At 34.9% G+C, this 144,179-nt stretch overlaps 2 protein-coding genes across 2 annotated transcripts; both read left to right on the top strand.

Moving 5' to 3' along the window:
- Positions 1–34,052: 34,052 nt before the first annotated feature.
- Positions 34,053–34,628, top strand: LOC143861416 (uncharacterized). Its single transcript, XM_077372343.1, has one exon. The coding sequence runs from the start codon at positions 34,053–34,055 to the stop codon at positions 34,626–34,628; it is 576 nt and encodes a 191-aa protein (XP_077228458.1).
- Positions 34,629–57,330: 22,702 nt separating this feature from the next.
- On the top strand, positions 57,331–124,476 carry LOC143861414 (uncharacterized). Its single transcript, XM_077372341.1, has 5 exons — positions 57,331–57,993; positions 62,664–66,004; positions 121,857–122,214; positions 123,520–123,948; positions 124,207–124,476. The coding sequence occupies exons 1-5, from the start codon at positions 57,331–57,333 to the stop codon at positions 124,474–124,476; spliced, it is 5,061 nt and encodes a 1,686-aa protein (XP_077228456.1).
- Positions 124,477–144,179: the final 19,703 nt, after the last annotated feature.

Genomic DNA, 144,179 nt, shown 5'->3' with positions numbered 1-144,179 from the left:
CTCATCCTAATCTTAAAACTTGGCAAAAAACTCCTTGACACCATCTGTAGGGTTTCTTATGTCCAGAAGATGGATGTTTTATAAAGTTTCTAAAATAAGAAACTTTTTATTTTTTCAATCTCCATCCTTCATCAGCTAAATCTAAGATTCAATACCCTCTCATTCTCAACCAAAAACGTGGCTAGAAGTTGGTTGACATCATCTCTATGGTTTCAATAACATAAAAGGTGGTCCTTCATCAACTAAATCTAAGTTTCAATACCATTTTTTCCTACCTCAAAACATGGCTAAAAGCTCATTCACACCATCTCTAGGGTCTCCTATCGCTATAAATTGATGTTTCGAAAAGTTTCTAAAATCAGAAACTTTCTATTTTTTCAATCTTCTTACTTTATCAACAAAATCTAAGATTCAATACCATCTCGTCCTGATCTCAAAACTTGGCAAAAAGCTTATTAACACTATCTCGAGGATTTACCACGTCTAAAAGATGGATGTTTTATAAAGTTTGTAAAACTATAAACTTTCTATTTCTTCAATCTCCATCCTTCATCAACTAAATCTAAGATTCAATACCAACTAATCCTCATCTCAAAATGTTGCTAAAAGCACTTTGGCACCATCTCTAGGGTTTACTAAGTATAAAAGTTTGATGTTTTATAAAGTTACTAAAATAGGAAACTTTGTTTTCTTTCAATCTCCATCATTCGGCAACTAAATCTAAGATTCAGTACCCTCTCATTCTCATCTCAAAACTTTGCTAAAAGCTCTTTGACATCCTCTCTCGAGTTTCCAATGTCTAAAAGATGGATGTTTTATAAAGGTTCTAAAATAAGAAACTTTTTATTTTTTTAATCTCCATCCTTCATCAGCTAAATCTTATATTCAATACACTCTTATCATTAATCCAAAACTTGGCTAAAAGCTCATTGACACCATCTCTAGAGTCAGCTATGTCTAAACAATGGATGTTATATAAACTTTCTATTTTTTCGATCTCCATCCTTTATCAACAAAATCCAAGATCCAATACCATCACATCCTCATCTCAAAACTTGACTGAAAGCTCCTTAACACCATCTCTAGGATTTCCTATGTCTAAAAGATGGATATTTTATAAAGTTTCTAAAACAAGAAACTTTCTACTTTTTCAATCACCATCTTCCATCAACTAAATCTAAGATTTATAACCATCTCATCATCATCCCAAAACTTGGCCAAAAGCTCTTTGACACCATCTCCAGGGTCTCTTATGTCTACAAGATGGATGTTTTAGAGTTTCTAAAATAAGAAACTTTCTCTTTTTTAATTCAATATCCTCTATCAACTAAATCTAAGATTCAATACCATCTCATCATCTTCTACAAACTTGGCTAAAAGCTTCTTTACACCACATCTAAGGTTTTCTATGTCTAAAAGATGGATGTTTTATAAAGTTTCTAAAATAAGATACTTTGTAATTTTTTAATCTCCATCCTTCATCAACTAAATCTATTATTCAATACCACCTAATCCTCATCTCAAAACTTAGCTAAAAGCACTTCGACACCATATCTAGGGTTTACAAAAAGTAAAAGATTGATATTTATAAAGTTTCTAAAATAAGAAACTTTTTATTTCTTCAATTTCTATCCTTCAGCAACTAAATCTAAGATTCAATACCCTCTTATCCTAATCTTAAAACTTGGCAAAAAACTCCTTGACACCATCTCTAGGGTTTCTTATGTCCAAAAGATGGATGTTTTATAAAGTTTCTAAAATAAGAAGTTTTTTATTTTTTCAATCTCCATCCTTCATCAGCTAAATCTAAGATTCAATACCCTCTGATTCTCAACCCAAAATGTGGCTAGAAGTTGGTTGACATCATCTCTAGGCTTTCAATACCATAAAAGGTGGTCCTTTATCAACTAAATCTAAGTTTCAATACCATCTCATCGTCACCTCAAAACATGGTTAAAAGCTCATTTACCCCATCTCTAGGTTCTCTTATGGCTAAAAATTGTTGTTTTGAAAAGAAACTTTCTAGTTTTTCAATCTTCTTGCTTTATCAACTAAATCTAAGATTCAATACCCTCTCGTCCTGATCTCAAAACTTGGCAAAAAGCTTATTAATACTATCTCGAGGATTTCTCACGTCTAAAAGATGGATGTTTTATAAAGTTTGTAAAATAATAAACTTTATATTACTTCAATCACCATCTTTCATCAACTAAATCTAAGATTCAATACCATCTAATCCTCATCTCAAAATGTTGCTAAAAACTCTTTGACACCATCTCTAGGGTTTACTAAGTATAAAAGTTTGATTTTTATAAAGTTTCTTAAATAGGAAACTTTTTTTTCTTTCAATCTCCATCATTCAGCAACTAAATCTAGGATTCAGTACTCTCTCATTCTCATCTCAAAACTTTGCTAAAAGCTCTTTGGCACCATCTCTCGAGTTTCCAATGTCTCAAAGATGGATGTTTTATAAAGTTTCAAAAATAAGAAACTTTCTATTTTTTCAATCTCCATCCTTCATCAGCTAAATCTAAAATTCAATACCATCTCATCATCAATCCAACACGTGGCTAAAAGCTCATTGACACCATCTCCAGGGTCAGCTATGTCTAAACAATGGATGTTATATAGACTTTCTATTTTTTCAACCTCCATCATTTATCAACAAAATCCAAGATCCAATACCATCACATCCTCATCTCAAAACTTAACTAAAAGCTCCTTAACACCATCTCTTGGATTTCCTATGTCTAATAGATGGATATTTTATGAAGTTTCTAAAACAAGAAACTTTCTACTTTTTCAATCTCCATCTTCCATCAACTAAATCTAAGATTTAAAACCATCTCATCATCATCCCCAAACTTGGCTAAAAGCTCTTTGACACCATCTCCAGGGTCTCTTATGTCTACAACATGGATGTTTTAGAGTTTCTAAAATAAGAAACTTTCTATTTTTTAATTCAATATCTTCTATCAACTAAATCTAAGATTCAATACCATCTCATCCTCTTCTACAAACTTGGCTAAAAGCTTCTTTACACCACATCTAGGGTTTTCTATGTCTAAAAGATGGATGTTTTATAAAGTTTCTAAAATAAGAAACTTTGTAATTTTTCAATCTCCATCTTTCATCAACTAAATCTATGATTCAATACCACCTAATCATAATCTCAAAACTTAGCTAAAAGCACTTCGACACCATATCTAGGGTTTACAAAAAGTAAAAGATTGATATTAATAAAGTTTCTAAAATAAGAAACTTTTTATTTCTTCAATCTCTATCCGTCAGAGAATAAATCTAAGATTCAATACCCTCTCATCCTAATCTTAAAACTTGGCAAAAAACTCCTTGACACCATCTCTAGGGTTTCTTATGTCCAAAAGAGGGATGTTTTATAAAGTTCCTAAAATAAGAAGCTTTTTATTTGTTCAATCTCCATCCTTAATCAGCTAAATCTAAGATTAAATACCCTCTGATTCTCAACCCAAAATGTGGCTAGAAGTTGGTTGACATCATCTCTAGGGTTTCAATACCATAAAAGGTGGTCCTTAATCAACTAAATCTAAGTTTCAATACCATCTCATACTCACCTCAAAAAATGGCTAAAAGCTCCTTGACCCCATCTCTAGGGTCTTCTATGGCTAAAAATTGATGTTTTGAAAAGTTTCTAAGATAAGAAACTTTCTATTTTTCAATCTTCTTACTTTATCAACTAAATCTAAGATTCAATACCATCTCGTCCTGATCTCAAAACTTGGAAAAAAGCTTATTAACACTATCTCGAGGATTTCTCACGTCTAAAAGATGGATGTTTTATAAAGTTTCTAAAATAATAAACTTTCTATTTCTTCAATCTCCATCATTCATCAACTAAATCTAAGATTCAATACCATCTAATCCTCATCTCAAATTGTTGCTAAAAGCTCTTTGACACCATCTCTAGGGTTTACTAAGTATAAAAGTTTGATCTTTTATAAAGTTTCTAAAATAGGAAACTTTTTTTTCTTTCAATCTCCATCATTTAGCAACTAAATCTAAGATTTAGTACCCTCTCATTCTCATCTCAAAACTTTGCTAAAAGCTCCTTGACACCATCTCTCGAGTTTCCAATGTCTCAAAGATGGATGTTTTATAAAGTTTCTAAAATAAGAAACTTTCTATTTTTTCAATCTCCATCCTTCATCAGCTAAATCTAAGATTCAATACCATCTCATCATCAATCCAAAACTTGGCTAAAAGCTTATTGACACCATCTCTAGGGTCTGCTATGTCTAAACGATAGATGTTATATAAACTTTCTATTTTTCAATCTCCATCATTTATCAACGAAATCGAAGATCCAATACCATCACATCCTCATCTCAAAACTTGACTGAAAGCTCCTTAACACCTTCTCTAGGATTTCCTATGTCTAAAAGATGTATATTTTATAAAGTTTCTAAAACAAGAAACTTTCTACTTTTTCAATCTCTATCTTCCAACAACTAAATCTAAGATTTAAAACCATCTCATCATCATCCCAAAACTTGGCTAAAAGCTCTTTGACACCATCTCCAGGGTCTCTTATGTCTAGAAGATGGATGTTTTAGAGTTTCTAAAATAAGAAACTTTGTATTTTTTAATTCAATATCCTCTATCAACTAGATCTAAGATTCAATACCATCTCATCCTCTTCTACAAACTTGGCTAAAAGCTTCTTTACACCACATCTAGGGTTTTCTATGTCTAAAAGATGGATGTTTTATAAAGTTTCTAAAATAAGAAACTTTATAATTTTTCAATCTCCATCCTTAATCAACTAAATGTATGATTTAATACCACCTAATTCTCATCTCAAAAGTTAGCTAAAAGCACTTCGACACCATATCTAAGGTTTACAAAAAGTAGAAGATTGATATTTATAAAGTTTCTAAAATAAGAAACTTTTTATTTCTTCAATCTCTATCCTTCAGCAACTAAATCTAAGATTTAATAGTGAGAGAAACTCTGAGATGGTAATAGTCAGTCTTAGAGAAAACCAAATCTAAGATTCTAGTGAGAGAAACTCTGAGATTTCTAGTGAGAGAAACTTCCTCTTCGAGGAGGTCATCTTCTTCCTCCGGCCTTCCAGCTGGATGCCAAGGTCCCAAACCCTTCTCTTTCCTTCCTCCCTCCTGGGGAGCTAATTTCTTTTTAATTTTTTTTTGTTTGTTTGGGTGGTTTGGTGAGTTTCCAGGCCATGGAGATTCCTCCTAACCCAGGCAAAGGCCCTGTGGAAGGCCGTTTCTGGGTCAGTTCAAAACCTGCTGGTTATGGCACCCCTCAAGCAGCTCATGAGATTGAGGCAATCTATCATTTCGATGGGCTCTCTTCTATGGTTGAACCCCAGCTACCACCTCTCCTCGAACCAGGTAAGAGCTCCCTCTCTTCCCATGGAAATGTGTTTCCAGCAGATAGTGAGCTGGAGGATACCCATGAGTTTGAAATGCTCCCCATCCATGTTGAACCAACGGATTCTTCTCTCTCTGTAAAAGGTGTAAACTCTGCCCAGCGTATTGCATACCTAAAGAACTTGTTTCCTCTTGGTGATCCCCCTGGAAACGAACATGATTCCTCAACTCACTTCAAGCGAGGTATTCGAATGCACAAAAGGTTCACAAAAAACCCAACTCAGTCTTCTATCTCTCTTAAAAAATCAAAGAAGTCGTCTGGACTATCTTCCAAAACCCCTCCTCCTCGAAAATCCCATATCCCTCAAGCCATCCATTGTGCTCCACCCCCACCCACGCTTAACAACTTTCTACCTTTGGCATGGCAAAATGGAGAAGATGAGAATGATGGAGAGAAACCTTCCTTATTTGGCAGCTCCTCCTTTGATCCAGAAAACCAGGGAACAAACCACCACATTCAGGGAATGGGGTTTTGTCCAGCAGTCTGTTCTGTGACCCCTGTCAGTCTACACCTACCCTCTGCTGTCTCCTCTGTCCCAATCTTATCTGTCCGCAGTCCTTTAACCCCATGTCACAGCCCTATCCTCAACCAAAAGCTAATTGCAGCTGCTAAAGTGGAGAAAATCAACCATGGCTCACTTTTCTCCAGCTATTTCCCTTATACCCTTGGGAATTATACCCGCCCTCTAGACATTTCAAACCAAAACAGCCCCCCTTCCAGAGCCCATTCCCATGAGACCACTAGATCCCATCTTTCCCTCCCACCCAAAATTTCAAATACTTCAAAGTCTGTTGATACAGACCCAAATCTAGAGAAAGGCGCTACTACAATCCAGGGATCACCTGGCCCTTGGAGATCCCTCTTTGAAAAGACCTCAACCAAGGGGCTTTCAAAACTTGAGTTTGTGAACCCTGTTTTGGCTGATTCGGGGATGAAGACGATTTCTTTTGAAAAAGAGGAGCTAGAAGAGACTGGATGTAAATGCAGAACTTCTTTGGTGGGCTATTTTATTGGGAGGAGACCCTATTTCATGAACCTGAGAGAAAACCTCTCGAGAAAGTGGACACTTAAGGGGGACTTGCAGATTTTTTCTCTTAATAATGGATTTTACTTATTTCAGTTCACTTGTTTGGAAGATTGTGACTCAGTGCTGGAATCAGGGGAGCACTCCTATTCTGGGAGACCTTTGATTCTAAGAAAGTGGAAACCTGGGACACCCCTTGAGAAACTAAACCTGACCTCAATCCCTATGTGAGTTCGCTTTCCAGGCTTGCCTCTCGAGTTCTGGAGTGCTAAAGGATTAAGTAAAATTGCTAGTTTCATTGGGAATCCTCTGTACATGGACTCAAGGACTGCTGAAGAAACAAGGCTCAGTTATGCTCGTATGTGTGTGGAAGTGGACGCAGGGGCCGAATTTCCCGATACCATACCCATACATTACCCCTATGGGATTCACCTCCAAAGTGTGCAATATGACTGGAAACCATCAGCATGCACTACCTGCCTAAATTTCAGCCATACCTCTGAGGCATGCCCCAAGAATGTTCAGCTAACCCAGCAAAATTATAAACAGGAATGGAGGCCAGTTAAAACCCCTTCTAAGGACCCCCAACAAGAAGCCACTCAAGATGGGGATAGGGAGGAAAGGTCTGAGCAAAACATCCTCACAGAGCACCCCCAAGTTGTTAAGCAGAGCAGTAAACAACATGGCGTCAGCTCTCGGGTGGCAGAGAAAGCAATTCAGATCCAAAATAGCTTTGAAGCCCTGGTTGAAGATGAAGGACATGAATTTCAAGTGGTGGGTGAAAGTCAGGATCGGGTTGAGCAAAATGAACTAAGCAAGGGCTCATCTCCTGGTCAGTCGCTCCTCCGTAGCCCCGGCCTTACGGTGCAGAACAGCTACATGGCTCTCGAGATTCTTAATGATACAACACTTGATAAATGTAATGCCAAGGTTACAGGTCAAAACCAGGAGATACAGGACCTGAATGGCACTGCTAGCTCCCTAACTCAGGAATGCAAATTGTCTCCATCAGGTAGGCCCACCAATATCACCACAACCTGTCCTAATGGTAGTTATGGGAGCATGGAATGTTAGGGGCCTATGCTCCGAAACTAAAAGGGGGGATATAAAGAGATTTATTCAAGAGAACAAGCTCTCCCTTATTTGCCTAACGGAAACCAAAGCAAAGAAAGATGATCTGCAGCAGATCACTTCCGCAATATGTGAAAATTGGGAGTCCCAAACAAATTATGATTTCTGTGTCAAAGGCAGAATCTGGGTCCTTTGGGACCCAAAGGTGGTACAATTCCAAGTCCTCTATAAGACTTCCCAAATAATACATGGGGATTGTCATGCCATTCTAGCTGCCCAATCAATAACGATTTCTGCTATCTATGCCTCAAATGATGCTATTGAACGCAGGCACCTCTGGTCTTCTTTAGTGGGGATTTCTTCTGCGATTCAGCAGCCTTGGATTGCTTTGGGGGATTTTAATATCACTAGATTCGCTGATGAAAGATGGGGAGGAGCTGATCCTAATCTCTCAGACATGAATGATTTCAATGATTGTATTGAGGACTGCTCTCTTTTAGACTTGAGATTAGTTGGTCAAATCCTTTCTTGGAATAACACATCTTGTACTGGTAACCTTAAACTTCGTAGACTTGACAGAGCTTTAGTAAATGAGGAATGGCTGCAAGTATTCCCCACCTCTTATGTTCAATACAAGAATCCTGGCTTGTCCGATCACTCCCCTATCATTGTCCTCACTTCTCCTGTGCATAATACAGGAGGGAAACCTTTCAAATTTCATAATATGTGGCTATCTGACACTTCCCTCTATGAGGTTGTTGAAAGAGCTTGGAACTCAAAGATCCGTGGGAACCCTATTTTCATAATTTTCAAGAAACTCCAAGGGACCAAGAGAGCTATAAAAGATTGGAATCGAAATAGCTTCGGGAGGGTGGACATCCTAGCACCTCAAATCAGGAAAACCTTGGATGAGATCCAAACAAAGGTCGCGGTAGATCTGAGGAACAGTAGCCTCAGAGATGAGGAAAAAGTCATTCGGGAGAAGTTCATCCGAATAGCCAAGCAAGAGGAGAGCTTGTTTCATCAAAAATCCCGCGTTAACTGGTTAAATCTTGGTGACTCAAATACCGACTTTTTTCACTCTGCCATGTCCATGCAAAGACCAGAACCACAGTACCGAGTTTTTTCACTCTGCCATGTCCATGCGAGTTTTTTCACTCAAATACCGAGTTTTTTCAAGCGATTGAAGACCAGAACGGAGAGCTCTGTACTGAACCCCAAGGAATTGCTGACATTCTGGTAAATCATTTTTCTTGCCTGCTTAATCACAATATCTCTATGATTGGAGATCTTCCCGAACCACAGTACAAGCTGTCCTCTGATGAGGCCCATGATCTCGTTAAGCCTTTCGGGGCTGAGGAGATAAAAGAGGTGGTGTTCAACTGTGATGGGAATCGAGCCCCCGGACCTGATGGTTTTAATGGGGCTTTCTTTAAGCAATTCTGGTATTTAATTGGGGGCGAGGTTACTAAAGCTATCCAGTATTTCTTTCGATCTGGCAATCTCCTTCCTGCTTTCAATACCACCTTTATAGCTCTGATCCCCAAATTTAGTGGAGCCTCCTCCCCAAACCAATTCAGGCCCATCTCCTTGTGCAACTTCTTCTATAAAATCATAACCAAGCTTATGGCCTATAGACTAAGTAAAATTATGAACCAGATTGTCAGCCCTCACCAGTCTGCCTTCATCAAGGATCGGTTAATCCAAGATAATGTTCTCCTCACTCATGATCTATGTCACAACTTCCACAAGCTCTCCAACACTAAAGCCCTATGTATCAAGCTTGACCTGGAAAAAGCTTATGATTATGTTATCCATGGAGCTCTCCTTGGTTTCATGAGCAAGATTGGGTTCCCTCCTATGTGGTGCACCTGGATTTCTAAGTGCATTGCCTCAGCATCCTTCTCCGTTCTTCTCAATGGATCCCCGAAAGGATTCTTTCAGTCTACAAATGGGCTAAGACAAGGGGACCCCCTGTCCCCGCTGCTATTCTGCCTCGTAATGGAAATCTTCTCCTGCATGCTGAATACGGCTCATGTCATGGGTAAAATTAAAACGCCTTTTTCCAAAGGAAATCTCCATATTAACCATGTCATGTATACTGATGATGTAATGATTTTTATCACCCCAGACATCGAATCTATTGTAGGTATAAAAGATTGTCTCCATTCCTTCCAACTCATTTCAGGTCTTGCTGTCAATATTCAGAAAAGTGAAGTGTTCCTATCTGGAATTCCTGACCACCTAAAGGCTCAGATCTGCACCTCCCTCTGCATTAATGCTGGAACGCTCCCAATTAAATACCTGGGGCTCCCCCTGATCACTAAGAGGCTGTCCAGCCAGGATTGCCAACCTCTGCTTACCAAAATTCGGCGTAGATTGGGCATGTGGAATAACAAAAAGCTTTCCAAGGCTGGGAGAATCGAACTGATCAAATCTGTCCTCAACTCCTTCCAGATATATTAGTCTGCCACCTACAACATTCCCATGGAAATTTTGCTCGAGATTGAGAAAATATTTCGGAACTTCCTTTGGGGGGGAACTGACCATCAGAAAAAGTACCATCCAATTGCTTGGGAATCGGTATGTAGACCTAAAACAGAAGGTGGTGTGGGCGTTCGCAGAGTAGTTGACATCAACAAAGCCTCCCAGATGAAACTGCTCTGGCACATTGTTGAAAACAGGAGATCCCTATGGGTTCGATGGTTTAAAGTCAAATATTTAAAGAAAAGTAACTTCTGGAATAGACCAATGCCGTCCAATCCGCCCTGGGGGGTGAGAAGTATATTTAACTACAGAGACTTGGCAAAGCCTCATCTGTGCTACTGTGTGGGAAAAGGCAGAGACATAGACTTCTGGACCGAACCTTGGCATCCGGATGGGCTCGTCAAAACTCTAACATCTGAAGGAGAGCTTTTCTGCATAACAAAGAAGATATCTATCGAAAGAATGAAACAGGATGGAAGTTGGGATCACATAACTCAGCAGCCTCATTTGTGCCAACTCAATAAGATTATGAGAACAGGGCTCTACTCCATCAACGATGCTGACAGAATCATATGGAAGGACAACCCAAATGGGAAGTTTTCCCTCAGGTCAGCTTGGAATCAAAGTAGAATTAGATGCGCTGAGGTTCCTTGGTTCAAGACGGTCTGGAATAAAGGCCATATCCCTAGGCACAGCTTCATTACCTGGCAAGCAATGCAAAACAGGCTAAGTACGCGGGATAGGCTATTCTTCCTAGGCTCAAACAGAGATATAAAGTGTCTCCTCTGTAAAGTTGAGCCTGATTATGTGAATCATCTTTTTTTCCACTGCTCCTACTCGGCCTGGATTTGGAGGTCCATTCTTTGGAGATGTGGGTACAGGAGAAAACCGCTTCAGACCCTCCTACAGGAAGAAATGTGGATTCGGGAAAAATGTAAAGGAGATGGCCAGGCCACTTCGATTATGAGGATTAGCTTCTGTGTGGTGGTGTATGAGATCTGGAGAGAAAGGAACAGCCGCCTGCATGGTAAATCACCTTGCCACAAAAACAGTATCCTCCAATGCAGTATCAGGGCTGTCCACTCTAGATTCGCTTATCTTCAACTTGGAGACGTCGAGAACAGGAAAAATGTTGACACTGCTGCAAATTTTGGATTACCAAGTTTTCAAGTCTTCGATGCTGAATTCTGCTCATGGTCCAGGCCGGAGCAAAGATTCATAAAGGTAAATACAGATGTAGCAGTTCAGAATGGGAAGGGTGGAATTGGAGGTTTACTTCGTAATTCCGCTGGGGAGGTAAAAGTCATGTTTTCTATTCGGTTGGGCTGTGAAGAGATCCATCTTCTGGAAATGAAACCAATCCTTCATGGGATCAGGCTAGCTCTCATGGGGGGGCACGATTCCATCTGGATCGAATCTGACTCTTTGACTGCTGTGAATATGATCTCAAAGAAGTGGGAGTGTCCTTGGAAAGCTATTCCAATCGTAGAAGAAATTCGAGACGCTCTCTTACAATTTCAGAGCTGGAAATTGACCCACATTTGGAGAGAAGCGAACGGAGCCGCGGACTTTTTGTCGAAGCCGGACTGCTATTACGAGGGGCCCGTCATCTCGCCTTCTATTCTCCCCCCAAAACTTAGGGATATTTTGGCGCTAGATGCAGCTGGCCATATGTACCCTCGCTGTAAGGTTAGTTTAATGTCCCAAAGATACGTGTTGGAGGCCAGTGTTGTGTTTAGCTACTGGTGTTGTGGTGAGATCTGTAGCCCCCCTTGTGACTTATTTCAGCAGCCCTCTTTGATTTTCTTTTTGGCTAGGTGCCTTTGCTGCCCTTGTGGCCCCCCTCTGTAATCCTTGTCATTGATTTTAATATATCTGGTCGGGGTCTGCCTAACCCCAGCTTACCAATAAAAAAAAAAAATCTAAGATTTAATACCCTCTCATCCTAATCTTAAAACTTGGCAAAAAACTCCTTGACACCATCTCTAGGGTTTCTTATGTCCAAAAGATGGATATTTTATAAAGTTTCTAAAATAAGAAGCTTTCTATTTTTTCAATCTCCATCCTTCATCAGCTAAATCTAAGATTCAATACCCTCTGATTCTCAACCCAAAACGTGGCTAGAAGTTGGTTGACATCATCTCTAGGGTTTCAATACCATAAAAGGTGGTCATTCATCAACTAAATCTAAGTTTCAATACCATCTCATCCTCACCTCAAAACATGGCTAAAAGCTCCTTGACCCCATCTCTAGGGTCTCCTATGGCTAAAAATTGATGTTTTGAATATTTTCTAAGATAAGAAACTTTCTATTTTTTCAATCTACTTACTTTATCAACTAAATCTAAGATTCAATATCATCTCGTCCTGATCTCAAAACTTGGCAAAAAGCTTATTAACACTATCTCGAGGATTTCCCACGTCTGAAAGATAGATGTTTTATAAAGTTTCTAAAATAATAAACTTTCTATTTCTTCAATCTCCATCCTTCATCAACTAAATCTAAGATTCAATACCATTTAATCCTCATCTCAAAATGTTGCTAAAAGCTCTTTGACACCATCTCTAGGGTTTACTAAGTATAAAAGTTTGATTTTTATAAAGTTTCTAAAATAGGAAACTTTTTTTTCTTTCAATCTCCATCATTCAGCAACTAAATCTAAGATTCAGTACCCTCTCATTCTCATATCAAAACTTTGCTAAAAGCTCCTTGACACCATCTCTCGAGTTTCCAATGTCTCAAAGATGGATGTTTTATAAAGTTTTTCTGTTTTTTCAATCTCCATCCTTCATCATCTAAATCTAAGATTCAATACCATCTCATCATCAATCCAAAACTTGCCTAAAAGGTCATTGACACCATCTCTAGGGTCAGCTAAACGATGGATGTTATATAAACTTTCTATTTTTTCGCAACTAAATCTAAGATTCAATACCCTCACATCCTAATCTTAAAACTTAGCAAAAAACTCCTTGACACCATCTCTAGGGTTTCTTATGTCCAAAAGATGGATCTTTTATAAAGTTTCTAAAATAAGAAGCTTTCTATTTCTTCAATCTCCATCCTTCATCAACTAAATCTAAGATTCAATACTATCTAATCCTCATCTCAAAATGTTGCTAAAAGCTCTTCGACACCATCTCTAGGGTTTACTAAGTATAAAAGTTTAATGTTTTATAAAGTTTCTAAAATAGAAAACTTTTTTTTCTTTCAATCTCCATCATTCAGCAACTAAATCTAAGATTCAGTACCCTCTCATTGTTATCTCAAAACTTTGCTAAAAGCTCATTGACACCATCTCTCGAGTTTCCAATGTCTCAAAATGGATGTTTTATAAAGTTTCTAAAATATGAAACTTTCTATTTTTTCAATCTCCATCCTTCATCAGCTAAATCTAAGATTCAATACCATCTCATCATCAATCCAAAACTTGGCTAAAAGCTCATTGACACCATCTCTAAGGTCAGCTATGCCTAAACGATGGATGTTATATAAACTTTCTATTTTTTCAATCTCCATCCTTTATCAACAAAATCCAAGATCCAATACCATCACATCCTCATCTCAAAACTTGACTGAAAGCTCCTTAACACCATCTCTAGGATTTCCTATGTCTAAAAGATGGATATTTTATAGAGTTTCTAAAACAAGAAACTTTCTACTTTTTAAATCTCCATCTTCCATCAACTAAATCTAAGATTTAAAACGATCTCATCGTCATCCCAAAACTTGGCTAAAAGCTCTTTGACACCATCTCCAGGGTTTCTTATGTCTAACAGATGGATGTTTTAGAGTTTCTAAAATAAGAAACTTTCTATTTTTTAATTCAATATCCTCTATCAACTAAATCTAAGATTCATTAACATCTCATCCTCTTCTACAAACTTGGCTAAAAGCTTCTTTACACCACATCTAGGGTTTTCTATGTCTAAAAGATGGGTGTTTTATTAAGTTTTTAAAATAAGAAACTTTGTAATTTTTCAATCTCCATCATTCATCAACTAAATTATGATTCAATACCACCTAATCCTCATCTCAAAACTTAGCTAAAAGCACTTCGACTCCAGATCTAGGGTTTACAAAAAGTAAAAGATTGATATTTATAAAGTTTCTAAAATAAGAAACTTTTTATTTCTTCAATCTCTATCCTTCAGCAACTAAATCTAAGATTCAATACCCTCTCATCCTAATCTTAAAACTTGGCAAAAAACTCCTTGACACCATCTCTAGGGTTTCTTATGCCCAAAAGATGGATGTTTTATAAAGTTTCTAAAATAAGAAGCTTTCTATTTTTTCAATCTCCATCCTTCATCAGCTAAATCTAAGGTTCAATACCCTCTAATTTTCAACCCAAAACGTGGCTAGAAGTTGGTTGACATCATCTCTAGGGTTTTATAGACACCCCATTTTGACCGAACCCTAAACCCTTGTTTTTGTTAAAAAATCATTTAAATAGGTGAATATGATGTCCCAAAATCAGTCCTAGCATAGGTCAGGGTCCCATTTAGGTCCCTCTAAAATTTTAGAAAAATCCGTCGCGGTTTGCATAGCAAACGAGAGGGGTACGTAGTGTTGTGTGAATTTAGAGTTGCAGAAGGGGTGTGGATTATCCTGACCAGGAGGTGGCCTGGTGGGAATAAAACAAGGGTAATTTGTTGCAGGAAGGTGTCTTGGGGCAGCTAATAGAGCTGGAATTTCTTTTCCTAATTTTCATTTAGCTTTTTTTCCATGGGCCACCCTATTCAAAACCAAACCAAATCAAATACACAAGTGGAAGGTTGTCTGTGCAACTTATGGGGGGTAAAATTTATGCAAATTCCTATAAATAGAGTGTTGGCTTCTTTTAGAAGCTACATCATTTGTTTTTTGAGGGCAAACCGTAGCAGAGCGTGAAATTGAAAGAGAGAGGTTTTTAGAAATCCTAACCCTCGTTCCTTCTTCTCCGGTAATTTCGCCGAATTCCGGGCAAAACTCCCGCTAGTTTTTCTCTCACGAGCTACGTGTGTCTCTTTCTTTGCAAGATCTTTCCTTTCTATAGCTGATTTTGTGGTCTTGTTCTCTGGATCTATCATTTAAACTTTGAAACCCTAACTGAAATCATTTTCTCTTTTGTGCTTTCTTCTCCGGCAAGCTCGCCTGAGCTCCGGCCGAACTCCGGCTATCTTTTCTTTCTCAAGATACCTTGTTTTACTATCTCTGCAAAATTTATCGGATTCCGGCCAAGATCCAACCAGATTTTCTCAGCCTCTTTGTTTCTCCTCACTTCAAGCTTTAGAATTTCATCATCTTCAACCCTAACTCTAGTGTCTCCATCTAGCTTTCAAATCTAAGTGACTTTCGTCCATCTTCTTGAGATCAAAACAATTCTTTGTAGTATATTCCTTTAGATATGTCATTAAGAAAAAGAAGGGGAAAATTCAAGTTCAAAGTTTCAGAAATCTGCAATTTCAAAAGGAAAAGAAAAAAAAATTGAAGTGCAATTTTCGAGGGAAGCAAAGCTCTGAGAAAGAGAAAGTACAAAGTAGCTCAAACGCATCTCAAGTAATGATTTATCTCATTTTGTTTCAGAGTAAATCATTTTTCTGTTCTTGTGTATCTAGTTTTTTTTTTTTTATCTTTGAGTATCCTGTGAGGTTCTTGATGTTAGAATGACTCATTTAATTTATGATTTTTGAATCGTTTACATGATTAATGGTGATCAAATGATCTGCTCGATTGTTGATATTTGAAAGATTTCCATGATCTCTTATGCTAAAATAACCTAGTTGATCTCCTGTTACTCTAGGTTGGTTATATGGATGGACTTTTAAAGAAATGCTTATATTGTGTGCATATAGCTGAAAGCATTTTTCAATTTAGCAATTTTTTTTATGGATATGTTCAGTTGAAAGCATTTTTCGGTTCAGCTATATTTTGTGTGGGCTTAATTCAAAACATGTTTCAACTCGAGAGTACTAGAACAAGTGTAGCAGTCCTCAATTTGTTTGGGGAACATGATAAAACATATAGCAGCTCCCATTATGTTTTCTAAAAAATGATAAAAACTATAGTAGTCCCTACTTTGTTTTCTGAATATGATAAAGCCCATAACAGCTCGTGGCCCTTTACAATGGCAGCCCCACCTTGTTTTGGCATGCGCAGTCCCACATTGTTTTAACATGTGCTGCCCCGCCTTGTTTAACATGTGCAGCCCCCGCCTTGTTGTAACAAGTTTAGCCCCTGTTTCAGCCCATTACTTGAATCAGCTCCTGTTTTGGTCCCTGTTGAATCAGCCCCTGTTTCAGCCCATTATTTGAATTAGCCCATGTTTTGGTCCCTGTTGAATCAGCCCCTATTTCGGTCCCTGCTGAATCAGTCCCTATGTTAGTCCCTGTTGAATCAGCCCCTGTTTTGGCATAAATTCATTCCATGTTTCAATCCCAGTTTTGGTACAAATTCAAGCCATAAGTCAGCCCTTATTTTGGCATAATTCTGCCCATGGTTTAGCTTGACTTTTATGCACATTTTGAGCCCACAATTCAGCCCTGTTTTACACACAATTCAGTCGATGTTGCTGCCCTTGTTTCGCACACAATTCAGTCAATGTTGCTGCCCTTGTTTCGCGCACAATTTAGTCCATGTTGCTGTCCCAGTTTTGAACAAGATTCAGCCCCTGTTGTTGCACAAGTTCAGTTCAAGATTCAGCTCCCTGTTTTGCACATTTATCCCACGATTCCGTCACAGATTTTTACACATTTCAGCCAATGGTTTAGTCGTAGTTTCGGCACAATTCAGACCCTGTTTTGCATAAGTCGGGCCCATAGTTCAGTCATGATCCAATCCATATTTGATGTAATGCAAGGACAATTCACTCTCTTGTTGTTTAGCCCATGTTCTCTGCTATGGAATCAGCCCAGTTACTTGTAATTCAGCCTATGAAATTAGCTTCTGTTTAGCACAAAATTCAGTTCATAGAGATTGTATAAGTACATCATGTACAAGTAAAAGTATCAATAAATCTATGTACAGGTGTGTCAATACAGTGAATGTATGTGGATGTGTACTTGTTTGCAGGCATGTAAGTGTGAGCTTGTGACTATGTGTTTGAATGAGGAAGTATGTGAGAAGATATATATGCGCATGTCTATAAATAGATGTATGTCTCTGAATGTGTATGTGTATGTGTTCTCCTAGGTATAGTGATCCTTAGTTCTGAATTTTCTATTTTTCGACCTCAAATGCTCAAAATATAAAAAAAACAAACATTTCAATCTTACAGATCTCGTCGAGCCGGTCAGTTCGACATATGGCGGTCCAAATTTGGCCAAAAGACGAGAGAGTTAAGCTCGTTTAAAGTTTTAAGTCCATTTCCAAGTTTTTTTTGGAAATTATCGTGTCGAGTAACTTTTAGGCTGCTTCTAGCCGGAATTGTTTGAAACTATCAACTGGAAAAGTGTTCGTTATAATACTTTCCAAAACTGTCTTATTGAGCAAATATTTCCACAAAGGCGTTTTAATATGTCAAAAATGACTTGCAAGCTTTAGTTTTTCTGAAAAAAACTGTCATTTCTGTAACAGCAGCTTGTTGGCCATTTTTAGGCTATTCCAGGTCTGTTTCGTCCAAAGCCATACAAAGAAAAAATGTTCTTCACAAGATTTTCTATTACTTTGTCCTTGAGTGAATTTTTCCAGAAGCGATGTTTTGAGTGTCAAAACTAAGCCCGAACTTTCAGTTAAAACACTAATATGTCTTTTAATGGCGATGGATAAGAAGAGGCTATTTTCCAGCCACTTCTGGCCAGATCCAAACAAAGTGGTCAACTGAGAGAATGTTTCTTATGCTGAGATCTAAAATTTTGATTATCGATTTTTTGATGGTTTTGATGTTTGAGAGGTCCAAAAATAAATGCAAAGTTGCATTTTTTACACTATATGTCATAATTGTGCTATTTCTTGAAAATCATGGACAACTTGAGCTCTATTCAATTTTAATGATTGTTTTGGATGTTTTGAGCTTGATAGCAAGTTTTAAATCATATATTGAATCATTTCCATAAATTTTTTGGCATTTTTGACCAGTTTTTGTGAAAATTTAATGTTGGGTGAAAATTTCACCTTTTCTTTTATTTTTAAATTGTTTCGAGCCTATATTGATTCTAATGCTTGTATTGGGATATGATAAGCATGCTAGCAAGTCACAATCATATATTGATCATTTTTTATGATTTAATTTGTATTTTAGAGCCTTACTTGTGAAAATTGCATGTTGTGTAGAGTGCTTTCAATGATTTTTTTTTTTTTTGCTAAATGAATGGAACCCGTGCTACATGTCAACCTAAACATCTAAACTTCTAGAATCACTACTAAATCATGTCTAGATTTTCTAAATTCCATTGAGTCTCATTTTTAGGGGACACACTTTGTCTCATTATGATGTTTTCCTCTTTTTAGGAGACATGCTCTGTCTCAATAGAAGAGTTTTCTTTTTAAGAGACCACCTTGGTCTCATCAGAGGGTTAACCCATAGGAGACATGCCCAATCTTATTTACACCCCCTCATAGACTGTTAGATGTGCTTTGACTTACTTGTATCCCCTTTTTAGTATTGATTTGTTCAGGAGTCTATTTCGTAGACTGTTGGTTTGTCCTATAGCTTAAGAGTTAGTCCTTTAGAGTCGTTGTTTTCTTCTTTGTTATTAGAGGTTTGCTTATTTGGGATCTTAGATCATTTTCAATGTTCTTGAGATGTTTGTTTACTTGTTTGTGGATTGTTACATCTTGTTTTGAGATACTAGTTTGTTGGTTTGGGGTTTCCCCTTTACCCTAAGGGTTTTACCCTAGGGTGTTGTATTGTGTGTTCCCTTTGGCCTTTGACCAAGAGGGTGAAAGTGTTTGAAATTTTAAAATCCATAAACATTGAAATCATTTAGAATCGAGGAGCATTGGAAAAGTTTTAAATCCAAAAATATTAGAAATTTGAAACTAAAAAAACATTTGAAAACTTTAGAAATATCAAAAACATTAAAAAACCTTAAATCAGCTAAAGTGTTGAGTTTTATAGCGTATTAGGAGAGTTCGTTTCGAACTACGTTGGCTTAATCCTCTTCTACGAGGTACGTAGTGCAGCTTGGGATTCACATTCCAAGTCCAGCCAAATTTTGTAAAATAAATCATTCAAACCTTTTAAAAATACAAAAATCTTTTACACAACATGTTTTCGAAAAGCTTTTCCTCTAGAGTTAGGAGTTTCTCCTAGATAGAGAGTTTTAGAGTTAAGAGTTTCTTTTGATAGGTTGTTTGGTTGTTTGTTTGTTGTGTGTTTGTTTTAGAGTTAGGAGTTTGTCTTAGCTAGGAGCGCCTCCGTACGGTCAGTTGGCGATTCACATCACCGACTGATGACTAGGTCTTGGATACGTTAGTGATCCCATTGTTTTCCTTAGGACGTACAACCTAGTTATACATAAGTTGTAGGAACCACCTGCATTAGCTTAGGGTTAACATGCATTTATTTAGGGCATATAGGGTGTCCTAAAATCTACAATTCATTTAAATCTAAATGATCGTTTAAGAAGCTTTAAGAACTAGTCCGGTCTTTTAGGTCGAGTATAGGATAGAGGTTTAGGTGTCCTAGGCATCCTAGCTTAGAATATGTGCGAAGAACTACGTTGCCTTGATTCTCGTGGAGGCGGGGATACGTAGGCTTCTTTGGATGAATATCAGATCATCTAAAGACTCGGGCTGAAGCATTAGAGTCTTAGGTTTTGTTTATAGTACTTTAGGGTTTGTGTTTGCATTTTGTTGATGATTTTAGCGTAAGATCATGGTAGCGTGTGTGCATTTCCTTACTTACGTACTTAGCTGTAACATTTACCTGTTTATGTGTTTTACCTAATTATTTAGTTATAGTTCTTACCTACTTAGCTGTAGTTCTCGCATGTTTAGCTGTAATTCTCTATCTTTATTAGGTTACTGATTATTATCCTTTACTATCATCTACTGATGTTTGCTCATTGCGCAGGTTTATCTTCTTAGCTGTAACACTTTACGGTATTTCTGCATTTTCTATCTGTCATTTACTGCTTTCTAGATGGGATGTGTTAGGATTTTATATTAGGCGCTATGTATTCGCCCCATTGTAGATAGGCGCTATGTGCACGCCGTAGGTTTTTATTACTGCAATTGCTATCTGTCATTTACTGCTTTCTAGATGGGATGTGTTAGGATTTTATATTAGGCGCTATGTATTCGTCCCATTATAGATAGGCGCTATGTGCACGCCGTAGGTTTTTATTACTGCAATTGCTATTGTCATTTACTGCTTTCTAGATGGGATGTGTTAGGATTTTATATTGGGCGCTATGTATTCGCCCCATTGTAGATAGGCGCTATGTGCACGCCGTAGGTTTTTATTACTGCAATTGCTATCTGTCATTTACTGCTTTCTAGATGAGATGTGTTAGGATTTTATATTAGGCGCTATGTATTCGCCCCATTGTAAATAGGCGCTATGTGCACGCCATAGGTTTTATTTCATTCTTCTATTATTTGCCTGGCATTTTTGTTTGTTCCTTATTTCATTTACTATTCATGATCAACTGCTAATTTTAGATTTTCTTTCCTGTACAGACCAATACCTTTAGCTGTAGCTTGCATGTGTATGTCCACCAGAATTTAGACACCCATTAGGCATGTCACTCGTAACCTAGCTTTGCTTAGGTGACACCATCTTTTATTTCATTTTTTGTATGCTTATTTCTTTATCCTCAGGAAATGCATGCTTAAGTAGACGATTCCTGAGAATTGTTCCTATTTCATATGATTTTCGCCCGAAACTCTTTGAGGTTAATAATAAATGGCATAAGAGACCAAGTGCTTGCACTCGGACGAATTGGGGGTGCTCTCAGACCTTCTCCATTCGTAATCAGGCACGAACCCATATATATTTCTGGTTATCCATGGTATACAGAGCCTATTTTGTTTTTAAGGATCCATGGCCGTATACCATGGATGGCAACTCTGAGTTTGTTTAGGTACGTTTCGAATCCGAACTTGTTCCCGAATCGAAAGGTATCTCTTTTATATCGCCACTCGTGCTATGCAATGAGGGTGGCATCCGTTCGAGAGTTCCTTGGTAGAGCTCTCCTTTCACGTGGATGATCCTAGAGGCCGCTGGGGGCTCATCCCCCACCTCTCTCTCGGGTCAGGGTCCACAAGTTTCAATACCACAAAAGGTGGTCCTTCATTAACTAAATCTAAGTTTCAATACCATCTCATCCTCACCTCAAAACATGGCTAAAAGCTCCTTGACCCCATCTCTAGGGTCTCCTATACCTAAAAATTGATATTTTGAAAAGTTTCTAAAATAAGAAACTTTCTATTTTTTCAATCTTCTTACTTTATCAACTAAATCTAAGATTAAATTCCATCTCGTCCTGATCTCAAAACTTGGCAAAAAGCTTATCAACACAATCTCGAGGATATTCCACATCTAAAAGATGGATGTTTTATAAAGTTTCTAAAATAATAAACTTTATATTTCTTCAATCTCCATCCCTCATCAACTAAATCTAAGATTCAATACCATCTAATCCTCATCCCAAAATGTTGCTAAAAGCTCTTTGACACCATCTCTAGGGTTTACTAAGTATAAAAGTTTGATGTTTTATAAAGTTTCTAAAACAGGAAACTTTTTTTTCTTTCAATCTCCATCATTCAGCAACTAAATCTAAGATTCAGTACCCTCTCGTTCTCATCTCAAAACTATGCTAAAGCTCCTTATCACAATCTCTCGAGTTTCCAATGTCTAAAAGATGGATGTTTTATAAAGTTTCTAAAATAATAAACTTTCTATTTTTTCAATTTCCATCCTTCATCAGCTAAATCTAAGATTAAATACCATCTCATCATCAATCCAAAACTTGGCTAAAAGCTCTTTGACACCATCTCCAGGGTCTCTTATGTCTAGAAGATGGATGTTTTAGAGTTTCTAAAAGAAGAAACTTTCTATTTTTTAATTCAATATCCTCTATCAAATAAATCTAAGATACAATACCATCTCATCTTCTTCTACAAACTTGGCTGAAAGCTTCTTTACACCACATCTAGGGTTTTCTATGTCTAAAAGATGGATGTATTATAAAGTTTCAAAATAAGAAACTTGGTAATTTTTCAATCTCCATCCTTCATCAACTATATCTAAGATTTAATACCATCTAATCCTCATCTCAAAATGTTGCTAAAAGCTCTTTGACACCATCTCTAGGGTTTACTAAGTATAAAAGTTTGATGTTTTATAAAGTTTCTAAAATAAGAAATTTTTTTTCCTTCAATCTCCATCATTCAGCAACTAAATCTAAGATTCAGTACCCTCTCATTCTCATCTCAAAACTTTGCTAAAAGATCCTTAACACCAACTCTCGAGTTTCCAATGTCTCAAAGATGGATATTTTATAAAGTTTCTAAAATAAGAAACTTTCTATTTTTTCAATCTCCGTCCTTCATCAGCTAAATCTAAGATTCAATACCATCTCATCATCAATCCAAAACTTGGCTAAAAGCTCATTGACACCATCTCTAGGGTCAGCTATGTCTAAACGATGGATGTTATATAAACTTTCTATTTTTTCAATCTCCATCCTTTATCAACAAAATCCAAGATCCAATACCATCACATCCTCATATCAAAACTTGACTGAAAGCTCCTTAACACCATCTCTACGATTTCCTATGTCTAAAAGATTGATATTTTATAAAGCTTCAAAAACAAGAAACTTTTTACTTTTTCAATCTCCATCTTCCATCAACTAAATCTAAGATTTAAAACCATCTGATCATCATCTCAAAACTTGGCTAAAAGCTTTTTGACACCATCTCCAGGGTCTCTTATGTCTAGAAGATGGATGTTTTAGAGTTTCTAAAATAAGAAACTTTCTATTTTTTAATTCAATATCCTCTATCAACTAAATCTAAGACTCAATACCATCTCATCCTCTTCTACAAACTTGGCTAAAAGCTTATTTACACCACATCTAGGGTTTTCTATTTCTAAACGATTGATGTTTTATAAAGTTTCTAAAATAAGAAACTTTGTAATTTTTCAATCTCCATCCTTCATCAACTAAATCTATGATTCAATACCACCTAATTCTCATCTCAAAACTTAGCGAAAAACACTTCGACACCATATCTAGGGTTTACAATAAGTAAAAGATTGATATTTATAAAGTTTCTAAAATAAGAAACTTTTTATTTCTTCAATCTCTATCCTTCAGCAACTAAATCTACGATTCAATACCCTCTCATCCTAATCTTAAAACTTGGAAAAAAACTCCTTGACACCATCTCTAGGAATTCTTATGTCCAAAAGACGGTTGTTTTATAAAGTTTCTAGAATAAGAAGCTTTCTACTTTTTCAATCTCCATCCTTCATCAGCTAAATCTAAGATTCAATACCCTCTGATTCTCAACCCAAAACGTGGCAAGAAGTTGGTTGACATCATCTCTGGGGTTTCAATACCATAAAAGGTGGTCCTTCATCAACTAAATCTAAGTTTCAATACCATCTCATCCTCACCTAAAAGAAGAAACTTTCTACTTTTTCAATCTCCATCTTCCATCAACTAAATCTAAGAATTAAAACCATCTCACCATCATTCCAAATCTTGGCTAAAAGCTCTTTGACACCATCTCCAGGGTCTCTTATGTCTAGAAGATGGATGTTTTAGAGTTTTTAAAGTAAGAAACTTTCTATTTTTTAATTCAATATCCTCTATCAACTAAATCTAAGATTCAATACCATCTCATCCTCTTCTACAAACTTGGCTAAAAGCTTCTGTACACCACATCTAGGGTTTTCTATGTCTAAAAGATGGAAGTTTTATAAAGTTTCTAAAATAAGAAACTTTGTAATTTTTCAATCTCCATCATTCATCAACTAAATCTATGATTCAATACCACCTAATCATCATCTCAAAACTTAGCTAAAAGCACTTCGACACCATATCTAGGGTTTACAAAAAGTAAAAGATTGATATTTATAAAGTTTCTAAAATAAGAAACTTTTAATTTCTTCAATCTCTATCCTTCAGCAACTAAATATAAGATTCAATACCCTCTCATCCTAATCTTAAAACTTGGCAAAAAACTCCTTTACACTATCTCTAGGGTTTCTTATGTCCAATAGATGGATGTTTTATAAAGTTTCTAAACTAAGAAGCTTTCTATTTTTTCAATCTCCATCCTTCATCATCTAAATCTAAGATTCAATACCCTCTGATTCTCAACCGAAAACATCGCTAGAAGTTGGTTGACATAATCTCTAGGGTTTCAATACCATAAAAGGTGGTCCTTCATCAACTAAATCTAAGTTTCAATACCATCTCATCCTCACCTCAAAACATCGCTAAAAGCTCCTTGACCCCATCTCTAGGGTCTCGTATACCTAAAAATTGATGTTTTTCTATTTTTTCAATCTTCTTCCTTTATCAACTAAATCTAAGATTCAATACCATCTCGTCATGATCTCCAAACTTGGCAAAAAGCTTGTTAACACTATCTCGAGGATTTCCCACGTCTAAAAGATGGATGTTTTATAAATTTTCTAAAATAATAAACTTTCTATTTCTTCAATCTCCATCCTTCATCAACTGAATCTAAGATTCAATACCATCTGATTCTCAACCCAAAACGTGGCTAGAAGTTGGTTGACATCATCTCTAGGGTTTAAATACCATAAAAGGTGGTCCTTCATCAACTAAATCTAAGTTTCAATACTATCACATCCTCACCTCAAAATATGGCTAAAAGCTCCTTGACCCCATCTCTAGGGTCTCCTACACCTAAAAATTGATGTTTTGAAAAGTTTCTAAAATAAGAAACTTTCTATTTTTTCAATCTTCTTACTTTATCAACTAAATCTAAGATTCAATACCATCTCGTCCTGATCACAAAACTTGGCAAAAAGCTTATTAACACTATCTCGAGGATTTCCCACGTCTAAAAGATGGATGTTTTATAAAGTTTCTAAAATAATAAACTTTCTATTTCTTCAATCTCCGTTTTTCATCAACTAAATCTAAGATTCAATACCATCTAATCCTCATCTCAAAATATTGCTAAAAGCTCTCTGACACCATCTCCAGGGTTTACTACGTATAAAAGTTTGATGTTTTATAAAGTTTCTAAAATAGGAAACTTTTTTTTCTTTCAACCTCCATCATTTAGCAACTAAATCTAAGATTCAGTACCCTCTCATTCTCATCTTAATACTTTGCGAAAAGCTCCTTGACATCATCTCTCGAGTTTCCAATGTCTCAACGATGGATGTTTTATAAAGTTTCTAAAATAAGAAACTTTCTATTTTTCCAATCTCCATCCTTCATCAGCTAAATCTAAGATTCAATACCATCTCATCATCAATCCAAAACTTGGCTAAAAGCTCATTGACACCATCTTTAGGGTCAGCTATGTCTAAACGATGGATGATATATAAACTTTCTATTTTTCAATCTCCATCCTTTATCAACAAAATCGAAGATCCAATACCATCACATCCTCATCTCACATCTTGACTGAAAGCTCCTTAACACCATCTCTAAGATTTCCTATGTCTAAAAGATGGATATTTTATAAAGTTTCTAAAAGAAGAAACTTTCTACTTTTTCAATCTCCATCTTTCATCAACTAAATCTAAGAATTAAAACCATCTCACCATCATCCCAAAACTTTGCTAAAAGCTCTTTGACACCATCTCCAGGGTCTCTTATGTCTAGAAGATTGATGTTTTAGATCTTTTAAAGTAAGAAACTTTCTATTTTTTAATTCAATATCCTCTATCAACTAAATCTAAGATTTAATACCATCTCATCCTCTTCTACAAACTTGGCTAAAAGCTTCTGTACACCACATCTAGGGTTTTCTATGTCTAAAAGATGGATGTTTTATAAAGTTTCTAAAATAAGAAACTTTGTAATTTTTCAATCTCCATCCTTCATCAACTAAATCTATGAATCAATACCACCTAATCCTCATCTCAAAACTTAGCTAAACGCATTTTGACACCATATCTAGAGTTTACAACAAGTAAAAGATTGATATTTATAAAGTTCTAAAATATGAAACTTTTTATTTCTTCAATCTCTATCCTTAAGCAACTAAATCTAAGATTCAATACCCTCTCATCATAATCTTAAAACTTGGCAAAAAACTCCTTGACACCATCTCTAGGGTTTCTTATGTCTAAAAGATTGATGTTTTACAAAGTTTCTAGAATAAGAAGCTTTCTATTTTTTCAATCTCCATCCTTCATCAGCTAAATCTAAGATTCAATACCCTCTGATTCTCAACCCAAAACGTCGCTAGAAGTTGGTTGACATAATCTCTAGGGTTTCAATACCATAAAACGTTGTCCTTCATCAACTAAATCTAAGTTTCAATACCATCTCATCCTCACCTCAAAACATGGCTAAAAGCTCATTGACACCATCTCTAGGTTCTCCTATGGCTAAAATTGATGTTTTGAAAAATTTCTAAAATAAGAAATTTTCTATTTTTTCAATCTTCTTACTTTATCAACTAAATCTAAGATTCAATATCATCTCGTCCTGATCTCAAAACTTGGCAAAAAGCTTATTAACACTATCTCGAGGATTTTTCACGTCTAAAAGATGGATGTTTTATAAAGTTTCTAAAATAATAAACTTTCTATTTCTTTAATCTCCATCCTTCATCAACTAAATCTAAGATTCAATACCATCTAATCCTCATCTCAAAATGTTGCTAAAAGCTCTTTGACACCATCTCTAGGGTTTACTAAGTATAAAAGTTTGATGTTTTAAAAAGTTTCTAAAATAGGAAACTTTTTTTTCTTTCATTCTCCATCATTCAGCAACTAAAACTAAGATTCAGTACCCTCTCATTCTCATCTCAAAACTTTGTTAAAAGCTCATTGACACCATCTCTCGAGTTTCCAATGTCTAAAAGATGGATGTTTTATAATGTTACTAAAATAAGAAACTTTCTATTTTTTCAATCACCATCCTTCATCAGCAAAATCTAAGATTCAATACCATCTCATCATCAATCCAAAACTGGGCTAAAAGCTCATTGACACCATCTCTAGGGTCAGCTATGTCTAAACGATGGATGTTATATAAACTTTCTATTTTTTCAATCTCCATCCTTTATTAACAAAATCGAAAATCCAATACCATCACATCCTCATCTCAAAACTTGACTGAAATCTCCTTAACACCATCTCTAGGATTTCCTATGTCTAAAAGATGGATATTTAATAAAGTTTCTAAAAGAAGAAACTTTCTACTTTTTCAATCTCCATCTTCCATCAACTAAATCTAAGAATTAAAACCATCTCACCATCATCCCAAAACTTGGCTAAAAGCTCTTTGACACCATCTCCAGGGTCTCTTATGTCTAAAAGATGGATGTTTTACAGTTTCTAAAATAAGAAACTTTCTATTTTTTAATTTAGTATCCTTTATCAACTAAATCTAAGATTCGATACCATCTCATCCTCTTCTACAAACTTCGCTAAAAGCTTCTTTAAACCACATCTAAGGTTTTCTTTGTCTAAAAGATGGAAGTTTTATAAAGTTTCTAGAATAAGAAACTTTGTAATTTTTCAATCTCCATCCTTCATCAACTAAATCTATGATTCAATACCACCTAATCCTCATCTCAAAACTTAGCTAAAAGCACTTCGACACCATATCTAGGGTTTACAAAAAGTAAAAGATTGATATTTATAAAGTTTCTAAAATAAGAAACTTTTAATTTCTTCAATCTCTATCCTTCAGCAACTAAATATAAGATTCAATACCCTTTCATCCTAATCTTAAAACTTGGCAAAAAACTCCTTTACACCATCTCTAGGGTTTCTTATGTCCAAAAGATGGATGTTTTATAAAGTTTCTAAAATAAGAAGCTTTCTATTTTTTCAATCTCCATCATTCGTCATCTAAATCTAAGATTCAATACCCTCTGATTCTCAACCCAAAACGAGGCTAGAAGTTGGTTGACATAATCTCTAGGGTTTCAATACCATAAAAGGTGGTCCTTCATCAACTAAATCTAAGTTTCAATACCATCTCATCCTCACCTCAAAACATCGCTAAAAGCTCCTTGACCCCATCTCTAGGGTCTCCTACACCTAAAAATTGATGTTTTGAAAAGTTTCTAAAATAAGAAACTTTCTATTTTTTCAATCTTCTTACTTTATCAACTAAATCTAAGATTAAATACCATCTCGTCCTGATCACAAAACTTGGCAAAAAGCTTATTAACACTATCTCGAGGATTTCCCAAGTCTAAAAGATGGATATTTTATAAAGTTTCTAAAATAATAAACTTTCTATTTCTTCAATCTCCGTCCTTCATCAACTAAATCTAAGATTCAATACCATCTAATCCTCATCTCAAAATATTGCTAAAAGCTCTCTGACACCATCTCCAGGGTTTACTACGTATAAAAGTTTGATGTTTTCTAAAGTTTCTAAAATAGGAAACTTTTTTTTCTTTCAACCTCCATCATTCAGCAACTAAATCTAAGATTCAGTACCCTCTCATTCTCATCTTAATACTTTGCGAAAAGCTCCTTGACACCATCTCTCGAGTTTCCAATGTCTCAACGATAGATGTTTTATAAAGTTTCTAAAATAAGAAACTTTCTATTTTTCCAATCTCCATCCTTCATCAGCTAAATCTAAGATTCAATACCATCTCATCATCAATCCAAAACTTGGCTAAAAGCTCATTGACACCATCTCTAGGGTCAGCTATGTCTAAACGATGGATGTTATATAAACTTTCTATTTTTCAATCTCCATCCTTTATCAACAAAATCGAAGATCCAATACCATCACATCCTCATCTCACATCTTGACTGAAAGCTCCTTAACACCATCTCTAGGATTTCCTATGTCTAAAAGATGGATATTTTATAAAGTTTCTAAAAGAAGAAACTTTCAACTTTTTCAATCTCCATCTTACATCAACTAAATCTAAGAATTAAAACCATCTCACCATCATCCCAAAACTTAGCTAAAAGCTCTTTGACACCATCTCCAGGGTCTCTTATGTCTAGAAGATGGATGTTTTAGAGTTTTTAAAGTAAGAAACTTTCTATTTTTTAATTCAATATCCTCTATCAACTAAATCTAAGATTCAATACCATCTCATCCTCTTCTACAAACTTGGCTAAAAGCTTCTGTACACCACATCTAGGGTTTTCTATGTCTAAAAGATGGATGTTTTATAAAGTTTCTAAAAGAAGAAACTTTCTACTTTTTCAATCTCCATCTTCCATCAACTAAATCTAAGAATTAAAACCATCTCACCATCATCCCAAAACTTGGCTAAAAGCTCTTTGACACCATCTCCAGGGTCTCTTATGTCTAAAAGATGGATGTTTTAGAGTTTCTAAAATAAGAAACTTTCTATTTTTCAATTCAGTATCCTTTATCAACTAAATCTAAGATTCGATACCATCTCATCCTCTTCTACAAACTTCGCTAAAAGCTTCTTTACACCACATCTAAGGTTTTCTTTGTCTAAAAGATGGAAGTTTTATAAAGTTTCTAAAATAAGAAACTTTGTAATTTTTCAATCTGGATCCTTCATCAACTAAATCTATGATTCAATACCACCTAATTCTCATCTCAAAACTTAGCTAAAAGCACTTCGACACCATATCTAGGGTTTATAAAAAGTAAAAGATTGATATTTATAAAGTTTCTAAAATAAGAAACTTTTAATTTCTTCAGTCTCTATCCTTCAGCAACTAAATATAAGATTCAATACCCTCTCATCCTAATCTTAAAACTTGGCAAAAAAACCCCTTGACATCATCTCTAGGGTTTCTTATGTCCAAAAGATGGATGTTTTATAAAGTTTCTAAAATAAGAAGCTTTCTATTTTTTCAATCTCCATCCTTCATTAGCTAAATCTAAGATTAAATACCCTCTGATTCTCAACCCAAAACGTGGCTAGAAGTTTGTTGACATCATCTCTAGGGTTTCAATACCATAAAAGGTGATCCTTCATCAACTAAATCTAAGTTCCAATACCATCTCATCCTCCCCTCAAAACATGGCTAAAAGCTCCTTGACCCTATCTCTAGGGTCTCCTATGGCTAAAAATTGATGTTTTAAAAAGTTTCTAAAATAAGAAACTTTCTATTTTTTCAATCTTCTTACTTTATCAACTAAATCTAAGATTTAATACCATCTCGTCCTGATCTCAAAACTTAGCAAGAAGCTTTTTAACACTATCTCGAGGATTTCCCACGTCTAAAAGATGGATGTTTTATAAAGTTTCTAAAATAATAGACTTTCTATTTCTTCAATCTCCATCCTTCATCAACTAAATCTAAGATTCAATACTATCTAATCCTCATCTCAAAATGTTGCTAAAAGTTCTTTGACACCATCTGTAGGGTTTACTAAGTATAAAAGTTTGATGTTTTATATAGTTTCTAAAATAGGAAACTTTTTTTTCCTTCAATCTCCATCATTCAGCAACTTGATCTAAGATTCACTACCCTCTCATTCTCATCTCAAAACTTTGCTTAAAGCTCCTTGACACCATCTCTCGAGTTTCCAATGTCTCAAAGATGGATGTTTTATAAAGTTTTTAAATTAAGAAACTTTCTGTTTTTTCAATCTCCATTCTTCATCAGCTAAATCTAAGATTCCATGCCATCTCATCATAAATCCAAAACTTGGCTAAAAGCTCATTGACACCATCTCTAGGGTTAGCTATATCTAAACGATGGATGTTATATAAACTTTCTATTTTTTCAATCTCCATCCTTTATCAACAAAATCCAAGATCCAATACCATCACATCCTCATCTCAAAACTTGACTGAAAGCTCCTTAACACCATCTCTAGGATTTCCTATGTCTAAAAGATGGATATTTTATAAAGTTTCTAAAAAAAGAAACTTTCAACTTTTTCAATCTCCATCTTCCATCAAGTAAATCTAAGATTTAAAACCATCTCATCATCATCCTAAAACTTGGCTAAAAGCTCTTTGACACGATCGACAGGCTCTCTTATGTCTAGAAGATGGATGTTTTAGAGTTTCTAAAATAAGAAACTTTCTATTTTTTAATTCACTATCATATATCAACTAAATCTAAGATTCGATACCATCTCATCCTCTTCTACAAACTTCGTTAAAAGCTTGTTTACACCACATCTAAGGTTTTCTTTGTCTAAAAGATGGAAGTTTTATAAAGTTTCTAAAATAAGAAACTTTGTAATTTTTCAATCTCCATCCTTCATCAACTAAATCTATGATTCAATACCACCTAATCCTCATCTCAAAACTTAGCTAAAAGCACTTCGACACCATATCTAGGGTTTACAAAAAGTAAAAGATTGATATTTATAAAGTTTCTAAAATAAGAAACTTTTAATTTCTTCAATCTCTATCCTTCAGCAACTAAATATAAGATTCAATACCCTCTCATCCTAATCTTAAAACTTGGCAAAAAACCCCTTGACACCATCTCTAGGGTTTCTTATGTCCAAAAGATGGATGTTTTATAAAGTTTCTAAAATAAGAAGCTTTCTATTTTTTCAATCTCCATCCTTCATTAGCTAAATCTAAGATTCAATACCCTCTGATTCTCAACCCAAAACGTGGCTAGAAGTTTGTTGACATCATCTCTAGGGTTTGAATACCATAAAAGGTGGTCCTTCATCAACTAAATCTAAGTTCCAATACCATCTCATCCTCCCCTCAAAACATGGCTAAAAACTCCTTGACCCCATCTCTAGGGTCTCCTATGGCTAAAAATTGATGTTTTAAAAAGTTTCTAAAATAAGAAACTTTCTATTTTTTCAATCTTCTTACTTTATCAACTAAATCTAAGATTTAATACCATCTCGTCCTGATCTCAAAACTTAGCAAGAAGCTTTTTAACACTATCTCGAGGATTTCCCACGTCTAAAAGATGGATGTTTTATAAAGTTTCTAAAATAATAAACTTTCTATTTCTTCAATCTCCATCATTCATCAACTAAATCTAAGATTCAATACTATCTAATCCTCATCTCAAAATGTTGCTAAAAGTTCTTTGACACCATCTGTAGGGTTTACTAAGTATAAAAGTTTGATGTTTTATATAGTTTCTAAAATAGGAAACTTTTTTTTCCTTCAATCTCCATCATTCAGCAACTTAATCTAAGATTCACTACCCTCTCATTCTCATCTCAAAACTTTGCTAAAGGCTCCTTGACACCATCTATCGTGTTTCCAATGTCTCAGAGATGGATGTTTTATAAAGTTTCTAAATTAAGAAACTTTCTATTTTTTCAATCTCCATCCTTCATCAGCTATATCTAAGATTCAATATCATCTCATCATCAATCCAAAACTTGCCTAAAAGCTCATTGACACCATCTCTAGGGTCAGCTATGTCTAAACGACGGATGTTATATAAACTTTCTATTTTTTCAATCTGCATCCTTTATCAACAAAATCAAAGATCCAATACCATCACATCCTAATCTCAAAACTTGACTGAAAGCTCCTTAACACCATCTCTAGGATTTCCTATGTCTAAAAGATGGATATTTTATAAACTTTCTAAAACAAGAAACTTTCTACTTTCTCAATCTCCATCTTCCAACAACTAAATCTAAGATTTAAAACCATCTCATCATCATCCCAAAACTTTGCTAAAAGCCCTTTGACATCATCTCCAGGGTCTCTTATGTCTAAAAGATGGATGTTTTAGAGTTTCTAAAATAAGAAACTTTCTATTTTTTAATTCAATATCCTCTATCAACTAAATCTAAGATTCAATACCATCTCATCATCTTCTACAAACTTGGCTAAAAGCTTCTTTACACCACATCTAGGGTTTTCTATGTCTAAAAGATGGATGTTTTATAAAGTTTCTAAAATAAGAAACTTTGTAATTTTTTAATTCTAAGTTTCAACACCATCTCATCCTCACCTCAAAACATGGCTTGCTCCTTGACCCCATATCTAGGGTCTCCTATGGCTAAAAATTGATGTTTTGAAAAGTTTCTAAAATAAGAAACTTTCTATTTTTTCAATCTCTTTGCTTTATCAACTAAATCTAAGATTCAATACCATCTCGTCCTGATCTCATAACTTGGCAAGAAGCTTATTAACACTATCTCGAGGATTTCTCACGTCTAAAAGATGGATGTTTTTTAAAGTTTCTAAAATAATAAACTTTCTATTTCTTCAATCTCCATCATTCATCAACTAAATCTAAGATTCAATACCATCTAATCCTCATCTCAAAATGTTGCTAAAAGCTCTTTGACACCATCTCTAGGGTTTACTAAGTATAAAAGTTTGATGTTTTATAAAGTTTCTAAAATGGGAAACTTTTTTTTCTTTCAATCTCCATCATTCAGCAACTAAATCTAAGATTCAGTACCCTCTCATTCTCATCTCAAAACTTTGCTAAAAGTTACTTGACACCATCTCTCGAGTTTCCAATGTCTCAAAGATGGATGTTTTATAAAGTTTCTAAAATAAGAAACTTTCTATTTTTTCAATCTCCATCCTTCATCCTTCATCAATCTCCATCCTTCATCAGCTAAAGAAGTTAAAAGACAGCTTGTGTGTTCGAGGGGATATTTGTGGATGAGCAATCCCGCTCCGCCTCCCTTCCTTCCTCTATTCTAAATCAGAATCGCCCTGGGAAAAAAATCATTCAGATCCAATCCTGTCTAATAGTCCTGAGCCTAAATCTCCCCCCCAATCCATTGATCTCTCTTTCCCAAAAGTTCATAATTCGTTCTCAATTTTGGAGGAATTTGATGAATCAATTGAATCTCCCCGGAGCATTCCAAAAGAACAAGTGTGTACCACTTTCCAAAGCCTCACAGGCCGTTCTCCCACTCCTCTAAATCTATCATTGATAATGAAGATCGCGGCTTAGAACGTTAGGGTCTCGGGACGCAAATAAAGAGGAAGGATATCAGTAATGTCCTCCGCAAAAATAAAATTCCGTTCATCTGTGTATCTGAAACCAGAGCTCCCAAAGGAAAAATGAATGAGTATATCTCTGATATAAAAGATGGCTGGCTTTCTGTTGACAATTATGATCATGCTGATAATGGTCGTATCTGGATCATTTGGGACCCAAATCTGATTCACTTTCAGTTCCATGAAAGCTCCCCTCAATTCATTCACGGTAAAGTTTCTTTCCTGCAAACTACTTTTTCATTCCTGTTAACTGCTGTGTATGCTCACAACTCTGGTACTAGTAGAAGAGTCTTATGGGAAGATATTAGGCTAATTGCGTCTGGTCATTCCGAAAATTGGATTGTCATAGGGGATTTCAATACTACTAGATTCTCCGATGAACGATTCAGAGGTGCTCCTCCGGTCAGTAAAGATCTTGAGGATTTTAACAATTGTATCGATGATTGCTCCCTAACTGACTTAAAAGCCCTCGGTTCTCAATTCTCCTGGAACAACAAATCCCGATTCAATAACTTAAAGCTCCGAACCCTTGATAGAGCTTTAGTTAATCATGATTGGATTAACTCCTACCCCCTTTCATCTGCAAAATTTCTCCCTCCAGGTCTTTCAGATCATGCCCCAATTGTTGTTAACCTCTAATACCATCAAAGTTTGGGTGCTAAACCCTTCAGATTTCATAATATGTGGACTGAAGATATCTCCTTATTCCCCATTGTTGAGAAAGCCTGGAATAGAAAAGTTGTCGGCAACCCAATGTATCGTTTGGCACAGAAACTGAAATTTGTGAAGACTGAAATTAAAAACTGGAATGCTCAAATTTTTGGTAGAATCGATGTGTTGGCCCCTTTGTACCGAAAACAGCTGGAAGAGATTCAAATGAAAGTTGCTGCTGATCCTGGGAACATCGCTCTAAAAGAAGAAGAACGTCAATCTAACGAAATATTCCTCCGTACTGCAAAGTTGGAAGAATCTATGCTTTGCCAGAAATCCCGGATTGATTGGCTAAATCTTGGAGACTCTAACTCTCATTTCTTTCATACTGTGATAAACTCCCGTAGGAATTCAAATACCATTTAGGGTCTTGCAAATGGCAGTGGTGATATCACAGCAGATCCTGACCAAATCTCAAATATTCTAGTTTCCTATTTCAAAAACATTCTTAATTCTCAGCCTCCCGACCAGTTCCTCTCAACCCCCGAGCCAAGCCGGTGCATTTCTGCCGCTGTGGCTGAAGAGCTTACGGCTGAGTTCTCCCCTGCCGAAATTGAAGCAGTCATAAATATTTCAAAGGAGGACAAAGCCCCTGGGCCTGACGGATTTAATGGTCATTTCTTCAAAAAATTCTGGTATCTTGTTGGAAATGACACCATTGAAGCTATACAAATTTTTTTCAAATCTGGAAAGATGCTAACTGAACTGAATGCTACATTTATTTCTCTTATTCCCAAATGTTCCGGAGCTTCTTCCCCTGATCAATACAGGCCTATTTCCTTATGCAACTTCATTTATAAGGTGATAACCAAATTGTTGGCCAATCGGTTAAAAAGGAGCATGAATCTGATCATAAGTCCGGCTCAATCTGCATTCATCAAAGGCAGACTTATACAAGATAACATTCTGCTGGCTCATGACCTCTGCCACCGATTCCATTGTAAAAGATTCAAAAATGCCATGTGTGTTAAATTGGATCTAAGGAAAGCTTTTGATAACGTCAGGCATGATTCCCTCCTTGATTTCCTGAGAAAGATTGAGTTTAATGAAAAGTGGAGAAACTGGATCAGACAATGCATTTCGACCCCCTGTTTTTCTGTTCTTGTCAACGGTACTCCGAAAGGGTACTTCAAATCTTCAAATGGCCTCAGACAAGGTGACCCTATCTCTCCTCTTTTGTTTAGCATAGTTATGGAAATGTACTCTGTCATTATTGAAGCCTCAGCTCTCCAAGCCAACAATCCCCCTTCATTCTCTAGAGGCCCTCTTTGCATCTCTCATTTACTGTTTGCTGACGATGTGCTGCTGTTCTCGGAAACCTCCCTATCCGCTGTCTCGGAGATCAACAAATGCCTCTCCGAATTCAAGAAAAGCTCTGGATTGGATGTCAATAGAAGCAAATGTGAAGTTTTTTTTGCTGCAGTGCCCCCCTCCCTGAAACGAAGAATATGTAATTCGCTCTCTTTTACTGAAGGCTCCCTTCCAGTAAAATACTTGGGATTGCCCCTTTTTTCCTCTCGGATATCTGCTAAAGAATGCTCCCCTCTGATATCTAAAATCAGGAAAAGAATATCTCTCTGGTCTAACCGTTTTCTCTCTAGGGCTGGCAGGATTGAGCTCATCAAGTTTGTCCTTAATTCCTTCCATCTGTTCTGGTCTGCTGCTTTCAATATCCCTGTGGGGGTGCTGAATTCCATTGAAAAAAATTTTAGGGACTTTTTATGGGCTGGCTCTTCTATGCAAAAGAAATATCATTCTATCGCTTGGGAAAATATTTGTCGCCCAAAAGATGAAGGAGGTCTGGGCATCAGAAAACTGGGAGATCTTAATTCTGCAGCTGAGCTCAAGCTTCTTTGGCATATCGTTGAGAAAAGAAATACTCCCTGGGTTCAATGGTTCTATCTGAAATATATCCAAAAAAGGAATTTCTGGCAGATGTCTATGCCCTCAAATCCATCCTCGGTGGCTCGAAGTATCCTCAATTCCAGAGACGATGCAAAAAAGTTCATTTGTTATGCTGTGGGAGCTGGAACATGCATGAATTTTTGGAAGGACCCCTAGCACCCAAATTTTCCAATTGATTCTCAAACTTCTGTGGGAAGGATGATTTACAACATCCCTCGCAATGCGACCAATGAAGACGTTCGGTTGAATGGAACATGGGATACCGCTCTTATCTCCCCCCCGTATAATTTGGGTAGCATCCTTAACTCGGCAATTTATCATCTATCCTCTGTTGATAACACTGTTATTTGGAAACCAGAGTCGAATGGTAAATTCTCTATGTGCAGTGCTTGGGAGCAAATTCGTCAAAAAAATGAAAAACCTTGCTGGTTTCAATCCATCTGGTTCCATGGATATCTCCCTCGGCATTGTATGATAGCTTGGCAAGCGATTCAAGGTAAACTCAGCACTATTGATCGTCTCCAATTTCTGGGCAGCTCTAGAGATCCTCGGTGCATCTTGTGTAATCAAGATCAAGAATCTCATGATCACTTATTCTTTAAGTGTGCATTCTCTTCCTGGATTTGGAGAAACGTTCTTCGGAGGTTCAAGCAGAGAAGAAAACCAGCAAATTCCCTGAGAGCGGAAGAAGAATGGATGCGGTTAAATTTTCAAGGGAAAAATCAGATATCTACTGCCATTAAAGTTGCGTTCTCTGCTGCGATTTATAGCATTTGGGCTGAAAGAAATTCTAGAATATTTAACCAGAAGTTGACTCACAAGCAAATTATTCTGCGAAACATCCTATTCGTTATCCAAAATAGAATATCCTATCTGCTGCTCTATGACTTGAAATTTGAAAGGAACGACGATATCGCTGCCAACCTCGGGATATGTCTGATTCCTCGCCCATTCCTTCAAAAGTTCTGTAGCTGGATACCTCCAAGCCTTCCCTTCCTCAAGCTGAATTCTGATGCTTCGCTCTCCGGGGATTATGGATCAATTGGAGGTATTGTTCGAAATGAAAAAGGAGAACCGTATGCTATGTACTCTGTTAATAGACTGCCCGATTCCATAAATGTTCTTGAGATGGAAGCAATTGCTTTTGGGCTTCAATTTGCCTCTTCATTGAACATTCAGCACATCTGGATCGAAAGTGATTCAACAATTGCTGAAAAAATCATATCTGGAGTAATCTGCTGCCCTTGGAAAATGATTAATACGCTGGATTCTATAAAAATCTCCCTCTCATCTTTCACATCGTGGAAAATCTCTCATGTCTTGAGGGAGGCTTATAGAGCAGCTGACTTTCTATCCAAAGTGGACTATATGTGCAAAGGAGCTAATATACCTACCAACCTTATTCCCTCTGCTCTTGCTGATATTATTACTGATGACTACTCTGGTAGGGTTTACACTCGGCTGGAACTTGGGGGCAGATCTTCCTCAATTTTCCAGCTTTTGGGCTCCTTCCCCTAGACTGCATGTCGATTATTTTGAGTCTATAAGTTGGATCGCTATTTGGTCGGGCGGGTTTTCACCCATAACTCAAGGGATAGGGTGGATTCAGCCCCTAATTAGAATGCTTTGAATTTTGGACAGTAGGGAGCATGTTCCCTTTAGCAATTTGGACACTCCTCCGAGTGGCAATTGCTTTTTCTCATATTTCTCTTGGCTGTTGTTGTGTTGGGAGTTTGTTCCCTTCTTGTTGGCTTTTGAGCCTTCTTAGTTTGTATTTTTCTTTCTATCAATGAATCTGGTGGGGGTCTTGCCTAACACCAGCTTGCCAACAAAAAAAAAGTTTCTAAAATAATAAACTTTCTATTTCTTCAATCTTCATCCTTCATCAACTAAATCTAAGATTCAATACCATCTAATCCTCATCTCAAAATGTTGCTAAAAGCTCTTTGACACCATCTCTAGGGTTTACTAAGTATAAAAGTTTGATGTTTTACAAAGTTTCTAAACTAGGAAACTTTTTTTTCTTTCAATCTCCATCATTCAGCAACTAAAACTAAGATCTAGTACCCTGTCATTCTCATCTCAAAACTTTGCTGAAAGGTCCTTGACACCATCTCTCGAGTTTCCAATGTCTAAAAGATGGATGTTTTATAAAGTTTCTAAAATAAGAAACTTTCTATTTTTTCAATCACCATCATTCATCAGCTAAATCTAAGATTCAATACCATCTCATCATCAATCCAAAACTTGGCTAAAAGCTCATTGACACCATCTCTAGGGTCAGCTATGTCTAAACGATGGATGTTATATAAACTTTCTATTTTTTCAATCTCCATCCTTTACCAACAAAATCCAAGATCCAATACCATCACATCCTCATCTCAAAACTTGACTGAAAGCTCCTTAACTCCATCTCTAGGATTTCCTATGTCTAAAAGATGGATATTTTATAACGTTTCTAAAACAAGAAACTTTTTACTTTTTCAATCTCCATCTTCCATCAACTAAATCTAAGATTTAAAACCATCTCATCATCATCCCAAAACTTGGCTAAAAGCTCTTGGACACCATCTCCAGGGTCTCTTATGTCTAAAAGATGAATGTTTTAGAGTTTCTAATATAAGAAACTTTCTATTTTTTAATTCAGTATCCTCTATCAACTAAATCTAAGATTCAATACCATCTCATCCTCTTCTACAAACTTGGCTAAAAGCTTCTTTACACCACATCTAGGGTTTTATATGTCTAAAATATGGATGTTTTATAAAGTTTCTAAAATAAGAAACTTTGTAATTTTTCAATCTCCATCCTTCATCAACTAAATCTATAGTTCAATACCATCTAATCCTCATCACAAAACTTAGCTAAAAGCACTTCGACGCCATATCTAGGGTTTACAAAAAGTAAAAGATTGATATTTACAAAGTTTCTAAAATAAGAAACTTTTTATTTCTTCAATCTCTATCCTTTAGCAACTAAATCTAAGATTCAATACCCTCTCATCCTAATCTTAAAAAACTCCTTGACAACATCTCTAGGGTTTCTTATGTCCAAAAGATGGATGTTTTACAAAGTTTCTAGAATAAGAATCTTTCTATTTTTTCAATCTCCATCCTTCATCAGCTATATCTAAGATTTGATACCCTCTGATTCTCAACCCAAAACGTGGGTAGAAGTTGGTTGACATAATCTCTAGGGTTTCAATACCATAAAAGGTGGTCCTTCATCAACTAAATCTAAGTTTCAATACCATCTCATCTTCACCTCGAAACATGGCTAAAAGCTCGTTGACCCCATCTCTAGGGTCTCCTACGGCTAAAAATTGATGTTTTGAAAAGTTTCTAAGATAAGAAACTTTCTATTTTTTCAATCTTCATGCTTTATCAACTAAATCTTAGATTCAATACCATCTCGTCCTGATCTCAAAACTTGGCAAAAAGCTTATTAATACTATCTCGAGTATTTCCCACGTCTAAAAGATGGATGTTTTATAAAGTTTCTAAAATAATAAACTTTCTATTTCTTCAATCTCCATCATTCATCAACTAAACCTAAGATTCAATACCATCTAATCCTCATCTCAAAATGTTGCTAAAAGCTCTTTGACACCATCTCTAGGGTCTACTAAGTATAAAAGTTTGATGTTTTATAAAGATTCTAAAATTGGAAACTTTTTTTTCTTTCAATCTTCATCATTCACCAACTAAATCTAAGATTTAGTAGCCTCTCATTCTCATCTCAAAACTTTGCTAAAAGCTCCTTGACACCATCTCTCGAGTTTCCAATGTCTAAAAGATGGATGTTTTATATAGTTTCTAAAATAAGAAACTTTCTATTTTTTCAATCTCCATCGTTCATCAGCTAAATCTAAGATTCAATACCATTTCATCATCAATCTAAAACTTCGCTAAAAGCTCATTAACACCATCTCTAGGGTCAGCTATGTCTAAACGATGGATGTTATATAAACTTTTTATTTTTTCAATCTCCATCCTTTATCAACAAAATCCAAGATCCAATACCATCACATCGTCATCTCAAAACTTGACTGAAAGCTCCTTAATACCATCTCTAGGATTTCCTATGTCTAAAAGATGGTTATTTTATAAAGTTTCTAAAACAAGAAACTTTCTACTTTTTCAATCTCCATCTTCCATCAACTAAATCTAAGATTTAAAACCATCTCATCATCATCCCAAAACTTGGCTAAAAGCTCTTTGACACCATCTCCAAGGTCTCTTATGTCTAAAAGATGGATGTTGTAGAGTTACTAAAATAAGAAACTTTCTATTTTTTAATTCAATATCCTCTATCAACTAAATCTAAGATTCAATACCATCTCATCCTCTTCTACAAACATGGCTAAAAGCTTCTTTACACCACATCTAGAGTTTCTATGTCTAAAAGATGGATGTTTTATAAAGTTTCTAAAATAAGAAACTTTGTAATTTTTCAATCTCCATCCTTCATCAACTAAATATATGATTCAATACCATCTAATCCTCATCTCAAAACTTAGCTAAAATCACTTCGACGCCATATCTAGCTTTTACAAAAAGTAAAAGATTGATATTTATAAAGTTTCTAAAATAAGAAATTTTTTATTTCTTCAATCTCTATCCTTCAGCAACTAAATCTAAGATTCAAGACCCTCTCATCCTAATCTTAAAACTTGGCAAAAAACTCCTCGACACCATCTCTAGGGTTTCTTATGTCCAAAAGATGGATGTTTTACAAAGTTTCTAGAATAAGAAGCTTTCTAGTTTTTCAATCTCCATCCTTTATCAGCTAAATCTAAGATTCAATACCCTCTGATTCTCAACCCAAAATGTGGCTAGAAGTTGGTTGACATCATCTCTAGGGTTTCAATACCATAAAAGGTGGTCTTTCATCAACTCAATCTAAGTTTCAATACCATCTCCTCCTCACCTCAAAACATGGCTAAAAGCTCATTGACACCATCTCTAGGGTCTCCTATGGCTAAAAATTAATGTTTTGAAAAGTTTCTAAAATAAGAGACTTTCTATTTTTTCAATCTTCTTACTTTATCAACTAAATCTAAGATTCAATACCATCTCGTCCTGATCTCAAAACTTGGCAAAAAGCTTATTAACACTATCTCGAGGATTTCCCACGTCTAAAAGATGGATGTTTTCTAAAGTTTCTAAAATAATAAACTTTCTATTTCTTCAATCTACATCCTTCATCAACTAAATCTAAGATTCAATTCCATCAAATCCTCATCTCAAAATGTTGCTAAAAGCTCTTTGACACCATCTCTAGGGTTTACTAAGTATAAAAGTTTGATGTTTTATAAAGTTTCAAAAATAGGAAACTTTTTTTTCTTTCAATCTCCATCATTCAGCAACTAAATCTAAGATTCAGTACCCTCTCATTCTCATCTCTAAACTTTGCTAAAAGCTCCTTGACACCATCTCTCGAGTTTCCAATGTCTAAAAGATGGATGTTTTATATAGTTTCTAAAATAAGAAACTTTCTATTTTTTCAATCTTCATGCTTTATCAACTAAATCTTAGATTCAATACCATCTCGTCCTGATCTCAAAACTTGGCAAAAAGCTTATTAATACTATCTCGAGTATTTCCCACGTCTAAAAGATGGATGTTTTATAAAGTTTCTAAAATAATAAACTTTCTATTTCTTCAATCTCCATCATTCATCAACTAAACCTAAGATTCAATACCATCTAATCCTCATCTCAAAATGTTGCTAAAAGCTCTTTGACACCATCTCTAGGGTCTACTAAGTATAAAAGTTTGATGTTTTATAAAGATTCTAAAATTGGAAACTTTTTTTTCTTTCAATCTTCATCATTCACCAACTAAATCTAAGATTTAGTAGCCTCTCATTCTCATCTCAAAACTTTGCTAAAAGCTCCTTGACACCATCTCTCGAGTTTCCAATGTTTAAAAGATGGATGTTTTATATAGTTTCTAAAATAAGAAACTTTCTATTTTTTCAATCTCCATCGTTCATCAGCTAAATCTAAGATTCAATACCATTTCATCATCAATCTAAAACTTCGCTAAAAGCTCATTAACACCATCTCTAGGGTCAGCTATGTCTAAACGATGGATGTTATATAAACTTTTTATTTTTTCAATCTCCATCCTTTATCAACAAAATCCAAGATCCAATACCATCACATCGTCATCTCAAAACTTGACTGAAAGCTCCTTAATACCATCTCTAGGATTTCCTATGTCTAAAAGATGGTTATTTTATAAAGTTTCTAAAACAAGAAACTTTCTACTTTTTCAATCTCCATCTTCCATCAACTAAATCTAAGATTTAAAACCATCTCATCATCATCCCAAAACTTGGCTAAAAGCTCTTTGACACCATCTCCAAGGTCTCTTATGTCTAGAAGATGGATGTTTTAGAGTTTCTAAAGTAAGAAACTTTCTATTTTTTAATTCAATATCCTCTATCAACTAAATCTAAGATTCAATACCATATCATCCTCTTCTACAAACTTGGCTAGAAGCTTCTTTACACCACATCTAGGGTTTTTTATGTCTAAAAGATGGATGTTTTATAAAGTTTCTAAAATAAGAAACTTTGTAATTTTTCAATCTCCATCCTTCATCAACTAAATATATGATTCAATACCATCTAATCCTCATCTCAAAACTTAGCTAAAATCACTTCGACGCCATATCTAGCGTTTACAAAAAGTAAAAGATTGATATTTATAAAGTTTCTAAAATAAGAAATTTTTTATTTCTTCAATCTCTATCCTTCAGCAACTAAATCTAAGATTCAAGACCCTCTCATCCTAATCTTAAAACTTGGCAAAAAACTCCTCGACACCATCTCTAGGGTTTCTTATGTCCAAAAGATGGATGTTTTACAAAGTTTCTAGAATAAGAAGCTTTCTAGTTTTTCAATCTCCATCCTTTATCAGCTAAATCTAAGATTCAATACCCTCTGATTCTCAACCCAAAATGTGGCTAGAAGTTGGTTGACATCATCTCTAGGGTTTCAATACCATAAAAGGTGGTCTTTCATCAACTAAATCTAAGTTTCAATACCATCTCCTCCTCACCTCAAAACATGGCTAAAAGCTCATTGACACCATCTCTAGGGTCTCCTATGGCTAAAAATTAATGTTTTGAAAAGTTTCTAAAATAAGAGACTTTCTATTTTTTCAATCTTCTTTCTTTATCAACTAAATCTAAGATTCAATACCATCTCGTCCTGATCTCAAAACTTGGCAAAAAGCTTATTAACACTATCTCGAGGATTTCCCACGTCTAAAAGATGGATGTTTTCTAAAGTTTCTAAAATAATAAACTTTCTATTTCTTCAATCTACATCCTTCATCAACTAAATCTAAGATTCAATTCCATCAAATCCTCATCTCAAAATGTTGCTAAAAGCTCTTTGACACCATCTCTAGGGTTTACTAAGTATAAAAGTTTGATGTTTTATAAAGTTTCAAAAATAGGAAACTTTTTTTTCTTTCAATCTCCATCATTCAGCAACTAAATCTAAGATTCAGTACCCTCTCATTCTCATCTCTAAACTTTGCTAAAAGCTCCTTGACACCATCTCTCGAGTTTCCAATGTCTAAAAGATGGATGTTTTATATAGTTTCTAAAATAAGAAACTTTCTATTTTTTCAATCTTCATGCTTTATCAACTAAATCTTAGATTCAATACCATCTCGTCCTGATCTCAAAACTTGGCAAAAAGCTTATTAATACTATCTCGAGTATTTCCCACGTCTAAAAGATGGATGTTTTATAAAGTTTCTAAAATAATAAACTTTCTATTTCTTCAATCTCCATCATTCATCAACTAAACCTAAGATTCAATACCATCTAATCCTCATCTCAAAATGTTGCTAAAAGCTCTTTGACACCATCTCTAGGGTCTACTAAGTATAAAAGTTTGATGTTTTATAAAGATTCTAAAATTGGAAACTTTTTTTTCTTTCAATCTTCATCATTCACCAACTAAATCTAAGATTTAGTAGCCTCTCATTCTCATCTCAAAACTTTGCTAAAAGCTCCTTGACACCATCTCTCGAGTTTCCAATGTCTAAAAGATGGATGTTTTATATAGTTTCTAAAATAAGAAACTTTCTATTTTTTCAATCTCCATCGTTCATCAGCTAAATCTAAGATTCAATACCATTTCATCATCAATCTAAAACTTCGCTAAAAGCTCATTAACACCATCTCTAGGGTCAGCTATGTCTAAACGATGGATGTTATATAAACTTTTTATTTTTTCAATCTCCATCCTTTATCAACAAAATCCAAGATCCAATACCATCACATCGTCATCTCAAAACTTGACTGAAAGCTCCTTAATACCATCTCTAGGATTTCCTATGTCTAAAAGATGGTTATTTTATAAAGTTTCTAAAACAAGAAACTTTCTACTTTTTCAATCTCCATCTTCCATCAACTAAATCTAAGATTTAAAACCATCTCATCATCATCCCAAAACTTGGCTAAAAGCTCTTTGACACCATCTCCAAGGTCTCTTATGTCTAGAAGATGGATGTTTTAGAGTTTCTAAAGTAAGAAACTTTCTATTTTTTAATTCAATATCCTCTATCAACTAAATCTAAGATTCAATACCATATCATCCTCTTCTACAAACTTGGCTAGAAGCTTCTTTATACCACATCTAGGGTTTTTTATGTCTAAAAGATGGATGTTTTATAAAGTTTCTAAAATAAGAAACTTTGTAATTTTTCAATCTCCATCCTTCATCAACTAAATATATGATTCAATACCATCTAATCCTCATCTCAAAACTTAGCTAAAATCACTTCGACGCCATATCTAGCGTTTACAAAAAGTAAAAGATTGATATTTATAAAGTTTCTAAAATAAGAAATTTTTTATTTCTTCAATCTCTATCCTTCAGCAACTAAATCTAAGATTCAAGACCCTCTCATCCTAATCTTAAAACTTGGCAAAAAACTCCTTGACACCATCTCTAGGGTTTCTTATGTCCAAAAGATGGATGTTTTACAAAGTTTCTAGAATAAGAAGCTTTCTAGTTTTTCAATCTCCATCCTTTATCAGCTAAATCTAAGATTCAATACCCTCTGATTCTCAACCCAAAATGTGGCTAGAAGTTGGTTGACATCATCTCTAGGGTTTCAATACCATAAAAGGTGGTCTTTCATCAACTAAATCTAAGTTTCAATACCATCTCCTCCTCACCTCAAAACATGGCTAAAAGCTCATTGACACCATCTCTAGGGTCTCCTATGGCTAAAAATTAATGTTTTGAAAAGTTTCTAAAATAAGAGACTTTCTATTTTTTCAATCTTCTTACTTTATCAACTAAATCTAAGATTCAATACCATCTCGTCCTGATCTCAAAACTTGGCAAAAAGCTTATTAACACTATCTCGAGGATTTCCCACGTCTAAAAGATGGATGTTTTCTAAAGTTTCTAAAATAATAAACTTTCTATTTCTTCAATCTACATCCTTCATCAACTAAATCTAAGATTCAATTCCATCAAATCCTCATCTCAAAATGTTGCTAAAAGCTCTTTGACACCATCTCTAGGGTTTACTAAGTATAAAAGTTTGATGTTTTATAAAGTTTCAAAAATAGGAAACTTTTTTTTCTTTCAATCTCCATCATTCAGCAACTAAATCTAAGATTCAGTACCCTCTCATTCTCATCTCTAAACTTTGCTAAAAGCTCCTTGACACCATCTCTCGAGTTTCCAATGTCTAAAAGATTGATGTTTTATAAAGTTTCTAAAATAAGAAACTTTCTATTTTTTCAATCACCATCCTTCATCAGCAAAATCTAAGATTCAATACCATCTCATCATCAATCCTAAACTTGGCTAAAAGCTCATTGACACCATCTCTAGGGTCAGCTATGTCTAAACGATGGATGTTATATAAACTTTCTATTTTTTCAATCTCCATCCTCTATCAACAAAATCCAAGATCCAATACCATCACATCCTCATCTCAAAACTTGACTGAAAGCTCCTTAACACCATCTCTAGGATTTCCTATGTCTAAAAGATGGATATTTTATAAAGTTTCTAAAATAAAAAACTTTCTACTTTTTCAATCTCCATCTTCCATCAACTAAATCTAAGATTTAAAACCATCTCATCATCATCCCAAAACTTGGCTAAAAGCTCTTTGACACCATCTCCAGGGTCTCTTATGTCTAAAAGATGATGTTTTAGAGTTTCTAAAATAAGAAACTTTCTATTTTTTAATTCAATATCCTCTATCAACTAAATCTAAGATTCAATACCATCTCATCCTCTTGTACAAACTTGGCTAAAAGCTTCTTTACACCACATCTAGGGTTTTCTATGTCTAAAAGATGGATGTTTTATAAAGTTTCTAAAATAAGAAACTTTGTAATTTTTCAATCTCCATCCTTCATCAACTAAATCTACGATTCAATACCATCTAATCCTCATCTCAAAACTTAGCTAAAAGCACTTTGACGCCATATCTACGGTTTACAAAAAGTAAAAGATTGATATTTTCAAAGTTTCTAAAATAAGAAACTTTTTATTTCTTCAATCTCTATCCTTCTGCAACTAAATCTAAGATTCAATACCCTCTCATCCTAATCTTAAAACTTGGCAAAAAACTCCTTGACACCATCTCTAGGGTTTCTTATGTCCAAAAGTTGGATGTTTTATAAAGTTTCTAGAATAAGAATCTTTCTATTTTATTTTTTTATGGGCAAGCTGGGGTTAGGCAGGGACCCCGACCAGATATATTAGAAAGAGCGGAGAAATGACAAAGGGGGGCCACATGGGCAGCAAAAAAGAAGCAAAATTAAACAAAGATCTCCAACAATCTTGCCGATCGGGTAATTAGGACCCGCCGGGAGAAACTGTAGGTGGAGTAGAGAGGACCTGCATCAGGTCTCATGAATTCACTGCCCCTAGCAGCAACAGAAACAGCCCACAAATCAAAAGCTCGATCATAAACAACAAGAATTATGGGAATAATCATCTCAATCGAGGATAGCAAATACCCAATGAATCTTGAAAAACAAGCTCTTCAAGCCGGGAAGGAATGCCCATGACCTCTATGTCCATTCCTTTGCAGGGGCATTCAGGCTTGGATAGATAGTCAGCTGGCTGGTTCGCTTCTCTCCATATATGGGATACCTTCCAGTTATGGAACTCTTGAAGACGTCTTATTATTGTATTGAACAGAGATTTAGCTCGCCAAGGGCAGTCCCAGCTCCCATCTTCACAGCTACCATCGAGTCAGACTCAATCCAAATATTACTGATATTCAGGTTTCTCGCCAACTCAAGACCATAGAATATTGCATCCATTTCAAGAATATGAATGGGTTTCAAATTAGTATTCAAGGAGAAACAGCCTCTAATAGTCCCTTTATAGTCACGAAGGATACCTCCAATGCCAGCAGCGTCCCCTTTCATAGACGCATCAGAGTTTAGTTTTATCACGTCTCCACTCGGTTTCTCCCATTGGCAGAATTGAGGGGAGGAGTTGACAGCGAACAGGGGGCATTTGAATTGTGTAGCAAAATATAGCTTTCGGTGACCCGGTTCATCTGACAGATTGAGGAATAATACTCTGTTTCTAATGGTGCTAATGATCCATCGAAGAATGGTTTGTTTGTGAGTGCTAGGATTCCCATGAATTCTGGTGTTTCGCTCAGCCCATATGAGATATATGGTAGTCCCGAAGGCAATGCGCATGGCAGTGGCACATTGACCACTACCTTTGAAATGATTTCTTATCCAGGCTTCTTCCTCAGATAGAGAATTCAGGGGTTTTCTTTTCTGATTGAAACGCCGGAGGATGGAGCTCCATATCCATGCAGAATAACCACATCGAAAGAAAATATGGTTGACAGATTCTATGTCCGAATTGAACAGGAGACATCTGGTTTCTCTTGAATTGCCCAAGAAAAGTAGCCTGTCACGAGTGAGCAAACAGTTTTGAACGACCTGCCAAGCAGTGAAGCTATGCTTTGGCACATGGCCTTTAAACCATATGGAGGGGGCCCAGATTGCCTTCGGCCGTAGTATCCTGATGGAATTCCAGGCTGATTTCAGAGAGAACTTGCCACTAGGTTCAGGTTTCCAAACAGGGTATGGGTCATCTTCATTTGTAAGAGCAGAGTTGATAATTAGGTTTAATTCTCCACCCCCAGAATAGTCGAGGTATTCAGCCCATATTCCGTCCTCCATCAGCGAACTAATGGTAGTATTGAGAGGGATTGAGTTGATCTGAGGATCTTCGAAAGTTCGCTGAATCAGAGCCCCAGAAGGGTGCCAAGGTTGACGCCAAAAATCAATTCCAGCACCATTTCCAACCGAGTAGCAGACATACCTCATAGTAACAGCTCTGATTTGGAATATGCCCCTAGCACCCCAGGATGGGTTGGATGGATTTTTCATTGTCCAAAAGTTTTTCCTTTTGACATATTTCCAATGGAACCAATCCGCCCAAGGGTTGCCCTTAGAATTCAAACATCTCCACAGGCATTTTAGTTGGAAAGCCTTGCTAACCTCATAAGTACTCCGGATACCTAAGCCACCTTCATCCTTGGGGGAGCAGACATTATCTCAGCTGATGGGGTGATATGAGTTGGCCAGGGATGATCCTGCCCAGACAAATTTTCTCATAATTTTGTCAATTTCATTGAGGACTCCCATCGGAAGTCTGAAAGCAGAGGACCAGTAGACACTGAAAGAGTTCAGAACAGATTTTATAAGCTCCACCCTGCCAGCCCTAGATAGGAACCTGTTTGCCCAGGAGGCAATCCTCCCACGGATTTTAGATATGAGGGGGATACAGTCGCCACTGGTTAGTCTACCAGAAGTCAGGGGCAACCCCAGATACTTCATCGGAAGGGCTCCTTCATTCATCTGCAGCACCCTTCTAATAAGACCCTTGAGCCTATGATTACATCCAGCAAATATAATCTCTGATTTATTGAAGTTGGCCTCCAGCCCGGTGCAATTTTTAAATCTGTCAAGACATTCTTTGATCTTTATAGCATTGGCAACAGAGGCATCCGCAAAGAGCATGACATCATCTGCATAAAACAAATGGGAAATGGGCAGATTTTCTGTAGAGAAAGGGGATGTGAGAAAACCAGAACTGATAGCTTCAGTAAGGATACCCGATAAGCTTTCCATAATGAAACATAAGAGGGTGGGGGACAGGGGATCTCCTTGTCTGATCCCATTGGTAGCTTTGAAATAGCCCCGAGGGCTCCCATTGAGAATGACAGCAAATGATGGATTGCAGATGCACTGTTTTACCCACCTACACCACTTCTCATTAAAACCCTTTTTTGCCATGTATACAAGAATGGCTTTATGAGACACCTTATCATAGGCTTTTTTGAGGTCAATTTTGATGCAGATTGCAGGTTTGGCATTTTTCCGATGGAAATTATGAATAACATCCTGCATCAGTAAGATGTTATCATGAATCGATCGCCCTTTTATAAAAGCTGATTGGAGAGGACTAATGATACCATTCATAAAATGACGGATCCTATTGGCCATAATTTTAGTAATGATTTTGTATGAGAAATTGCAAAGGGCTATAGGGCGGAACAAATCAGGGGAAGCCGCATCACTACATTTAGGAATTAGAGTGATATTGGTAGAGTTTACCTCAGCCAGAAGGGTATCATTTTTGAAGAAGTGTTGAAAGGCCTTCACAACGTCAGCACTAATAATGTACCAGAATTTCTGATAGAATTCGCCGTTGAAGCCATCCGGGCCAGGAGCTCGGTTTCCATCCATTCCGAAAACCGTAGCTTTGATTTCCTCCTCACGGACCGGGCTGGTTAACCAATCAGCTTCCTCCTGCAAAAGGATTTTGGAGGGGGTGGGCAGCAGAGACGTCTCACAAATTGTGCCAGAGTTGAGCAGGTTTTGAAAATAGGATATCATGATGTTTTCAATCTGGGAGTGATCAGTAGTCAGGTTACCATGAACATCGAGGAGACCCCCAATACTATTTTGATTTCTTCTCGCATTCATAACAGAGTAAAAATAAGCAGAGTTTGAGTCACCCAGGTTTAACCATTGCACTCTCGCATTCTGCCTGCGCATGGATTCTTCCATCCGAGAGACTTTGAAAAATCTCTCCTTGAGAGAGGATTCTCTACTTCTAAGGTGTAAATTAGTTGGATTAGATGCTAAGGCAATTTGAACATCTTCAAGGTCTTGCTTAACAGCAGGGGCAATCAGATTAACCCTCCCAAATTTTGTTTGATTCCAAATCTTGATAGCCTGTTTAGTATTTTTAAGTTTCTGAGAGAGACGGAACATGGGATTACCTTTAGAATTAATACTCCAAGCTCTTTCAACACATTCAAAGATCGAGAGATCCATAAGCCACGCACTAAAGAACTTGAATGGCTTCTTGATCTCATTATGTCTCTCAGCGAGATGAATAATTAGGGGGGCATGATTAGAAGTTCCAGGGTATCGATAGATAGCAAAGGAATCTGTAAGAGTATTTATCCATTCATCATTCACCAAGGCTCGGTCCAACCTTCTCAGCTTAAGCTCGCTAGTTTTAGGGCTGTTACTCCAGGATAAAGTCTGACCCATACATTTGAGATCATGGAGGGAGCAGCAATCAATGCACTCATTGAAATCAGCCATCTCAATCCTGTTTGGTTCAGCTCCTCCCACACTTTCTTCAGCAAACCGAATTACATTGAAATCCCCCAACACCATCCAACGAATTCTGATAGTAGGAGCTATAGAACCGAGAGAATCCCAAAGAAGTCTTCTTTCTTTACCAGAGTTAGTCGCATAAACAAAAGTCAGAAGAATAGTAATATTGTAATGAATGAAAGTAACTTCTGTATGCACGTGCTGTTTAGATTCGTGAAGAACATTAACCCGAATCTGACTCCTATCCCAGACAATCCATATTCTGCCTTTAGTAGTGAAATTGTAGTTGGCGTGACAATCCCAATTACCATGAATGTCACTCACGTAGGATGTAAGTTTGTCCATGTAAGCTTTCGTCTTGAGCAGCCCGAAAATGGGGGTTTTTTCCCGCACAATAAGATCATGAATTTCTTCCCGACGGGTCGACGTGCACAGCCCTCTAACATTCCAGATTTCCACTTTCATCATTTCCAGGAGTGATATAAGAAGCATACTGCTCGGACTCTATGGATCTTTCCGATCGATTTGTGGTAGACGATGAAATTCTCTCATGAGAAGCCTCCATATAATTTTCATCTAAATCTTCATGCTCTTCTAGGAGAGCATATGAATTAAAAAGGTTAATGCCTCCAGGTGATTTAGCAGCAATCACAGGTTTACTCGCCATGTTATTATCAACATTAGTTTGGAGGGGATGGGATTGTTCATAGTCATCAGGGCTGATAGTGGGATCATATTCTTCTTCAGTTCCAGTTTTTTCCGCACGAGAATTACAAGAAGTGGGCTTGGAATTCTTGAGATTTGGGTCAGTTAGAGGCTGAAAATTGCCTTCGCCTCTTTTCTGATTGCTTCCCAGAGTAGATTTAGAATCCTTGCCTTGTTTTGATACAGGTCTCCATTGCATGATCGGTTTTCTTGGGGGGATTTGCTTTGGGCAGGTTGAGTCTGAGTGATTGAAAGTGCAGCACTCTTTGCAGGAAGGAGGCCGCCATTCATATTCAACTCTTTGGTACGTAGTCCCCAAGGAGGTTATGATTTCAATTTGGTCAGGAAAGTCACTTCCAGCCTCTACTTCTATACAAATTCGAGCATAGCTGAGGCGAGTATTGCCGGTAGTTTGGGCGTCCAATTTTGCTTCCAAGTTTACTGAGACAATGTGCTGACCAGAAGCGCAAGTTCAGCCCGGGGAGTTTTATCCATATAGGGACAGAGGACAAAGATAGTTTTTCAAGAGCCATATCAGGAGTCCATCTTCTCAGCACAAGGGGGCGACCCCCAAAACTGAAATTTCCTCCTTCCAGGATTCTTTCACAGTCCTCAAAATTGTTAAATTGGAAGAGGAAAAACCCATTGTGAAGGTTGAACATTTGAAACTCTCCTTTCAACGTCCATATCTTTCCAAGATGATTCCTTAAAGCCACATAATAAGGTCTTCGTCCCACAAGGTATCCTACCAACGAATTTTGCCATTTACGATCATTCTCTTCCAGTTCATCATCTTCAAAATCAAAACCAGATTGGGTTACTACTTCAGTTTTGGAAAAAAATTTGAGCTTTGAGGTAGAGTGAATGTCTTTCCTCTCAAAGAGACAGCTCTAAGCATCAAGCTTTCTTGGGGGAGAAGATTGTGGGACAGGGCATGGTAGGTGGGCAGATTGGGACAGGGCAGCTGTTCTGACCAGGGTAGGTGAGGACAGAACATTGGGGGTTTCAAGACTGCAAGGTGGTTGGGGTCTACAGATCTCTGCTCTGACGAAGGTAGCTTGAGCAGAGGGGAGAAAGCACTGCAGGTGGGTACTGTGAGGGGGTAGGTTCTTTGATGGGGATGTTTCTGAAGACAAAGCTGGGAATGTAGTGCCTTTGTTAAGGATCTGAAGGTCAAAGACACAGCTCTGTTTGGTAACCAGGGCGTCAGATGCATGGGGAGGAGAGTTCTTTCCTCTTACAGACATTAACTCAACCCTACCTGCATTAACCAATCTTGGGTTAAGAGGAGGGGACTGGTTACCTCTTGCTGAGTGCACTGGGCTTGACTCAGGGTTAATTCGTCCTGACTCAGTGGGTGAGTCACCTTCTCCTGTGCGTCCACAGAATGGCTGTTTTTCAGATAGCATTGTTCTTCTCACAAACAGCTTTGGGTTGGACATAATTTCTGGGATTCTTTTCAGCAGTTTAGTAGACGAACTGGGCTTTGATGAGTCTTTTCGAGTTGGAAGAATCTTTCTATTCTTTCAATCTCCATCCTTCATCAGCTAAATCTAAGATTCGATACCCTCTGATTCTCAACCCAAAACGTGGCTAGAAGTTGGTTGACATCATCTCTAGGGTTTCAATACAATAAAAGGTGGTCCTTCATCAACTAAATCGAAGTTTCAATACTATCTCATCCTCACCTCAAAACATGGCTAAAAGCTCATTGACACCATCTCTAGGGTCTCCTATGGCTAAAAATTGATGTTTTGAAAAGTTTCTAAAACAAGAAACTTTCTATTTTTTCAATCTTCTTACTTTATCAACTAAATCTAAGATTCAATACCATCTCGTCCTGATCTCAAAACTTGGCAAAAAGCTTATTAACACTATCTCGAGGATTACCCACTTCTAAAAGATTGATGTTTTATAAAGTTTTTTAAATAATAACCTTTATATTTCTTCAATCTCCATCCTTCATCAACTAAATCTAAGATTCAATACCATCATCAAATCCTCATCTCAAAATGTTGCTAAAAGCTCTTTGACACCATCTCTAGGGTTTACCAAGTATAAAAGTTTGATGTTTTATAAAGATTCTAAAATAGGAAACTTTTTTTTCTTTCAATCTCCATCATTCAGCAACTAAATCAAAGATTCAGTACCCTCTCATTCTCATCTCAAAACTTTGCTAAAAGCTCCTTAACACCATCTCTCGAGTTTCCAATGTCTAAAGAGACGGATGTTTTATAAAGTTTCTAAAATAAGAAACTTTCTATTTTTTCAATCAACATCCTTCATCAGCTAAATCTAAGATTCAATACCATCTCATCATCAATCCAAAACTTAGCTAAAAGCTCATTGACACCATCTCTAGGGTCAGCTATGTCTAAACAATGGATGTTATATAAACTTTCTATTTTTTCAATCTCTATCATTTGTCAACAAAATCCAAGATCCAATACCATCACATCCTCATCTCAAAACTTGACTCAAAGCTTCTTAACACCATCTCTAGGATTTCCTATGTCTAAAAGATGGATATTTTATAAAGTTTCTAAAACAAGAAACTTTCTACTTTTTCAATCTCAATCTTCCATTAACTAAATCTAAGATTTAAAACCATCTCATCATCATCCAAAAACTTGGCTTAAAGCTCTTTGACACCATCTCCAGGGTCTCTTATGTCTAAAAGATGGATGTTTTAGAGTTTCTAAAATAAGAAACTTTCTATTTTTTAATTCAATATCCTCTATCAACTAAATTTAAGATTCAATACCATCTCATCCTCTTCTACAAACTTGGCTAAAAGCTTCTTTACACCACATCTAGGGTTTTCTATGTCTAAAAGATGGATGTTTTATACAGTTTTCAATATAAGAAACTTTGTAATTTTTCAACAGAGCTTCCATGTCGTATTTTCCGGAAGAGAGTAAGGTTGAGATCTGAAAGGACAATCATCACAGTGAGAAAGATGTTCCTTGTGGAACCTCCCGACCCTGGAAAACCAGTTTCCCGGATTGAGGATTCCTCCGGAAGATCTATCCCTTCGACGGCTCCTTTTTTCCCCATTGACATTGATAACACCCCACCTGAAGTTCGTGCACTTGAGTTGGAGTATGGCTTCAAGATGGCGCCTACCCCTTCTAAAGGAAATGGAACTAGCTCCCATCCCTCCTCTCTCAGACCCCTCTTTCCGGGCCAATCCTCATCCCCAAGAGACCCCCCCAAAACCAGCAATCCTGTTATCGACCCCTCCCTCTTAGCTCAAGAAACTCACGTCAAAAGAGGAACCCGCACCCATAAGATTTTCGATAAACCTTCAAAATCCAAAAAAACCAGCACAGATAGCAAACCTGGAAAAGCCCCCTCTCTCAGGAAAATCAGCCGCCAAAACCTCGCTGCCTCAACTCTGATACCAGATAAAGCGACCCTCGAAAAATTTCGTCCTCCACCTCCTCCTCGGGTCAACCAGTTCCTCCCTCTGGGAACAATGGATTCCTCCCCCCAAACCAGTCTTGCCATTTCCAGCAAATTCTCACCTACCCCAACCCATGGCCCTCTTTTGGAAAACCTACCCTATACCCTTCAAGCTAAGACTGGTCCATCCTCACCTAACCCTTCTCTCTTAGAGCCCCGTGCCCTCCCTATCCAAAGCTGCAGAGATGCCTCTTTTCTCCCTTCCTGCCTAGAAAATTCAAATCCAAATCCATATACTCCTCCCGTCGAGACCCGTTCCCCACTTAGCCCAAGCCGCAGAGGTGGCCCTTCTCCTCTTTCTGGACAGGAAATTCCAAATTTAAATGCAGTCTTCCTTTCCACCCAAATTGGGGAGGAAACCCAACCGCTGCAGGAATCTCAAAGCCCAAAAAATTCTCACTTCCCGCCCATCTCTAGCACAGCTCCCAAATCCCCTTTGCTTCCCACCCTGCCCGAAAATCGACAAACCCCACCCTCCCCAAACCCCTGGGTAATTCTATTCCAAAACCCAAAACCAACCCCCCCTGTCAAACTGAATCGGGTCCCTCCCATCTTCAAGGATTCAGAGAAATCTGTCATTAATTTCTCAATGGAGGAAGTCAACAAAGGGAGCCACAAGTGGGATAACTGCTTAGTGGGTTTCTTCCTGGGAAAAAGACCTTTCGTTCTTAATCTGCAGGAAAACCTCCAAAGAAAGTGGAATCTAAAAGGAAGCCTGCAGGTTTCCACTCTCAGCAACGGCTTTTTTCTCTTCAAGCTCAGTTGCGGGGAAGACTGTAACCAAATCCTGGAAATGGAAGCTCATACCTACGCTGGTAGACCTCTAATCATCCGAAAATGGATCCCAGATGTCCCTCTCGAAAAGCCTGAGCTATCATCCATCCCAATATGGATCAGGCTACCAGGGCTCCCCCTACAATACTGGAACCAAGATGGAATCAGCAAAATTGGTAGTGCTGTTGGTAACCCTCTATATATGGACTCAAAAACAGCAGAAGAGACAAGACTGACCTTTGCCAGGCTCTGTGTAGAAATTGAAGTTGGAGAAACCCTCCCAGATTCGATAGAAATTCACTCTCCTTATGGTATAGCTACCCAGATGATCGAATATGAATGGAAACCCCACTCCTGCAGCAAATGCAAGACATTTAATCATTCATCAGAAAGATGTCCCAAAAGAGAAAATCTAGTTCAAAAAAATCATAGAGAATGGAGACCTGTCTCCCGAAAGGAAGCTCAGCCGGAACCGGACCCCTACCATCTGTCACCCCCAGCGCAAATCTCGCAACCTCCACAACCCACGACATCTCTTGCAAAAGAAGCAAACCCCTCAATCATCCTCTCTCAGAATGCATTTTCCATCCTTAGCTCTGTTCATTCCGAGGCAGAAGAATTGACTGCACCTGAGGCCGAAGAGGCCGATAACCCTGAGGCAGATATCCCAGGAGAGACAGATAACCCTGAGGCAGATATCCCAGAAGAGGCAGATAACCCTGATGCAGAGGAGAGAGCCAGAAATTCTCAAGCTTTGCTACTCCCACCTCCCACCTCTCAAGAAAATTTTCCTTCCACTTCACAAAACAGTTCGGAACCTGCTGGCACAAATACTATTAACCATCGTTTAATCAGTTTCCCCTGTTCTGATCCTTCTGGCACAAATGCTTCTGGTCTTGCCCTCTCAATCCCTAGCGATACAACCAATCCTTCTGTTGTTGAATCAGCCCAACCCACCCTTCCCATCAATTCTAATGATGATAAAACTTGCGATGTGGAACATTAGAGGCATAGGCACCTCCGCAAAGAGAACTGAGGTGAAGCACCTTATCAACATTGAAAATATTGAGTTGCTCTGCCTCATTGAGACCAGGGCAACTGAGAACCTAATGAATTCTTACATTCAGGAATTTGCCCCTGGGTGGAAGTGTGTTCCAAACTATAGTCATGCTGTCAATGGGAGAATTTGGGTCATCTGGAACCCAGCTACCATCCATTTTGCCCCCATAACTGTCTCTGATCAGTTTGTTCATGGTCATGTTCACCTCCTTCAGTCCAGAAAAGAAATCTTACTTACTGCCATTTATGCTCGGAATTATGGGGGAGATAGGAAAAGATTGTGGGACTTCCTTAAAGCTACCCCTAATTCAGATATCCCTTGGATAGCCTGCGGGGACTATAACATTATCAGGTTCATGGATGAGAAGTTTGGGGGGTCCAACCCAGCTAGAGAAGACATGGAGGACTTCAATAACTGCATTGACTTCTGTTCTCTACACGATCTGAAATCTGTTGGTGAAACCTTGTCTTGGTCTAACAACTCGAGAGTCGGGGACTTAAAATTACGGCGTCTTGACAGGGCTCTGGTCAATGATGACTGGATCTCCTCTTTCCCGAACTCCTTTGTCAAATACAAGAGCTCAATTATCTCTGACCATTCTCCCCTAGTAATCCACCTGCAGGACTGTGAACCCAAAGACCCTAAACCCTTCAGATTCTTAAATGCTTGGCTTGATGATCTCTCTTTATATGAGCAAGTGGAAAGGGCGTGTGTAAGCCCAATGGTTTTTACCTTGGCATTCCCATCTTGTTTTGATGATTCCAATACACAAGTGATCATTTATCACTAATGTGTTTGTTTGTCTAAGTTGTAGATCTTGATAAAGTAAGATCAAGGATGCTTGGATTGAAGGCCAAGAAGCCCACATTGGACCACTAATTGGAAGGCCAAAGTCATCAAGCAAGAAGTCATGAAGACTTGAAGACATGAAGAAATTAATATTGAAGACCATTTTTTAATGTAATTGATCCAAACCTAGATTAGGTTTTTAGAGGCATAATTAAAGTAATCTCACACACCCTAAATAAACAAGTGATTGTATTTGTGGAGTTCCAACACCTTGGAACCCTCATAGCAATCCCATCTTGGTTGAGAACTGGAAGCCCAAAAACAGAATTGAAAAATCTGCTCTGCATAGGCTTCTCGGAACTCCGAGAGTTTTTCTCGGAACTCCGAGAATTCTCGGAACTCCGAGAATTATTCTCGGAACTCCGAGAAATGGTCCAGTAGACTTTTTCCAATTTCTGTGTGGCTTCTCGGAACTCCGAGAATTCTCGGAACTCTGAGAATTATTCTCGGAACTCCGAGAACACTCCAACGGTCTGAAAAAGAGCCGTTTGGAATTTTGCTGGAATTACCGTAATGCCACTGAACGGTCATATTTTGTTTTTCCTATAAATATGGGTGTTCTAAACATACAAAATATTAATCCTAACACTCTTAAACTTCATTTGAATACCCAAGAGTGAATCAAGCTTCAATTGTGCCTCTCATCACCAACTCTAGGATTTGGATCATAGGCTCTCAATTGTACATCTTTTGTAACCCTTGTGAAGGGATCTTTTAGTTCTTTCTTTCATCTTTCAAGATTTGTATTCGGGCGAGTATTCGGAGAAGCGGAGCCCTTTTTCTCCGTGGTGAGGATTGCCACCAAGGTTAAAGCAATTGTAATTGGCACCGATCTTCGCCAAGGTTAAGAAGATCAAATAGTGAAGCCATCAACGGGTTTGGTTGGTGGAGTGGAGTAGGCCTCGAGTTTGAGGACCGAACCACTTTAAATCTCGGGTGCACTCTTTCTATCTCTTTGCTCTTTCATTTGCATTGCACCATTAGATTTAACTTGTATGCTTAAAATATTGTTTTTGATCTCTTAATCGGTTTAAGTTTTTCAAATTGGTAAATTCTAGTTTTCTTAAACAACCGTATTCTCCCTCCTCATAGTTGCCATTTCTAAATTCAACTTGGGACCCCCTATATCGGATTTTCACTTGGTATCAGAGCCTTGGCTCTTAAAAGATTTTAAAATTTTTGTAAAAGTTATTTCAAAATCTAACTAGGGAAAGATTTTATTTGGCAACTTCTAATTGTGAAATGGCACACCAAATTGGAACCGGACTTCCGGAAGGCCATTCCACAACTAGACCTCCTTTCTTCAATGGGTCAAACTATGGACATTGGAAAACAAGGATGCGCATCTATCTTCTTTCGATAGATGTGGAACTTTGGTACATTGTTGAAAATGGATACAATGTACCTTCCAATCCTTTTGAAGAATGGAATGTGGTAGAGAAAAGGCAAGCTAATTTGAACTACAAAGCAATAAATTCATTGTTTTGTGCCTTAGCTACCGAGGAGTTTAATAGAGTTGCTCTTTTTGATTCCGCTAAGACTATTTGGGATACCCTTGCAACTACCAATGAGGGAACATCACAAGTTAAGGATTCCAAAATAAACTTGTTAAAGAGCAAGTATGAAATGTTTAGAATGAGTCCAAACGAGAGTATTTCGGAAATGTATACTCCTTTTTCTATTATTTCTAACGAACTAGCTAATCTTGGTAAATCTTATCCTAACGATGAGCTTGTGAGTAAGTTACTTAGGTCTCTTCCTCCCCATTGGGATCCAAAGGTGACCGCGATTCAAGAGTCAAAAAATCTCAAGACTCTAACCATAGAGGAGCTTGTAGGATCTCTCATCACCCATGAGATGCTCCTTACTAGCCGACAAGAGGAAAAGAAGCCAAAGGAGAAGGAGAGGGAATTTAGATCCCTAGCACTCAAGGCTTCCAAGGAAGACTCATCAAGTGAAGCGGATAGTGACGAAGAAGAAGCTTTACGAAGATTCAAGAGCTTGTGGAGAAAGAAGCATAAGAAAGATAAGAAGAAGAAAGAGGAAAGTGATGTTGAAAGAGCCTTAAGATGCTTCAATTGCAAGAAGATTGGACACAAAAGACCGGATTGTCCACTTCTAAAATCTACTTCCTCTAAGTACAAGGGTAAGAAGGATTGGAAGAAGCATAAGGCTCTTGCCGCCGGTTGGGATGCGTTAAGCACATCGGGCAAAAGCTCAAGTGAAGGGGAAGAAAATAAAAAAGATGATCTTTGCTTCATGACAATCACCCATGAAGTTGAGGTAAACTCTAACCCCTCATATTCTTCATCTAGTAGTAAAAGTGATAGTATACCTTATGATGAATTATGTGAAACCTTGCATACCCAAATTTCCAAAAACAAAGTTCTTAAAAAATCCATTTTAAAGTTAGAAAAAGAACTTGAATTTTTGAAAAGTGATTTATCTTCTTCCATATCTCAAGAACAAGTTACACTTGAAAATCATAAACTTGAGATTAATACCCTTAAGGGTAGCTTGGATGAGAAAACTTGCCAACTTTTACAATTTCAAAATATGGCAAGCTCCTCCAATTCTTATGAAGATGAAAGAAATGAGCTTTTAGTTCAAACATCCCATCTTCATAATGAAAATGAAAGACTTAGATTATGTTTACATGGATTTCTAAATGGAAATAAAATTATTGACATAATCCTAAGTAAAACTAGTCTTAGACCTCAACATGCTTATCATGATAGGACTAGTGTATCTAACCCTCTTGTTAGATGCCATTTTTGTGGAATGAATGGTCATTACCAATTCCAATGTGCATCCAAGAGTAGGGCTAGATGTGGGACCAAGAAATCTTGGGTTCCCAAAACCCCCTTATGATGATATTCATATTGTGTAGATTAGGGGTTTTTGAACTTAAAATTGAATATATTTCATTTGTATGTTTTGTTTGATAACCCCTCTTGTATTGTAAAATTATTTTAACTAGGGGGAGTTAAAATTGAATTTTTCTTTGAAAAAGGGGGAGCTTTAAAATTGTAAATTTTAAACCCTTGTTTTTCTTACCCCTTCTTTTTGTTGATGACAAAGGGGGAGAAGAATCTAGAGTAAAGTCTCTAGTGTAAGAAAAATGTGAAAAGAGTATATGCTTTGATTTGTAAATCTCTTGTGCTTGTCATCATCAAAAAGGGGGAGATTGTAAGCCCAATGGTTTTTACCTTGGCATTCCCATCTTGTTTTGATGATTCCAATACACAAGTGATCATTTATCACTAATGTGTTTGTTTGTCTAAGTTGTAGATCTTGATAAAGTAAGATCAAGGATGCTTGGATTGAAGGCCAAGAAGCCCACATTGGACCACTAATTGGAAGGCCAAAGTCATCAAGCAAGAAGTCATGAAGACTTGAAGACATGAAGAAATTAATATTGAAGACCATTTTTTAATGTAATTGATCCAAACCTAGATTAGGTTTTTAGAGGCATAATTAAAGTAATCTCACACACCCTAAATAAACAAGTGATTGTATTTGTGGAGTTCCAACACCTTGGAACCCTCATAGCAATCCCATCTTGGTTGAGAACTGGAAGCCCAAAAACAGAATTGAAAAATCTGCTCTGCATAGGCTTCTCGGAACTCCGAGAGTTTTTCTCGGAACTCCGAGAATTCTCGGAACTCCGAGAATTATTCTCGGAACTCCGAGAAATGGTCCAGTAGACTTTTTCCAATTTCTGTGTGGCTTCTCGGAACTCCGAGATTTTTTCTCGGAACTCCGAGAATTCTCGGAACTCCGAGAATTATTCTCGGAACTCCGAGAACACTCCAACGGTCTGAAAAAGAGCCGTTTGGAATTTTGCTGGAATTACCGTAATGCCACTGAACGGTCATATTTTGTTTTTCCTATAAATATGGGTGTTCTAAACATACAAAATATTAATCCTAACACTCTTAAACTTCATTTGAATACCCAAGAGTGAATCAAGCTTCAATTGTGCCTCTCATCACCAACTCTAGGATTTGGATCATAGGCTCTCAATTGTACATCTTTTGTAACCCTTGTGAAGGGATCTTTTAGTTCTTTCTTTCATCTTTCAAGATTTGTATTCGGGCGAGTATTCGGAGAAGCGGAGCCCTTTTTCTCCGTGGTGAGGATTGCCACCAAGGTTAAAGCAATTGTAATTGGCACCGATCTTCGCCAAGGTTAAGAAGATCAAATAGTGAAGCCATCAACGGGTTTGGTTGGTGGAGTGGAGTAGGCCTCGAGTTTGAGGACCGAACCACTTTAAATCTCGGGTGCACTCTTTCTATCTCTTTGCTCTTTCATTTGCATTGCACCATTAGATTTAACTTGTATGCTTAAAATATTGTTTTTGATCTCTTAATCGGTTTAAGTTTTTCAAATTGGTAAATTCTAGTTTTCTTAAACAACCGTATTCTCCCTCCTCATAGTTGCCATTTCTAAATTCAACTTGGGACCCCCTATATCGGATTTTCAGCGTGGAATGCCCAAATCAGTGGCCCTCCCATGTATAGACTCACTCAGAAACTCAAGTTGGTTAAGACTGCCATCAAAACATGGAACAAAAACATCTTTGGAAGGGTAGATATCTATCTGCCGATTGTGAGAAACGATCTCGAAAATGCCCAGGCTGAAGTTAAAGCAAACCCATCTAGTGTTGTTCTCCGGAACAAAGCTGATGATCTCAAGGATTTATTTCTCCAAACTGCAAAGCAGGAGGAATCGATAATAAGGCAAAAATCTCGAAATTTCTGGCTCACCAAGGAGGATACCAATTCCAGTTTCTTTCATGCTGCTGTTCGTGCCAGAAGGAATAGAAACAACATCTATGGAACCTCTAATGATCAGGGGGAAATCATAACTGATCCTGATAGTATTGCTTCCATTTATGTTGATTATTTTGCTCGCATCCTCAATGCCCAATTTCAAACCCCTGACCCCTCAGACATTCCGGAGCCTTCAAAGAAATTGACTACCATTCAGTCTGAATGGCTAACTCGTCCCATTTTGAAGGAGGAAATAGAAAATGTTATCAGATTCTGTGATGGTGATAAAAGCCCTGGTCCTGATGGATTTAACGGCCAATTTTTCAAATCCTTCTGGTATCTCATCGGGGATGAGGTATGCTCTGCAATTCTTGATTTCTTTAAAAAAGGAAAATTGCTCAAGTCCGTTAACTCCACTTTCATCTGCCTGATTCCGAAAAAATCTGATTCTAACTCCCCGGATCAATATCGCCCAATCTCCCTCTGCAACTTCCTCTACAAAATAATTTCAAAAATTCTCGCCTCTAGGTTGAAAACTATTCTTATTGATATTATCAGCCCCAATCAGTCTGCCTTTGTCCTCGGTAGGCTTATCCAAGAAAATATTTTGCTTACAAATGACCTTATCCATAACTTTCATAAGCAATCTGTTTCCTCCCCCCCGGCAATGTGCCTCAAACTTGATCTCCGTAAGGCCTTTGACAATGTCTGCCGTCAAAGTCTCCTTCTGTTTATGAAAAAAATGGGCTTTAACGTTATCTGGTGTCACTGGATAAGTCAATGCATTTCTGATCCTTGCTTCTCCATTCTCATTAACGGATCTCCTAAAGGATTCTTTTCTTCTGCCAATGGGTTACGTCAAGGCGACCCTCTTTCTCCCTTGCTCTTTTGTATTGTCATGGAGATGTTTTCCTGTATCTTCAATGAAGCTTCCCATTCTAATCTCATTCGTACTCCTTTTGCTAGAGGAGATCTCCACATCAGCCACTTACTCTTTGCCGATGATGTGGTTCTTTTTGCTAGTGCTGATCACTTAACTACCAGTAATATTAACATTTGTCTTGAAAAGTTCTCCAAATGCTCTGGTCTCTCCATTAACTCTCTCAAAAGTGAGGTGTTTTTCTCTGGTGGGGACCAGAATCTCAAGCTTGCCATCTCTCAATCTCTGGGAATTCCGGAAGGAAAATTTCCTGTTAGTTATCTTGGTTTGCCTCTTGTCCCCTCCAGGCTCAGATCTAGCCATTGTCAGCCTATGATCTCGAAAATCAGAAAAAGAATTGATGCCTGGAACAATAGGCATCTATCCCGGGCAGGGAGGCTGGAGCTGATTCAATCTGTTCTGAATTCCCTGCACCTTTACTGGTCAGCTGCTTTCACTCTTCCGCAAAGTACCATGGACGAAATTGAGCGCATTTTCAGAACTTTTCTTTGGTCTGGTTCGGATTTAAGAAAATGCTACCACCCTATCTCCTGGGAAACTGTTTGTCTAACCAAGGAAGAAGGGGGTATTGGGATTCGGAGGCTGCAAGATCTGAACAAAGCTAGCAAAATGAAACTCTTCTGGAACATTGCTGCTGGTAAAAAATCGTTGTGGGCAGACTGGGTTCGTAAAAAATATATTAGAAGCCGTAATTTATGGCTCATGAAAAATCCTAGCAGACCCTCTTGGGGTTTCAGAGGCATTATTCAAGCCAGAAGCCTCCTTGAGCCTTTTGTCTGCTATTCTATTGGGAAAGGTACTGGGATTGATTTCTGGAACCAACCTTGGCACCCGGATGGGATCATCCGCAACAAAACTTCTATTGTCGCCCTCTCAAATAACACCCCCGCTAACTGCTCTGTTAACGATTTACTATTCAATGGCGAATGGAGCCAGGTCTTTGACCTTCCAACCCACCATGACCTGAAGAAAATCCTGCAGAACTCTATTCTTAACCATACAGATGAAGACTCGGCCATTTGGATGCCGAACCCTAGTGGCCATTTTTCTCTAAAATCGGCTTGGGAAACCATCAGATTACACTCCAACAGAGTTCCCTGGCACAATTCAGTATGGTTCTCTGGTAATATTCCGAAGCATGCGTTCACCTGCTGGCAAGCCATCATCTCTCGTCTCTTAACCAATGACAGACTAATCCGGCATGGTCTTCGGATATCTCCCAATTGCTTCCTCTGCCTTCATAGTGCTGAATCTGCCAACCACCTCTTCTTCGATTGTGGGTTCTCTAAGTGGATTTGGGGAACAATTCTGAGGAATCTGAACTTCAAAAGGAAAATTCTAAATTTACACCTTGAGGAAGAATGGATTAGATCCAAATTCAAGGGAAATGGACAGCTAAGTACAGCCATTAGGCTCCTCTTCCAGGCCACGATCTACTCTATCTGGTCTGAGAGGAATGAGAGAGCCCATAACAAACCTGGTAAGCACAAGCAACATGTTCTGTCTCATATTCTGTCTCTGGTTAAATCCAAACTCGTTGCATTGCAAAGAAATGATGTCCCAAACCAGAATAGCTCCTGTTGCGCAGCGCTCTTTAACCTCCCCTGCCATCCAAAAGATCCGACCCCAAAACTCGTTTCTTGGGTCAAGCCCCCTCCTGCTTGGGTCAAAATTAACACGGATGCTTCTCTTCTAAATGATTCTGGCGGGTTGGGTGGTCTCATTAGGAACCCAGAAGGCAACTGTCTGAAATTTTTTTCAGTCAGAGTAAAAAATCAGCCTATTTACCTGTTAGAGCTCCAGGCCCTGCTCAGGGGAATTCAGCTTGCAGCCAGACACCATTTCCCTCATGTTTGGTTGGAATCTGACTCTTCCTCGGCTGTCAATATGATCAATGGTAATTCTCAATGCACCTGGAAGGCTATCCCTACTCTTGCTATAATAAAAAAGACTCTTCTCAACTTCAATGCGTGGAGGATATCCCATATTTGGCGAGAGGGTAATGCTGCTGCTGATCTACTCTCGAAAATTGACTTTCCCTCCAAAGGGGAAGACTTAGACCTGCTGATCAATGATGGGAGCTCGCCTCGGCCTTCCCCTATCCAAGATTTCCTGGACCAAATTGCTCTAGACTCCTCTAGAGCTATCTTCACCAGACTGTAATGTGGTTTTCTTTATTGTTGTTGCTGGCTCTATGCCTTTGCTGCCCTCGTGGCCCCCCCTAATTTGTAATGTTTTTGTTGTTTAATATATCTGGTCGGGGTCCTGCCTAACCCCAGCTTACCTACCAAAAAAAAAAAACTTTGTAATTTTTCAATCTCCATCCTTCATCAACTAAATCTATGATTCAATACCATCAAATCCTCATCTCAAAACTTAGCTAAAAGCACTTCGACGCCATATCTAGGGTTTACAAAAAGTAAAAGATTGATATTTATAAAGTTTCTAAAATAAGAAACTTTTTATTTCTTCAATCTCTATCCTTCAGCAACTAAATCTAAGATTCAATACCCTCTCATCCTAATCTTAAAACTTGGCAAAAAACTTATTGACACCATCTCTAGGGTTTTTTATGTCCAATAGATGGATGTTTTACAAAGTTTCTAGAATAAGAAGCTTTTTATTTTTTCAATCTCCATCCTTCATCAGCTAATTCTAAGATTCCATACCCTCTGATTCTAAACCCAAAACGTGGCTAGAAGTTGGTTGACATCATCTCTAGGGTTTCAATACCATAAAAGGTGGTCCTTCATCAACTAAATCTAAGTTTCAATACCATCTCATCCTCACCTCAAAACATGGCTAAAAGCTTCTTGACACCATCTCAAGGGTCTCCTATGGCTAAAAATTGATGTTTTGAAAAGTTTCTAAAATAAGAAATTTTCTATTTTTTCAATCTTCTTCCTTTATCAACTAATTCTAAGATTTAATACCATCTCGTCCTGATCTCAAAACTTGGTAAAAAGCTTATTAACAATATCTCGAGGATTTCCCACGTCTAAAAGATGGATGTTTTATAAAGTTTCTAAAATAATAAACTTTCTATTTCTTCAATCTCCATCCTTAATCACCTAAATCTAAGATTGAATACCATCTAATCCTCATCTCAAAATGTTGCTAAAAGCTCTTTGACACCATCTCTAGGGTTTACTAAGTATAAAAGTTTGATGTTTTTTAAAGTTTCTAAAATAGAAAACTTTTTTTTCGATCAATCTCCATCATTCAGCAACTAAATCTAAGATTCAATACCATCTCATCCTCTTCTACAAACTTGGGTAAAAGCTTCTTTACAACACATCTAGGGTTTTCTATGTCTAAAAGATGGATGTTTTATAAAGTTTCTAAAATAAGAAACTTTGTAATTTTTCAATCTCCATCCATCATCAACTAAATCTATTATTCAATACCATCAAATCCTCATCTCAAAACTTAGCTAAAAGCACTTCGACGCCATATCTAGGGTTTACAAAAAGTAAAAGATTGATATTTATAAAGTTTCTAAAATAAGAAACTTTTTATTTCTTCAATCTCTATCCTTCAACAACGTAATCTATGATTCAATACCCTCTCATCCTAATCATAAAACTTGGCAAAAAACTCCTTGACACCATCTATTTTTCAAAAGATGGATGTTTTATAAAGTTTCTAGAATAAGAAGCTTTCTATTTTTTCATTCTCCATCCTTCATCAGCTAAATCTAAGATTCAATACCCTCTGATTCTCAACCCAAAACGTGGCTAGAAGTTGGTTGACAACATCTCTAGGGTTTCAATAACATTAAAGGTGGTCCTTCATCAACTAAATCTAAGTTTCAATACCATCTCATCCTCACCTGAAAACATGGTTAAAAGCTCCTTGACACCATCATTAGGGTCTACTGTGATTAAAAATTGATGTTTTGAAAAGTTTCTAAAATAAGAAACTTTCTATATTTTCAATCTTCTTACTTTTTCAACTAAATCTAAGATTCAATACCATCTCGTCCTGATCTCAAAACTTGGCAAAAAGCTTATTAACACTATCTCGAGGATTTTCCACGTCTAAAAGATGGATGTTTTATAAAGTTTCTAAAATAATAAACTTTCTATGTCTTCAAGCTCCATCCTTCATCAACTAAATCTAAGATTCAATACCATCTAATCCTCATCTTAAAATGTTGTTAAAAGCACTTTGACACCATCTCTAGGGTTTACTAAGTATAAAAGTTTGATATTTTATAAAGTTTCTAAAATAGGAAACTTTTTTTTCTTTCAATCTCCATTATTCAGCAACTAAATCTAAGATCCAGTACCCTCTCATTCTCATCTCAAACCTTTGCTAAAAGCTCCTTGACACCATCTCTCGAGTTTCCAATGTCTAAAAGATGGATGTTTTATAAAGTTTCTAAAATAAGAAACTTTCTATTTTTTCAATCTCCATCCGTCATCAGCTAAATCTAAGATTCAATACCATCTCATCATCAATCCAAAACTTGGCTAAAAGCTCATTGACACCATCTCGAGGGTCAGCTATGTCTAAAGGAGGGACGTTATATAAACTTTCTATTTTTTCAATCTCCATCCTTTATCAACAAAATCCAAGATCCAATACCATCCCATCCTCATCTCAAAACTTGACTGAAAGCTCCTTAACACCATCTCTAGGATTTCGTATGTCTAAAAGATGGATATTTTATAAAGTTTCTAAAACAAGAAACTTTCTACTTTTTCAATCTCCATCTTCAATCAACTAAATCTAAGATTGAAAACCATCTCATCATCATCCCAAAACTTGGCTAAAAGCTCTTTGACACCATCTCCAGGGTATCTTATGTCTAAAAGATGGATGTTTTAGAGTTTCTAAAATAAGAAACTTTCTATTTTTTAATTCAATATCCTCTATTAACTAAATCTAAGATTCAATACCATCTCATCCTATTCTACAAATTTGCGTAAAAGCTTCTTTACACCACATCTAGGGTTTTCTTTGTATAAAAGATTGATCTTTTATAAAGTTTCTAAAATAAGAAACTTTATAATTTTTCAATCTTCATCCTTCATCAACTAAATCTATGATTCAATACCATCTTATCTTCATCTCAAAACTTAGCTAAAAGCACTTCGACGCCATATTTAGGGTTTACAAAAAGTAAAAGACTGATATTTATAAAGTTTCTAAATTAAGAAACTTTTTATTTCTTCAATCTCTATCCTTCAGCAACTAAATCTAAGATTCAATACCCTCTCATCCTAATCTTAAAACGTGGCAAAAAACTCCTTCACACCATCTATTTTTCTAAAGATGGATGTTTTATAAAGTTTCTAGAATAAGAAGCTTTCTATTTTTTTAATCTCCATCCTTCATCAACTAAATCTAAGATTCAATACCCTCTGATTCTCAACCCAAATTGTGGCTAGAAGTTGTTTGACATCATCTCTAGGGTTTCAATACCATAAAATGTGGTCCTTCATCAACTAAATCTAAGTTTAAATACAATCTCATCCTCACCTCAGGACATGGTTAAAGCTCCTTGACACCATCTCTAAGGTCTCATATGGCTAAATATTGGTGTTTTTAAAAGTTTCTAAAATAAGAAACTTTCTATTTTTTCAATCTCCATCCTTCATCAACTAAATCTAAGATTCAATACCATTTAATCCTCATCTCAAAATGTTGCTAAAAGCACTTTGACACCATCTCTAGGGTTTACTAAGTATAAAAGTTTGATATTTTATAAAGTTTCAAAAATAGGAATCTTTTTTTTCTTTCAATCTCCATCATTCAGCAACTAAATCTAAGATCCAGTACCCTCTTATTCTCATCTCAAAAGTTTGCTAAAAGCTCCTTGACACCATCACTCGAGTTTCCAATGTCTAAAAGATGGATGTTTTATAAAGTTTCTAAAATAAGAAACATTCTATTTTTTCAATCTCCATCCGTCATCAGCTAAATCTAAGATTCAATACCATCTAATCATCAATCCAAAACTTGGCTAAAAGCTCATTGACACCATCTCTAGGGTCAGCTATGTCTAAACGATGGATGTTGTATAAACTTTCTATTTTTTCAATCTCCATCCTTTATCAACAAAATTCAAGATCCAATACCATCACATCCTCATCTCAAAACTTGACTGAAAGCTCCTTAACACCATCTCTAGGATTTCGTATGTCTAAAAGATGGATATTTTATAAAGTTTTTAAAACAAGAAACTTTCTACTTTTTCAATCTCAATCTTCCATCAACTAAATCTAAGATTTAAAACCATCTCATCATCATACCAAAACTTGGCTAAAATCTCTTTGACACCATCTCGAGGGTCTCTTATGTCTAAAAGATTGATGTTTTAGAGTTTCTAAAATAAGAAACTTTCTATTTTTTAATTCAATATCTTCTATCAATTAAATCTAAGATTCAATACCATCTCATCCTCTTCTACAAACTTGGCTAAAAGCTTCTTTACACCACATCTAGGGTTTTCTATGTCTAAAAGATGGATGTTTTATAAAGTTTCTAAAATAAGAAACTTTGTAATTTTTCAATCTCCATCATTCATCAACTAAATATATGATTCAATACCAACTAATTCTCATCTCAAAAACTTAGCTAAAAGCAGTTCGACGCCATATCTAGGGTTTACAAAAAGTTAAAGATTGATATTTATAAAGTTTCTAAAATGAGAAACTTTTTATTTCTTCAATCTCTATCCTTCAGCAACTAAATCTAAGATTCAATAACCTCTCATCCTAATCTTAAAACTTGGCAAAAAACTCCTTAACACCATCTCTAGGGTTTCTTATGTCCAAAAGATGGATGTTTTATAAAGTTTCAAGAATAAGAAGCTTTTTATTTTTTCAATCTCCATCCTTCATCAGCTAGATCTAGGATTCAATACCCTTTGATTCTCAACCCAAATCGTGGCTAGAAGTTGGTTGACATCATCTCTAGGTTTTCAATACCATAAAAGGTGGTCCTTCATCAACTAAATCTAAGTTTCAATACCATCTCATCCTCACCTCAAAACACGGCTAAAAGCTCATTGACACCATCTCTAGGGTCTCCTATGGCCAAAAATTGATGTTTTGAAAAGTTTCTAAAATAAGAAACTTTCTATTTTTTCAATCTTCTTACTTTATAAACTAAATCTAAGATTCAATACCATCTCGTCCTGATCTCAAAACTTGGCAAACAGCTTATTAACACTATCTCTAGGATTTCTCACGTCTAAAAGATGGATGTTTTATAAAGTTTCTAAAATAATAAACTTTCTATTTCTTCAATCTCCATCCTTCATCAACTAAATCTAAGATTCAATACCATCTAATCGTCATCTCAAAATGTTGCCAAAAGCTCTTTGACACCTTCTCTAGGGTCTACTAAGTATAAAAGTTTGATGTTTTATAAAGTTTCTAAAATAGAAAACTTTTTTTTCTTTCAATCTCCCTCATTCAGCAACTACATCTAAGATCCAGTACCCTCTCATTCTCATCTCAAAACTCTGCTAAAAGCTCCTTGACACCATCTCTCGAGTTTCCAATGTCTAAAAGATGGATGTTTTATAAAGTTTCTAAAATAAGAAACTTTCTATTTTTTCAATCTCCATCCGTCATCAGCTAAATCTAAGATTCAATACCATCTCATCATCAATCCAAAACTTGGCTAAAAGCTCATTGACACCATCTCTAGGGTCAGCTATGTCTAAACGATGGATGTTATATAACCTTTCTATTTTTTCAATCTCCACACTTCATCAACCAAATCTATGATTCAATACCATCTAATCCTCATCTCAAAACTTAGCTAAAAGCACTTCGACGCCATATCTAGAGTTTACAAAAAGTAAAAGATTGATATTTATAAAGTTTCTAAAATAAGAAACTTTTTATTTCTTCAATCTCTATCCTTCAGCAACTAAATCTAAGATTCAATACCCTCTCTTCCTAGTCTTAAAACTTGGCAAAAAACTCTTTGACACCATCTAATCCTCATCTCAAAACTTAACTAAAAGCACTTGGACGCCTTATCTAGGGTTTACAAAAAGTACAAGATTAATATTTATAAAGTTTCTAAAATAAGAAACTTTTTATTTCTTCAATCTCTATCCTTCAGCAACTAAATCTAAGATTCAATAACCTCTCATCCTAATCTTAAAACTTGGCAAAAAACACCTTGACACCATCTCTAGGGTTTCTTATGTCCAAAAGATGGATGTTTAAAAAGTTTCTAGAATAAGAAGCTTTCTATTTTTTCAATCTCCATCCTTCGTCAGCTAAATCTAAGATTCAATACCCTCTGATTCTCAACCCAAAACGTGGCTAGAAGTTGGTTGGCATCATCTCTAAGGTTTCAATACCATAAAAGGTGGTCCTTCATCAACTAAATCTAAGTTTTAATAACATATCATCATCACCTCAAAACATGGCTAAAAGCTCCTTAACACCTTCTCTAGGGTCTCCTATGGCTAAAAATTGATGTTTTGAAAAGTTTCTAAAATAAGAAGCCTTCTATTTTTTCAATCTTCTTACTTTATAAACTAAATCTAAGATTCAATACCATCTCGTCCTGATCTCAAAACTTGGCAAAAAGCTTATTAACACTATCTCTAGGATTTCTCACGTCTAAAAGATGGATGTTTTATAAAGTTTCTAAAATAAGAAACTTTCTATTTCTTCAATCTCCATCCTTCATCAACTAAATCTAAGATTCAATACCATCTAATCCTCATCTCAAAATGTTGCCAAAAGCTCTTTGACACCATCTCTAGGGTCTGCTAAGTATAAAAGTTTGATGTTTTATAAAGTTTAAAAAATAGGAAACTTTTTTTCTTTCAATCTCCATCATTCAGCAACTAAATCTAAGATTCAGTACCCTCTCATTCTCGTCTCAAAACTTGGCTAAAAGTTCCTTGACACCATCTCTCGAGCTTCGATTGTCTAAAAGATGGATTTTTTATAAAGTTTCTAAAATAAGAAGCTTTCTATTTTTTCAATCTCCATCCTTCATCAGCTAAATCTAAGATTCAATACCATCTCATCATCAATCCAAAACTTGGCTAAAAGCTCATTGACACCATCTCTAGGGTCAGCTATGTCTAAACGATGGATGTTATATAAACTTTCTATTTTTTTTCAATCTCCATCCTTTATCAACAAAATCCAAGATCCAATACTATCACATCCTCATCTCAAAACTTGACTGAAAGCTTCCTTAACACCATCTCTAGGATTTCTTATGTCTAAAAGATGGATATTTTATAAAGTTTCTAAAACAAGAAACTTTCTACTTTTTAATCTCCATCTTCCATCAACTAAATCTAAGATTTAAAGCCATCTCATCATCATCCCAAAACTTGGCTAAAAGCTCTTTGACACCATCTCCAGGGTCTCTTATGTCTACAAGATGGGTGTTTTAGAGTTTCTAAAATAAGAAACTTTCTATTTTTTAATTCAATATCATCTATCAACTAAATCTAAGATTCAATACCATCTCATCCTCTTTTACAAACCTGGCTAAAACTTCTTTACGCCACATCGAGGGTTTTCTATGTCTGAAAGATGGATCTTTTATGAAGTTTCTAAAATAAGAAACTTTGTAATTTTTCAATCTCCATCCTTCATCAACTAAATCTATGATTCAATACCATCTAATCCTCATCTCAAAACTTGGCTAAAAGCACTTCGACGCCATATCTAGCGTTTACAAAAAGTAAAAGATTGATATTTATAAAGTTTCTAAAATAAGAAACTTTATATTTGTTCAATCTCTTTTCTTCAGGAACTAAATCTAAGATTCAATACCCTCCCATCCTAATCTTAAAACTTGGCAAAAAACTCCTTGACACCATCTCTAGGGTTTCTTATGTCCAAAAGATGCACATTTTATAAAGTTTCTAGAATAAGAAGCTTTCTATTTTTTCAATCTCCATCCATCATCAGCTAAATCTAAGATTCAATACCCTCTGATTCTCAACCCCAAACGTGGCTAGAAGTTGGTTGGCATCATCTCTAGGGTTTCAATACCATAAAAGGTGGTCCTTCATCAGCTAAATCTAAGTTTCAATATCATCTCATCCTCACCTCAAAACATTGCTAAAAGCTCATTGAGACCATATCTAGGGTTTCCTATGGCTAAAAATTGATGTTTTGAAAAGTTTCTAAAATAAGAAACTTTCTATTTTTTTAATCTTCTTACTTTATCAACTAAAGCTATGATTCAATACCATCTCGTCCTGATCTCAAAACTTGTCAAAAAGCTTATTAACACTATCTCGAGGATTTCCCACATCTAAAAGATGGATGTTTTATAAAGTTTCTACAATAATAAAATTTCTATTTCTTAAATCTCGATCCTTCATCAACTAAATCTAAGATTCAATACCATCTAATCCTCATCTCAAAATGTTGCTAAAAGCACTTTGACACCATCTCTAGGGTTTACTAAGTATAAAAGTTTGCTGTTTTATAAAGTTTCAAAAATAGGAAACTTTTTTTTTCTTTCAATCTCCATCATTCAGCAACTAAATTCTAAGATCCAGTACCCTCTTATTCTCATCTCAAAACTTTGCTAAAAGCTCCTTGACACCATCTCTCGAGTTTCCAATGTCTAAAAGATTGATGTTTTATAAAGTTTCTAAAATAAGAAACTTTCTATTTTTTCAATCTCCATCCGTCATCAGGTAAATCTAAGATTCAATACCATCTCATCATCAATCCAAAACCTAGCTAAAAGCTCATTGAAACGATCTCTAGGGTCAGCTATGTCTAAACGATAGATTTTATATAAACTTTCTAATTTTTCAATCTCCATCCTTTATCAACAAAATCCAAGATCCAATACCATCACATCATCATCTCAAAACTTGACTGAAAGCTCCTTAACACCATCTCTAGGATTTCTTATGTCTAAAAGATGGATATTTTATAAAGTTGTTAAAACAAAAAACTTTCTACTTTTTCAATCTCCAACTTCCATCAACTAAATCTAAGATTTAAAGCCATCTCATCATCATCCCAAAACTTGGCTAAAAGCTCTTTGACACTGTCTCGAGGGTCTCTTATGTCTAAAAGATTGATGTTTTAGAGTTTCTAAAATAAGAAACTTTCTATTTTTTAATTCAATATCCTCTAACAACTAAATCTAAGATTCAATACCATCTCATCATCTTCTACAAACTTGGCTAAAAGCTTCTTTACACCACATTTAGGGTTTTCTATGTCTAAAAGATGGATGTTTTATAAAGTTACTAAAATAAGAAATTTTGTAATTTTTCAATCTCCATCCTTCATCAACTAAATCTATGATTCAATACCATCTAATCATCATGTCAAAAGTTAGCTAAAAGCACTTCGACGCCATATCTAGGGTTTACAAAATGTAAAAGATTAATATTTATAAAGCTTCTAAAATAAGAAACTATTTATTTCTTCAATCTCTATCCTTCACCAACTAAATCTAATATTCAATACCATCTCATCCTAATCTTAAAACTTGGCAAAAAACTCCTTGACACCATCTCTAGGGTTTCTTATGTCCAAAAGATGGATGTTTTATAAAGTTTCTAGAATAAGAAGCTTTCTATTTTTTCAATCTCCATCCTTCATCAGCTAAATCTAAGATTCAATACCCTCTGATTCTCAACCCAAAACGTGGGTAGAAGTTGGTTGACATCATCTCTAGGGTTTCAATACCATAAAAGGTGGTCCTTCATCAACTAAATCTAAGTTTCAATACCATCTCATCCTCACCTCATAACATGGCTAAAAGCTCTTTGACACCATCTCTAGGGTCTGCTATGGCTAAAAATTGATGTTTCGAAAAGTTTCTAAAATAAGAAACTTTCTATTTTTTCAATCTTCTTACTTTATCAACTAAATCTAAGATTCAATACCAGCTCGTCCTGATCTCAAACTTGGCAAAAAGCTTATTAACAGTATCTCGAGGATTTCCCACGTCTAAAAGATAGATGTTTTATAAAGCTTCTAAAATAATAAACTTTCTATTTCTTCAATCTCCATCCTTCATCAACTAAAACTAAAATTCAATACCATCTATTACTCATCTCAAAATGTTGCTAAAAGCTCTTTAACACCATCTCTAGGGTCTACTAAGTATAAAAATTTGATGTTATATAAAGTTTCTAAAATATTAAACTTTTTTTTCTTTCATTCTCCATCATTCAGCAACTAAATCTAAGATTCAGTACCCTCTCATTCTCATCTCAAAACTTTGCTAAAAGCTCCTTGACATCGTCTCTCGAGTTTCCAATGTCTCAAAGATGGATGTTTTATAAAGTTTCTAAAATAAGAGACTTTCAATTTTTTCAATCTCCATCCTTCATCAGCTAAATCTAAGTTTCAATACCATCTCATCCACACCTCAAAACATGTCTAAAAGCTCGTTGACACCTTCTCTAGGCTCTCCTATGGCTAAAAATTGATGTTTTAAAAAGTTTCTAAAATAAGAAACTTTCTATTTTTTCAATCTTCTTACTTTATCAAATAAAGTTACGTTTCAATACCATCTCGCCCAGATCTCAAAACTTGGCAAAAAGCTTATTATCACTATCGCGAGGATTTCCCACGTCTAAAAGATGGATGTTTTATAAAGTTTCTAAATTAAAAAACTTTCTATTTTTTCAATCTCCATCCTTTATCAGCTAAATCGAAGATTCAATACCATCTCATCATCAATCCAAAACTTGGCTAAAAGCTCATTGACACCATCTCTAGGGTCAGCTATGTCTAAACGATGGATGTTATATAAACATTCTATTTTTTCAATCTCCATCCTTTATCAATAAAATCCATGATCCAATACCATCACATCCTCATCTCAAAACTTGACTGAAAGCTCCTTAACATCTCTAGGATTTCCAATGTCTAAAAGATGGATATTTTATAAAGTTTCTAAAACAAGAAACTTTCTACTTTTTCAATCTCTATCTTCCTTCAACTAAATCTAAGATTTAAAGCAATCTCATCATCATCCCAAAACTTGGCTAAAATCTCCTTTAAACCATCTCCAGGGTCTCTTATGTCTAAAAGATGGATGTTTTAGAGTTTCTAAAATAAAAAACTTTCTATTTTTTAAATCTAAGATTTAATACCATCTCATCCTCTTCTACAAACTTGGCTAAAAGCTTCATCACACCACATCTAGGGTTTTCTATGTGTAAAAGGTGGATGTTTTATAAAGTTTCTAAAATAAGAAACTTTGTAATTTTTAAATCTCCATCCTTCATCAACTAAATCTATGATTTAATACCATCTAATCCTCATCTCAAAACTTGGCAAAAAGCTTATTAACACTATCTCGAGGATTTCCCACGTCTAAAAGATGGATGTTTTATAAAGTTTCTAAAATAATAAACTTTCTATTTCTTCAATCTCCATCCTTAATCAACTAAATCTAAGATTCAATACCATCTAATCCGCATCTCAAAATGTTGCTAAAAGCTCTTTGACTCCATCTCTAGGGTATACTAAGTATAAAAGTTTGATGTTTTATAAAGTTTCTAATCTAGGAAATTTTTTTTCTTTCAATCTTCATCATTCAGCAACTAAATCTAAGATTCAGTACTCTCCCATTCTCATCTCAAAACTTTGCTAAAAGCTCCTTAACAAAATCTCTCGAGTTTCCAATCTCTAATAATATGGATGTTTTATAAAGTTTCTTAAATAAGAAACTTTCTATTTTTTCAATCTCCATCCTTCATCAGCTTAATCTAAGATTCAATACCATCTCATCATCAATCCAAAACTTGGCTAAAAGCTCATTGACACCATCTCTAGGGTCAGCTATGTCTAAACGATGGATGTTATATAAACTTTCTATTTTTTCAATCTCCATCCCTTATCAACAAAATCCAAGATCCAATACCATCACATCATCATCTCAAAACTTGACTGAAATCTCCTTAACACCATCTCTAGGATTTCCTATGTCTAAAAGATGGATATTTTATAAAGTTTCTAAAACAAGAAACTTTCTACTTTTTCATTCTCCATCTTCCATCAACTAAATCTATGATTTAAAGCCGTCTCATCATCATCCTAAAGCTTGGCTAAAAGCTCTTTAACACCATCTCCAGGGTCTCTTATGTCTAAAAGGTGGATGTTTTAGAGTTTCTAAAATAAGAAACTTTCTATTTTTTAATTCAAGATCCTCTACCCACTAAATCTAAGATTCGATAGCATCTCATCCTCTTCTACAAACTTGGCTAAAAGCTTATTTACACTACATCTAGGGGTTTCTATGTCTAAGAGATGGATGTTTTATAAAGTTTCTAAAATAAGAAACTTTGTAATTTTTCAGTCTCCATCCTTCATCAACTAAATCTAGGGTTTACAAATAGTAAAAGATTGATATTTTATAATGTTTCTAAAATAAGAAACTTTTTATTTCTTCAATCTCTATCCTTCAGCAACTAAATCTAATATTCAATACCCTCTCATCCTAATCTTAAAACTTGGCAAAAAACTCCTTGACACCATCTCTAGGGTTTCTTATGTCCAAAAGATGGATGTTTGACAAAGTTTCTAGAATAAGAAGCTTTTTATTTTTTCAATCTCCATCCTTCATCAGCTAAATCTAAGATTCAATCCCTCTGATTCTCAACCCAAAACGTGGCTAGAAGTTGGTTGTCATCATCTCTAGGGTTTCAATACCATAAAAGGTGGTCCTTCTTCAACTAAATCTAAGTTTCAATACCATCTCATCCTCACCTCAAAACATGGTTAAAAGTTCCTTGACACCATCTCTAGGGTCTACTATGACTAAAAATTGATGTTTTGAAAAGTTTCTAAAATAAGAAACTTTCTATTTTTTCAATCTTCTTACTTTTTCAACTAAATCTAAGATTCAATACCATCTCGTCCTAATCTCAAAACTTGGCAAAAAGCTTATTAACACTATCTCGAGGATTTCCCACGTCTAAAAGATGGATGTTTTATAAAGTTTCTAAAATAATAAACTTTCTATTTCTTCAATCTCCATCCTTAATCAACTAAATATAAGATTCAACTCCATCTAATCCCCATCTCAAAATATTGCTGAAAGCCCTTTGACACCATCTCTAGGGTCTACTAAGTATAAAAGTTTGATATTCTAAAAAGTTTCTAAAATAGGAAACTTTTTTTCTTTCAATCTCCATCATTCAACAACCAAATCTAAGATTCAGTACCCTCTCATTCTCATCTCAAAACTTGGCTAAAAGCTCCTTCACACCATCTCTCGAGCTTCAAATTTCTAAAAGATGGATGTTTTATAAAGTTTCTAAAATAAGAAATTTTCTATTTTTTCAATCTCCATCCTTCATCAGCTAAATCTAAGATTCAATAACATCTCATCATAAATCCAAAACTTGGCTAAAAACTCATTGACACTATCTCTAGGGTCAGCTATGTCTAAACGATAGATGTTATATAAACTTTCTATTTTTTCAATCTCCATCCTTTATCAACAAAATCCAAGATCCAACACCATCACATCCTCATCTCAAAACTTGACTGAAAGCTCCTTAACACCATCTCTAGGATTTCCTATGTCTAAAAGATGGATATTTTATAAAGTTTCTAAAACAAGAAACTTTCTACTTTTTCAATCTCCATCTTCCATCAACTAATCTAAGATTTAAAGCCATCTCATCATCATCCCAAAACTTGACTAAAAGCACTTTGACACCATCTCCATGGTCTCTTATGTCTAAAAGATGGATGTTTTAGAGTTTCTAAAATAAGAAACTTTCTATTTTTTAATTCAATATCCTCTACCAACTAAATCTAAGATTCAATACCATCTCATCATCAATCCAAAACTTGGCTAAAAGCTCATTGACACCATCTCTAGGGTCAGCTATATCTAAACGATGGATGTTATATATACTTTCTATTTTTTCAATCTCCATCCCTTATCAACAAAATCCAAGATCCAATACCATCACATCATCATCTCAAAACTTGACTGAAATCTCCTTAACACTATCTCTAGGATTTCCTATGTCTAAAAGATGGATATTTTATAAAGTTTCTAAAACAAGAAACTTTCTACTTTTTCAATCTCCATCTTCCATCAACTAAATCTATAATTTAAAGCCGTCTCATCATCATCCTAAAGCTTGGCTAAAAGCTCTTTAACACCATCTCATCATCATCCTAAAGCTTGGCTAAAAGCTCTTTAACACCATCTCCAGGGTCTCTTATGTCCAAAAGATGGATGTTTTAGAGTTTCTAAAATAAGAAAGTTTCTATTTTTTAATTCAATATCCTCTATCAACTAAATCTAAGATTCAATACCATCTCATCCTCTTCTACAAACTTGGCTAAAAGCTTCTTCACACCACATCTAGGGTTTTCTATGTCTAAAAGATGGATATTTTATAAAGTTTCTAAAATAACAAACTTTGTAATTTTTCAGTCTCCATCCTTCTTCAACTAAATCTATGATTTAATACCAGCTAATACTCATCTCAAAACTTAGCTAAAAGCACTTCGACACCATATCTAGGGTTTACAAAAAGTAAAAGATTAATATTTATAAAGTTTCTAAAATAAGAAACTTTTTATTTCTTCAATCTCTATCCTTCAGCAACTAAATCTAAGATTCAATACCCTCTCATCCTAATCTTAAAACTTGGCAAAAAACTCCTTGACACCATCTCTAGGGTTTCTTATGTCCAAAAGATGGATGTTTGATAAAGTTTCTAGAATAAGAAGATTTCTATTTTTTCAATCTCCATCCTTCATCAGCTAAATCTAAGATTCAATACCCTCTGATTCTCAACCCAAAACGTGGCTAGAAGTTGGTTGACATTATCTCTAGGGTTTCAATACCAAAAAAGGTGGTCTTTCATCAACTCAATCTAAGTTTCAATACCATATCATCCTCACCTCAAAACATGGCTAAAAGCTCCTTGACACCATCTATAGGGTCTCCTATGGCTAAAAATTGATTTTTGAAAAGTTTCTAAAATAAGAAACTTTTAATTTTTTCAATCTTCTTACTTTATCCACTAAATCTAAGATTCAATACCATCTCGTCCTCACCTCAAAACTTGGCAAAAAGGTTATTAACACTATCTCGAGGATTTCCCACGTCTAAAAGATGGATGTTTTATAAAGTTTCTAAAATAATAAACTTTCTATTTCTTCAATCTCCATCCTTAATCAACTAAATCTAAGATTCAATACCATCTAATCCGCATCTTAAAATGTTGCTAAAAGCTCTTTGACACCATCTCTAGGGTATACTAAGTATAAAAGTTTGATGTTTTATAAAGTTTCTAAAATAGGAAATTTTTTTTCTTTCAATCTTCATCATTCAGCAACTAAATCTAAGATTCAGTACCCTCCCATTCTCATCTCAAAACTTTGCTAAAAGCTCCTTAACAAAATCTCTCGACTTTCCAATCTCTAATAATATGGATGTTTTATAAAGTTTCTTAAATAAGAAACTTTCTATTTTTTCAATCTCCATCCTTCATCAGCTTAATCTAAGATTCAATACCATCTCATCATCAATCCAAAACTTGGCTAAAAGCTCATTGACACCATCTCTAGGGTCAGCTATGTCTAAACGCTGGATGTTATATAAACTTTCTATTTTTTCAATCTCCATCCCTTATCAACAAAATCCAAGATCCAATACCATCACATCATCATCTCAAAACTCTACTGAAATCTCCTTAACACCATCTCTAGGATTTCCTATGTCTAAAAGATGGATATTTTATAAAGTTTCTAAAACAAGAAACTTTCTACTTTTTCAATCTCCATCTTCCATCAACTAAATCTATGATTTAAAGCCGTCTCATCATCATCCTAAAGCTTGGCTAAAAGCTCTTTAACACCATCTCCAGGGTCTCTTATGTCTAAAAGGTGGATGTTTTAGAGTTTCTAAAATAAGAACCTTTCTATTTTTTAATTCAAGATCCTCTACCCACTAAATCTAAGATTCGATAGCATCTCATCCTCTTCTACAAACTTGGCTAAAAGCTTATTTACACCACATCTAGGGTTTTCTATGTCTAAAAGATGGATGTTTTATAAAGTTTCTAAAATAAGAAACTTTGTAATTTTTCAGTCTCCATCCTTCATCAACTAAATCTAGGGTTTACAAATAGTAAAAGATTGATATTTTATAATGTGTCTAAAATAAGAAACTTTTTATTTCTTCAATCTCTATCCTTCAGCAACTAAATCTAATATTCAATACCCTCTCATCCTAATCTTAAAACTTGGCAAAAAACTCCTTGACACCATCTCTAGGGTTTCTTATGTCCAAAAGATGGATGTTTGACAAAGTTTCTAGAATAAGAAGCTTTTTATTTTTTCAATCTCCATCCTTCATCAGCTAAATCTAAGATTCAATCCCTCTGATTCTCAACCCAAAACGTGGCTAGAAGTTGGTTGTCATCATCTCTAGGGTTTCAATACCATAAAAGGTGGTCCTTCTTCAACTAAATCTAAGTTTCAATACCATCTCATCCTCACCTCAAAACATGGTTAAAAGTTCCTTGACACCATCTCTAGGGTCTACTATGACTAAAAATTGATGTTTTGAAAAGTTTCTAAAATAAGAAACTTTCTATTTTTTCAATCTTCTTACTTTTTCAACTAAATCTAAGATTCAATACCATCTCGTCCTAATCTCAAAACTTGGCAAAAAGCTTATTAACACTATCTCGAGGATTTCCCACGTCTAAAAGATGGTTGTTTTATAAAGTTTCTAAAATAATAAACTTTCTATTTCTTCAATCTCCATCCTTAATCAACTAAATATAAGATTCAACACCATCTAATCCCCATCTCAAAATATTGCTGAAAGCCCTTTGACACCATCTCTAGGGTCTACTAAGTATAAAAGTTTGATATTTTAAAAAGTTTCTAAAATAGGAAACTTTTTTTCTTTCAATCTCCATCATTCAGCAACCAAATCTAAGATTCAGTACCCTCTCATTCTCATCTCAAAACTTAGCTAAAAGCTCCTTCACACCATCTCTCGAGCTTCCAATTTCTAAAAGATGGATGTTTTATAAAGTTTCTAAAATAAGAAATTTTCTATTTTTTCAATCTCCATCCTTCATCAGCTAAATCTAAGATTCAATAACATCTCATCATCAATCCAAAACTTGGCTAAAAACTCATTGACACTATCTCTAGGGTCAGCTATGTCTAAACGATAGATGTTATATAAACTTTCTATTTTTTCAATCTCCATCCTTTATCAACAAAATCCAAGATCCAATACCATCACATCCTCATCTCAAAACTTGACTGAAAGCTCCTTAACACCATCTCTAGGATTTCCTATGTCTAAAAGATGGATATTTTATAAAGTTTCTAAAACAAGAAACTTTCTACTTTTTCAATCTCCATCTTCCATCAACTAATCTAAGATTTAAAGCCATCTCATCATCATCCCAAAACTTGACTAAAAGCACTTTGACACCATCTCCATGGTCTCTTATGTCTAAAAGATGGATGTTTTAGAGTTTCTAAAATAAGAAACTTTCTATTTTTTAATTCAATATCCTCTACCAACTAAATCTAAGATTCAATACCATCTCATCATCTTTTACAAACTTGGCGAAAAGATTCCTTACACCACATCTAGGGTTTTCTAAGTCTAAAAGATGGATGTTTTATAAAGTTTCTAAAATAAGAAACTTTGTAATTTTTAAATCTCCATCCTTCATCAACTAAATCTATGATTTAATACCATCTAATCCTCATCTCAAAACTTGGCAAAAAGCTTATTAACACTATCTCGAGGATTTCCCACGTCTAAAAGATGGATGTTTTATAAAGTTTCTAAAATAATAAACTTTCTATTTCTTCAATCTCCATCCTTAATCAACTAAATCTAAGATTCAATACCATCTAATCCGCATCTTAAAATGTTGCTAAAAGCTCTTTGACACCATCTCTAGGGTATACTAAGTATAAAAGTTTGATGTTTTATAAAGTTTCTAAAATAGGAAATTTTTTTTCTTTCAATCTTCATCATTCAGCAACTAAATCTAAGATTCAGTACCCTCCCATTCTCATCTCAAAACTTTGCTAAAAGCTCCTTAACAAAATCTCTCGACTTTCCAATCTCTAATAATATGGATGTTTTATAAAGTTTCTTAAATAAGAAACTTTCTATTTTTTCAATCTCCATCCTTCATCAGCTTAATCTAAGATTCAATACCATCTCATCATCAATCCAAAACTTGCCTAAAAGCTCATTGACACCATCTCTAGGGTCAGCTATGTCTAAACGCTGGATGTTATATAAACTTTCTATTTTTTCAATCTCCATCCCTTATCAACAAAATCCAAGATCCAATACCATCACATCATCATCTCAAAACTCTACTGAAATCTCCTTAACACCATCTCTAGGATTTCCTATGTCTAAAAGATGGATATTTTATAAAGTTTCTAAAACAAGAAACTTTCTACTTTTTCAATCTCCATCTTCCATCAACTAAATCTATGATTTAAAGCCGTCTCATCATCATCCTAAAGCTTGGCTAAAAGCTCTTTAACACCATCTCCAGGGTCTCTTATGTCTAAAAGGTGGATGTTTTAGAGTTTCTAAAATAAGAACCTTTCTATTTTTTAATTCAAGATCCTCTACCCACTAAATCTAAGATTCGATAGCATCTCATCCTCTTCTACAAACTTGGCTAAAAGCTTATTTACACCACATCTAGGGTTTTCTATGTCTAAAAGATGGATGTTTTATAAAGTTTCTAAAATAAGAAACTTTGTAATTTTTCAGTCTCCATCCTTCATCAACTAAATCTAGGGTTTACAAATAGTAAAAGATTGATATTTTATAATGTTTCTAAAATAAGAAACTTTTTATTTCTTCAATCTCTATCCTTCAGCAACTAAATCTAATATTCAATACCCTCTCATCCTAATCTTAAAACTTGGCAAAAAACTCCTTGACACCATCTCTAGGGTTTCTTATGTCCAAAAGATGGATGTTTGACAAAGTTTCTAGAATAAGAAGCTTTTTATTTTTTCAATCTCCATCCTTCATCAGCTAAATCTAAGATTCAATCCCTCTGATTCTCAACCCAAAACGTGGCTAGAAGTTGGTTGTCATCATCTCTAGGGTTTCAATACCATAAAAGGTGGTCCTTCTTCAACTAAATCTAAGTTTCAATACCATCTCATCCTCACCTCAAAACATGGTTAAAAGTTCCTTGACACCATCTCTAGGGTCTACTATGACTAAAAATTGATGTTTTGAAAAGTTTCTAAAATAAGAAACTTTCTATTTTTTCAATCTTCTTACTTTTTCAACTAAATCTAAGATTCAATACCATCTCGTCCTAATCTCAAAACTTGGCAAAAAGCTTATTAACACTATCTCGAGGATTTCCCACGTCTAAAAGATGGATGTTTTATAAAGTTTCTAAAATAATAAACTTTCTATTTCTTCAATCTCCATCCTTAATCAACTAAATATAAGATTCAACACCATCTAATCCCCATCTCAAAATATTGCTGAAAGCCCTTTGACACCATCTCTAGGGTCTACTAAGTATAAAAGTTTGATATTTTAAAAAGTTTCTAAAATAGGAAACTTTTTTTCTTTCAATCTCCATCATTCAGCAACCAAATCTAAGATTCAGTACCCTCTCATTCTCATCTCAAAACTTAGCTAAAAGCTCCTTCACACCATCTCTCGAGCTTCCAATTTCTAAAAGATGGATGTTTTATAAAGTTTCTAAAATAAGAAATTTTCTATTTTTTCAATCTCCATCCTTCATCAGCTAAATCTAAGATTCAATAACATCTCATCATCAATCCAAAACTTGGCTAAAAACTCATTGACACTATCTCTAGGGTCAGCTATGTCTAAACGATAGATGTTATATAAACTTTCTATTTTTTCAATCTCCATCCTTTATCAACAAAATCCAAGATCCAATACCATCACATCCTCATCTCAAAACTTGACTGAAAGCTCCTTAACACCATCTCTAGGATTTCCTATGTCTAAAAGATGGATATTTTATAAAGTTTCTAAAACAAGAAACTTTCTACTTTTTCAATCTCCATCTTCCATCAACTAATCTAAGATTTAAAGCCATCTCATCATCATCCCAAAACTTGACTAAAAGCACTTTGACACCATCTCCATGGTCTCTTATGTCTAAAAGATGGATGTTTTAGAGTTTCTAAAATAAGAAACTTTCTATTTTTTAATTCAATATCCTCTACCAACTAAATCTAAGATTCAATACCATCTCATCATCTTTTACAAACTTGGCGAAAAGATTCCTTACACCACATCTAGGGTTTTCTAAGTCTAAAAGATGGATGTTTTATAAAGTTTCTAAAATAAGAAACTTTGTAATTTTTCAATCTCCATCCTTCATCAACTAAATCTATGATTCAATACCATCTAATCCTTATCTCGAAACTTAGCTAACAGCACTTCGACGCCATATCTAGGGATTACAAATAGTAAAAGATTGATATTTTATAATGTTTCTAAAATAAGAAACTTTTTGTTTCTTCAATCTCTATCATTCAACAACTAAATCTAATATTCAATACCCTCTCATTCTAATCTTAAAACTTGGCAAAAAACTCATTGACACCATCTCCAGGGTTTCTTATGTCCAAAAGATGGATGTTTTACAAAGTTTCTAGAATAAGAAGCTTTCTATTTTTTCAATCTCCATCCTTCATCAGCTAAATCTAAGATTCAATACCCTCTGATTCTCAACCCAAAACGTGGCTAGAAGTTGGTTGACATCATCTCTAGGGTTTCAATACCATAAAAGGTGGTCCTTCATCAACTAAATCTAAGTTTCAATACCATCTCATCCTCACCTCAAAACATGGTTAAAAGCTCCTTGACACCATCTCTAGGGTCTACTATGACTAAAAATTGATGTTTTGAAAAGTTTCTAAAATAAGAAACTTTATATTTTTTCAATCTTCTTACTTTTTCAACTAAATCTAAGATTCAATACCATCTCGTCCTGATCTCAAAACTTGGCAAAAAGCTTATTAACACTATCTCGAGGATTTCCCACGTCTAAAAGATGGATGTTTTATAAAGTTTCTAAAATAATAAACTTTCTATTTCTTCAATCTCCATCCTTCATCAACTAAATCTAAGATTTAATACCATCTAATCCCCATCTCAAAATGTTGCTGAAAGCCCTTTGACATCATCTCTAGGGTCTACTAAGTATAAAAGTTTGATATTTTATAAAGTTTATAAAACAGGAAACTTTTTTTTCTTTCAATCTCCATCATTCAGCAACTAAATCTAAGATTCAGTACCCTTTCATTCTCATCTCAAAACTTGGCTAAAAGCTCCTTGACACCATCTCTCGAGTTTCCAATGTCTAAAAGATGGATGTTGTATAAAGTTTCTAAAATAAGAAACTTTCTATTTTTTCAATCTTCATCCTTCAGCAGCTAAATCTAAGATTCAATCCATCTCCTCATCAATCCAAAACTTGGCTAAAAGCTCATTGACACCATCTCCAGGGTCATGTATGTCTAAACGATGGACGTTATATAAACTTTCTATTTTTTCAATTCCATCCTTTATCAACAAAATCCAAGATCCAATACCATCACATACTCATCTCAAAACTTGATTGAGAGCTCCTTAACACCATCTCTAGGATTTTCTATGTCTAAAAGATGGATGTTTTATAAAGTTTCTAAAATAGGAAACTTTGTAATTTTTCAATCTCCATCCTTCATCAACTAAATCTATGATTCAATACCATCTAATCCTAATCTCAAAACTTAGCTAAAAGCACTTCGACGCCATATCTAGGGTTTACAAAAAGTAAGACATTGATATTTTATAAAGTTTATAAAATAAGAAACTTTTTATTTCTTCAATCTCTATCCTTCAGCAACTAAATCTAAGATTCAATACCCTCTCATCCTAATCTTAAAACTTGGCAAAAAACTCCTTGACACCATCTCTAGGGTTTCTTATGTCCAACAGATGGATGTTTTATAAAGTTTCTAGAATAAGAAGCTTTCTATTTTTTCAATCTCCATCCTTAATCAGCTAAATCTAAGATTCAATACCCTCTGATTCTCAACCCAAAATGTGGCTAGAAGTTGGTTGACATCATCTCTAGGGTTTCAATACCTTAAAAGGTAGTCCTTCATCAACTAAATCTAAGTTTCAATACCATCTCATCCTCACCTCAAAACCTGGTTAAAAGCTCCTGACACCATCTTTGGGGTCTCCTATGGCTAAAAATTGATATTTTGTAAAGTTTCTAAAATAAGAAACTTTCTATTTTTTCAATCTTCTTACTTTATCAACTAAATCTAAGATTCAATAACATCTCGTCCTCATATCAAAACTTGGCAAAAAGCTTATTAACATTATCTCGAGGATTTGCCACGTCTAAAAGATGGATGTTTTATAAAGTTTCTAAAATAATAAACTTTTTATTTCTTAAATATCCATCATTCATCAACTAAATCTAAGATTCAATACCATCTAATCCCCATCTCAAAATTTTGCTGAAAACTCTTTGACACCATATCTAGGGTCTACTAAGTATAATAGTTTGATGTTTTATAAAGTTTCTTAAATAGGAAAAAAAATTTTCTTTCAATCTCCATCCTTCATCAACTAAATCTATGAGTCAATACCATCTAATCCTCATCTCAAAACTTAGCAAAAAGCACTTCGACGCCATATCTAGGGTTTACAAAAAGTAAAAGATTGATATTTATAAAGTTTCTAAAATAAGAAACTTTTTATTTCTTCAATCTCTATCCTTCAGCAACTAAATCTAAGATTCAATACCCTCTAATCCTAATTTTAAAACTTGGCAAAAAACTCCTTGACACCATCTCTAGGGTTTCTTATGTCCAAAAGATGGATGTTTTACAAAGTTTCTAGAATAAGAAGCTTTCAATTTTTTCAATCTCCATCCTTCATCAGCTAAATCTAAGATTCGATACCCTCTGATTCTCAACCCAAAACGTGGCTAGAAGTTGGTTGACATCATCTGTAGGGTTTCAATGCCATAAAAGGTGGTCCTTCATCAACTAAATCTAATTTTCAATACCATATCATCCTCACCTCAAAACATGGCTAAAAGCTCCTTCACACCATCTCTAGGGTCTCTTAAAGCTAAAAATTAATGTTTTGAAAAGTTTCTAAAATAAAAAACTTCTATTTTTCAATCTTCTTACTTTATCAACTAAATCTAAGATTCACTACCATCTCGTCCTGAGCTCAAAACTTGGCAAAAAGCTTATTAACACTATCTCGAGGATTTCCCATGTCTAAAAGATGGATGTTTTATATAGTTTCTAAAATAATAAACTTTCTATTTCTTCAATCTCCATCCTTCATCAACTAAATCTAAGATTCAATACCATCTAATCCTCATCTCAAAAAGTTGCTAAAAGCTCTTTGACACCATCTCTAGGGTTTACTAAGTATAAAAGTTTTTAAAATAGGAAACTTTTTTTCCTTCAAACTCCATCATTCAGCAACTAAATCTAAGATTTAGTACCCTCTCATTCTCATCTCAAAACTTTGCTAAAAGGACTTCGACACCATATCTAAGGCTTACAAAAATTAAAAGATTGATATTTATAAAGTTTCTAAAATAAGAAACTTTTTATTTCGTCAATCTCTATCATTCAGCAACTAAATCTAAGATTCAATACCCTCTCATCCTAATCTTAAAGCTTAGCAAAAAACTCCTTCACACCATCTCTAGGGTTTCTTATGTCCAAAAGATGGATGTTTTATAAAGTTTCTAAAATAATAAGCTTTCTATTTTTTCAATCTCCATCCTTCATCAGCTAAATCTAAGATTCAATACCCTCTAATTCTCAACCCAAAACGAGGCTAGAAGTTGGTTGACATCATCTCTTGGGTTTCAAATACCATAAAAGGTGGTCTTTCATCAACTAACTCTAAGTTTCAATACCATCTCATCCTCACCTCAAAACATAACTAAAAGCTCCTTGACCCCATCTCTAGGGTCGCCTATGGCTAAAAATTGATGTTTTTAAAAGTTTCTAATATAAGAATCTTTATATTTTTTCAATCTTCATACTTTATCAACTAAATCTAAGATTCAATACCATCTCGTCCGGATCTCAAAACTTGGCAAAAAGCTTTTTAACACTTTCTCGAGGATTTCCCACGTCTAAAAGATCGATGTTTTATAATGTTTCTAAAATAATAAACTTTCTATTTCTTCAATCTTCATCCTTCATCAACTAAATCTAAGATCCAATACCATCTAATCCTCATCTCAAAATGTTGCTAAAAGCTCTTTCACACCATCTCAAGGGTTTACCAAGTATAAAAGTTTGGTGTTTTAATAAGTTTCTAAAATAGGAAACTTTTTTTCCTTCAAACTCCATCATTCAGCAACTAAATCTAAGATTCAGTACCCTCTCATTCTCATCTCAAAACTTTGCTAAAAGCTCCTTGACACCATCTCTCGAGTTTCCAATGTATCAAAGATGGATGTTTTATAAAGTTTCTAAAATAAGAAACTTTCTTATTTTTCAATCTCCATCCTTCATCAGCTAAATCTGAGTTTCAATACCATCTCATCATCAATCCAAAACTTGGCTAAAAGCTCATTGACCCCATCTCTAGGGTCAGCTATGTCTAAACGATGGATGTTATATAAACTTTCTATTTTTTCAATCTCCATCCTTTATCAACAAAATCCAAGATCCAATACCATCACATCCTCATCTCAAAACTTGATTGAGAGCTCCTTAACACCATCTCTAGGATTTTCTATGTCTAAAAGATGGATATTTTATAAAGTTACTAAAACAAGAAACTTTCTACTTTTTCAATCTCTATCTTCCATCAACTAAATCTAAGATTTAAAACCATCTTATCATCAACCCAAAACTTGGCTAAAAGCTCTTTGACACCATCTCCAGGGTCTCTTATGTCTAGATGATGGATGTTTTAGAGTTTTTAAAGGAAGAAACTTTCTATTTTTTAATTCAATATCCGCTATCAACTAAATCTAAATTCAAAACCATCTCATCCTCTTATACAAACTTGGCTAAAACCTTCTTTACACCACATCTAGGGTTTTCTATGTCTAAAAGATTGATGTTTTATAAAGTTTCTAAAATAAGAAACTTTGTAATTTTTCAATCTCCAACCTTCATCAACTAAATCTATGATTCAATACCACGTAATCCTCATCTCAAAACTTAGCTAAAAGCACTTCCACACCATATCTAGGGTTTACAAAAAGTACGAGATTGATATTCATAAAGTTTCTAAAATAAGAAACTTTTTATTTCTTCAATCTGTATCCTTCAGCAACTAAATCTAAGATTTAATACCCTCTCATCCTAATTTTAAAACTTGGTAAAAAACTCCTTGACATCGTCTCTAGGGTTTCTTATGTCGAAAAGATGGATGTTTTATAAAGTTTCTAAAATAAGAAGCTTTCTATTTTTTCGATCTCCATCCTTTATCAGCTAAATCTAAGATTCAATACCCTCTGATTGTCAACCCAAAACGTAGCTAGAAGTTGGTTGGCATCATGTCTAGGGTTTCAATACCATAAAAGGTGGTCCTTCATCAACTAAATCTAAGTTTCAATACCATCTCATCCTCACCTCAAAACATGGCAAAAAGCTCCTTGACCCCATCTCTAGGGCCTCATATGGCTAAAAATTGATGTTTTCAAAAGTTTCTAATAAAAGAATTTTTCTATTTTTTCAATCTTCTTACTTTATCAACTAAATCTAAGATTCAATACCTTCTCGTCCTGATCTCAAAACTTGGTAAAAAGGTTATTAACACTATCTTGAGGATTTCCCACGTTTAAAAGATGGATGTTTCATAAAGTTTCTAAAATAATAAACTTTCTATTTCTTCAATCTCCATCCTTCATCAACTAAATCTAAGATTCAATACCATCAAATTCTCATCTCAAAATGTTGGTAAAAGTTCTTTGACACCATCTCTAGGGTTTACCGAGTATAAAAGTTTGATGTTTTATAAAGTTTCTAAAATATGAAACTTTTTTTTCCTTCAATCTCCATCGTTCAGCAACTAAATCTAAGATTCAGTACCCTCTCATTCTCATCTCAAAACTTTCTAAAAGCTCCTTGACACCATCTCTCCAGTTTCCAATGTCTCAAAGATGGATGTTTTATAAAGTTTCTAAAATAAGAAACTTTCTATTTTTTCAATCTCCTTCCTTCATCAGCTAAATCTAAGATTCAATACCATCTCATCATCAATCCAAAACTTAGCTAAAAGCTCATTGACACCATCTCTAGGGTCAGCTATGTCTAAACGATTGATGTCATATAAACTTTCTATTTTTTCAATCTCCATCATTTATCAACAAAATCCAAGATCCAATACCATCACATCCTCATGTCAAAACATGACTGAAAGCTCCTTAACACCATCTCTAGGATTTCCTATGTCTAAAAGATGGATATTTTATAAAGTTTCTAAAACAAGAAACTTTCTACTTTTTTCAATCTCCATCTTCCATCAACTAAATCTAAGATTTGAAATCATCTCATCATCATCCCAAAACTAGGCTAAAAGATCTTTGACACCATCTCCAGGGTCTCTTGTTTCTAAAAGATGGATGTTTTAGAGTTTCTAAAATTAGAAACTTTCTATTTTTTAATTCAATATTCTCTATCAACTAAATCTAAGATTCAATACCATCTCATCCTCTTCTACAAACTTGGCTAAAAGCTTCTTTACACCACATCTAGGATTTTCTATGTAAAAAAGATGGATGCTTTATAAAGTTTCTAAAATAAGAAACTTTGTAATTTTTCAATCTCCATCCTTCATCAACTAAATCTATTATTCAATTCCACCTAATCCTCATCTCAAAACTTAGCTAAAAGCACTTCGACACCATATCTAGGGTTTACAAAAAGTAAAAGATTGATATTTATAAAGTTTCAAAAATAAGAAACTTTTTATTTCTTTAATCTCTATCCTTCAGCAACTAAATCTCAGATTCAATACCCTCTCATCTTATCTTAAAACTTGGCAAAAAACACCTTCACACCATCTCTAGGGTTTCTTATGTCCAAAAGATGGATGATTTATAAAGTTTCTAAAATAGGAAGCTTTCTATTTTTTCAATCTCCACCCTCCATCAGCTAAATCTAAGATTCAATACCCTCTGATTCTCATCCCAAAACATGGCTAGCAGTTGACTGACATCATCTCTAGGGTTTCAATACCATAAAAGGTGGTCCTTCATCTACTAAAACTAAGTTTCAATACCATCTCGTCCTCACCTCAAAACATGGCTAAAAGCTCCTTGACCCCATCTCTAGGGTCTCCTATGGCTAAAAATTGATGTTTTGAAAAGTTTCTAAAATAAGGAACTTTCTATTTTTTCAATCTTCTTACTTTATCAAGTAAATCTAAGATTCAATACCATCTCGTCCTGATCTCAAAACTTGGCAAAAAGCTTATTAACACTATCTCGAGGATTTCCCACGTCTAAAAGATAGATGTTTTATACAGTTTCTAAAATAGTAAACTTTATATTTCTTCAATCTCCATCCTTCATCAACTAAAACTAAGATTTAATACTATCAAATCCTCATCTCAAAATGTTTCTAAAAGCCCTTTGACACCATCTTTAGGGTTTCCTAAGTTAAAAAGTTTGATGATTTATCAAGATTCTAAAATGGGAAACTTTTTTTTCTTTCAATCTCCATCATTCAGCAACTAAATCTAAGATTCAGTATCCTCTCATTCTCATCTCCAAATGTTGCTAAAAGCTCCTTGACACCATCTCTCGAGTTTCGAACGTCTAAAAGATTGATGTTTTATAAAGTTTCTAAAATAAGAAACTTTCTATTTTTTCAATCTCCATCATTCATCAGCTAAATCTAAGATTCAATACCGTCTCATCATCAATCCAAAACTTGGCTAAAAGCTCATTGACACTATCTCTAGGGTCAGCTATGTCTAAACGATGGATGTTATATAAACTTTCTATTTTTTCAATCTCCATCCTTAATCAACAAAATTCACGATCCAATACCAACACATCCTCATCTCAAAACTTGACTAAAAGCTCCTTAACACCATCTCTAGGATTTCCTATGTCTAATAGATAGATATTTTATAAAGTTTCTAAAACAAGAAACTTTCTACTTTTTCAAAATCCATCTTCCATCAACTAAATCTAAGATTTAAAACCATCTCATCATCATCCCAAAACTTGGCTGAAATCTCTTTGACACCATCTCCAGGGTCGCTTATGTTTTAAAGTTGGATGCTTTAGAGTTTCTAAAATAAGAAACTTTCTATTTTTTAATTCAATATCCTCTATCAACTAAGTCTAAGATTCAATACCATCTCATCCTCTTCTAGAAACTTGGCTAAAAGCTTCTTTACACTACATCTAGGATTTTCTATGTCTAAAAGATGGAGGTTTTATAAAGTTTCTAAAGTAAGAAACTTTGTAATTTTTCAATCTCCATCCTTCATCAACAAAATCTATGATTCAATACCACCTAATTCTCATCTCAAAACTTAGCTAAAAGCACTTCGACACCATATCTAGGGTTTATAAAAATTAAAAGATTGATATTTATAAAGTTTCTAAAAGAAGAAACTTTTTATTTCTTCAATCTCTATCCTTGAGGAACTAAATCTAAAATTCAATAACTTCTCATCCTAATCTTAAAACTTGGCAAAAAACTCCTTCACACCATCTCTAGGGTTTCTTATGTCCAAAAGATGGATGTTTTATAAAGTTTCTAAAATAAGAAGCTTTCTATTTTTTCAATCTCCATCCTTCATCAGCTAAATCTAAGATTCAATACCCTCTGATTCTCAACCCAAAACGTGGCTAGAAGTTGGTTGACATCATCTATAGGGTTTCAATACCATAAAAGGTGGTCTTTCATCAACTAAATCTAAGTTTCAATACCATCTTATCCTCACCTCAAAACATGGCTAAAAGCTCCTTGAACCCATCTCTAGGGTCTCCTATGGCTAAAAATTGATGTTTTGAAAAGTTTCTAAAGTAATTAACTTTCTATTTTTTCAATCTTCTTACTTTATCAACTAAATCTAAGATTCAATACCATCTCGTCCTGATCTCAAAACTTGGCAAAAAGCTTATTAACACTATCTCGAGGATTTCCTACGTTTATAAGATGGATGTTTTATAAAGTTTCTAAAATAATATGCTTTCTATTTCTTCAATCTCCATCCTTCATCAACTAAATCTAAGATTCAAAACCACCTAATCCTCATCTCAAAATGTTTCTAAAAGCTCTTTGACACCATCTCTAGGGTTAACTAAGTATAAATGTTTGATGTTCTATAAAGTTTCTAAAATAGGAAACTTTTTTTTCTTTCAATCTCCATCATTCAGCAACTAATTCTAAGATTCAATACCCTCTCATTCTCATCTCAAAGCTTTGCTAAAAGCTCCTTGACACCATCTCTCGAGTTTCCAATGTCTCAAAGATGGATGTTTAATAAAGTTTCTAAAATAAGAAACTTTCTATTTTTTCAATCTCCATCATTCATCAGCTAAATCTAAGATTCAATACCATCTCATCATCAATTCAAAACTTCGCTAAAACCTTATTGACACCATCTCTAGGGTCAGCTATGTCTTAAACGATGGATGTTATAAAAACTTTATTTTTTTTCAATCTCCATCAAAATCCAGGATCCAATACCATCACATCCTCATCTCAAAACTTGACTAAAAGCTCCTTAACACCATCTCTAGGATTTCCTATGTCTAATAGATGGATATTTTATAAAGTTTCTAAAACAAGAAACTTTCTATTTTTTCAAAATTCATCTTCCATCAACTAAATCTATGATTTAAAACCATCTCATCATCATCCCAAAACTGGGCTAAAATCTCTTTGACACCATCTCCAGGGTCGCTTATATCTAAAAGATGGATGCTTTAGAGTTTGTAAAATAAGAAACTTTCTATTTTTTAATTCAATATCCTCTATCAACTAAATCTAAGATTCAATACCATCTAATCGTGTTCTACAAACTTGGCTAAAAGCTTCTTTACACCACATCTAGGATTTTTTATGTCTAAAAGATGGATGTTTTATAAAGTTTCTAAAATAAGAAACTTTCTAATTTTTCAATCTCCATCCTTGATCAACTAAATCTATGATTCAATACCACCTAATCCTCATCTGAAAACTTAGATAAAAGCACTTCGACACCATATCTAGGGTTTATAAAATGTAAAAGATTGAAATTCATAAAGTTTCTAAAAGAATAAACTTTTTATTTCTTCAATCTCTATCCTTGAGCAACCAAATCTAAAATTCAATACCTTTTCATCCTAATCTTAAAACTTGGCAAAAAACTCCTTGACACCATCTCTAGGGTTTCTTATGTCCAAAAGATGGATGTTTTATAAAGTATCTAAAATAAGAAGCTTTCTATTTTTTCAATCTCCATCCTTCGTCAGCAAAATCTAAGATTCAATACCCTGTGATTCTCAACCCAAAACGGGGCTAGAAGTTGGTTGACATTATCTATAGGGTTTCACTACCATAAAAGGTGGTCCTTCATCAACTAAATCTAAGTTTCAATACCATCTCGTCCTCACCTCAAAACATGGCTAAAAGCTCCTTGACCCCATCTCTAGGGTCTCCTATGACTAAAAATTGATATTTTGAAAAGTTTCTAAAATAAGAAACTTTTGATTTTTTCAATCTTCTTACTTTATCAACTAAATGTAAGATTCAATACCATCTCGTCCTGATCTCAAAACTTGGCAAAAAGCTTATTAACACTATCTCGAGGATTTCCCACGTCTAAAAGATGGATGTTTTATAAAGTTTCTAAAATAATATGCTTTCTATTTCTTCAATCTCCATCATTCATCAACTAAATCTAAGATTCAAAACCATCTAATCCTCATCTCAAAATGTTGCTAAAAGCTCTTTGACACCATCTCTAGGATTAACTAAGTATAATTGTTTGATGTTCTATAAAGTTTCTAAAATAGGAAACGTTTTTTTCTTTCAAGCTCCATCATTCAACAACTAATTCTAAGATTCAATACCCTCTAATTCTCATCTCAAAACTTTGCTAAAAGCTCCTTGACACCATCTCTCGAGTTTCCAATGTCTCAAAGATGGATGTTTTATAAAGTTTCTAAAATAAGAAACTTTCTATTTTTTCAATCTCCAGCCTCCATCAGCTAAATCTAAGATTTAATACCATCTCATCATCAATTCAAAACTTCGCTAAAACCTCATTGACACCATCTCTAGGGTCAGCTATGTCTTAAACGATGGATGTTATATAAACTTTATATTTTTTCAATCTCCATCCTTTATCAACAAAATCCAGGATCCAATACCCTCACATCCTCATCTCAAAACTTGACTAAAAGCTCCCTAACACCATCTCTAGGATTTCCTATGTCTAAAAGATGGATATTTTATAAAGTTTCTAAAACAAGAAAGTTTCTACTTTTTCAATCTCCATCTTCCATCAACTAAATCTAAGACTTGAAATCATCTCATCATCATCCCAAAACTTGGCTAAAAGCCCCTTGACACCATCTCTAGGGTCTCTTGTGTCTAAAAGATGGATGTTTTAGAGTTTCTAAAATTAGAAACTTTCTATTTTTTAATTCAATATTCTCTATCAACTAAATCTAAGATTCAATACCATCTCATCCTCTTGTACAAACTTGGCTAAAAGCTTCTTTACACCACATCTAGGATTTTCTATGTAAAAAAGATGGATGCTTTATAAAGTTTCTAAAATAAGAAACTTTGTAATTTTTCAATCTCCATCCTTCATCAACTAAATCTATGATTCAATACCACCTAATCCTAATCTCAAAACTTTGCTAAAAGCACTTCGACACCATATCTAGGGTTTACAAAAAGTAAAAGATTGATATTTATAAAGTTTCAAAAATAAGAAACTTTTTATTTCTTTAATCTCTATCCTTCAACAACTAAATCTCAGATTCAATACCCTCTCATCCTATCTTAAAACTTGGCAAAAAATACCTTCACACCATCTTTAGGGTTTCTTATGTCTAAAAGATGGATGTTTTATAAAGTTTCTAAAATAGGAAGCTTTCTATTTTTTCAATCTCCATCCTCCATCAGCTAAATCTAAGATTCAATACCCTCTGATTCTCATCCCAAAACATGGCTAGCAGTTGGCTGACATCATGTCTAGGGTTTCAATACCATAAAAGGTGATCCTTCATCTACTAAAACTAAGTTTCCATACCATCTCCTCCTCACCTCAAAACATGGCTAAAAGCTCCTTGACCCCATCTCTAGGGTCTCCTATGGCTAAAAATTGATGTTTTGAAAAGTTTCTAAAATAAGAAACTTTCTATTTTTTCAATCTTACTTTATCAACTAAATCTAAGATTCAATACCATCTCGTCCTGATCTCAAAACTTGGCAAAAAGCTTATTAACACTTTCTCGAGGATTTCCCACGTCTAAAAGATTGATGTTTTATACAGTTTCTAAAATTGTAAACATTATATTTCTTCAATCTCCATCCTTTCATCAACTAAAACTAAGATTTAATACCATCAAATCCTCATCTCAAAATGTTTCTAAAAGCCCTTTGACACCATCTCTAGGGTTTCCTAAGTTAAAAAGTTTGATGATTTATCAAGTTTCTAAAATGGGAAACTTTTTTTCTTTCAATCTCCATCATTCAGCAACTAAATCTAAGATTCAGTATCCTATCATTCTCATCTCAAAACGTTGCTAAAAGCTCCTTGACACCATCTCTCGAGTTTCGAACGTCTAAAAGATGGATGTTTTATAAAGTTTCTAAAATAAGAAACTTTCTATTTTTTCAATCTCTATCATTCATCAGCTAAATCTAAGATTCAATACCGTCTCATCATCAATCCAAAACTTGGCTAAAAGCTCATTGACACTATCTCTAGGGTCAGCTATGTCTAAACGATGGATGTTATATAAACTTTCTATTTTTTCAATCTCCATCCTTAATCAACAAAATTCACGATCCAATACCAACACATCCTCATCTCAAAACTTGACTAAAAGCTCCTTAACACCATCTCTAGGATTTCCTATGTCTAATAGAAAGATATTTTATAAAGTTTCTAAAACAAGAAACTTTCTACTTTTTCAAAATCCATCTTCCATCAACTAAATCTAAGATTTAAAACCATCTCATCATCATCCCAAAACTTGGCTAAAATCTCTTTGACACCATCTCTAGGGTCGCTTATGTCTAAAAGATGGATGCTTTAGAGTTTCTAAAATAAGAAACTTTCTATTTTTTAATTCAATATCCTCTATCAACTAAATCTAAGATTCAATACCATCTCATCCTCTTCTAGAAACTTGGCTAAAAGCTTCTTTACACCACATCTAGGATTTTCTATGTCTAAAAGATGGATGTTTTATAAAGTTTCTAAAATAAGAAACTTTGTAATTTTTCAATCTCCATCCTTCATCAACAAAATCTATGATTCAATACCACCTAATTCTCATCTCAAAACTTAGCTAAAAGCACTTCGACACCATATCTAGGGTTTATAAAAATTAAAAGATTGATATTTATAAAGTTTCTAAAAGAAGAAACTTTTTATTTCTTCAATCTCTATCCTTGAGGAACTAAATCTAAAATTCAATACCTTCTCATCCTAATCTTAAAACTTGGCAAAAAACTCCTTGACACCATCTCTAGGGTTTCTTATGTCCAAAAGATTGATGTTTTATAAAGTTTCTAAAATAAGAAGCTTTCTATTTTTTCAATCTCCATCATTCATCAGCTAAATCTAAGATTCAATACCCTCTGATTCTCAACCCAAAACGTGGCTAGAAGTTGGTTGACATCATATATAGGGTTTCAATACCATAAAAGGTGTGCTTTAATCAACTAAATCTAAGTTTCAATACCATCTTATCCTCACCTCAAAACATGGCTAAAAGCTCCTTGACCCCATCTCTAGGGTCTCCTATGGCTAAAAATTGATGTTTTGAAAAGTTTCTAAAGTAGGAAACTTTCTATTTTTTCAATCTTCTTACTTTATCAACTAAATCTAAGATTCAATACCATCTCGTCCTGATCTCAAAACTTGGCAAAAAGCTTATTAACACTATCTCGAGGATTTCCGACGTCTACAAGATGGATGTTTTATAAAGTTTCTAAAATAATATGCTTTCTATTTCTTCAATCTCCATCCTTCATCAACTAAATCTAAGACTCAAAACCACCTAATCCCCATCTCAAAATGTTGCTAAAAGCTCTTTGACACCATCTCTAGGGTTAACTAAGTATAAATGTTTGATGTTCTATAAATTTTCTAAAGTGGAAACTTTTTTTTCTTTCAATCTCCATCATTCAGCAACTAATTCTAAGATTCAATACCCTCTCATTCTCATCTCGAAACTTTGCTAAAAGCTCCTTGACACCATCTCTCGAGGCTCAGCTATGTCTAAAAATTCAATAACATCTCATCATCAGCTAAATCTAAGCTTCAATACCATCTAATCGTCTTCTACAAACTTGGCTAAAAGCTTCTTTACACCACATTTAGGATTTTTTATGTCTAAAAGATGGATGTTTTATAAAGTTTCTAAAATAAGAAACTTTCTAATTTTTCAATCTCCATCCTTGATCAACTAAATCTATGATTCAATACCACCTAATCCTCATCTGAAAACTTAGCTAAAAGCACTTCGACACCATATCTAGGGTTTATAAAATGTAAAAGATTGATATTCATAAATTTTCTAAAAGAATAAACTTTTTATTTCTTCAATCTCTATCCTTGAGCAACTAAATCTAAGATTCAATACCCTCTCATCCTAATCTTAAAACTTGGCAAAAAACTCCTTGACACCATCTCTAGGGTTTCTTATCTCCAAAAGATGGATGTTTTTTAAAGTTTCTAAAATAAGAAGCTTCCTATTTTTTCAATCTCCATCCTTCATCAGCTAAATCTAAGATTCAATACCCTCTGATCCTCAACCGAAAACGTGGCTAAAAGATGGTTGACATCATCTCTACGGTTTCAATACCATAAAAGGTGGTCATTCATCAACTAAATCTAAGTTTCAATACCATCTCATCCTCAACTCAAAACATGGCTAAAAGCTCATTGACCCCATCTCTAGGGTCTCCTATGGCTAAAAATTGATGTTTTGAAAAGTTTCGAAGATAAGAAACTTTCTTTTTTTTCAATCTTCTTGCTTTATCAACTAAATCTAAGATTCAATACCATCTCGTCCTGATCTCAAAACTTGGCAAAAAGCTTATCAACACTATCTCGAGGATTTCCCACGTCTAAAAGATGGATGTTTTATAAAGTTTCTAAAATAATAAACTTTCTATTTCTTCAATCTCCAACCTTCATCAACTAAATCCAAGATTCAATACAATAGAATCATCATCTCAAAATGTTGCTAAAAGCTCTTTGACACCATCTCTAGGGTTTACTAAGTATAAAAGTTTGATCTTTTATAATGTTTCTAAAATAGGAAACTTTTTCTTCTTTCAATCTCCATCACTCAGCAACTAAATCTAAGATTCAGTACCCTCTCATTCTCATCTCAAAACTTCGCTAAAAGCTCCTTGACACCATCTCTCGAGTTTCCAATGTCTCAAAGATGGATGTTTTATAAAGTTTCTAAAATAAGAAACTTTCTATTTTTTCAATCTCCATCCTTCATCAGCTAAATCTAAGATTCAATACCATCTCATCATCAATCCAAAACTTGGCTAAAAGCTCGTTGGCGCCATCTCTAGGGTCAGCTAAGTCTAAACGATGGATGTTATATAAACTTTCTATTTTTTCAATCTCCATCCTTTATCAACAAAATCCAAGATCCAATACCATCACATCCTCATCTCAAAACTTGACTGAAAGCTCCTTAACACCATCTCTAGGATTTCCTATGTCTAAAAGATGGATATTTTATAAAGTTTCTAAAACAAGAAACTCTCTACTTTTTCAATCTCAATCTTCCATCAACTAAATCTAAGATTTAAAACCATCTCATCATCATCCCAAAACTTGGCTAAAAGCTCTTTGACACCATCTCCAGCGTCTCTTATGTCTAAAAGATGGACGTTTTAGAGTTTCTAAAATGAGAAACTTCTTATTTTTTAATTCAATATCCTCTATCAACTAAATCTAAGATTCAATACCATCTCATCCTCTTCTACAAACTTGGCTAAAAGCTTCTTTACACCACATCTAGGATTTTCTATGTCTAAAAGATGGATGTTTTATAAAGTTTCTAAAATAAGAAACTTTGTAATTTTTCAATCTCCATTCTTCATCAACTAAATCTATGATTCACTACCACCTAATCCTTATCTCAAAATATAGCTAAAAGCACTTCGACACCATATCTAGGGTTTACAAACAGTAAAAGATTGATATTTATAAAGTTTTTAAAATAAGAAACTTTTTATTTCTTCAATCTCTATCCTTCAGCAACTAAATCTAAGATTTAATACCCTCTCATCCTAATCTTAAAACTTGGCAAAAAACTCCTTGACACCATCTCTTGGGTTTCTTATGTCCAAAAGATGGATGTTTTATAAAGTTTCTAAAATAAGAAGCTTTCTATTTTTTTCAATCTCCATCCTTCATCAGCTAAATCTAAGATTCAATACCCTCTGATCCTCAACCCAAAACGTGGCTAGAAGTTGGTTGACATCATCTCTAGGGTTTCAATACCATAAAAGGTGGTCCTTCATCGACTAAATCTAAGTTTCAATACCATCTCATTCTCACCTCAAAACATGGCTAAAAGCTCATTGACCCCATCTTTAGGCTCTCCTATGGCTAAAAATTGATATTTTGAAAAGTTTCGAAGATAAGAAACTTTTTATTTTTTCAATCTTCTTGCTTTATCAACTAAATCTAAGATTCAATACCATCTCGTCCTGATCTCAAAACTTGGCGAAAAGCTTATTAACACTATCTCGAGGATTTGCCACGTCTAAAAGATGGATGTTTTATAAAGTTTCTAAAATAATAAACTTTCTAGTTCTTCAATCTCCATCCTTCATCAACTAAATCTAAGATTCAATACAATCTAATCCTCATCTCAAAATATTGCTAAAAGCTCTTTGACACCATCTCTTGGGTTTACTAAGTATAAAAGTTTGATATTTTATAAAGTTTTTAAAATTGGAAACTTTTTCTTCTTTCAATCTCCATCATTCAGCAACTAAATCTAAGATTCAGTACCCTCTCATTCTCATCTCAAAACTTTGCTAAAAGCTCCTTGACACCATCTCTCGAGTTTCCAATGTCTCAAAGATGGATGTTTTATAAAGTTTCTAAAATAAGAAACTTTCTATTTTTTCAATCTCCATCCTTCATCAGCTAAATCTAAGATTCAATATCATCTCGTCCGGATCTCAAACCTTGGCAAAAAGCTTTTTAACACTTTCTCGAGGATTTCTCACGTCTAAAAGATCGATGTTTTATAATGTTTCTAAAATAATAAACTTTCTATTTCTTCAATCTCCATCCCTCATCAACTAAATCTAAGATCCAATACCATCTAATCCTCATCTCAAAATGTTGCTAAAAGCTCTTTCACTCCATCTCTAGGGTTTACCAAGTATAAAAGTTTGTTGTTTTAATAAGTTTCTAAAATAGGAAACTTTTTTTCCTTCAAACTCCATCATTCAGCAACTAAATCTAAGATTCAGTACCCTCTCATTCTCATATCAAAACTTTGCTAAAAGCTCCTTGACATCATCTCTCGAGTTTCCAATGTCTCAAAGATGGATGTTTTATAAAGTTTCTAAAATAAGAAACTTTCTTATTTTTCAATCTCCATCCTTCATCAGCTAAATCTGAGTTTCAATACCATCTCATCATCAGTCCAAAACTTGGCTAAAAGCTCATTGACCCCATCTCTAAGGTCAGCTATGTCTAAACGATGGATGTTATATAAACTTTCTATTTTTTCAATCTCCATCCTTTATCAACAAAATCCAAGATCCAATACCATCACATCCTCATCTCAAAACTTGATTGAGAGCTCCTTAACACCATCTCTAGGATTTCCTATGTCTAAAAGATGGATATTTTATAAAGTTTCTAAAACAAGAAACTTTCTACTTTTTCAATCTCTATCTTCCATCAACTAAATCTAAGATTTAAAACCATCTCATCATCATCCCAAAACTTGGCTAAAAGCTCTTTGACACCATCTCCAGGGTCTCTTATGTCTAGAAGATGGATGTTTTAGAGTTTTGAAAGGAAGAAACTTTCTATTTTTTAATTCAATATCCGCTATCAACTAAATCTAAATTCAAAACCATCTCATCCTCTTATACAAACTTGGCTAAAAGCTTCTTTACACCACATCTAAGGTATTCTATGTCTAAAAGATTGATGTTTTATAAAGTTTCTAAAATAAGAAACTTTGTAATTTTTCAATCTCCAACCTTCATCAACTAAATCTATGATTCAATACCACGTAATCCTCATCTCAAAACTTAGCTAAAAGCACTTCCACACCATATCTAGGGTTTACAAAAAGTACGAGATTGATATTTATAAAGTTTCTAAAATAAGAAGCTTTCTATTTTTTCGATCTCCATCCTTCATCAGCTAAATCTAAGATTCAATACCCTCTGATTGTCAACCCAAAACGTAGCTAGAAGTTGGTTGACATCATGTCTAGGGTTTCAATACCATAAAAGGTGGTCCTTCATCAACTAAATCTAAGTTTCAATACCATCTCATCCTCACCTCAAAACATGGCAAAAAGCTCCTTGACCCCATCTCTAGGGCCTCATATGGCTAAAAATTGATGTTTTCAAAAGTTTCTAATATAAGAATCTTTCTATTTTTTCAATCTTCTTACTTTATCAACTAAATCTAAGATTCAATACCTTCTCGTCCTGATCTCAAAACTTGGCAAAAAGGTTATTAACACTATCTTGAGGATTTCCCACGTTTAAAAGATGGATGTTTTATAAAGTTTCTAAAATAATAAACTTTCTATTTCTTCAATCTCCATCCTTCATCAACTAAATCTAAGATTCAATACCATCTAATTCTCATATCAAAATGTTGGTAAAAGTTCTTTGACACCATCTCTAGGGTTTACCGAGTATAAAAGTTTGATGTTTTATAAAGTTTCTAAAATAGAAAACTTTTTTTTCCTTCAATCTCCATCGTTCAGCAACTAAATCTAAGATTCAGTACCCTCTCATTCTCATCTCAAAACTTTCTAAAAGCTCATTGACACCATCTCTCGAGTTTCCAATGTCTCAAAGATGGATGTTTTATAAAGTTTCTAAAATAAGAAACTTTCTATTTTTTCAATCTCCTTCCTTCATCAGCTAAATCTAAGATTCAATACCATCTCATCATCAATCCAAAACTTAGCTAAAAGCTCATTGACACCATCTCTAGGGTCAGCTATGTCTAAACGATGGATGTTATATAAACTTTCTATTTTTTTAATCTCCATCCTTTATCAACAAAATCCAAGATTCAATACCATCACATCCTTGACACCATCTCTAGGGTTTACTAAGTTTAAAAGTTTGATGATTTATCAAGTTTCTAAAATAGAAAACTTTTTTTTCTTTCAATCTCCACTATTCAGCAACTAAATCTAAGATTCAGTACCCTCTCATTCTCATCTCAAAACTTTGCTAAAAGCTCCTTGACACCATCTCTCGAGTTTCGAACGTCTAAAGGGTGGATGTTTTATAAAGTTTCTAAAATAAGAAACTTTCTATTTTTTCAATCTCCATCATTCATCAGCTAAATCTAAGATTCAATACCATCTCATCATCAATCCAAAACTTGGGTAAAAGCTCCTTGACCCCATCTCTAGGGTCTCCTATGGCTAAAAATTGATGTTTTGAAAAGTTTCTAAAATAAGAAACTTTCTATTTTTTCAATCTTCTTGCTTTATCAACTAAATCTAAGATTAAATTACACCTCGTCCTTATCTCAAAACTTGGCAAAAAGCTTATTAACACTATCTCGACGATTTCTCTCGTATAAAAGATGGATGTTTTATAAAGTTTCTAGAATAATAAAGTTTCTATTTCTTCAATCTCCATCCTTCATCAACTAAATCTAAGATTCAATACCATCTAATCCTCATCTCAAAATGTTGCTAAAAGCTCTTTCACACCATCTATAGGGTTTACTAAGTATAAAAGTTTGATGTTTTATAAAGTTTCTAAAAAGGGAAACTTTTTTTTCTTTCAATCTCCATCATTCAGCAACTAAATCTAAGATTCAGTACCCTCTCATTCTCATCTCAAAACTTTGCTAAAAGCTCCTTGACACCATCCTTCATCAGCTAAATCTAAGTTTCAATACTATCCCATCATCAATCCAAAACTTGGCTAAAAGCTCATTGACAACATCTCTAGGGTCAGCTATGTCTAAACGATTGATGTTATATAAACTTTCTATTTTTTAAATCTCCATCCTTTATCCACAAAATCCAAGATCCAATACCATCAAATCCTCATCTGAAAATTTGACTGAAAGCTCCTTAACACCGTCTCTAGGATTTCCTATGTCTAAAAGATAGATATTTTATAAAGTTTCTAAAACAAGAAACTTTCTACTTTTTCAATCTCCATCTTCCTTCAACTAAATCTAAGATTTAAAACCATCTCATCATCTTCCCAAAACCTGGCTAAAAGCTCTTTGACACCATCTCCAGGGTCTCTTATGTCTAAAAGAGGGATGTTTTAGAGTTTCTAAAATAAGAAACTTTCTATTTTTTAATTCAATATCGTCTATCAACTAAATCTAAGATTCAATACCATCTCATAATCTTTTACAAACTTGGCTAAAACCTTCTTTACACCACATCTAGGGTTTTCTATGTCTAAAAGATGGATGTTTTATAAAGTGTCTAAAATAAGAAACTTTGTAATTTTTCAATCTCCATCCTTCATCAACTAAATCTAAGTTTCAATACCATAAAACGTGGTCCTTCATCAACTAAATCTAAGTTTCAATACCATCTCATCCTCACCTCAAAACATGGCTAAAAGCTCCTTGACCCCATCTCTAAGGTCTCCTATGGCTAAAAATTGATGTTTTGAAAAGTTTCTAAAATAAGAAACTTTCTATTTTTTCAATCTTCTTACTTTATCAACTAAATCTAAGATTAAATTCCATCTCGTCCTGATCTCAAAACTTGGCAAAAAGCTTATTAACACAATCTCGAGGATTTTCCACGTCTAAAAGATGGATGTTTTATAAAGTTTCTAAAATAATAAACTTTATATTTCTTCAATCTCCATCCCTCATCAACTAAATCTAAGATTCAATACCATCTAATCCTCATCTCAAAATGTTGCTAAAAGCTCTTTGACACCATCTCTAGGGTTTACTAAGTTTAAAAGTTTGATGTTTTATAACGTTTCTAAAATAGGAAACTTTTTTTTTTTCAATCTCTATCATTCGGCAACTAAATCTAAGATTCACTACCCTCTCATTCTCATCTCAAAACTTTACTAAAAGCTCATTGACACCATCTCTCGAGTTTCCAATGTCTAAAAGATGGATGTTTTATAAAGTTTCTAAAATAAGAAACTTTCTATTTTTTCAATCTCCATCCTTCATCAGCTAAATCTAAGATTCAATACCATCTCATCATCAATCCAAAACTTGGCTAAAAGCTCATTGACACCATATCTGGGGTCAGCTATGTCTAAACGATGGATGTTATATAAACTTTCTATTTTTTCAATCTCCATCATTTATCAACAAAATCCAAGATCCAATACCATCACATCCTCATCTCAAAACTTGACTGAAAGCTCCTTAACACCATCTCTAGGATTTCCTATGTCTAAAAGATGGATATTTTATAAAGTTTCTAAAACAAGAAACTTTCTACTTTTTCAATCTCCATCTTCCATCAACTAAATCTAAGATTTGAAATCATCTCATCATCATCCCAAAACTTGGCTAAAAGATCTTTGTCACCATCGCCAGGGGTTCTTGTTTCTAAAAGATGGATGTTTTAGAGTTTCTAAAATTAGAAACTTTCTATTTTTTAATTCAATATTCTCTATCAACAAAATCTAAGATTCAATACCATCTCATCCTCTTCTACAAACTTGGCTAAAAGCTTCTTTACACCACATCTAGGATTTTCTATGTAAAAAAGATGGATGCTTTATAAAGTTTCTAAAATAAGAAACTTTGTAATTTTTCAATCTCCATCCTTCATCAACTAAATCTATGATTCAATTCCACCTAATCCTCATCTCAAAACATAGCTAAAAGCACTTCGACACCATATCTAGGGTTTACAAAAAGTAAAAGATTGATATTTATAAAGTTCCAAAAATAAGAAACTTTTTATTTCTTTAATCTCTATCCTTCAGCAACTAAATCTCAGATTCAATACCCTCTCATCGTATCTTAAAACTTGGCAAAAAACACCTTCACACCATCTCTAGGGTTTCTTATGTCCAAAAGATGGATGTTTTATAAAGTTTCTAAAATAGGAAGCTTTCTATTTTTTCAATCTCCATCCTCCATCAGCTAAATCTAAGATTCAATACCCTCTGATTCTCATCCCAAAACATGGCTAGCAGTTGACTGACATCATCTCTAGGGTTTCAATACCATAAAAGGTGGTCCTTCATCTACTAAAACTAAGTTTCAATACCATCTCGTCCTCACCTCAAAACATGGCTAAAAGCTCCTTGACCCCATCTCTAGGATCTCCTATGGCTAAAAATTGATGTTTTGAAAAGTTTCTAAAATAAGAAACTTTCTATTTTTTCAATCTTCTTACTTTATCAAGTAAATCTAAGATTCAATATCATCTCGTCCTGATCTCAAAACTTGGCAAAAAGCTTATTAACACTATCTCGAGGATTTCCCACGTCTAAAAGATAGATGTTTTATACAGTTTCTAAAATAGTAAACTTTATATTTCTTCAATCTCCATCCTTCATCAACTAAAACTAAGATTTAATACCATCAAATCCTCATCTCAAAATGTTTCTAAAAGCCCTTTGACACCATCTCTAGGGTTTCCTCAGTTAAAAAGTTTGATGATTTATCAAGATTCTAAAATGGGAAACTTTTTTTTCTTTCAATCTCCATCATTCAGCAACTAAATCTAAGATTCAGTATCCTCTCATTCTCATCTCCAAACGTTGCTAAAAGTTCCTTGACACCATCTCTCGAGTTTCGAACGTCTAAAAGATGGATGTTTTATAAAGTTTCTAAAATAAGAAACTTTCTATTTTTTCAATCTCCATCATTCATCAGCTAAATCTAAGATTCAATACCATCTCATCATCAATCCAAAACTTGGCTAAAAGCTCATTGACACTATCTCTAGGGACAGCTATGTCTAAACGATGGATGTTATATAAACTTTCTATTTTTTCAATCTCCATCCTTAATCAACAAAATTCATGATCCAATACCAACACATCCTCAACTCAAAACTTGACTAAAAGCCCCTTAACACCATCTCTAGGATTTCCTATGTCTAATAGATAGATATTTTAGAAAGTTTCTAAAACAAGAAACTTTCTACTTTTTCAAAATCTATCTTCCATCAACTAAATCTAAGATTTAAAACCATCTCATCATCATCCCAAAACTTGGCTGAATTCTCTTTGACACCATCTCCAGGGTCGCTTATGTCTAAAAGATGGATGCTTGAGAGTTTCTAAAATAAGAAACTTTCTATTTTTTAATTCAATATCCTCTATCAACTAAATCTAAGATTCAATACCATCTCATCCTCTTCTAGAAACTTGGCTAAAAGCTTCTTTACACCACATCTAGGATTTTCTATGTCTAAAAGATGGAGGTTTTATAAAGTTTCTAAAGTAAGAAACTTTGTAATTTTTCAATCTCCATCCTTCATCAACAAAATCTATGATTCAATACCACCTAATTCTCATCTCAAAACTTAGCTAAAAGCACTTCGACACCATATCTAGGGTTTATAAAAATTAAAAGATTGATATTTATAAAGTTTCTAAAAGAATAAACTTTTTATTTATTCAATCTCTATCCTTGAGGAACTAAATCTAAAATTCAATAACTTCTCATCCTAATCTTAAAACTTGGCAAAAAACTCTTTGACACCATCTCTAGGGTTTCTTATGTCCAAAAGATGGATGTTTTATAAAGTTTCAAAAATAAGAAGCTTTCTATTTTTTCAATCTCCATCCTTCATCAGCTAAATCTAAGATTCAATACCCTCTGATTCTCAACCCAAAACGTGGCTAGAAGTTGGTTGACATCATCTATAGGGTGTCAATACCATAAAAGGTGGTCCTTCATCAACTAAATCTAAGTTTCAATACCATCTTATCCTCACCTCAAAACATGGCTAAAAGCTCCTTGAACCCATCTCTAGGGTCTCCTATGGCTAAAAATTGATGTTTTGAAAAGTTTCTAAAGTAAGAAACTTTCTATTTTTTCAATCTTCTTACTTTATCAACTAAATCTAAGATTCAATATCATCTCGTCCTGATCTCAAAACTTGGCAAAAAGCTTATTAACACTATCTCGAGGATTTCCTACGTTTATAAAGATGGATGTTTTATAAAGTTTCTAAAATAATATGCTTTCTATTTCTTCAATCTCCATCCTTCATCAACTAAATCTAAGATTCAAAACCACCTAATCCTCATCTCAAAATGTTGCTAAAAGCTCTTTGACACCATCTCTAGGGTTAACTAAGTATAAATGTTTGATGTTCTATAAAGTTTCTAAAATAGGAAACTTTTTTTTCTTTCAATCTCCATCATTCAGCAACTAATTCTAAAATTCAATACCCTCTCATTCTCATCTCAAAACTTTGCTAAAAGCTCCTTGACACCATCTCTCGAGTTTCCAATGTCTCAAAGATGGATGTTTAATAAAGTTTCTAAAATAAGAAACTTTCTATTTTTTCAATCTCCATCCTTCATCAGCTAAATCTAAGATTCAATACCATCTCATCATCAATTCAAAACTTCGCTAAAACCTTATTGACACCATCTCTAGGGTCAGCTATGTCTTAAACGATGGATGTTATAAAAACTTTATATTTTTTCAATCTCCATCCTTTATCAACAAAATCCAGGATCCAATACCATCACATCCTCATCTCAAAACTTGACTAAAAGCTCCTTAACACCATCTCTAGGATTTCCTATGTCTAATAGATGGATATTTTATAAAGTTTCTAAAACAAGAAACTTTCTATTTTTTTAAAATCCATCTTCCATCAACTAAATCTAAGATTTAAAACCATCTCATCATCATCCCAAAACTTGGCTAAAATCTCTTTGACACCATCTCCAGGGTCGCTTATATCTAAAAGATGGATGCTTTAGAGTTTGTAAAATAAGAAACTTTCTATTTTTTAATTCAATATCCTCTATCAACTAAATCTAAGATTCAATACCATCTAATCGTCTTCTACAAACTTGGCTAAAAGCTTCTTTACACCACATCTAGGATTTTTTATGTCTAAAAGATGGATGTTTTATAAAGTTTCTAAAATAAGAAACTTTCTAATTTTTCAATCTCCATCCTTGATCAACTAAATCTATGATTCAATACCACCTAATCCTCATCTGAAAACTTAGATAAAAGCACTTCGACACCATATCTAGGGTTTATAAAAAGTAAAAGATTGAAATTCATAAAGTTTCTAAAAGAATAAACTTTTTATTTCTTCAATCTCTATCCTTGAGCAACTAAATCTAAAATTCAATACCTTCTCATCCTAATCTTAAAACTTGGCAAAAAACTCCTTGACACCATCTCTAGGGTTTCTTATGTCCAAAAGATGGATGTTTTATAAAGTATCTAAAATAAGAAGCTTTCTATTTTTTCAATCTCCATCCTTCGTCAGCGAAATCTAAGATTCAATACCCTCTGATTCTCAACCCAAAACGGGGCTAGAAGTTGGTAGACATTATCTATAGGGTTTCACTACCATAAAAGGTGGTCCTTCATCAACTAAATCTAAGTTTCAATTCCATCTCGTCCTCACCTCAAAACATGGCTAAAAGCTCCTTGACCCAATCTCTAGGGTCTCCTATGACTAAAAATTGATATTTTGAAAAGTTTCTAAAATAAGAAACTTTTGATTTTTTCAATCTTCTTACTTTATCAACTAAATCTAAGATTCAATACCATCTCGTCCTGATCTCAAAACTTGGCAAAAAGCTTATTAACACTATCTCGAGGATTTCCCACGTCTAAAAGATGGATGTTTTATAAAGTTTCTAAAATAATATGCTTTCTATTTCTTCAATCTCCATCAATTATCAACTAAATCTAAGATTCAAAACCATCTAATCCTCATCTCAAAATGTTGCTAAAAGCTCTTTGACACCATCTCTAGGATTAACTAAGTATACACCATCTCTAAGGTCAGCTATGTCTTAAACGATGGATGTTATATAAACTTTATATTTTTTCAATCTCCATCCTTTATCAACAAAATCCAGGATCCAATACCCTCACATCCTCATCTCAAAACTTGACTAAAAGCACCTCTAACACCATCTCTAGGATTTCCTAAGTCTAAAAGATGGATATTTTATAAAGTTTCTAAAACAAGAAAGTTTCTACTTTTTCAATCTCCATCTTCCATCAACTAAATCTAAGACTTGAAATCATCTCATCATCATCCCAAAACTTGGCTAAAAGCCCTTTGACACCATCTCTAGGGTCTCTTGTGTCTAAAAGATGGATGTTTTAGAGTTTCTAAAATTAGAAATTTTTTATTTTTTAATTCAATATTCTCTATCAACTAAATCTAAGATTCAATACCATCTCATCCTCTTCTACAAACTTGGCTAAAAGCTTCTTTACACCACATCTAGGATTTTCTATGTAAAAAAGATGGATGCTTTATAAAGTTTCTAAAATAAGGAACTTTGTAATTTTTCAATCTCCATCCTTCATCAACTAAATCTATGATTCAATACCACCTAATCCTCATCTCAAAACTTTGCTAAAAGCACTTCGACACCATATCTAGGGTTTACAAAAAGTAAAAGATTGATATTTATAAAGTTTCAAAAATAAGAAACTTTTTATTTCTTTAATCTCTATCCTTCAGCAACTAAATCTCAGATTCAATACCCTCTCATCCTATCTTAAAACTTGGCAAAAAACACCTTCACACCATCTCTAGGGTTTCTTATGTCTAAAAGATGGATGTTTTATAAAGTTTTTAAAATAGGAAGCTTTCTATTTTTTCAATCTCCATCCTCCATCAGCTAAATATAAGATTCAATACCCTCTGATTCTCATCCCAAAACATGGCTAGCAGTTGGCTGACATCATGTCTAGGGTTTCAATACCATAAAAGGTGGTCCTTCATCTACTAAAACTAAGTTTCAATACCATCTCCTCCTCACCTCAAAACATGGCTAAAAGCTCCTTGACCCCATCTCTAGGGTCTTCTATGGCTAAAAATTGATGTTTTGAAAAGTTTCTAAAATAAGAAACTTTCTATTTTTTCAATCTTTTTACTTTATCAACTAAATCTAAGATTCAATACCATCTCGTCCTGATCTCAAAACTTGGCAAAAAGCTTATTAACACTTTCTCGAGGATTTCCCACGTCTAAAAGATGGATGTTTTATACAGTTTCTAAAATAGTAAACTTTATATTTCTTCAATCTCCATCCTTCATCAACTAAAACTAAGATTTAATACCATCAAATCCTCATCTCAAAATGTTTCTAAAAGCCCTTTGACACCATCTCTAGGGTTTCCTAAGTTAAAAAGTTTGATGATTTATCAAGTTTCTAAAATGGGAAACTTTTTTTCTTTCAATCTCCATCATTCAGCAACTAAATCTAAGATTCAGTATCCTCTCATTCTCATCTCAAAACGTTGCTAAAAGCTCTTTGACACCATCTCTCGAGTTTCGAACGTCTAAAAGATGGATGTTTTATAAAGTTTCTAAAATAAGAAACTTTCTATTTTTTCAATCTCTATCATTCATCAGCTAAATCTAAGATTCAATACCATCTCATCATCAATCCAAAACTTGGCTAAAAGCTCATTGACACTATCTCTAGGGTCAGCTATGTCTAAACGATGGATGTTATATAAACTTTCTATTTTTTCAATCTCCATCCTTAATCAACAAAATTCACGATCCAATACCAACACATCCTCATCTCAAAACTTGACTAAAAGCTCTTTAACACCATCTCTAGGATTTACTATGTCTAATAGAAAGATATTTTATAAAGTTTCTAAAACAAGAAACTTTCTACTTTTTCAAAATCCATCTTCCATCAACTAAATCTAAGATTTAAAACCATCTCATCATCATCCCAAAACTTGGCTGAAATCTCTTTGACACCATCTCCAGGGTCGCTTATGTCTAAAAGATGGATGCTTTAGAGTTTCTAAAATAAGAAACTCTTTCTATTTTTTAATTCAATATCCTCTATCAACTAAATCTAAGATTCAATACCATCTCATCCTCTTCTAGAAACTTGGCTAAAAGCTTCTTTACACCACATCTAGGATTTTCTATGTCTAAAAGATGGATGTTTTATAAAGTTTCTAAAATAAGAAACTTTATAATTTTTCAATCTCCATCATTCATCAACTAAATCTATGATTCAATACGACCCAATCCTCATCTCAAAACTTAGCTAAAAGCACTTCGACACCATATCTAGGGTTTATAAAAATTAAAAGATTGATATTTATAAAGTTTCTAAAATAAGAAACTTTGTAATTTTTCAATCTCCATCCTTCATCAACAAAATCTATGATTCAATACCACCTAATTCTCATCTCAAAACTTAGCTAAAAGCACTTCGACACCATATCTAGGGTTTATAAAAATTAAAAGATTGATATTTATAAAGTTTCTAAAAGAAGAAACTTTTTATTTCTTCAATCTCTATCCTTGAGGAACTAAATCTAAAATTCAATACCTTCTCATCCTAATCTTAAAATTTGGCAAAAAACTCCTTGACACCATCTCTAGGGTTTCTTATGTCCAAAAGATGGATGTTTTATAAAGTTTCTAAAATAAGAAGCTTTCTATTTTTCAATCTCCATCCTTCATCAGCTAAATCGAAGATTCAATACCCTCTGATTCTCAACCCAAAACGTGGCTAGAAGTTGGTTGACATCATCTATAGGGTTTCAATACCATAAAATGTGTGCTTTAATCAACTAAATCTAAGTTTCAATACCATCTTATCCTCACCTCAAAACATGGCTAAAAGCTCATTGACCCCATCTCTAGGGTCTCCTATGGCTAAAAATTGATGTTTTGAAAAGTTTCTAAAGTAAGAAACTTTCTATTTTTTCAATCTTCTTACTTTATCAACTAAATCTAAGATTCAATACCATCTCGTCCTGATCTCAAAACTTGGCAAAAAGCTTATTAACACTATCTCGAGGAATTCCGACGTCTACAAGATGGATGTTTTATAAAGTTTCTAAAATAATATGCTTTCTATTTCTTCAATCTCCATCCTTCATCAACTAAATCTAAGATTCAAAACCACCTAATCCTCATCTCAAAATGTTGTTAAAAGCTCTTTGACACCATCTCTAGGGTTAACTAAAAATTTTCTAAAATAGGAAACTTTTTTTTCTTTCAATCTCCATCATTCAGCAACTAATTCTAAGATTCAATACCCTCTCATTCTCATCTCAAAACTTTGCTAAAAGCTCCTTGACACCATCTCTCGAGGGTCAGCTATGTCTAAAAATTCAATAACATCTCATCATCAGCTAAATCTAAGCTTCAATACCATCTAATCGTCTTCTACAAACTTGGCTAAAAGCTTCTTTACACCACATCTAGGATTTTTTATGTCTAAAAGATCGATGTTTTATAAAGTTTCTAAAATAAGAAACTTTCTAATTTTTCAATCTCCATCCTTGATCAACTAAATCTTTGATTCAATACCACCTAATCCTCATCTGAAAACTTAGCTAAAAGCACTTCGACACCATATCTAGGGTTTATAAAAAGTAAAAGATTGATATTCATAAATTTTCTAAAAGAATAAAATTTTTATTTCTTCAATCTCTATCCTTGAGCAACTAAATCTAAGATTCAATACCCTCTCATCCTAATCTTAAAACTTGGCAAAAAACTCCTTGACACCATCTCCAGGGTTTCTTATCTCCAAAAGATGGATGTTTTTTAACGTTTCTAAAATAAGAAGCTTCCTATTTTTTCAATCTCCATCCTTCATCAGCTAAATCTAAGATTCAATACCCTCTGATCCTCAACCGAAAACGTGGCTAAAAGATGGTTGACATCATCTCTACGGTTTCAATACCATAAAAGGTGGTCCTTCATCAACTAAATCTAAGTTTCAATACCATCTCATCCTCAACTCAAAACATGGCTAAAAGCTCATTGACCCCATCTCTAGGCTCTCCTATGGCTAAAAATTGATGTTTTGAAAAGTTTCGAAGATAAGAAACTTTCTATTTTTTCAATCTTCTTGCTTTATCAACTAAATCTAAGATTCAATACCATCTCGTCCTGGTCTCAAAACTTGGCAAAAAGCTTATCAACACTATCTCGAGGATTTCCCACGTCTAAAAGATGGATGTTTTATAAGGTTTCTAAAATAATAAACTTTCTATTTCTTCAATCTCCATCCTTCATCAACTAAATCTAAGATTCAATACAATAGAATCATCATCTCAAAATATTGCTAAAAGCTCTTTGACACCATCTCTAGGGTTTACTAAGTATAAAAGTTTGATCTTTTATAATGTTTCTAAAATAGGAAACTTTTTCTTCTTTCAATCTCCATCACTCAGCAACTAAATCTAAGATTCAGTACCCTCTCATTCTCATCTCAAAACTTTGCTAAAAGCTCCTTGACACCATCTCTCGAGCTTCCAATGTCTCAAAGATGGATGTTTTATAAAGTTTCTAAAATAAGAAACTTTCTATTTTTTCAATCTCCATCCTTCATCAGCTAAATCTAAGATTCAATACCATCTCATCATCAATCCAAAACTTGGCTAAAAGCTCGTTGGCACCATCTCTAGGGTCAGCTAAGTCTAAACGATGGATGTTATATAAACTTTCTATTTTTTCAATCTCCATCCTTTATCAACAAAATCCAAGATCCAATACCATCACATCCTCATCTCAAAACTTGACTGAAAGCTCCTTAACACCATCTCTAGGATTTCCTATGTCTAAAAGATGGATATTTTATAAAGTTTCTAAAACAAGAAACTCTCTACTTTTTCAATCTCAATCTTCCATCAACTAAATCTAAGATTTAAAACCATCTCATCATCATCCCAAAACTTGGCTAAAAGCTCTTTGACACCATCTCCAGGGTCTCTTATGTCTAAAAGATGGACATTTTAGAGTTTCTAAAATGAGAAACTTCTTATTTTTTAATTCAATATCCTCTATCAACTAAATCTAAGATTCAATACCATCTCATCCTCTTCTACAAACTTGGCTAAAAGCTTCTTTACACCACATCTAGGATTTTCTATGTCTAAAAGATGGATGTTTTATAAAGTTTCTAAAATAAGAAACTTTGTAATTTTTCAATCTCCATTCTTCATCAACTAAATCTATGATTCACTACCACCTAATCCTTATCTCAAAACATAGCTAAAAGCACTTCGACACCATATCTAGGGTTTACAAAAAGTAAAAGATTGATATTTATAAAGTTTCTAAAATAAGAAACTTTTTATTTCTTCAATCTCTATCCTTCAGCAACTAAATCTAAGATTTAATACCCTCTCATCCTAATCTTAAAACTTGGCAAAAAACTCCTTGACACCATCTCTAGGGTTTCTTATGTCCAAAAGATGGATGTTTTATAAAGTTTCTAAAATAAGAAGCTTTCTATTTTTTTCAATCTCCATCCTTCATCAGCTAAATCTAAGATTCAATACCCTCTGATCCTCAACCCAAAATGTGGCTAGAAGTTGGTTGACATCATCTCTAGGGTTTCAATACCATAAAAGGTGGTCCTTCATCAACTAAATCTAAGTTTCAATACCATCTCATCCTCACCTCAAAACATTGCTAAAAGCTCATTGACCCCATCTCTAGGCTCTCCTATGGCTAAAAATTGATATTTTGAAAAGTTTCGAAGATAAGAAACTTTTTATTTTTTCAATCTTCTTGCTTTATCAACTAAATCTAAGATTCAATACCATCTCGTCCTGATCTCAAAACTTGGCGAAAAGCTTATTAACACTATCTCGAGGATTTGCCACGTCTAAAAGATGGATGTTTTATAAAGTTTCTAAAATAATAAACTTTCTAGTTCTTCAATCTCCATCCTTCATCAACTAAATCTAAGATTTAATACAATCTAATCCTCATCTCAAAATATTGCTAAAAGCTCTTTGACACCATCTCTTAGGTTTACTAAGTATAAAAGTTTGATATTTTATAAAGTTTTTAAAATTGGAAACTTTTTCTTCTTTCAATCTCCATCATTCAGCAACTAAATCTATGATTCAGTACCCTCTCATTCTCATCTCAAAACTTTGCTAAAAGCACCTTGACACCATCTCTCGAGTTTCCAATGTCTCAAGGATGGATGTTTTATAAAGTTTCTAAAATAAGAAACTTTCTATTTTTTCAATCTCCATCCTTCATCAGCTAAATCTAAGATTCAATATCATCTCATTATCAATCCAAAACTTGGCTAAAAGCTCATTGACACCATCTCTACGGTCAGCTATGTCTAAACGATGGATGTTATATAAACTTTCTATCTTTTCAATCTTCATCATTTATCAACAAAATTCAAGATCCAATACCATCACATCCTCATCTCAAAACTTGACTGAAAGCTCCTTAACACCATCTCTAGGATTTCCTATGTCTAAAAGATGGATATTTTATAAAGTTTCTAAAACAAGAAACTCTCTACTTTTTCAATCTCCATCTTCCATCAACTAAATCTAAGATTTAAAACCATCTCATCATCATCCCAAAACTTGGCTAAAAGCTCTTTGACACCATCTCCAGGGTCCCTTATGTGTAAAAGATGGATGTTTTAGAGTTTCTAAAATAAGAAATGATGATGCCAAAATCCGGATCTGAGCGTCGGACGAGCACTATCGGCAAAACCAGCAGCTTAGGTTGGTAGAGCTCCTATTCATGGGTGCCTGCGCTCATAGAAAACAACGTTAGAAGGGCCCCGGAGTGGGGGTCATGGGCACCCTCCGACGCTCAAGTCAGGTATCGGTATCACAGGTATCTAAGCAAGACTAATAGAGATAAACATGCTTATGGGGGGAAGAAGAGTCTCCTTTTACCATTGAGCAAGGGGGTGCCTTTTATAAGCTTAGAGTTCTTACACCATGTTTTGGTGTATAAGCCATGTGTCCTGGTGCATGGCAAGTTTTTAGCATGTTTGCCACTTGTCGTAGTGCTTGCCATGCATTAGCATGTATGTTATGTGTCCAAAGTAAAAGGGGAATTTATTTAGTTTTCCCCCAACACTTGTCTTTATACTTTTCTTGATCATAATTAGATTCTTTTGGTATAAGGGTGACACGTGGCGGGTTCTAACGGTCCTGCCATATTTTCTCCCTATCATAATACCCCCTACTCCTTTGGTCCATTAAATGGACCATGGGAGTAAGTTTCTTTGTCTGGTCAAAGAATTTAGTGACGAGGGTATTCATGGGAGTCTGGGAAGGCGAAGGGGCGTGCTGCTACATTCGGCAGTTCTTTCTCGATGGGCCTTTTCGCCATCTAAGTGGAATAATCGTTGGGTGACCGGACCATTGTCCTGAGGTCCGAGCCTTTTCTTTGCTCGACTAGGCTCTTTTTCCATCTAAGTGGAGTGGTAGTAGGGTGGCTGGACCTTTGTCTTGAGGTCCGAGCCATTTTTGCTCAACTAGGCTCTTTTTCCATCTAGTGGAATCATAGTAGTGATGCCGGACCCTTGTGCTGGGTTCTGAGCCTTTCCTACCGAACTTGGTATTTTCCATCTGGTGGAGTTGTAGTGGCCCTGCTGGACCCATGTGCTGGGTTCTGAGCCTTTTCCACCGTACTTGGTATTTTCCATCTGGTGGAATTGTAGTGGCCTTGCCGGACCCTTGTGCTGGGTTCTGAGCCTTTCCCACCGTACTTGGTATTTTCTATCTGGGGGAATTGTAGTGGCCTTGCCGGACCCTTGTGTTGGGTTTTGAGCCTTTCCCATCGTACTTGGTATTTTCCATCTGGTGGAATTGTAGTAGTGATGCCGGACCCTTGTGCTGGGTTCTTAGTCTTCCCCACCGTACTTGGTTCTGAGCCTTTCCCACCGTACTTGGTATTTTCCATCTGGTGGAATTGTAGTGGCCCTGCCGGACCCTTGTACTAGGTTCTGAGCCTTTCCCACCGTACTTGGTATTTTCCATCTGGTGGAATTGTAGTGGCCTTGCCGGACCCTTGTGCTGGGTTCTGAGCCTTTCCCACCGTACTTGGTATTTTCCATCTGGTGGAATTGTAGTGGCCTTGCCGGACCCTTGTGCTGGGTTCTGAGCCTTTCCCACCGTACTTGGCATTTTCCATCTGGTGGAATTGTAGTGGCCCTACCGGACCCTTGTGCTGGGTTCTGAGCCTTTCTCACCGTACTTGGTATTTTCCATCTGGTGGAATTGTAGTGGCCTTGCCGGACCCTTGTGCTGGGTTCTGAGCCTTTCCCACCGTACTTGGTATTTTCCATCTGGTGGAGTTGTAGTGGCCCTGCCGGACCCATGTGCTGGGTTCTGAGCCTTTCCCACCGTACTTGGTATTTTCCATCTGGTGGAATTGTGGTGGCCCTGCCGGACCCTTGTACTGGGTTCTGAGCCTTTCCCACCGTACTTGGTATTTTCCATCTGGTGGAATTGTAGTGGCCTTGCCGGACCCATGTGCTGGGTTCTGAGCCTTTCCCATCGTACTTGGTATTTTCCATCTGGTGGAATTGTAGTGGCCTTGCCGGACCCTTGTGCTGGGTTCTGAGCCTTTCCCACCGTACTTGGCATTTTCCATCTGGTGGAGTTGTGAAGTTCTAACTTGGTTGGCGAGAATACTTCTAGTGCACCCCTGTACGGCCTCTTATTCGTGGAAGGACTATCTTCCCCTTGAGTGATCAGTTCGGGGTTAATGGGTCCCGCCTGCCCTTTAAGGGGAGGTCTTTTTTTCATGGGGAGCGTTTTAGGGTATGTTTGGGGGGATCAGCCCAGATGCTACCTCTGTCCCACTCCCTGTCTTTTTCCGGCCCTTTATTTATCGTGGGCCGGAAAGTAGAGATACACACATGGCTCAGATAGAAGTGCTATTTCATTGATTTGCCACGGGGATACATGTCTTTGTCTTGTCTCTGGAAATGACAAAAGGAGAACAAGCAAAACATACATCATATCTAAAAAGAAAACACGGACCTTACCCTTCCTTTTCGCTGGTAAAACTCTCGGAGGTTATCCATGCTCCAGCTTCGAGGGACTGGGGTTCCATTGGTGTCATGCCTCGTTCTCTCCGACCGTATGAGGTGGGATCCAGGCTCCGTTGGAGTCGTGCCTCGTTCTCTCCGACCGTATGAGGTGGGATCCGGGCTCCGTTGATGTCGTGCCTTGGTATCTCCGACCGTATGAGGTGGCATCCGGGCTTCATTGATGTCGTGCCCTGGTATCTCCGACCATATCAGGTGGGATCAGGGTTCCGTTGATGTCGTGCCTCGGTATCTCCGACCGCATAAGGTGGGATTCGAGTTCCGTTGATGTCGTGCCTCGGTATCTCAAACCGCATAAGGTGGGATCCGGGTTCCGTTGATGTCGTGCCTCGGTATCTCCGACCGCATAAGGTGGGATCCGAGTTTCGTTGATGTCGTGCCTCGGAGGGGTCTTTTTCGGCGATGCTTAGCCTCAGAGTGGGCTTTTGATCTCGGTCTAGGACTTTATAGCCCATCCTTGCCGGAACTTTTAAGCTTGTCCTAGAGGAAGAACAAAAACATGAGTGTTGTTAATATTAGTGGTATGGTGGTATAGAAAATTTGTATTGGTCGCTTTGATTTGGAATAGGCCTCAACTCTCCAAGAGCAGTGTTGAAGGAAGAAGCGATGGAGATACTGGTGATGCCACAACTGAAGTTGATGGTCTGCCCCGCCATGTCATCCTTTTTAGATCGTATTTGGCAAAACATGTCCGTGGGGATCGGTGCAATCACAGGCATGTCGGTGGACATCTATCCATGGGGAATCCGGAGAATTGTGTCTGTGACATGGAGAGTTGCTCGGAGAGGGTCTTCATAAAGATGCTTTTCTCGATCGCTTGGGTCTCCGATGTTTTGAGGTGTCTTTGGACTTTGGAGGGCCATCTACCGGCTCAGCTTGTTTGCGGGCCACATCGGATGCTTGAACACCAACTCGGCCTCAGCCTTGTGAGGCTCGCACACATTGGTCTTTGCATAGAACTGACAATTGTTTCTCATGCCCCCCGAATGTATTAGATGCCTTAAGGGAGCCACACAAGCATAAGCAAATTAATTTTTAAAATTGACTAAAACACCTTCGATCCAAGGGCTTGGATCGTTCAATCTGGGTGTCGTCAGTGGTGGTAGATTACAGTTGTGTTCCCATTGTTTCAATAATGGCACTTTACTCTATATTTTGCATTTCTCGAATCAGCTTTTAGAGGTTGTTACCATTTTGAATATGGTCTCAACAACTAATCGGAAATAGTACGAGGGCACTTATCAAAATAAGAGTACGTAGATGTTATTTCATTCTCCACAGCGGGTGGCAAAGACGAGAGACATGTATGTTAATTTGGTAAGGCTCGGCCCATTGAAGCGCGCATAGACATGGCAAGTGATCTCACCCGTTGATTTGGTCTCATAATAGCCCTCTTTTTAGGCCAAAAATATTTTGCCATTTATTACCGGATGACATCCCAGTAAGCGTAAGGATTAAATCAACGGTTGCGATTATCTAATATTTGTGCGGTGTATAATGGCCTCATATTTTGATGGAATGGGGCAGCCACGACCTTAATCATTGGGATGTGTGGTGCCCACGATCTGTATCACCACCTCATTTTGTAGGGCCCACCATCTTTTGCCACGTGCTAAGGAATACCATTATTTACTAGATCCTCAAAGTAATGGATTTCACTTATAGCAAGTTAAGCAAATTTAATTCATTTAAATGGGTATCCCTCCTATTATAAAATTAGAAATATAAAGCCAGTTTCCAGAATCGTGAAAACGAGTTCCATCTCCTCGAGGGGTGTCACTACTGAAATCATGGTGTGTGGGTTTTTCATTAAATGCAACAACCATCTTACTAGACGTGCACAAATCGTGTGCTTAATAAAAAGGTCATCTTTATGTTGCAAACAGAGAGCCATGTAGGAGGAGAGGAGGGGTGCTATTATCAAGATCATTGCACCTATTTCCAAGCATCTCATAAAGCAATTCTAAAAAAAAAAGACAGGTCGGTTCAATGAAATCCTTGTGTGAAGATCTGTCAGACTTCACTTCGTTAGCAAAACCCTAAAGAAAGCTTGACTTTCCCATCTTAGTAATATATCATATTATATTAAATGTCTTGGAGCGCTTCCCAAGGTGGGATGCCACCTTTCTTGCCATTTTTTTCGATACGGCTGTAAATATCATTATCAGGGGGGAGGTTTTTTTTTTAAAAAAAAAAACAAAGCAATTTATCTCTTCCCCTTCTTCCTCCAGAATGGAAAGACTGGACGCTTTCCTGGAATTAGATCCGGTCCACGCTTGGAAAAATGGAAACAACTCCAACTTCCATCTTTGACGGACCGGTCAGAAAAGGAAAGGCCGCACCCCATCCGTCGACCCTCCGGCGCACACAAGGACGGTGCCGGCAGACGATCGACTACGGGATATCATGTATCTCCCAAGGGTGCCATTATCAAGATTAAGAGTGAGGAAAAAACATCAGAAAATTTCTACAAAGATTCACAAACTAATTTAAGAGGGTTAGATCTCACTGGTTTTGTTGAAACCGTCAATGTTCACTGTGTTGGCGATGATCTCTTGATCAAAAACCTGCGGATTGAGAACCGAATAGCTCCGATATGTATCTGCATAGATATCGAATTTAGTGTGTGGATTCTTGCCCCAGCACTTTTCCTAATGGTGGTCTGAGAGAGAGGTCATCCCTTGCCCCCCCCCAGCACTTTTTCGGATGGAGATCTGAGAGAGGTCTGATCTCATGCCCCCCATTGTGATTTTCTCTGAAACTAGTGTCGTGCTTAGATTTATTTTTTCTTTCGGGTCCCACAGATGGCGCCAATCTGATGATGCCAAAATCCGGATCTGGGCGTCGGACGAGCGGTATCGGCAAAACCAGTAGCTTAGGTTGGTAGAGCTCCTATTCATGAGTGCCTGCGCTCATAGAAAACAACGTTAGAAGGACCCCAGAGTGGGGACTCAGGGGCACCCTCCGACGCTCAAGTCAGGTATCGGTATCACAGGTATCTAAGCAAGACTAATAGAGATAAACATGCTTATGGGGGGAAGAAGAGTCTCCTTTTACATTTGAGCAAGGGGGAGCCTTTTATAGGCTTAGAGTTCTTACACCATGTTTTGGTGTATAAGCCATGTGTCCTGGTGCATGGCAAGTTTTTAGCATGTTTGCCACTTGTCGTAGAGCTTGCCATGCAATAGCATGTATGCCATGTGTCCAAAGTAAAAGGGGAATTTATTTAGTTTTCCCCCAACACTTGTCTTTATACTTTTCTTGATCATAATTAGATTCTTTTGGTATAAGGGTGACACGTGGCGGGCTCTAACGGTCCTGCCGTATTTTCTGACTATTAAGAAACTTTCTATTGTTTAATTCAATATCCTCTATCAACTAAATCTAAGATTCAATACCATCTCACCCTCTTCTACAAACTTGGCTAAAAGCTTCTTTACACCACATCTAGGGTTTTCTATGTCTAAAAGATGGATGTTTTATAAAGTTTCTAAAATAAGAAACTTTCTATTTTTTCAACCTACATCCTTAATCAACTAAATTTATGATTCAATACCACCTAATCTTCATCTCAAAACTTAGCTAAAAGCACTTCGACACCATATCTAGGGTTTACAAAAAGTAAAAGATTGATATTTATAAAGTTTCTAAAATAAGAAATTTTTATTTCTTCAATCTCTATCCTTCAGCAACTAAATCTAAGATTCAATACCCTCCCATCCTAATCTTAAAACTTGGCAAAAAACTCCTTGACACCATCTCTAGGGTTTCTTATGTCCAAAAGATAGATGTTTTATAAAGTTTCTAAAATAAGAAGATTTCTTTTTTTCCAATCTCCATCTTTCATCAGCTAAATCTAAGATTCAATACCCTCTGATCCTCAACCCAAAACGTGGCTAGAAGTTGGTTAACATCATATCTAGGGTTTTAATAGCATAAAAGGTGGTCCTTCATCAACTAAATCAAATATTCAATAGCATCTCACCCTCACCTCAAAACATGGCTAAAAGCTCTTTGACCCCATCTCTAGGGTCTCCTATGGCTAAAAATTGATGTTTTGAAAAGTTTCTAAGATAAGAAACTTTCTATTTTTTCAATAAATCTAAGATTCAATACCATCTCGTCCTGATCTCAAAACATGGCAAAAAGCTTATTAACACTATCTCGAGGATTTCCCACGTCTAAAAGATGGATATTTTATAAAGTTTCTAAAATAATAAACTTTCTATTTCTTCAATCTCCATCCTTCATCAACTAAAACTACGATTCAATACCATCTAATCCTCATCTCAAAATATTGCTAAAAGCTCTTTGACACCATCTCTAGGGTTTACTAAGTATAAAAGTTTGATGTTTTCTAAAGTTTCTAAAATAGGAAACTATTTTTTCTTTCAATCTCCACAATTCAGCAACTAAATCTAAGATTTAGTACCCTCTCATTCTCATCTCAAAACTTTGCTAAAAGCTCCTTGACACCATCTCTCGAGTTTCCAATGTCTCAAAGATGGATGTTTTATAAATTTTCTAAAATACGAAACTTTCTATTTTTTCAATCACCATCCTTCATCAGCTAAATCTAAGATTCAATACCATCTCATCATCAATCCAAAACTTGGCTAAAACCTCATTTACACCATCTCTACGGTCAGCTATGTCTAAACGATGGATGTTATATAAACATTCTATTTTTTCAACCTCCATTCTTTATCAACAAAATCCAAGATCCAATACCATCACATCCTCATCTCAAAACTTGACTGAAAGCTCCTTAACACCATCTCTAGGATTTCCTATGTCTTAAAGATGGATATTTTATAAAGTTTCTAAAACAAGAAACTTTCTACTTTTTCAATCTCCATCTTCCATCAACTAAATCTAAGATTTAAAACCATCTCATCATCATCCCAAAATTTTGGCTAAAAGCACTTTGACACCATCTCCAGGGTCTCTTATGTCTAAAAGATGGATGTTTTAGAGTTTCTAAAATTAGAAACTTTCTATTTTTTAATTCAATATCCTCTATCAACTAAATCTAAGATTCAATACCCTCTCATCCTCTTCTACAAACTTGGCTAAAAGCTTCTTTACACCACTTCTAGGATTTTCTATGTCTAAAAGAAGGATGTTTTATAAAGTTTCTAAAATAAGAAACTTTGAAACTTTTCAATCTCCATCCTTCATCAACTAAATCTATGATTCAATACCACCTAATCCTTATCTCAAAATTTAGCTAAAAGCACTTCGACACCATATCTAGGGTATAAAAAGTAAAATATTGATATTTATAAAGTTTCTAAAATAAGAAACTTTTTATTTCTTCAATCTCTATCCTTCAGCAACTAAATCTAAAATTGAATACCCTCTCATCCTAATACTAAAAATTGTCAAAAAACTCCTTGACACCATCTCTAGGGTTTCTTATGTCCAAAAGATGGATGTTTTATAAAGTTTCTAAAATAATAAACTTTCTATTTCTTCAATATCCATCATTCATCAACTAAATCTAAGATTCAATACCATCTAATCCTCCTCTAAAAATGTTGCTAAATGCTCTTTGACACCATCTCTAGGGTTTACTAAGTATAAAAGTTTGATGTTTTATAAAGTTTCTAAAATAGGAAACTTTTTTTTCTTTTAATCTCCATCGTTCAGCAACTAAATCTAAGATTCAGTACCCTCTCATTCTCATCTCAAAACTTTGCTAGAAGCTCCTTCACACCATCTCTCGAGTTTCCAATGTCTAAAAGATGGATGTATTATAAAGTTTCTAAAATAAGAAACTTTTTAATTTTTCACTCTCCATCCTTCATCAGCTAAATCTAAGATTCAATACTATCTCATCATCAATCCAAAACTTAGCTAAAAGCTCATTGACACCACCTCTAGGGTCAGCTATGTCTAAACGATGGATGTTATATAAACTTTCTATTTTTTCAATCTCCATCCTTTATCAACAAAATCCAAGATCTAACACCATCACATCCGCATCTCAAAACTTGACTGAAAGCTCCTTAACACCATCTTTAGGATTTTCTATGTCTAAAAGATGGATATTTTATAAACTTTCTAAAACAAGAAACTTTCTACTTTTTCAATCTCCATCTTCCATCAACTAAATCTAAGATTTAAAACCATCTCATCATCATCCCAAAACTTCGCTAAAAGCTCCTTGACACCATCTCCAGGGTCTCTAGAAGATGGATGTTTTATAAAGTTTCTAAAATAAGAAACTTTCTATTTTTTAATTGAATATCCTCTATCAACTAAATCTAAAATTCAATACCATCTCATCCTCTTCTACAAACTTAGCTAAAAGCTTCTTTACACCACATCTAGGGTTTTCTATCTGTAAAAGATGGATGTGTTATAAAGTTTCTAAAATAAGAAACTTTGTAATTTTTCAATCTCCATCCTTCATCAACTAAATCTATGACTCAATACCACCTAATCCTCATCTCAAAACTTAGCTAAAAGCACTTCGACACCATATGTAGGGTTTACAAAAAGTAAAAGATTGATATTTATAAAGTTTCTAAAATAAGAAACTTTTAATTTTTCAATCTCTATGCTTCAGCAACTAAATCTAAGATTCAATACCCTCTCATCCTAATCTTAAAACTTGGCAAAAAACTCCTTGACACCATCTCTAGGGTTTCTTATGTCCAAAAGATGTATGTTTTATAAAGTTTCTAAAATAAGAAGCTTTCTATTTTTCAATCTTCATCCTTCATCAGCTAAATTTAAGATTAAATACCCTCTGATTCTCAACCCAAAACGTGGCTAGAAGTTGGTTGACATCATCTCTAAGGTTTTAATACCATAAAAGGTGGTCCTTCATCAACTAAATCTAAGTTTCAATACCATCTCATCCTCACCTCAAAACATGGCTAAAAGCTCCTTGACCCCATCTCTAGGGTCTCATATGGCTAAAAATTGATGTTTTGAAAAGTTTCTAAAATAAGAAACTTTCTATTTTTTCAATAATCTTACTTTATCAACTAAATCTAAGATTCAATACCATCTCGTCCTGATCTCAAAACTTGGCAAAAAGCTTATTAACACTATCTCGAGGATTTCCCACGTCTAAAAGATGGATGTTTTATAAAGTTTCCAAAATAATAAACTTTCTATTTCTTCAATCTCCGTCCTTCACCAACTAAATCTAAGATTTAATACCATCTAATCATCATCTCAAAATGTTGCTAAAAGCTCTTTGACACCATCTCTAGGGTTTACTAAGTATAAAAGTTTGATGTTTTATAAAGTTTCTAAAATAGGAAACTTTTTTTTCCTTCAATCTCCATCATTCAGCATCTAAATCTAAGATTCAGTACCCTCTCATTCTCATCTCAAAACTTTGCTAAAAGTTCCTTGACACCATTTCTCGAGTTTCCAATGTCTCAAAGATGGATGTTTTATAAAGTTTCTAAAATAAGAAACTTTCTATTTTTTCAATCTCAAACCTTCATCAGCTAAATCTAAGATTCAATACATCTAATCATCAATCCAAAACTGGGCTAAAAGCTCATTGACACCATCTCTAGGGACTGCTATGTCTAAACGACGGATGTTGTATAAAGTTTCTATTTTTTCAATCTCCATCCTTTATCAACAAACTCCAAGATCCAATACCATCACATCCTCATCTCACAACTTGAATGAAAGCTCCTTAACCCCATCTCTAGGATTTTCTTTGTCTAAAAGATGGATATTTTATAAAGTTTCTAAAACAAGAAACTTTCTACTTTTTCAATCTCCATCTTCCATCAACAAAATCTAAGATTTAAAACCATCTCATCATCATTCCAAAACTTGGCTAAAAGCTCTTCGACACCATCTTCAAGGTCTCTTATGCTTAGAAGATGAATGTTTTAGAGTTTCTAAGGTAAGAAACTTTCTATTTTTTAATTCAATATCCTCTATCAACTAAATCTAAGATCAAATACCATCTCATCCTCTTCTACAAACTTGGCTAAAAGCTTCTTTACACCACATCTAGGGTTTTCTATGTCTAAAAGATGGATGTTTTATAAAGTTTCTAAAATAAGAAACTTTGTAATTTTTCAATCTCCATCCTTCATCGACTAAATCTATGATTCAACACCACGTAATCCTCATCTCAAAACTTAGCTAATAGCACTTCGACCCCATATCTAGGGTTTACAAAAAGTAAAAGATTGATATTTATAAAGTTTCTAAAATAAGAAACTTTTTATTTCTTCAATCTCTATTTTTCAGCAACTAAATCTAAGATTCAATACCCTCTCATCCTAATCTTAAAACTTTGCAAAAACCTCCTTGACACCATCTCCAGGGTTTTTTATGTCCAAAATATGGATGTTTTATAAAGTTTCTAAAATAAGAAGCTTTCTGTTTTTTCAATCTCCATCCTTCATCAGCTAAATCTAAGATTCAATACCCTCTGATGCTCAACCCAAAACGTGGCTAGAAGTTGGTTGACATCACGGTTTCAATACCATAAAAGGTGGTCCTTCATCAACTAAATCTAAGTTTCAGTAACACCTTATCCTCACCTCAAAACATGGCTAAAAGCTCCTTGACCCCCTCTCTAGGGTCTCCTACGGCTAAAAATTGATGTTTTGAATAGTTTCTATAATAAGAAACTTTCTATTTTTTCAATCTTCTTACTTTATCAACTAAATATAAGATTCAATACTATCTCGTCCTGATCTCAAAACTTGGCAAAAAGCTTATTAACACTATCTCGAGGATTTCTCACGTCTAAAAGATGGATGTTTTATAAAGTTTCCAAAATAATAAACTTTCTATTTCTTCAATCTCCGTCCTTCATCAACTAAATCTAAGATTCAATAACATCTAATCCTCATCTCAAAATGTTGCTAAAAGCTCTTTGACACAATCTCTAGGGTTTACTAAGTATAAAAGTTTGATGTTTTATAAAGTTTCTAAAATAGGAAACTTTTTTTTTCCTTCAATCTCCATCATTCAGCATCTAAATCTAAGATTCAATACCCTCTCATTCTCATCTCAAAACTTTGCTAAAAGCTCCTTGACACCATCTCTCGAGTTTCCAATGTCTCAAAGATAGATGTTTTATAAAGTTTCTAAAATAAGAAACTTTCTATTTTTTCAATCTCCAACCTTCATCAGCTAAATCTAAGATTCAATACATCTCATCATCAATCCAAAACTGGGCTAAAAGCTCATTGACACCATCTCTAGGGACAGCTATGTCTAAACGACGGATGTTGTATAAACTTTCTATTTTTTCAATATCCATCCTTTATCAACAAAATCCAAGATCCAATACCATTACATCCTTATCTCAAAACTTGACTGAAAGCTCCTTAACACCATCTCTAGGATTTCCTTTGTCTAAAAGATGGATATTTTATAAAGTTTCTAAAACAAGAAACTTTCTACTTTTTCAATCTCCATCTTCCATCAACTAAATCTAAGATTTAAAACCATCTCATCATCATCCCAAAACTTGGCTAAAAGCACTTCGACACCATCTCCAGGGTCTCTTATGTCTAGAAGATGGATGTTTTAGAGTTTCCAAAGTAAGAAACTTTCTATTTTTTAATTTAATATCCTCTATCAACTAAATCTAGGATCAAATACCATCTCATCCTCTTCTACAAACTTGGCTAAAAGCTTCTTTACACCACATCTAGGGCTTTCTATGTCTAAAAGATTGATGTTTTATAAAGTTTCTAAAATAAGAAACTTTGTAATTTTTCAATCTCCATCCTTCGTCAACTAAATCTATGATTCAACACCACGTAAATCTCATCTCAAAACTTAGCTAATAGCACTTCGACCCCATATCTAGGGTTTACAAAAAGTAAAAGATTGATATTTATAAAGTTTCTAAAATAAGAAACTTTTTATTTCTTCAATCTCTATCCTTCAGCAACTAAATTTAAGATTCAATACCCTCTCATCCTAATCTTAAAACTTTGCAAAAACCTCCTTGACACCATCTCTAGGGTTTCTCGTGTCCAAAATATGGATGTTTTATAAAGTTTCTAAAATAAGAAGCTTTCGGTTTTTTCAATCTCCATCCTTCATCAGCTAAATCTAAGATTCAATACCCTCTGATGCTCAACCCAAAACGTGGCTAAAAGTTGGTTGACATCATCTCTAGGGTTTCAATACCATAAAAGGTGGTCCTTCATCAACTAAATGTAAGTTTCAGTACCATCTTATCCTCACCTCAAAATATGGCTAAAAGCTCCTTGACCCCCTCTCTAGGGTCTCCTATGGCTAAAAATTGATGTTTTGAAAAGTTTATAAAATAACAAATTTTCAATTTTTTCAATCTTCTTACTTTATCAACTAAATCTAAGATTCAATACCATCTCGTCCTGATCTCAAAACTTATCAAAAGGCTTATTAACACTATCTCGAGGATTTCCTACGTCTAAAAGATGGATGTTTTATAAAGTTTCTAAAATAATAAACTTTCTATTTCTTCAATCTCCATCCTTCATCAACTAAATCTAAGATTCAATACCATCTAATCCTTTTCTCAAAATGTTTCTAAAAGCTCTTTAACACCATCTCTAGGGTTTACTAAGTATAAAAGTTTGTTGTTTTATAAAGTTTCTAAAATAGGTAACTTTTTTTTCTTTCAATCTCCATCATTCAGCAACTAAATCTAAGATTCAGTACCCTCTCATTCTCATCTCAAAACTTTGCGAAAAATTACTTGACACAATCTCTCGAGTTTCCAATGTCTCCAAGATGGATGTTTTATAAAGGTTTTAAAATAAGGAACTTTCTATTTTTTCAATCTCCATCCTTCATCAGCTAAATCTAAGATTCAATACCATCTCATCATCACTCCAAAACTTGGCTAAAAGCTCATTGACACCGTCTCTAGGGTCAGCTATGTCTAAACGATGGATGTCATATAAACTTTCTATTTTTTCAGTCTTCATCCTTTATCAACGAAATCCAAGATCCAATACCATCACATCCTCATCTCAAAACTTGACTGAAAGCTCCTTAACACCATCTCTAGGATTTCCTATGTCTAAAAGATGGATATTTTATAAAGTTTCTAAAACAAGAAACTTTCTACTTTTTCAATCTCCATCTTCCATCAACTAAATCTAAGATTTAAAGTCATCTCATTATCATCCCAAAACTTGGCTAAAAGCTCTTTGACACCAACTCCAGGGTCTCTTATGTCTAAAAGATGGATGTTTTAGAGTTTCTAAAATAAGAAACTTTCTATTTTTTAATTCAATATCCTCTATCAACTAAATCAAAGATTCAATACCATCTCATCCTCTTCTACAAACTTGGCTAAAAGCTTCTTTACACCACATCTAGGGTTTTCTATGTCTAAAAGATGGATGTTTTATAAAGTTTCTAAAATAAGAAACTTTGTAATTTTTCAATCTCCATCCTTCATCAACTAAATCTATGATTCAATACCACCTAATCCTCATCTCAAAACTTAGCTAAAATCACTTCGAGACCATATCTAGGGTTTACAAATAGTAAAAGATTGCTATTTATAAAATTTCTAAAATAAGAAACTTTTTATTTCTTCAATCTCTATCATTCAGCAACTAAATCTAAGATTCAATACCCTCTCATCTTAATCTTAAAACTTGGCAAAAAAATCTTTAACACCATCTCTCGGGTTTCTTATGTCCAAAAGATGGATGTTTTATAAAGTTTATAAAATAAGAAGCTTTCTATTTTTTCAATCTCCATCCTTCATCAGCTAAATCTAAGATTCAATACCCTCTTATTCTCAACCCAAAACGTGGCTAGAAGTAGGTTGACATCATCTCTAGGGTTTCAATACCATAAAAGGTGGTCCTTCATCAACTAAATCTAAGTTTCAGTACCATCTTATCCTCACCTCAAAACATGGCTAAAAGCTCCTTGACCCCCTCTCTAGGGTCTCATATGGCTAAAAATTGATGTTTTGAAAAGTTTCTAAAATAAGAAACTTTCTATTTTTTCAATCTTCTTACTTTATCAATGTTGAACCCGATCCCGCGAGAGGGGTGGGGCGCGAGCCGCCACGCACTCTCTTGGTCTCTCGTACCAATGCAATTGACGTGTGCATTTTTAGTATTGATTTTAATTCGTCTTTTATGTGAACTTGGGATCACTAAGGCAATCTGAATTCCACACAAAAGATAGTGACAGAGTCGCCACGTAGATGTGAGATCTAGGACCCATATTTAACCAGAAATCTAGACTCGCTACCTGGTTACAAGAATGGAAGGTATGGGGAGTTATCCACCACATGCACCATCCCTGCCCGATAATCGGTCTTAAATTCCAAAAGTTAACTCTTTTAAATTTATTTTAAATTGCTCATTCAACTCTCTGTTAATGTGCGAACTTAGTGACATGCATCCTATGATCTAATTTCAATGTGAATCCTAAATGTGTATCTTGATTTATTAATTTGTCTGGATTCAATCTAAGTGAAAGTTCTCCTAAAATTTTAATTTCATGGAAAGTCCTAAATGATTTAATTAAGAATTTACAAGAAAATTAATATACAAAACCCCACAATTTGTTGTGGAGCCGACTCGCGGTTGGTATGCCATCAGACATCAAAGCTGCCTATGTACCCAAGCCTCACTGGGATCAGAGTCGACGTAGTTCCGTGCACCTAAGCTAAGCTACTTATGCCTAACTCAACTAAGACACCGATCTAGACTGGATTGACTATTTCAGCAGTTTTAAGAGAAGTTATTTAATTGAAGTTGAGGATTTTATTATCGTAGGATTTCATCTAAGATGCTATATGATCCTATCTAAGTGCAAGTTATCCCTTAGACTAATGCAGGTTAACCTACATCTTAGGTAACTAAGCTTGTCTTATGAGAAAAGTGAGGTGACTAGTGTAACTAGATCTATGGCACGGTTGCTATCCATAGCAAATGCCCGTGATGAGGCTGGACTCCTAACTCTAGGACTCCCTAAAACCTAGGACACGACCTGACATAAGTGTTCCTAAATTGGGCTCTAATGGTTCTTATATCGGAAACCATAATCCAATGGTTCCGAAAAACTCGAGACAAATCGATTCAAGTTCTTGAAGTTAATTAATTTCAGATTTCAAGGATCTTCGGTTTCTGAACATTTAAGGAATACCAAAGGTTCGAGGGTTCACCAATTTTGGCCTAGAATGGCATCCACGGAAGGGAATCGTGCGCTCTTTCCTTGCGCAATTTAATACTTAAGTTATAGCACCTTATTGCCTGGCATATCTCAGGATTTCCGTGGACAGTGAACCTCGGAGCCAACAACATGCTATAGCTTAAATATTCAAATTGTCAAAGATCGATTGCAATTGAGATATGATTGTGGACACACTGGCCATTTTTCCAGGGGAATCTAAGAATCCTAAGATTTCTGTTTTAATGGATTAAGGAGTAAACGTGTGACAGAATTTTAAGGTTCTTTAGAAGCTTTATGATGATTTTTAATTAATTTCAGTTTTTCAATGGATTTTATCAATTTTAAATCATATGAGTGATTTTACAAGTGAAATTGTTGCAAATGAATTCGAAATGAATTGAAACTTCTACAGCAGCAAGACATGATGGGGTGTAGTTTATTAAAAGAGTTTTGCAGATTTTTACATTAAGCTCATATTTAATTTTGATTTAACAATAATAAGATCAGGTTGCAAAAATAACACAGAAACTACTAGAAATAGAAATCTAAATTCAATGAAATTTCTACAGTAGTAAGATATAAGTAAAAATAGCGTGCTGTGAGATTTGTATGAATTTTAGAAACTATTTACTATCAATTTTGGATTTTTTAATTTTCAGACCAGATTATGAATTAACACTACATCCCATATGAAACAAGATCCAAATCAATTGAAAATTTTACAGCAGCAAGAAATATAAAATAGAAGATAACTGTGTAAAAAGTTTGAGAATTTTATCTGTGATCTGTGTCAGTAAAAAATCTCCCAAAAGCTGATAATTTTCAAAGAAATCATCAAATAATATACCAAACAAAATCCAAAAAACTTTAAAAATTCATGGTAGAATGTATCAGTATCATATTATTTTCCCACGAAATGTCATTAATTTTGGAATCTGTTTAGTATATATTTTATTTTTCTTCGTCAAAAAGATATTTTTGAAGAGTTTTCTATTTTTAAAACACGATTTTCGAGAAAATTACGACTCCAGAAAACGTCCTTTAATCTTGTTCTGTTATGATGAACACGAGAAAAATTTAAAATTCCAAAAAATAGATCATCCTGAGATGGCTATTTTTTCTAATTTCGTAATTTCTCAGCCATTATTTTAAATAAAATTCCACTCTTCACTCAAATTCTAAAAAACCTTTGATCCAATGTCCGATCCGATCCGATAGTTATTTTAGTCTATTTAAGTAGATCATTGTATTAAATTTCAGGATGAAACGGAATTGAAACACCCATACAGATCATGATTTTGAGCACACACATTTAATATTGAATTAAATTCATTTAAATGCTTAAAAATCATGCAAAGATCTAAAAAAATACCAAATAATTCGGAAAAATTCGAGAACAGTGTACCTACCTATGGTGGAGATCCCCGCCCAATCCAAGAGCAGCAGAGTCCGAAAATCCCGCCGACGCACTGTCCGACCTCCCGCTTTCTTTCTTTCTTTGTTTTTTTTTTTTTTTCTTCTCACTGTGGAGAGATGGAGGGTGAGCGAGAGAGACGACACAGAGAGAGAGTTGAGAGAGTTAGATGAAAAGAGAGAGAGATGGAGGGAAAGAGAGGAAGAGAGAGAGAGTTAGATGAAGAGAGAGAGAGATGGAGGGAAAGAGAGGAAGAGAGAGAGAAAAAACAGAGATATCGTTGAAAAACACGATACTCTGTTTTTTTTTCTTCTTTGAAATAGAGCTCGGGCTTGGTTGTTTAGAGAGATGGGAAGGGAAAGGTAGAGATGGCTGTTGAGAGGGAGAGGATGTAGGGATGGTGGCGTTAATGGAGGAAGATGAGAGAGTTGCACCAGCAGGAGAAAGAGATAGATGTGTGGGTTGTTTGGAGATGGCTGTGTTGGTATGGATAAAAATGCGATGCTCTGTTTTTAGAGGGATGAGAGAGACAATGGAGGCTGCAGAGATATATGAGAGAAATGGAGAGATGAGAGGGGCTGTAGAGATATATGAGAGAGATGGAGAGATGAGAGTGAGAGTTGAGAGTGGTGAGGGATCAGAGAGAGCCGAGACAGAGCCGTCCCTCCTTTGTTTTTTCAACATGACTTCTTTTTTCTTTTTTCTAAAAAAAAACCTCTCATCATTGCTGTAACCATCCTTATTTATCAAGTGAAGGTTGATATTTTTCCTTGCTTTCCAGGATTCCCTCTCTTGCCTTCTTTTGCAACCCTTCCAAATCAAGTAGTTGATGTTTTAAGCACAATTAACATCCCAAAGATGCTGCAATTTTAGCTTTTTTATAAAAATTAATAGAAGCACCTCCTCAAAAAACGTTGGGATCACCTCATCCACACGAGTGAGCTATTTGTCTTCACCGCTCATACACCCAAGAAAGAAATATTCTAAAAACAGAGCAAAGACACAAGTAGCAAGTGAAGGGAATTTGGCAATACCGATTGCTACATTCCAGACTTCCAAAAGGATCGTTTGGAATAAATGGAAAGTTGAAAATTTTACAAAGTGGGCCCCATCAATATCGGTCGAACATACCTTGGAAATCCCACTCCAAGAATTAACACGGTGAGCCTCATCCCTATTTCGTCGAAAAATCCTTGAAAGCTAAAAAAAATTAATACAACCGATCCCACTAAATATTAATCGAATCCTCTTAAAATTCTTTTAGCATTTCAAATAATGGTGGGACCCACTTCGGGTGAATTCTTCTTGCATTGCACTACTTGCATTCAAATCCCTTCCATTGGATGATCTCAACCGTCCAATTTATGGGTCTCAATATGTATGGGATGTGCCCCTCCAAATCAATTTCGCTCGCCGGATGATCCATACCATTAACTTATAAAGTTGTGCCTAAAAATCATTTCCGAGAATTATCCGAATAATTTTTAACTTGATGATCGCAACAAAATTGGTTGTTAAAATGACTTCTCTGAGATCTTGACCGCTCCCTTGATGGACATCCTTTATACACCGGATCGAAGTAGGCTTGAAACTCATTTTTCATTAAAACAGTATACGGGCCCCCCTGCTTGATCCAAATCTCAACAAAATGCTCAATGCGGGCCCACCAACGAGTCCAAATTCCCTAGAGCTCGGATTCTTATGAATACCCATTCTCAACACCTGGCGAAAAGAAAAATACGGAATATTGCGGAAATGATCGGAAAGATTGAGAAAGCATAGGGGACGGACACGGGAATTGGAAACACTGAAAAACGGATAACGAAACACTAACCTCTTTGTTGATTAAAGCGGAGCAAAATGGGGTGTCTACAATCAACTAAATCTAAGATTCATTACCTTCTCGTCCTGATCTCAAAACTTGGCAAAAGGCTTTTTAACACTATCTCGAGGATTTCCCACGTCTAAAAGATGGATGTTTTATAAAGTTTCTAAAATAATAAACGTTCTATTTCTTCAATCTCCATCCTTCATCAACTAAATCTAAGATTCAATACCATCTAATCCTCATCTCAAAATGTTGCTAAAAGCTCTTTGACACCATCTCTAGGGTTTACTAAGTATAAAAGTTTGATGTTTTATAAAGTTTCTAAAATAGAAAACTTTTTTTTCTTTCAATCTCCATCATTCAGCAACTAAATGTAAGATGAACCCTCTCATTCTAATCTCAAAACTTAGCTAAAAGCACTTCGACACCATATCTAGGGTTTACAAAAAGTAAAAGATTGATATTTATAAAGTTTCTAAAATAAGAAACTTTCTATTTTTTAATTCACTATCCTCTATCAACTAAATCTAAGATTCAATACCATCTCATCCTCTTCTACAAACTTGGGTAAAAGCTTCTTTACAGCACATCTAGGGTTTTCTATGTCTAAAAGATGGATGCTTTATAAAGTTTCTAAAATAAGAAACTTTGTAATTTTTCAATCTCCATCCTTTATCAACTAAATCTATGATTCAATACCATCTAATCCTCATCTCAAAACTTAGCTAAAAGCACTTCGACGCCATATCTAGGGTTTACAAAAAGTAAAAGATTGATATTTTATAAAGTTTCTAAAATAAGAAACTTTTTATTTCTTAAATCTCTATCCTTCAGCAACTAAATCTAGGATTCAATACCCTCTCATCATAATCTTAAAACTTGGCAAAAAACTCCTTGACACCATCTCTAGGGTTTCTTACGTCCAAAAGATGGATGTTTTACAAATTTTCTAGAATAAGAAGCTTTCTATTTTTTCAATCTCCATCATTCATCAGCTAAATCTAAGATTCAATACCCTCTGATTCTCAACCCAAAACGTGGCTAGAAGTTGGTTGACATCATCTCTAGGGTTTCAATACCATAAAATGTGGTCCTTCATCAACTAAATCTAAGTTTCAATACCATCTCATCCTCACCTCAAAACATGGCTAAAAGCTCCTTGACCCCATCTCTAGGGTCTCCTATGGCTAAAAATTGATGTTATGAAAAGTATCTAAGATAAGAAACTTTCAATTTTTTCAATCTTCTTGTTTATCAACTAAATGTAAGATTCAATACCATCTCGTCCTGATCTCAAAACTTGGCAAAAAGCTTATTAACACTATCTCGAGGATTTCCCACGTCTAAAAGATGGATGTTTTATAAAGTTTCTAAAATAATAAACTTTCTATTTCTTCATTTTCCATACTTCATCAACTAAATCTAAGATTCAATACCATCTAATCCTCATCTCAAAATGTTGCTAAAAGCTCTTTGACACCATCTCTAAGGTTTACTAAGTATAAAACTTTGATGTTTTATAAAGTTTCTAAAATAGGAAACTTTTTTTTCTTTCAATCTCCATCATTCCCCTACCCAATCTAAGATTCAGTACCCTCTCATTCTCATCTCAAAACTTTGCTAAAAGCTCATTGACACCATCTCTCGAGTTTCCAATGTCTCAAAGATGGATGTTTTATAAAGTTTCTAAAATAAGAAACATTCTATTTTTTCAATCTTCTTACTTTATCAACTAAATCTAAGATTCAATACCATCTCGTCCTGATCTCAAAACTTGGCAAAAAGCATTACGACGCCATATCTATGGTTCACAAAAAGTAAAAGATTGATATTTTATAAAGTTTGTATAATAAGAAACTTTTTATTTCTTGAATCTCTATCCTTCAGCAACTAAATCTACAATTCAATACCCTCTCATCCTAATCTTAAAACTTGGCAAAAAACTCCTTGACACCATCTCTAGGGTTTCTTATGTCCAAAAGATGGATGTTTTACAAAGTTTCTAGAATATTAAGCTTTCTATTTTTTCAATCTCCATCCTTTATCAGCTAAATCTAAGATTCAATACCCTCTGATTCTCAACCCAAAACGAGGCTAGAAGTTGGTTGACATCATCTCTAGGGTTTAAATACCATAAAATGTGGTCCTTCATCAACTAAATCTAAGTTTCAATACCATCTCATCCTCACCTCAAAACATGGCTAAAAGCTCCTTGACCCCATCTCTAGGGTCTCTTCTGGCTAAAAATTGATGTTTTGAAAAGTTTCTAAAATAAGAAACTTTCTATTTTTTCAATCTTCTTACTTTATCAACTAAATCTAAGATTCAATACCATCTCGTCCTAATCTCAAAACTTGGCAAAAAGCTTATTAACACTATCTCCAGGATTTCCCACGTCTAAAAGATGGATGTTTTATAAAGTTTCTAAAATAGTGAACTTTATATTTCTTCAATCTCCATCCTTCATCAACTAAATCTAAGATACAATACCATATAATCCTCATCTCAAAATGTTGCTAAAAGCTCTTAGACACCATCTCTAGGGTTTACTAAGTATAAAAGTTTGATGTTTTATAAAGTTTCTAAAATAGGAAATTTTCTTTCTTTCAATCTCATCATTCACCAACTAAATCTAAGATTCAGTACCCTCTCATTCTCATCAGAAAACTTTGCTAAAAGCTCATTGACACCATCTCTCGAGTTTACAATGTCTAAAAGATGAATGTTATATAAAGTTTCCAAAATAATAAACTTTCTATTTTTTCAATCTCCATCCTTCATCAGCTAACTCTAAGATTCAATATCATCTCATCATCAATCCCAAACTTGGCTAAAAGCCCATTGACACCATCTCTAGGGTCAGCTATGTCTAAACGATGGATGTTATATAAACTTTCTATTTTTTCAATCTCCATCATTTACCAACAAAATCCAAGATCCAATTCCATCACATCCTAATCTCAAAACTTGACTGAATGCTCCTTAACACCATCTCTAGGATTTCCTATGTCTAAAATATGGATATTTTAAAAAGTTTCTAAAATAACAAACTTTCTACTTTTTCAATCACCATCTTCCATCAACTAAATCTAAGATTTAAAACCATCGCATCATCATCCCAAAACTTGGCTAAAAGCTCTTTAACACCATCTCCAGGGTCTCTTATGTCTAAAAGATGGATGTTTTAGAGTTTCTAAAATAAGGAACTTCCTATTTTTTAATTCAATATCCTCTATCAACTAAATCTAAGATTCAATACCATCTCATCCTCTTCTACAAAATTGGCTAAAAGCTTCTTTACACCAGATCTAGGGTTTTCTATGTCTAAAAGATGGATGTTTTATAAAGTTTCTAAAATAAGAAACTTTGCAATTTTTCAATCTCCATCCTTAATCAACTAAATCTATGATTCAATACCTCCTAATCCTCATCTCAAAACTTAGCTAAAAGCACATCGACACCATATCTGGGGTTTACAAAAAATAAAAGATTGGTATTTATAAAGTTTCTAAAATAAGAAACTTTTTATTTCTTAAATCTCTATCCTTCAGTAACTAAATCTAAGATTCAATACCCTCTCATCCTAATCTTAAAATTATGCAAAAAGATCCTTGACACCATCTCTACGGTTTCTTATGTTCAAAAGATGGATGTTTTATAATGTATCTAAAATAAGAAGCTTTCTATTTTTTCAATCTCCATCCTTCATCAGCTAAATCTAAGATTCAATACCCTCTGATTCTCTACCCAAAACGTGGCTAGAAGTTGGTTGACATAATCTCTAAGGTTTCAATACCATAAATGGTGGTCCTTCAACTAAATCTAAGTTTAAATACCATCTCATCCTCACCTCAAAACATGGCTACAACCTCCTTGACCTAATCTCTAGGGTCTCCTATGGGTAAAAATTGATGTTTTGAAAAGTTTCTAAGATAAGAAACTTTCTATTTCTTCAATCTTCTTGCTTTATCAACTAAATCTAAGATTCAATACCATCTCGTCCTGATCTCAAAACTTGGCAAAAAGCTTATTAACACTATCTCGAGGATTTCCCACATCTAAAAGATGGATGTTTTATAAAGTTTCTAAAATAATAAACTTTCTATTTCTTCATTCTCCATCCTTTATCAACTAAATCTAAGATTAAATACCATCTAATCCTCATCTCAAAATGTTGCTAAAAGCTCTTTGACACCATCTCTAGGGTTTACTAAGTATAAAAGTTTGATGTTTTATAAAGTTTCTAAAATTAGAAACTTTTCTTTCTTTCAATCTCCATAATTCAGCAATTTAATCTAAGATTCATTACCCTCTCATTCTCATGTCAAAACTTTGCAAAAAACTCTTTGACACCATCTCTCGAGTTTCCAATGTCTAAAAGTTTGAAGTTTTATAAAGTTTCTAAAATAAGAAACTTTCTATTTTTTCAATCTCCATCCTTCATCAGCTAAATCTAAGATTCAATATCATCTAATCATCAATTCAAAAGTTGGCTAAAAGCTCATTGACACCATCTATAGGGTCAGCTATGTCTAAACGATGGATGTTATATACTCTTTATATTTTTTCAATCTCCATCCTTTATCAACAAAATCCAGGATCCAATACCATCACATCCTTATCTCAAAACTTGGCTGAAAGCTCGTTAACACCATCTCTAGGATTTCCTATTTAAAAAAGATGGATATTTTATAAAGTTTCTAAAACAAGAAACTTTCTACTTTTTCAATCTCCATCTTCCATCAACTAAATCTAAGATTTAAAATCATCTCATCATCAGCCCAAAACTTGGCTAAAAGCACTTTGACACCATTTCCAGGGTCTCTTATGTCTAAAAGATGGATGTTTTAGAATTTCTAAAATAAGAAACTTTCTATTTTTTAATTCAATATCCTCTATAAACAAAATCTAAGATTCAATACCATCTCATCCTCTTATACAAACAGGGCTAAAAGCTTCTTTACACCACATCTAGGGTTTTCTATGTCTAAAAGATGGATGTTTTAAAATGTTTTTAAAATACGAAACTTTGTAATTTTTCAATCTACATCCGTCATCAACTAAATCTATGATTCAATACCACCTAATCCTCATCTCAAAACTTAGCTAAAAGCACTTCGACACCATATCTAGGGTTTACAAAAAGTAAAAGATTGATATTTATAAAGTTTCTAAAATAAGAAACTTTTTATTTCTTCAATCTCTATCCTTCACAAACGAAATCTAAGATTCAATACCCTCTCATCCTAATCTTAAAACTTGGCAAAAAACTCCTTGACACCATCTCTAGGGTTTCTTATGTCTAAAAGATGGATATTTTATAAAGTTTCTAAGATAAGAAGCTTTCTATTTTTTCAATCTCCATCCTTCATCACCTAAATCTAATATTCAATACCCTCTGAATCTCAACCCAAAATGTGGCTAGAAGTTAGTTGACATCATCTCTAGGGTTTCAATACCATAAAAGGTGGTCCTTCATCAACTAAATCTGAGTATCAATACCATCTCATCCTCACATCAAAACATGGCTAAAAGCTCCTTCACCACATCTCTAGGGTCTCGTATGGCTAAAAACTGATGTTTTGAAAAGTTTTTAAAATAAGAAACTTTCTATTTTTTCAATCTTCTTACTTAATCAACTAAATCTAAGATTCAATACCATCTCGTCCTTATCTCAAAATTTGGCAAAAAGCTTATTAACACTATCTCGAGGATTTCCCACGTCTAAAAGATGGATGTTTTATAAAGTTTCTAAAATAATAAATTATATATTTCTTCAATCTCCATCCTTCATCAACTAAATCTAAGATTCAATACCATCTAATCCTCCTCTCAAAATGTTACTAAAAGCTCTTTGACACCATCTCTAGGGTTTACTACATATAAATTTTTGATGTTTTATAAAGTTTCTAAAATAGGAAACTTTTTTTTTCTTTCAATCTCCATCATTCAGCAACAAAATCTAAGATTCAGTACCCTCTCATTCTCATCTCAAAACATTGCTAAAAGCTCCTTGACACAATCTCTCGATTTTCCAATGTCTCAAAGATGTATGTTTTATAAAGTACCTAAAATAAGAAACTTTCTATTTTTTCAATCTCCATCCTTCATCAACTAAATCTAAGATTCAATATCATCTCATCATCAATCCAAACCTTGGCTAAAAGCTCATTGACACCATCTCTAGGGTCAGCTATGTCTAAAAGATGGATGTTATATAACCTTTCTATTTTTTCAATATACATCCTTTATCAACAAAATCTAAGATCCAATACCATGACATCCTCATCTCAAAACTTGACTGAAAGCTCCTTAACACCATCTCTAGGATTTCCTATGTCTAAAAGATGGATATTTTATAAAATTTCTAAAACAAGAAACTTTCTACTTTTTCAATCTCCATCTTCCATCAACTAAATCTAAGACTTAAAACCATCTCATCAGCATCCCAAAACTTGGCTAAAAGCTCTTTGACACCATCTCCAGGGTCTCCTATGTCTAAA

Source organism: Tasmannia lanceolata, unplaced genomic scaffold (genome assembly GCF_043159265.1).
Source record: "Tasmannia lanceolata isolate RefF3 unplaced genomic scaffold, GAP_Taslan_0.1 ptg000037l, whole genome shotgun sequence".
NCBI classification, from domain to species: domain Eukaryota; kingdom Viridiplantae; phylum Streptophyta; class Magnoliopsida; order Canellales; family Winteraceae; genus Tasmannia; species Tasmannia lanceolata.
Note: the sequence above shows the minus strand (reverse complement) of the source record. Positions and strands in the feature narration are given on the sequence as shown.

Excerpts from the sequence above, each read along its gene's own strand:
- LOC143861416 (XM_077372343.1), top strand. The coding sequence starts at position 34,053 with ATGAATGAGTATATCTCTGATATAAAAGATGGCTGGCTTTCTGTTGAC.
- LOC143861414 (XM_077372341.1), top strand. The coding sequence starts at position 57,331 with ATGAATTCTTACATTCAGGAATTTGCCCCTGGGTGGAAGTGTGTTCCA. Across the intron at positions 66,005-121,856 it reads AGAGCTATCTTCACCAGACT|GCCTCAACTCTCCAAGAGCA; the intron begins GTAATGTGGTTT and ends GATTTGGAATAG. Across the intron at positions 123,949-124,206 it reads CAGCACTTTTCCTAATGGTG|AAAACAACGTTAGAAGGACC; the intron begins GTCTGAGAGAGA and ends CTGCGCTCATAG.